The sequence below is a fragment of the Sciurus carolinensis genome, chromosome 1 (assembly GCF_902686445.1).
Source record: "Sciurus carolinensis chromosome 1, mSciCar1.2, whole genome shotgun sequence".
In the NCBI taxonomy this organism is placed as follows: domain Eukaryota; kingdom Metazoa; phylum Chordata; class Mammalia; order Rodentia; family Sciuridae; genus Sciurus; species Sciurus carolinensis.
The window spans coordinates 114613856-114758034 of record NC_062213.1 but is presented as its reverse complement, the minus strand read 5'-3'; positions in this window follow the sequence as shown (position 1 = coordinate 114758034).

Below are 144179 nucleotides of genomic sequence, written 5' to 3'. Positions count from 1 at the left end.
GGAATGGGATCCTAATTAGAATAAGTTATACCCCATGCATATACAATGTCAAAATATACTCTACTATCATGCTTACATAAAAAGAATAAATTAAAAAAAAAGAATGACAGATGAACAGAAAGTAATACAAAGTGGACTCTGCTTTGGGAAAAATACAATAGTCTGTGTACTGAAGTTTATGACACATTTAATTTTGTAAATTTATCATCAAATATAAAATCAAAAGATAAATAAGGTCAGAAAAAATTTGAAAATGTTAAAGTAGGTTAACTTATTTTTAAAATCTGTTAAGGAAGAATACATTCAAAAGTAATATTAAAAACACAATATAAATTATGTAGTTTTATGACAGTTTAAGTATAAAATAAATTGCATATATATGTATATATTGCACATGTGTGTGTATGTGTGTATACATGTTTTTGTTGTTGTTATTGTTTCAACACAGTGTCTTGCTATGTTGCCCATGCTGGTCTTGAACTCATGGGCTCAAGCAATCTTCCCAGATCAGCCTCCTGAGCAGGTGGGACTGCAGGGATGTGCCACCATGTTTCTCAACAATCCACTGAAAGTCACTTTGACTAAGACCTATATACAATAGATATTTTCCATTGTACATCCTCCACGGCATCTTATAAGTATTTGCTGCTCTGGATCTCCCCTTTTGATTATTATACTCTCATGTTCATTTCTATGTTTTCTCATTGTTCTGATTCTCTTACTACTTTCCTGATTGCTCCTTCTCATCCTAGTACCTAGAACACCCTTCTCTCCAAATCTCTATATAGAGTTTATCACATTCTCTTCTTATTCCAGTAGCATTTGTCTTTATGACCTGTACCCTAACCCCTCCATGCCAACAATGACCTGCCTCTTTATGTCCACTAAGATATTTCAACAGATCAATGGTTTCATCATTTCAAAATCTGCCCATGGGATCTGCACTCTGCAAAACTTAGTCCTGTAGAATTCCCTAGCTCATTGAGCAACTCTCCTATTTAAATGTTTTCTTATCCAACTCTCCCCATTCCTCTCCTTCTCCATCTCCAAAGATATTCACATCATATTTTCAATATACCTTTGAATGAATTTTCTACTTCTACTATTGATCATTCCAAAACTTTTGTCTACTGAGTGGCCATGCTAATATTGAAACTGTAACCATTACATTTTCCTGCTTAAAATTATTTATTAGATTCCTATTAGTAACAGCAATATCATAAAATAACAGGTTACAATAGGTCCTTTGAGCTCCTCCTTCATCTGTTTTTTCATTTTCCTCTTCTATTTCCTCTTGTGTCTTAAGCAAGCAAGGCAAAGACTCAGGGAAAATGTAGAATTTAAGTGCCAATGACAGTTAAACAGTCAGTCTTGCAGCTACATGGACCCATTGCTCCTAGAGCTTATAGTTTTGCAAGATAAGATAAATTTGATTTAAAATGTGCATAATCTTTGTAATTTAATATGCTTGTACCTAACTCAAATGCTTTAAAATAAACAAATAGTATCTGTATCAGAATTTGAAGTATGAGTAACTTCTGCCTTGAGGAAACTTATTCCATTAGGATAGATGTGTTTACATGTTAGTTAAAGACTTCTCAGGTTCCAGATTCCTTAGAATTTATTAAAATGTTAATATAATCTCATAAGAATTTTGAACTCAATGTAACAATTTTATTTTTCCATAATTTCATGATTAACAAGTAATCACAAATTATAAGTGAATACACAGATAAGAATACATACAGGATCATCTAGGTCGTTTTACTATCTTAATTATTGTGAGTAGTAAGCAAAATATCCTCTCTTTGATATGTTTATAACACTTCATAGAATAACTCTAGTTCATAATAACCTATTTTATATTTTATAAATCGCTGGAAGAGGTTGAAGAATCCAAACACAAAATAATGGTAAGGAGATGGAAATGTTAAATAGCCTGATTCAGTTAGGACATGTTGTACATGTGAATTGAAATATCACACTGTACCACATAAATAAATTATATCATTATGTATTCATAAAAATTAATAAAAATGTTTAAGAAGAGAGAGATGTTATCTATCCAGATATAATCATTATACCCTGTATACATGTATCAAATTATAACACTTTACCCTATAAATGTGTACAATTAAAAAAGAATACACAGATGGTTGATAAATAAAATAATTTGTATACATTTTAACTTTAACAGTTTAGAAACAGGTGTTTTCAAAGAGAATAAAACAACACAGGCCCCAGGTGGGAGGCAAAAAGCCTGAAATGCAATAATGATAAAATTAACTGTTGCCTAAACGCTTCTCCCTCAATTAGATGCAACTTATTAGTATGAGATAATAGCTCAGAGGTAATAGTGCAGAATAAAGCAGGGACAGACATTCTCACCTGTATAATTTTGATTATCTCACTTGCATTCTAGATAATGCTTCATATGAATTGGAAATATTTTGGAAAAAATTCAAAAAGCAATACTCAAAGGTACAACACCAAGAAGATCAGTAATTGTCAAAATGAGTGAATGATATCTCCATTCTTAATCTCAAAGGAAATATAATAAATACAGCTTCATGGAAAATAGAAATATCATCATCTAGAAATGTGATATAGATAAATAATCACTCATAGCTGATTGTGAAGCAGCTTAATGTTTTATTTGGGGACTTACATGTCTTCAGAATAATACTGTGTTAAATGAAACTTACAGCATAGAATCTAAGTCCCAGATGAACTAGGTGTCTTTCCCACAGTAGGAATGCAGTGAATCTTCCAGGATGAATTCCCTACACATGCAGTAACTAGATTTTCTTTCGTTTATGAAACAGTATAGAACTTTTTATAGTTTGTGTACTGAACCACATCACCTAATATCTCCTGGTTTCCTGAAAAATTTTCTTCTTGGTTTCTGTTTATTGAAAATCTTACAGACTTTATTTTTTCTTCCTTTGTTCCAGAAATATTATTTATTTAATGTGTTTTTTTTTTCCTTTTTAATCAGCCTTCTATCTTCTCCCAAATTTTCATCTTCACCTGACCAACACAGTTCTTAGGTATAAGTCTTTGAAATAAGACCTCAAGGACCAACATTTATCTTGTAACAAAATAGAAGTTCTTATTGGTATAAAACCAGTTAAATGGGGAAGTTTATATTCAAAAATAAAAGTTTTAAACCAACATTTACTTCATATTTCCTGCTTTAAATTTTCTGCACCTAAAATAGATTATTTTGTGAATTAAGAGCTAACATTTGTGAAGCACTATACTGAGTGTTTTACATTCTACATCTAATTTGAAGCTACCTTATTTATTTTGTAACAGTAAACTTCCTTAAGTTAGAGTCAAAATTTTAAGATCGAGACAATGCCATTTAACAACCATGAAGTCAGTATCCAGATTCCATGATCTATTGGAAGAAACAGATCAGAAAAACTGTAATTAAAAGAAAAGATTTTCAGAAATTTTCTTAAAGTCCTTTACTTACCCCATTACATTCTGAATGAATATCAAAGTCTTTATTTTTATAGTTATCTAGATCCAATTTTGTGTGTGCATGTGGTATGTTCTTCAGGAATCTGGGATAACAAAAAAAGGAAAACAACACAACAACAAACCAAACACCTCCCTCTCAAAGTAAAATGAAGAGGCAGAACCTTATTTCTCTTTCATAAACCTGGCAAAGTTTCTTGCTTACAAAAATCCAGTTCAAATATCTATTCTGGCAAACATCTCCTGATGCCCATGAGTACTCTGTCTCTTCTCTACGTTCCTGTACTATTTTCTCTTATGACACTTTGATCCTTCAGTATAGCTTTTGGTTTTCTTATCCTGTCTTATGTAGATGATGTTAGTTCACCAAGACTGTAAGCTATCGTGTACCCTGGAGATAGTCTCTAACACAAAGTAGATGCTCAAATACGGAAGAGGCAGTGAGTAGGAAGAGAGGAAGACGCAGAGGAGGGTGAAAAAAGATGAACGTCATCAATCAAGCTCTGAAGAAGAAGAATACAATCATAAGGGGGGTGTTTGAGATCGTGTGTACAAAACTAATAAGAAAGACTGAGGAAAGAATGGAGCATAAAAGAAAGCTACAAGTTACTATTCAGTTACCATTCAGTGCACTGAAGACAAGAGTATGACTTCAGGGTAATAAGTAATGGGACATATTTTTCTGAAGCTCTATGATACATAATGAAAATATAAAATAAATAATAATTACTTACTATTAACATACACAGAAGTCTACCTTGAAGTGGTAACTAATAACAGAGGTGAGGTATTTCATATATTTAAAGGATGTAAAACTAGTGTTTTTACCAAAATCAAAAAAAAAAACCACTTATATTATGCATATATTAAATATTTATTTTACCAATTAATTATGCTTCTTTTTTCAGTAACAAAGTATGTGATTTCTTAATTTTGTGGAAACTGATTATGATCTATGTAACAATGTAGACAGTGATTTTCACTATCATCATTATAATCACAACTAATATTCTATTACTTAAATAATTTCTCTATAAAAATAAAGCCTCATATTTCATACTTTGCTAATCTTATTCACTTACTTCATCTAATTAATATGTCTATACATGAGACTTTAACATATACAGCACTACATTGGTTTCCTTCAGTCTTATGATCTCTAATATTGTCAAGTTGTCTCCCATTCATTTGTTTTAGTTCTTTTCAGTATTATATTCATTGTAAGTGTAGCTGCACATTAATTTTTCTCTCCCTAAGCTCATATTACTTCAGTTACTTAAAGAACAATTTCCTGATCACAAGAGAATTGGGCTGAAACTGTTATTTTTTGCATTTTTGAGCTTCTATTGAATGACTCCCTTATATCCAGTTAGCAATCTGTGTCTGCACTTTTAGAGGAGAACTGCAACCTTTCAATGAATCCATCTGGGCCGTGTTCCATTTTTAAATCTAGGGCATTTTCCCATTTGACTCCCTCCTGATGAAATGTTCCCAAATTTGAAGTTTAAATATGTGAGTTAGTTAACTACTTTAAGATTCAAGTTAAAGAGCATATTTTCCACCAGATATTGTATTTGTATTCATCTGCAACCTTGCTCTTCCTGTAGACACTAGTTTTCTAAATAATGAAATATGGGAGGGTTGCATGAAAGATATATAAAATATACAATGAATGAAACTAGGCTGCTACCAAAATTGCTCCTACAGTTTTAATATAATGTATAGCAAATCCTGGGACCTTTTCATTTTCTTTTTATTGCTACTGTAACAGAATACCACAAACTTGGTGACTTAACCAATAGAATTGTATTATCTTATAGGTGTGTAGGTGAGATGACTGACACGTCTCATTTGGTATAAAATAAAGTGTTTCCAGGGTTGAAGTCCTTTCTGAAGGTTCTGAAGGAAAATCTCTTTGATTACCTTTTCTAGATGTTAGAGGCTGTACACTTTCCTTGGCTCATGGATCTTCTTCCTTCTTTAAATCCAGTAACAGTGAGTAGAATTCTAATACTGCTGTTATCTTTCTGATCTCTGCAACTGGTAAGTTTCTCTCTTTTTAAGAACCCAGGTGATATATTGGAACGACACATATAATCTAGAAATATTTTTCTTTGCCATGATTTTTACACTTAAATCTGCAAAATCTACAGTCTTTGACTATAATACAGTTCTAAGAAAGTTTTGTCAAAACCAATGAGAAATCTACATGCCAAAGCTGCCAATCCAAGGAGTTATTCCTCCCCCAGGAATGGACCTGCAATTCCATACATGTTGTGTGTGCTGTCATTTGTTGGGGAAAGTTCATTTGAAGTGTGGTTTCTATGTAAACATGGTGGTTTATTTGTGAGCACAGAAGCTAGAGTCTTCCATCAGTTGCTTTCCCTCTAGTCACAGACCTAAGGAATGTACTTTCCTGTTCTCTTTGTTCTGAGACACAAGCTTGTGCTTTGAGAACTTCATATTCCAGACATCTCGTCAAGTTCCTTCTGGTGGTTTCAGTCAAATATAGGTGCTCACAGAAGACTTGGAAGTAGGAAGAAGGAAGAGACTATAGCATCTCTCCTTCTCCATCTTTATCAGTGATTTAGAGGGAGTCTCCTGCACGGGCTGTACCTTCTCCAGGATCCCAGTTTTTCCAAAACTGCTGGTTTTCCTTTAAATTCAATTCTTGTCAGCCTTTGCTTTCACTGGGGATCCAGCAAACAGAGAAACTAGTTTCTTGAGTTTTATAACCTTTCCATGTTTTTTTTTCTTCTTTCATTTTTCTGTTTATGGTCCTGAGGATTGAACCCAGGTCCTTGTGCATACTTGGCAAATGCTTTACCACTTAACTATGATCCTAGTCCTAATCTTTCTTTTTATGAGCCTTGTGAGTTTCTGGTTGTTTCTAACTTTTAAGGTGCAATATCATCTTCTCTTCTAAATTCTTTTGTCACTTTTAAACTAATTTCTTGCATTGAAGTTCATTTGTTTGAAACATCTAGAATGATTTTTAATTTTTCTTACTGCAAAATAAGTGATACAGAAATGTCCCTATGTAGAAGATTTTTAAGGAAAATTATCCTGCGTGTAACTTATGTTTCAGATGTTTATTGAACATCCACTATAGGCAAGCATTATTATAGATATTGGCGATATAATAGTAAACAAAGTAGATGAATATCCCTGTTTGGAGGTTACAATCTAATGAATGAAAACAGATAAATAATATATGAAACAAATACATAAAATATATAGCAGTTTAGAACTTAATTAATAATGGAAAATAGAATAAGGCAATTGTAATTTTCAGAAACAGTGGTATTTGAATGTAGTGATGTATTGGGTGGTGAGGATAAGCTTCAATAAGAGGACAATGTTTAAGCATATCACTGAAGGAGGTGACAAAGTAGTTTGAGGTCATCTAGAAGGGAAACATTCCAGAGAAAGGAAATGACCCAGGCAAAGACTAGACAGGGAAAATGCTTAATATGTTCAGAAAACAGCCAAAACTCCAGTATAGTTGGACATGAATGATTTAAGAGAGAGGAATAGGAAATAAAGTGAGAGGTAATGGGAGGTGAGAATATGTTGGAATATATAGGCCACTTAATGGCTTCGACAGCTAAAGGGCATTTCACATTTTATTCTGGAAAAGGAAACTATAGGAAGATCTAAGCAGAGGTAGGACATATTCTGAATTAAGCTTTACAATGCTTACTCAGGTGGAGCGCCTGCCCTCCACACCATGCCAGATCTCCTTCACCCTGCCGGCCTCCCCATCTACCAACACGGGTCTCCCCCAGCCACCTCCATATTGGGACACTGCAGGTGCTACCATAAACCCCTCCATGTAGTACCCTCCACCATGGGATACCAAACAGAAGCTGAAGGCAGCTGCCCACCATGGCACTACCCACCACAACACTGCATCTCCAAATAGGCTGCTCCATGCCACTGCACACTCTGTCCTCACTGGCCCACCTCTGAAAGTGGTCAAATCCATCTTGGGATACCTCCACTGCCATCTTTGGTTGCTTCTGCTGCTGCTATGGCCATTTTAAGTTGGGGCAGCTTCCACCTTGGGACACAGACGAGGAACTAGAAGCTCAACATCAAGGTACCTACAGTCTCCCCAAACCCCCAGCCACCAACCAGGCATAGCACTTGCAGCTATGTGGTTGGCCAGCAGCTCTCAATGCCTGGTCCTGATCTGCTCCACTCTCCACAACAGATGCACAGATCCCTCTGTGGAGAAAGATTTCCGAATGGGAAATAGAAAGGGCGGGGGCAGGAGAGGTACAGTTTAGAGACTAAATTAGAGACCAGGATTGGTGGAGTCCACAGATGATGTAAAGGGCTAAGAACAGTCTCCAACATCAGACAAGTGGACCCCAAAAAAGATTCCTGGGGTGCAGTCTTCCAGGGGGGGCTGGCAACTGCAATATAACCTGCCTCCAGGAGTTCCACTTCCAAGACTAACCCTCCCACCCTCATAATCATCACCATCCTGAGGGTGGAGATACCAGCAAACTCCAGAAACCCACCTATCAGATAAGAAGGGAAATAGGAAAGATATTGAACTCCAACAGAAGCAATTGTTCAATTTTCCATAGAGATTTTTTTCTGTCTTTCTTTTCCCACCCTCACATCCCCAACATTTGTAAAACCAAGTACTTTTCATACATGAGGCTACTGAGGACTGTGTTGTCTGAATAGTATATTACAGTATTGTTGTATATTCTTTTATTTTTACACTATTTTATTTTTTCTTTTTAATTTTTTTCTCTACATATTTTCCTCCACCTTATCCATTTCACTGGAGTATCTTTTTCTCTTTTCTCCTGCTAACAGCCAACTTCTTGTGATTCCTATTTCCTATGATCTAATACCTCTGTATTCTCACTTCTTACCTCATAAACAACTCATCCTACATCCCCCCCACACACAGGTTTTCTCTTTGGCCATGAATAGAAGCTGTATACCCTTTTGCAAACCTACTGTTTATATTGTAGATAATAATCAAATACATCATCTCTGTTTATTTCAACAAAACTATAACTGTCTCAATAGGAACTATTTTGTTTAAGGCTGCATATTGTTTGCATTAGGTGCTGTTAATATTGATCTCCCCCTTAAAAGTGAGGTTTTGGAAACCTGTAGGAACACTATAAGTGTATAGGGTAGAAACTGTAATACCTTGGATATGCACTGCTAGAGAGGAAGACACATGAAAAACAATGGAAGAAGGCACCCCAAACAAACCAAGAAGCTACAATAATAGAATCCATTGGCAACACAGTAGAAGAAATGTCAGAGAAGGAGTTCAGAATATACATAATTAAAGTGATCTGCAAAGTACAGGATGATGTAAGAGAGCAAATGCAGGCAATAAAACATCACTTTAATAAAGAGATAGAGATTCTAAAAAATTTCAAACTGAAATTGTTGCAATGAAGGAAACAATAAACCAAATTAAAAACTTAATAGAAAGCATCACCAACAAACTAGATCACTTGGAAGACAGAACCTCAGAAAATGAAGACAAAATATGTAATCTTGAAAATCAAGTTGATCACACAGTGAAAATGAAAAGAAATCATGAACAGAACTTCCAAGAATTATAGGATAATATGAAGAGAACAAATTTAAGATTATTAGAATAGAGGAAGTCACAGAGATACAAAACAAAGGAATGCACAATCTTTTCAATGAAATAATATCAAAAATTTCCCGAACCTGAAGAATGGAATAGAAAATCAAATACAAGAGGCTTACAGGACACCAAATGTACAAAATTACAACAGATTCACACCAAGGCACATTATAATGAAAATGCCTAGCATAAAGAATAAAGGTATAATTTTAAATGTGGTAAGAGAAAAGTATCAAATTACATATAGGGGAAATCCAATTCAGGTCTCAGCAGATTTATCAACCCAGACCTCAAATCTAGGAGGTCCTGGAACAAAAGCTCTGAAAGAATATGGATACCAACCAAAAATCATATCCAGCAAAATTAGGCTTCAGATTTGATGATGAAATAAAAATTTTCCATGAAAAACCAAAGTTAAAAGAATTTACAACTAGAAAGTCTGCATACAGAACATCTCAGCAAAACATGACATAAGGAGGAAATAAAAATCAGCAAAGGGAGGAACTACACTAAAGGAAAAGTCAATTGAAGGAGAAACCAAGTCAAGTTAAAAACCAAAAATAAACCAAAATGACCAGGAATACAAGTCATATCTCAATAATAACACTGAGTGTTAATGGCCTAGCACATCAATCAAAAGACAGACTGGCAAATTGGATTAAAAAAAGAACCAACAATATGCTCCCTTAAAGAGACTTATCTCATAGGAAAAGACATCCACAGACTGAAAGTGAAAGGATGGGAAAAAAATATGTCACTTATATGTACTGCATAAATAAGCAGGGGTTTCCATTCTATCAGATAAAGTGGACTTCAAGTCACTTTAGTCAGAAGGGATAAAGAAGGATATTTAATACTGCTTAATGGAATCACAATCAACAATACATACAATCATAAATATTTATTCCCCAAACAATGGAGCATTTATGTATATCAAACAAACCCTTCTCAATTTTAAGAATCAAATGGACCACAACCCAATGAAACCAGTGATTTTAATACACCTCTCTCACTACTGGATAGATATTCCAAACAAAAAGTAAACAAAGAAAATATAGAATTAAATAATACAATCAATAATTCAGCAGCTTTCTTCTCAGCAGCATATGGATCCTCTCTAAAACAGACCAAATTTTAAACCACAAAGCAACTCTTAGCAAATACAAAAAAATAGAGATAACTGCCATGCATTCTATAAGATCATAATGGAATGAAATTGGAAATCAACAATAAAGTAAAATATAGAACATATTCCAACACCTAGAGATTAAGGAATATGTTGTTGAATGACAAATGAATAGCAAAAGAAATTAGGAAGGAAATTTAAAAATTATTAGAGGTAAATGAGAACACTGATAAATATATCAAAATCTCTGGGACACTGTAAAGGCAGTACTAAGAGAACAGTTCAAGGTATTGAGCTCACTCATTAAAAGAATAGAAAATCAATTAATAAATGGCCTAACATTATTTCAAAGCTCAAGAAAAGAGGAAAAAATCAATACCAGAAGTAGTAAAACACAGGAAATAATTTAAAATCAGAGTTGAAATCAATGAAATTGAAGCAAAAGAAATAATTTGAAAAGTTGACAAAATGTAAAGTTAGTTCTTTGAAAAAATAATAAAATTGATAAACCCTTAGCCATGCTAACAAAAAGAAGAGAGAAAACTCAAATTACTAAAATTCATGATGAAAAAGGAATATTACCACAGACACTATCGAAATACAGAAGAAATTAGGAACTATTTTGAAAATTTGTATTCTGATTAAAAATAGAAAAAAGATATCAACAAATTTCTAGAGACATATGATCCATCTAAACTGAATCAGGAGGACATACACAATTTAAACAGATCAATTTCAAGCAATAAAATAGAAGACACCATCAAAAACATATCAACAACAAAAGCCCAGGAACAGAAAGATTCTCAGCCAAGTTCTACAAGACCTTCAAAGAAGAATTAATACCAATACTCCTCAAATCATTCCATGAAATAGAAAAGGAGGGAACTCTTCCAAACTTATTATATAAGGCTAGTATCACCCTGATACCAAAACCAGACAAAGACAAATCAAGGAAAAAAAAATTTCAGATCAGTGTCCCTGATTTTTGCACAAATGCAAAAATTCTCAATAAAATTCTGTCAAATTGCAAAGAAAAACATACTAAAAAAATAGTGCACCATGATCAAGTGGGATTCACCCCAGGAATGCAAGGTTGGTTCAACATACAGAAATTAGTAAACATTATTCATCACATCAATAAGCTTAAAGGATCATATGATCATCTCAATAGATGCAGAAAATGCATTTGACAAAATATAGCACCCCTTCATGTTCAAAAAACTAGAAAATCTAGGGATAGTATGAATATACCTCAACATTATAAAAGTTATCTATGCTAATCCCAAGACCAAAATCATTCTAAATGAAGAAAAATTGAAAGCATTCCCTCTAAAAACTGGAATAAGACAGGGATGCACTGTTTCACCAATCTCTTCAACATATTCCTTGACTCTCTATCCAGAGCAATGAGACAGATGAAAAAAATCAAAGGGATGTGAATCGGAAAAGAACTCAAACTATCACTATCTGCCAATGACATTATTCTATATTTAGAGAATCCAAAAAATTCCACCAGAAAACTTCTAGAACTCATAAATGAATTTAGCAGAGTAACAGGATATATAATCAACACTCAAAACTCAAACACATTTCTATTTATCAGTAATGAATACCCTGAAGCAGAAATTAGTAAAACTACCACTTCACAATTGCCTCAAAAAATTAAAATACTTGTGAATCAATTTAACAAAAGAGGTGAAAGACCTCTACAATGAAAACTACAGAACACAAAAGAAAGAAATTAGAAAAGACCTTAGAAATGGAAAGGTCTCCCATGTTCTTGGATAAGCAGAATTAATATCGTCAAAATGGCCATACTACCAAAAGCATTATACAGATTAAATGTAATTCCAATTAAAATCCTAGCAACACTCCTCATAGAAATAGAAGAAGCAATCATGAAATTCATTTGGAAAAATAATAGACCCAGAATAGCCAAATCAATCCCTAGCAAGAAGAGTGAAGCAGGAAGCATCAAAATACCAGAACTTAAACTATCATACAGAGCTATAGTAACAAAAATAGCATGATACTGGAACAAAAATAGACATGAAGATGAATGAATGATACAGAAGACACAGAGACAAAAATACCCACATAAATACAGTTTTATCATACTAGACAAAGGAGTCAAAAACATACAATGGAGAAAAGATAGCCTCTTCAACAAATGGTGCTGGGAAAACTGGAAATCCATATGCAGCAAAATGAAATTAAATCCCTATCTCTCGCCCTGCACAAAACTACTTAAAGTGGATTAAGGATCTAAGAATTAGACCAGAGACCCTGAGCCTAATAGAAGAAAAAGTTGGCCAAATTTCCTCCATGTCAGCTTAGGTACTGTCTTCCTTTACAAGACTCCTAAAGCACAACAAATAAAATCAAGAATCAATAAATGGGATGGATTCAAGCTAAAAAGCTTCCTCACAGCAAACAAAAAAATCAAGGATGGGAGAAAATCTTTACCACATGTACATCAGATAGAGCACTAATCTCCAGGATATATATAGAGAGAGAGAACTCAAAAAACTTAACACAAAAAAAAAAAAAAATTCGATCAATAAATGGGCTAAGGAACTGAGCAAACACTACACAGAAGAAGATATACAATTGATCAATAAATCCATGAAAAAATGTTCAATATCTCTAGCAATTAGAGAAATGCAAATCAAAACCATTCTAAGATTTCATCTCACTCCAGAGTGGCAGTTATCAGGAATACAAGCAACAATAAATGTTGACAAGGATGTGGGGAAAACTGAACCCTCATACATTGCTGGTGGGACTGAAAATTTGTGTAACCACTCTGGAAAGCAGTATGGAGATTCCTTAGAAAACTTGGGCTAAAAACACCATTTGACCCAGCTATCCCACTCCTCAGTATATACCCAATGTACTTAAAATCAGCATACTACAGTGATGTAACCACTTCTATGTTTATAGCCACTCATTTCACAATAGCTAACCTGTGGAACCAATCTAGATGACCTTCAATTCAGCCTTAAAAAAGGATGAAATGATGGGTATTTGTAGGGAAATGGATGGAGTTGCAGAATATCATGCTAAGGGAAATAAATCAATCACAATAAACCGAAGGCCAAATATTTTCTCTGATAAATGCATGCTGATCTATAAAGGACAGGGGCAAGGGAAGAACGGAAGAACTTCAGACTGGTCATAGAGGAGTAAAGGGAAGGGAGGGCATATGGGGTTGGAAAAGATGATGGGATAGGATGAATATTACTACCCTATGTAAGTGTATGATTGCACAAATGGTATGAGTCTGTATTGTATGCAACCAGAGAAATGAAGAGTTGTGCTCCATTTGTGTAAAATGAGTCAAAGTACATTCTGCTGTTATGTATAACTAATTAGAATAAATAATAAAAAAAACAGTAACTAAAAAAACAAAAAAGCTTACTCAGATTTCTGTTGTAGAGACTTAATGTGGGAAAGATAAGGAAAGAAACAAGGATACTAGTCAAGAAACTATTGCAGATAACCAGTTGAGAGATGAAGGTGACTTAAATAAGATGGTAGCTCTAGAAGTAAAGAGAAGAGGCTGGGTTTAGGATATATTTTGAAGGTAAAGTCAGCTAAATTTCTGCAATTTTGGAGATCTTTAATATACAGAGTCAAGTTAAAAATGATACCCTGATTTGTAGTATAAACAGCTATAATAAGGTGGTGAGGACTGTGGAAACATCAGACATTTGACATTATAGGTTAAACGTGAGATTCCCATTAACCATCCAAGTGGAAATGTGAAGGAGTTGTATACAAGGTTGCAAGTCAGGAAGAGATTTGAAATTAAGATATGTATTTTGGAAAAATCATGTAGGTGATATTAAATGCCCTGAGACAGGAAGTGATCAACAATAAATATATAGAGAGAAGAATGAAGTCTAAGAACTGAGCTTTACATCATTCAAATTGGGATATTAAGAAGACAAGATGAGAATAGGAAACAAGATTGAGAAGGAGTAACTAGTGAAGGTGAAAGAAAACTGACAACTCTAGCAAAGTAAACTTCAAGTAAGGTACATGCCTGAAATTCATGGTCACCTGAGTAAAAGGCTGGCCAGAATTAACCATAAGTTCTAACAATACAGAAATAATTGCTGAACATAAAATAGTAATTTTGGTAGAATGGTAGTAATAAATGTCTGTCACAAATAGGTTTGGCAGAGAATAGAGGAAGAGATTGTAGAAGCAGAAGAGTAAAGAGAAGGAAGATAAAAAGTACATCATGGAGCAAATGACCACAGTAGGCAATAAAGGCTCAAATCCTCTGGGACATTTGGGAGACATTAGGAAGTATGGTTTAATATTTTACCAAAAAAGGTCAAATAATCTGCAATTTTTTTACCACTACCCATTTGTCACTGAGATGCCAGCCCCAGGTACTTTGAAAACATTTTTATTACTTGTGGCTTCTAAGTCTAACAATTGTTGCTTTGTGGGGGCATATCCTTGGGAGCCAGACTGGACCAAATCATTTAGTAAATGCATGTATGGAGTCTGTTCCACCAGCCTACATAGAGGCATTTGCACTCCCTCCTCTGCCCATCCAGGCATGATTCTGGAGCTTGTTACTTACAATATCAGGTTTTGGAAAAAAGCTCTTAGTTAAGATTTGTTTGGAAGGATAACTCAATGTAGCTTAAATGTGAAAGAAGAACTCATTACAAACTATGGAGATTGAGTAGGAAAGCTGTGTCACACCCAGAACTGGACACTCCCTTGCGATACAGATAATGTCTAGCTTCTGCATCTCCCTCAGTCTGCTCCATTTTTACTCTCTACCTAACAATCCTTACTTCTTCATATGCTTAGCCTACTTAGGATGAAGGTTTCTATTTTAAAAAAGAGACTCAAAGCAAAGTAGCTTAGAAAGAAAGCATTTATTTTCTGCTTAAATATAAAGTCCCAAAGTGACCTGAACAATTTGATAATCATTCAAAGTGTGAGATTCTTTCTGAATTCTGATTTGTACAAGCCCTCTGATACTGTCTTCTGCAACTTTGGTTAGATAACAGGTATGTTTATGTTCTAAATTCTTTAAACTTTTGAAGTAACCTCAATTCCTGAATTTATTTGGTATATCTCCAAGAAGCCATACAAACCAACTAATGTCCTTGAATGCCACTTTTATCAAAAAATCTTAACAGATTACGTTGGTCCACAGTGTAACAGCACTTGTCTCAGTCTGCCAGGATGTAAATGCCAGAGTCTCTAGTCTCCTGCTACACTGTGAGACAGAGAGAGAAAGGCAGTTTTTGTTGTTGTTGTTGTTGTTGTTGTTTTGTTTTTTGGTGTGTGTGTGTGTGTGTGTGTGTGTGTGTGTAAATAAAAACTTTCCTGGAATCTTCTTTAACAAGTAAAATGGAAATATTTGATGTTGATGGCACCAATAATATCTATTATAATTTCTTTGGTTATCTTTTTCTGCCATTTAAAATTCAAAAAGATATTTTGTGAGTTTTTACTACCTCAGATATTTCATTGTATAAAAATACAGAAGAAACTATTAGATTATTTTCAAGTGAGAATTCTCTTTCATCTTAGATCTTTCATAACATCAACTAATTCTATAACTGAATGGCAAATTCCAGCACTTAGCAGTACTGTCTGGATAGATGACTGTTTGCAGAGAGATAGACTGCCAAACATAAAGCATAGCAGTCAGCTATTCACATGTATTTATTTGTTCTTATGTAAAAAGGAGTTATTGATTCTTATGTCTATTCATAAATCAGTTTTATAGTCATGCAATCAAGGTTCAGTGAGAGTTTCTAATTCAGACTTGTAGATATGTAGGACATGAAATATGTTTAAATTTAAACAAACAGCTCTAGTCTCAAAACTTGTGTTGCTACTTCCTATTTTTAAGAGATAAAATTTGCCCTTTTACTGTAAAATACAACCTGTGTTTCTGAACACCATAATGTCACTTTAAGAGAATAAACATTATTTGAATATATCTACTTCCCTACAAACAAAAGTTTGTTTCCTATAGATGTTTTTCAGTCTTTACTGAGCATTAATTTTGTACCTGTATTCTAATTGCTTATCTGTGTATTTCTAAAAAGCTTAGCTATGGAAAACCCTGCCAAGACCTGCCATGATCAGTTGATTCTAGATATTGTAAATAACTGCTTATGCAAGTCTACAGACAGATCATCTTTACAGAGTCCTGATGCAACTGTGTATATGGGATACTTATTATTATGTAACCACGGAGCAATGTAACAAAATAATGCTGATAGCATAATAAACTATATTTAGGATCCAGAAATTAGACCTAGTAATCGACCTTAAAAAGGGCATATTTTTATAAAAAATAAACAAATTATAATGTAATTTGGCTAGAGTGTTAGTGTGATACAGCTGGGATAAAAGAAGCTTCTTGCTAAGCTCCCATTCTCTCCTTCCTACAGACTGGCAATATCTTACCCTGGAAGGAAGAATTTCATCATCACCAACCCCAGCACAACTCTATTTAGGAAACTGGGGAAAAATAAGACTTTTTGCACACTGAACACCATGCCTCCCCCAGTTAGTTGTCCTCTAGTAGCTTTAACTATAAAAAGATTCATTTAGCATATTTTAGTCAACTACTTTCTTTGAAATTTATTTGTGAATTTGCGAAACATCAATCTTGTTTTCCCTAGAACAACTTTAGTAGCATATTCTGATGCAAATTGAAGAAATTCAGTAAACATTTGTTAAGGAAATGAAGAGCTAAGTAATTACCATGCCCTTGGAAAGGATCTCACTGCTGAACTCAATAACTTCATAACTATATGTCTCTCTCCAGTATGTTCTATCTTAGTAAGTCATTCAGCACCCCATTTCCTATTTATTCTTCCTTAACTGGGGTATTTCTAATGCACCATCTTGAATACAGCCTTGGTGAATTTTGTGGTAGGAAAAATTCTATTAAATTTTATTCAATTTTATATTTGTTAATGTTTACAATGTTATCAGGTAGTAAATATAAAAATAGTTCAGCTAAAATTAAATTAAAATCCTCATTGATTATGTGACTATTAGGAGACCTAAATACTATTCAGTGATTGTGTCTAACAATATTAGAACGCAGTCTAAAGGAAGAATCATTCAGGACCCACCAATATTGTAAGTTTCTGGTATCTTTTACTGATTATGAATAAGTGAATTTAAGTGAACTCTAATGGAAACAAATGTTGAGTCTGAGGAAATTTTAAGAGGAGCAGGTTTCTGAACCGGAGAACAACTATTTTTTGTTGTTGTTGTTGAACTTGTTCATCTTAAACTAACAAACTGTAAGCTGAATAAATGAGTCTTAAACTCAGGTTCATCTGAGAATCTAAATGTTTGTATTTTGTTGTCATTCCCATGTGCCTAGTATTTAATACCAATAGAATAAAGTAGATTCCCTAGAGAGAATTGTGTACAAGGAGGAGAGAAAAGTAACTGAAAACAAGATCTGAGGAGCACTAATTTCAGAGATTAGGAAAAGGATCAATGGTTGATGAGAATGATAACAAAAGACAGAGAAGAAAAAAGAAATCAGGAAACACTCTTGTAAATTCAAATGAAGTCTATCAAAAAAAAAAAAAAAAAAAAAGGATTGATCTAAAGTGCCAAATGCTACACAGAGAGATGGAGTTACGTTTAGATGAATTGACTTGGGAAGAAGGAAAATATTGGTAAGATGGTAAGATTAACCTGATCAAAAAGTTGGTAAATAGGAAATGAGTCACAATGAAAAAAGAGTCTGAAGAATTAGACACAATCAGCTCAGACAAATCTTTTAAAAATTTTCTTACAATAATAAATGAATAAAAAAGGGAAGGTGAACTGAAGATTATTATAAGAGTAATAATGCCTATCTGAAATGTGGTCCTACACTTAAAGTGGAGTGAATCACTTTACTGTCCTCTAACATGTTCAACTGCATTTGAGAAGGCCTAATTGGCTACTTGGGTTTTTTGATTTTGGTGTTTGTTTGTTTTATAAGAACTGTTACTTTCCTCGGCAAAAAATATAGAAAGGTAAAGGGGTCAATGGCATTTCTAAAATGAGTCAGGGAAAGAAAAAGTCTGAGAACATCAGATGTTCAAGACTGGGCAAAGGATAAATTACTTAAGAATCCTGTTTTGGGTGATGATTAATTTGTAGGTCATGACTAAGAATTAATAGATGAAAATGTCATTGAAACTTAGGCCACAGAGGGATTAGGGACCACCACAGTTGTTTATGTATCCTCCTAGGATTTGACAGTAGGAATTATTCACAAGAGTTCAGGAATGGTGACTATGAGCTGAGAGTGACTTAGGTTATTGAATATATTAGTCACATAAGAAAGGACAAATAAGAACAAGGCAGACCTAGATACATAAAAACAATGCTAAATCAACTTTGTACAATTAATGTTTTGTTAACAGACCAAATGATTAAAATATCTCAATAGTTATTGTAATACTATTCAATAGAATGATTAATACATTTAAAAATGGATATGTAATATAGATGTGTATATATATATATATATTCATTTATAGAAACTATATTGATTTATTAACTACCATTATTATTTAACTTTGTTTTAGGTATCCTAGCTGAGGCAATTAGAAAAAAAGAATAGACTAGAAGTATTGGAGAGGAGAAAGTACAGTTATGTAAAGCATAATCAATGGAATTGATATGTTTGTGTTTATTTAATTTTATCATTTATTGGTAATTTTGGAGGATGCATGAAGTGATTTGCATGATCTCATTCAGTTAACTTTCTAATGCCTCAATATCCCTTCTGTATGATGTCCAAGAGGGCCACTCTAAATATTGGTGAAAAACAGATTGAGTTTTGCTTTCCACTTTTTGCATCACTAAGGGAATATCCATGGACTGAAAGAATCAAAAATATTTCTGATTATTTAGGATCTTTACACATATCTACATTAACCCACTTCACAAGTAATCTCCTTAACTATTTAACATTTGATACTATGTTCTATGAACATGCCAATATTGTTTTCTAACTGGTAGGAGGAAGTCACAAAATTATAATAAAATTTAAGCTTAGCTTTCATATTACCTCTATAATAATAAAATATACACTTATTTAGACACTCATACTGTGAAAAGTAAAGGGCAATGAATGAAGATAATTTCAAAATTAAATACAGAAGCAGGTTTGGATAATACTTAAATTTTGTTCTATATTTTCTTAATTTATTTATTGTATTTATTCTTCCCCTAGTTATTCACTCTCTCTTTTTCCATTATATAATTTTTATCTCACATTGCTTAAAAAAAAAGAAGTTAAAATAATAGATCATTAATATAACTGACAAAATTTTAACAAATATAATATCCTTATACTAAGAGATTCCCAAATATTCTAAATTCAGTGGAAAACCTGAAAGGATAAATGTAACCAAACCTAATTGCTTAATCTGTGCCTCAAGGATAGAATGGATGTTATTCAGCAAACCCAAGCAGACACAAAAGGACAACCTCATAAATACAATGCTGGGGGCTAGCTACATCACTTCTAGCTTTGTTTTGTAATTTTCCTTCTCTGTTCTAGATAGAGTAGTGATTTCTACTAACAAACATGTTAATCAATGGAACTGATATGTTTTTGTCCATATTCTCACTTGTTTTTTTTCTTGTCTTGTCCCTCCTGTTCTCTTGTATATTTCAGGTTTGCTCATCACTGAACATATTATAGTCTGATTTCTATTCTTTATTCCATTTAGAAGTAGAACTGTGTAGCTGGGCAATCAGAAAAGGCATGTGCACGTGCATTATAACATGTGATGGAGTCTTGTCTACCAAACTAGGATATTTTTTCTTTTTACCGTAAAACAACTTAAAAGACTTCATCAGTAGATTTTTGTATAATAAAGGTATGAAATATCATTTGTCACATATTTTATATGAATGTGACATATTAAACACTACATGATTCCAAATAAAAGATGTTACTATTACTTGTGTGGAATTTGCTAATAGGGACACCAAGATATTTACCCCAAAAACATAATTAAAGGAAAAGTGTTAAATAGTTAGTCCTAGAAGGAAAAAACACAACAGTATAGGTTTGCAGGGAGATACTCAACTGTGTGGTGATTCAGAGAATGAAAATAAGACATGGAGAAGAGAATTTGAGTAAAATTCGGATGAACTAAATGTAGTGTACATCAAGAGGTAATAGAAGAATAAAGGCAGGGAATAAGTGGATTTCTGGAGTGCAGCAAGTTGTAGAGTTTCACAGAACAGTAAGTGAGGAGCAGTGATTAGAGTAGGGTATATGTGGTAGGAGGGCTTTGAGTTTTTGTCAGGAAGTTAGTGCTAATTTATTCATTGCCATTGTAAGCAAGATGGGCTACATAATTCTCAGCATCCAATGCAAAACAAGAATGTAGAACTCCTTTTTCAAAAATTGAGAGAATTTCAAGATAACTACAGTAAGGTAGTAAACCAAATGTTTGTTCCTTCTAACAGGAGACCCTGTGGAAGGCACAGGTCACACACTCATGAGGCAACTCTGGTGATTATTGTTTTAGATTGTCAAAGTAAATGAAAGTTGTAGTTAAGGAAAATATATCCAGCAAGAATGTCCAAGATAAACTATAGGGAAGAGAATAATAAAGGGGAAACAATGAAAGGACACTGGTACAATAGAAAAGAATTATAGCCTAACTGTCAGGAATAAAATGGTTTTGATGTATGTTAATGAAAGAAAAAAATACCCATAAAATTTGGTACATGAAAATTAACTATAAAGATAAAAGAAGAGAACTGAATAAAAGCTGAGTCCATATTGTTACTTTGGATGACTTGAAGAGAAAGTCAACCCAACAAAATCAGTAAAATCATAAAGAGAAACGCGCCTTGAGGAACACTGGGATGAGGGGGACCTAATGGAGTGATGTAAAAGTACCATTACATAGGAAATATATAATGTAGCTGGGGTGGGGGATTGGATGTCAGGAAGAAAGTTATCAGAGGAAGAGCTATAGATATGAAAGTTATAGAAGCCAAAGGATAGGACAGTCTTACTCTTTTAGAATGAATTGTTTGAACATCAAGAAAGTAAAGTGGTCAGAAGATTTTGTATCCTGATTTTTTGTTTGAACATCAAGAGAGTAAAGTGGTCAGATGATTTTGTATCCTGATTTTGTTACCTAAGACTTACCTAAACTGCCTTCTATATGAGGGTCAGACTTGAATGTGTGAAGACAAATGGGATAACTAGTGAAGAGATACCTGAATATGAAAATAATTTGAACTTCCCCCTTAAGGGTATCAACACTTAATAGTTAAGGAGAGAAAAATGAAACCACAATGATTACATGGATGGTGTGAATCTACATTGTGCACAACCGTAGAAACGAAATGACGTACCCCATTCATGTATAATGAATCAAAATGCAGTCTGTAAAAAATAAAAAATAGTCTCCAGGAAGGCAGGCCCAGAGACCCAGGCCCAGACCAGCCCTGCCCCAGCCCATAGTCTAGCGCCTGTGCTGCGGTTGACCATCTGTCAACACATGGAGGCGCCTCTGCCAACTAGCAGAGATCATACCCCACCTGGAGGCCACCATCCCTAGAGGGGCAGCATCCTTTTTGGGTCACTGCATTATCAAGTTCCTCCAAGACATCAGGATACTGAAGACTAGGAGGTTTGAACAGTACCATATAGTTTTATTGTAGATTATTTTTTAGTAGTAGTAATATTATAATTATTCCTATTATACCTACTTTTATTACTACTTTTCTTTTCTTTTATTAATATTTTTCTCATCCTCTGTATTTTCCTCTTATCTCCTTGGAGACTCTCCTTTTTTACATGCTAACAACCAACTTTTTTAATTCCACTTTCACTACTTCTATGACATAGTACCTCTATAGACACAATTCTTATCTCATTAACATTGTATCTTACACCCTCCCCATCCTCTTTGTCCACCTTTAGAAATCATGGTCCTTATTCCAAACCTACTGGCTAACTTGTACAAGATAATCAAACTCATAATCCGTTTAGTAAGACAATATGGTTAATATCTTAAAAAGATATTTTAAAAAGTTAGGGATGCATATTGTTTGTATGGTGTGCTGCTAATATTGATCTCTCACTTCAAGGTGAGGTATTGGAAACCTGCAGGGACACTGTAAGTCTATGGGGAGAAACTGCAATACCTCAGATTTGCACTCCTAGAGGGGATGATACATGAGCAATAAGAGAAAAAAAGGGAAGAAAGTGTCTCAAACAAACCTATATGCTACACCAGTAAAATCCAATGACAGCATGGCAGAAGAAATGCCTGAAAGGGAGTTCAAAACATACATAATTAAAATGATCAGAAAAGCAAACGAAGAGATAAGAGAGCAAATGCAGGAATTGATTGATTGCACCAATCAAAAGTTAAAAGAACAAATGCAGGAAGCAAAGGATTATTTCAATAAAGAGATAGAGATTCTGAAACAAACAAACAAACAAACAAACAAATTCTTGAAGAAAACAATAAACCAAATTAAAAACTCCATAGAAAGCATAACCAATAGGATAGAACACCAGGAAGACAGAACCTCAGACATTGAAGACAAAATATTTAATCTTGAAAACAAACTTGACCAAACAGAGAAGATTGTAAGAAATCATGAACGGAACCCTCAAGACTTATGGAATATCATGAAAAGCCCAACATTAAGAATTACTGGGTTTGAGGAAGGCATAGAGAAGCAAACTAAAGGAATGAACAATCTATTCAATGAAATAATATCAGAAAATTTCCCAAAACTGAAGAATGAAATGGAAAACCAGATATAAGAGGTTTATAGGACTGTACATATACAAAATTACAACAGACCCACACCAAGGCACATTATTATGAAAATATCTAACATACAAAATAAAGACAGAATTCTAAAGGCCATGAGAGAAAAGAATCAAATTATATTCAGTGGGAAACCAGTAAGAATATCAGCAGATTTTTCAATCCAGACCCTAAGAGCTAGAAGGGCCTGAAACAACATTTACCAAGCCCTGAAAGAAAATGGATGCCAACCAAGAATCTTATATCCAGCAAAACTTACTTTCAGATTTGATGACGAAATAAAATCCTTCCATGATAAACAAAAGCTAAAAGAATTTATAAAAAGAAAGCCAGCATTATAGAACATTCTCAGCAAAATTTTCCATGAGGAAGAGATGAAAAACAACTATGCAAATCAGCACAGCAACGGGAGGAACTAGGCTAAAGGAATAGCCAAATAAAGGAGAAACCAAATCATGTCAAAAAGCAAAAATGAGTCAAATGACTGGGAATACAAATCATATCACAATAATAACCCTGAATGTTAATGGCCTGAATTCATCAATCAAAAGACTTACACTGGCAGATTGGATTAAAAAGAAAAATCCAACAATCTACTGCCTGCAAGAGACTCATCTCATAGAAAGAGATACCCATAGACTAAAGGTGAGAGGATGGGAAAAAACATACAATGCACATGGACACAGCAAAAAAGCTAGAGTATCCATCCTCATATCAGATAATGTGGACTTCAAGCCAAAACTAGTCAGAAGGGATAAAGAAGGACATTACATATGGCTTAGGGGAAGCATAAATTAGGAAGACATAACAATCATAAATATCTATGCCCCAAACAATGGCTCATCCATGTATGTCAAACAAATCCTTCTCAATTCAGATATCAAATAGACCACAACACAATAACACTAGGTGATTTTAACACACCTCTCTTACCACTGGATAGATCTTCCAATCAAAAATTGAATAAAGAAACCATAGATCTCAATAACACAATCAACAATTTGGACTTAACAGACATATATGGAATATACCATCCAACAAAGAACGAATACACTTTCTTCTCAGCAGCACATGGATCGTTCTCTAAAATAGACCATATTTTATGCCACAAAGCTACTGTTAGCAAATACAAGAAGATAGAGATACTACCTTGTATTCTATCAGATCATAATGGATTGAAAACAGAAATAAATGACAGAAAAAAAAGAGAAACTTCTCCAATACCTGGAGATTAAATAATACGCTATTATATGATGAAGGGATAACAGAAGACATCAGGAGGGAAATAAAAAAATTATTAGAAATAAACGAGAACAAAGACACATCATATCAAAATCTCTGGGACACCATGAAAGCAGTATTTAGAGGAAGATTTATTTCATAGGGCACATTCAAAAAAAGAAGTAAAAATCAACAAATAAACGACCTAACATTACAGATCAAAGCGCTAGGAAAAGAAGAGCGGACCAAAACCAAAAGAAGTAGAAGACAGGAAAGAGTTAAAATCAGAGCCAAAATCAAAGAAATTGAAACAAAAGAAACAATCGGAAAAATTAACAAAATAAATAGTTGGTTCCTTGAAAAAATAAACAAAATTGATAAACCCTTAGCCACACTAACAAAGAGAGAGAGAAAACTCAAATTACTAAAAATCGAAATGAAAAAGGAAATAAATATCACAACAGACACGAGTGAAATACAAAACATAATTAGAAGCTATTTTGAAAATCTATATTCCAACAAAACAGAAAATCTTGAAGACATCAACAAGTTTCTAGAGCCATATGAATTACCTAAACTGAATGAGGAGGACTTACACAACTTAAATAAATCAATTTCAAGCAATGAAATAGAAGAGGTCATCAAAAGCTTACCAACAAAGAAAAGTCCGGGACCAGATAGGTTCTCAGCAGAGTTCTACAAAACCTTTAAAGAAGAGCTCATTCCAATACTCCTCAAAGTATTCCATGAAATAGAAGAGGAGGGAACCCTTCCAAACTCATTCTATGAAGCCAATATCACCCTGATACCTAAACTAGACAGAGACACATCGAGGAAAGAAAATTTCAGACCAATATCCTTACTGAACATTGATGCAAAAATTCTCAACAAAATTTTAGCAAATCACATCCAAAAATACATTAAAAAGATAGTGCACCATGATCAAGTGGGTTTTATCCCAGGGATGCAAGGTTGGTTCAACATTCAGAAATCAATAAATGTAATTCACCATATCAACAGACTTAAAGTTAAGAATCACATGATTATTTCAATAGATGCAGAAAAAGCATTCGATAAAATACAGCATCCCTTCATGTCAAAACACTAGAAAAAACAGGGATAGTGGGAACATTCCTTAATATTGTAAAGGCCATCTACGCTAAGCCCATGGTCAATATCATTCTAAATGGTGAAAAACTGAGAGCATTACCCCTAAAAACTGGAACAAGGCAGGGATGCCCTCTTTCACCACTTCTATTTAACATCGTCCTTGAAACTCTAGCCAGACCAATTAGACAGAGCAAAGAAATTAAAGGGATATGAATAGGAAAAGAAGAACTCAAACTATCCCTGTTTGCTGATGACATGATTATATATTTAGAGGAACCTGGAAATTCCACCAGGAAACTTTTAGAACTCATAAGTGAATTCAGTAAAGTATCAGGTTACAAGATCAATGCTCATAAATCCAATGCATTTTTATACATATGTGATGAATCTTCAGAAAGAGAAATTAGGAAAACTACCCCATTCACAATAGCCTTGAAAAAAATAAAATACTTGGAAATCAATCTCACAAAAGAGGTGAAAGACCACTACAATGAGAACTACAGAACACTAAAGAAAGAAATTAAAGAAAACCTTAGAAGATGGAAAGATCTCCCATGTTCTTGGATAGGCAGAATTAATATTGTCAAATGGCCATACTACCAAAAGTGCTATACAGATTTAATGCAATTCCAATTAAAATCCCAATGACGTACCTTACAGAAATAGAGCAAGCAATTATGAAATTCATCTGGAAGAATAAGAAACCCAAAATAGCTAAAGCAATCTTCAGTAGAAAGAGCGAAGCAGGGGGTATCGCAATACCAGATCTTCAACTCTACTACAAAGTAATAGTAACAAAACTGCATGGTATTGGTACCAAAATAGACACGTAGATCAATGGTACAAAATAGAGGACATGGACATAAACCCAAATAAATACAATTTTCTCGTACTAGACAAAGGTGCCAAAAACATGCAATGGAGAAAAGATAGCCTCTTCAACAAATGGTGCTGGGAAAACTGGAAAACCATATGCAACACAATGAAATTAAACCCCTATCTCTCACCCTGCACAAAACTCAACTCAAAAAGGATCAGAGACCTTGGAATTAGACCAGAGACCCTGCATCTTATAGAAGAAACAGTAGGTCCAAATCTTCAAAATGTCATCTTAGGATCAGACTTTCTCAACAGGACTCCCATAGCACAAGAAATAAAAGCAAGAATCAACAACTGGGATAGATTCAAATTAAAAAGCTTTCTCTCAGCAAAGGAAACTCTCAGTAATGTGAAGAGAGAGCCTACAGAGTGGGAGAATATCTTTGTCACTCATACTTCAGATACAGCACTAATTTCCAGAATCTATAAAGAACTCAAAAAACTCTACGCCAAGAATACAAATAATCCAATCAACAAATGGGCTAAGGAAATGAACAGACACTTCACAGAAGAAGTTGTACAATCAACAGATACATGAAAAAAATGTCCAACATCTCTAGTAATAAGAGAAATGCAAATCAAAACTACCCTAAGATTCCATCACACCCCAATTAGAATGGCTATTATCAAGAACACAAGCATCAATAGGTATTGACGAGGATGTGGGGAAAAAGGTACACTCATACATTGCTGGTGGGGATGCAAATTAGTGCAGCCACTCTGGAAAGCAGTATGGAGATTCCTCAGAAAGCTTGGAATGGAACCACCATTTGACCCAGCTATCCCACTCCTTGGCCTATACCCAAAGGACTTAAAATCAGCATACTACAGTGACACAGCCACATCAATTGTTCATTGCTGCTCAATTCACCATAGCCAGATTGTGGAACCAACCTAGATGTCCTTCAATTGATGAATGGATAAAGAAACTGTGGTATATATATACAATGGAATATTACTCCACCAAAAGAATGATAAAATTATGGCATTTGCAGGCAAATGGATGAAATTGGAGAATATCATGCTAAGTGAGATAAGCCAATCTCAAAAAACCAAAAGACAAATGATCTCGCTGATAAGTGGATGATGACATATAATGGGGCGTGGGAGGGGTTAGTGTTAGGGTTAGGGTTAGGTTTAGGGTTAGGGTTAGGGAGGGGGGCAAGAATGGAGAAAGGAAGGACTGTATAGAGGGAAAAGAGGGGCGGGTGGGGTGGGGGGAGGGGGGAAAATGGCAGAATGAATCAAACAACATTACCCTATGTAAATTTATGTTTACAAGAATGGTATGCCTTTACTCCATGTAAAGAGAATCAAAATGTATCCCATTTGTTTACAATAAAAAAAAAAGAGGCTTACAGGACACCAAATGTACAAAATTAGAAAAGATCCACACTAAGGCACAATGAAAATACCTAACACACAAAATAAAGATAGAATTTTAAAGACTATGAGAAAAAAAAGTCAAATTACATTCGGCAGAAACCAATACAGATTTCAGCAGATTTCTCAACCCAGACCTTAAAAGCTAGAAGGATCTGGAACAGCATATTTCAAGCTCTGAAAGAAAATGGATGCCAACCAAGAATCATATACCCAGCAAAACTTACCTTCAGATTTGATGACAAAATAAAATCCTTCCATGATAAACCAAAGTGAAAGAATTTACAAATAGAAAGTCTGCACTATAGAACATTCTCAGCAAAATATTCCATGAGGAAGAAATGAAAAACAATGAAGTAAGTCAGCAAAGGGAGAAAATACCCTAGAGGAATAACCAAATAAAGGAGATACCAAGTCAAGTTAAAAACCAAAAATAAGCCAAAATGACTGGGAATACAAATCATATCCCAAAAATAACCCTGAATGTTAATGACCTGAACTCATCAATCCAAAGACATAGACTGGTGTATTGGATTAAAAAGAAAAACCCAACAATATGCTGCCTTCAAGAGAGTCATCTCATAGAAAGAGATACCCACAAAGTAAAGGTGAAATGATGGGAAGAAACATACCATGCACATCGGCTCAGTAAAAAAGCGGGGGTTTCCAGCCTCATATCAGATAAAGCAGACTCCAAGCCAAAATTAATTAAAAGGGATAAAAAAGGACATTTCATACTGCTTAAGGGAAGAATAAATCAGCAAGATGTAACAGTTATAAATATTTATGCCCCATAATATTTATGTTATGACATAACAGTCATAAATATTTATCGCTCTCCATGTATGTCAAAAAAATCCTTCTCAATTCTAGGAATCAAATAGACCATAACACAATAATACTAGGTGATTTTAACATACCTCTCTCACCACTGGAAAGATCTTCCAAACAAAAATTGAACAAAGAAACCATAGATCTCAATAACACATTCAATAATTTAGACTTAACAGACATATATAGAGTATTCCACTCATCAATGAGCAAATATACTTCCTTCTCAGCAGCAAATGGATCATTTTCTAAAATAGACCATATGTTATGCCACAAAGCTACTCTGAGCCAATACAAAAAGATATAATACCTTGTAATCTATAGATCATAATGGAATGATATTAGAAATAAAGGACAAAACAAAAAAGAGAACTACTCCAACACCTGGAGATTAAATGTTATTGAATGATGCACGGATAACAGAAGACATCAGGTGGGAAATTAAAAAATTCTTAGAGGAAAATGAGAACAAAGATACAACATTTCAAAATCATTGGGACATTATGAAAGTGGTACTAAGAGGAAAATTCATTCCATGGAGTGCATTCAATAAAAGAAGAAAAAGTCAACAAATAAATGTAAATAACATTACACCTCAAAGCCCTAGGAAAAGAAGAACAGAACAACGCCAAAAGTAGTAGAAGACAGGAAATAGTTAAAATCAGAGCTGAAACCAATGAAATTGAAACAGGAGAAAAAATCAAAAAAATAGACGAAATAAAAAGTTTGACCTTTGAAAAAATAAACAAAATTGATAAACCCTTAAACTCTTAGCCACACTAACAAAGAGAAGGAGAGAGAAAACTCAAATTACTAAAATTCAGGATGAAAAAGGAAATATCATGACAGATACTATTGCAATACAAAACATAATTAGATGCTATTTTGAAAATATATACTCCAACAAAATAGAAAATATTGAAGACATCAATAGGTTTCTAGAGACATATGAGTCAGACTGAATCAGGAGGACACACAATTTAAATAGATCAATTTCAAGCAATGAAATAGAAGAAGTCATCAAAAGCCTACCAATAAAGAAAAGTCTGGGACCAGATGGATTCTCAGCCAAGTTCTATATGACCTTCAAAGAAGAGCTCATTGTAATACTCCTCAAAGTATTCAATGAAATAGAAGAGGAGGGAATATTTCCAATCTCATTCTATGATGCCTAAACCAGACAGAGACAAATTGAGGAAAGAAAATTTCAGACCAATATCCTTAATTAACATTGATGCAAAAATTCTAACAAAATTTTAGCAAATCACATACAAAAACATATTTAAAAGATAGTGCACCATGATCAAGTGGGTTTTATCCCAGGGAAGCAAGGTTGGTTCAACATCTGGAAATCAATAAATGTAATTCACCATATCAACAGACTTAAAGTTAAGAATCACATGGTTATTTCAGTAGATGCAGAAAAAGGGATTGATTAAAAAGAACAGCACCCCTTAGTGCTCAAAACACCAGAAAAAATTGGGATGATAGGAACATTTCTTAACATTGTAAAAACTATCTATGCTAAGGCCATGCTTAATATCATTCTAAATGGAGAAAAACTGAGAGCATTCCCCCTAAAAACTGGAAAAAAGCAGGGATGTCCTCTTTCACCACTTCTATTCAACATTGTCCTTGAAACTCTAGCCAGAGCAATTAGACAGACCAAAGAAATTAAAGGGATACAGATAAGAAGAACTCAAACTATCCCTATTTACTGATGATATGATTCTATATTTAGAGGATCCAAAAAATTCCACCAGAAACCTTCGAGAAATCATAAATGAATTCAGTAAAGTAGCAGGATATAAAATCAATACTCATAAATCTAATGCATGTTTATTCATAAATGATGAATCCTCTGAAAGAGAATTTAGGAAAACTACCTCATTCGCAATAGTCGCAAAAAAATAAAATAAAATACTTGGGAATCAATCTAACAAAAGAGGTGAAAGACCTCTACAATGAGAACTACAGAACACTAAAGAAAGAAATTAAAGAAAACCTCCCACATTCTTGGATAGGCAGAATTAATATTGTCAAAATGGTCATACTACCAAAAGTGCTATACAAATTTGATGCAATTCCAAATAAAATCCCAATGACGTACCTTACAGATACAGAGTAAGCAATTATGAAATTCATTTGGAAGAATAAGAGACCTAGAGTATCCAAAGCAAACCTTAACAGGAAGAGTGAAGTAGGAGGCATCACCATACCAGACCTTAAACTATACTACAGATCTATAGTAACAAAAACCACATGGTGTTGGTACCAAAATAGACAGATAGACCAATGGTACAGAATAGAGGACACAGAGACAAACCCACATAAATACAGTTTTCTCTTATTAGACAAAGGTGCCAAAAACATACAATGGAGAAAAGATAGTCTCTTCAACAAATGGTGCTAGCAAAACTGGAAATCCATATACAGCAAAATGAAACTAAACCCCTATTTCTCACCCTGCACAAAACTCAACTCAAAATGGATCAAGGACCTTGGAATCAGACCAGAAACCCAGAAACTTATAGATGAAAAAGTAGGTCCAAATCTTCATCATGTCGGCTTAGGATCAGACTTCCTTAACATAACTCCCAAAGCACAAGAAATAAAAGCAGGAATCAATAACTGGGATAGATTCAAACTAAAAAGATTTTTCCCAGCAAAGGAAACTAGAGAGAGCCTACAGAGTAGGAGAAAATCTTTGCTACTCATAATTCAGATAGAGTACTAAAGAACTCAAAAAACTTTACCCAAGAATACAAATAACCCAGTCAATAAATGGGCTAAGGAAATAAGCAGACACTTCACAGAAAATCTGCAAGCAGTCATCAGATATATGAAAAAATGTTCAACATCTCTAGTAATAAGAGAAATGCAAATCAAAACTACCCTAAGATTCTATCTCTCCTCAATAAGAATGGCGATTATCAAGAATACAAGTAATAACAGGTGTCGGCAAGGATGTGGAGGAAAAGGTACACTCATACATTGCTGGTGGGGTTGCAAATGAGTGCAGTCACTCTGGAAAGCAGTGTGGAGATTCCTTAGAAAACTTGGAATGGAACCACCATTTGACCCAGCTATCCCACTCCTCAGTTTATACCCAAAGGACTTAAAATCAGCATACTACAGTGGTGCAACCACATCAATGTTCATAGCTGCTCAATTCACAGTAGCTAGATTGTGGAACCAACCTAGATGTCCTTCAATTGATGAATGGATAAAGAAACTGTGGTATATATACACAATGGAATATTACTCAGCCATGAAGAAGAATAAAATTATGGCATTTGCAGGTAAATGGATGCACTTGGAGAATATCATGCTAAGAGAGATAAGCCAATCCCAAAAAACCAAAGGACAAATGATCTCTCTGATAAGCAGATGATGATACATAATGGCGGGTGGAAGGGAGGCAAGAATGGAGAAAGGATGGAGTGTATAGAAGAAAAAGAGGGGTTGGAGGGGCAGGGGGGAAGGAAAAGTAACAGAATGAGACAAACATCATTACCCTATGTGCATGTATGATTACACAAATGGTGCGACTCTACTTCATGTACAACCAGATAAACAACAGTTGTACCCCATTTTTGTACAATGAATCAAAATAAATAAATTTAAAGAATAATTGGAAAAAAAAGAACAAACAGGAATGTAATGAATCATTAAAGTCACAGGTATAAAGACTTTCAAATTGGTTTTGGGCAATGGTATTTCAATGTGATGAAAGTCACATAAGGTTACTGAAAATAGAAGATGTACTTGCTGATAAGTTAAAGGCATTTACAGAATATTTCTTCTGTGTTGTAGGTAGTAAGGATAATGTATGCAAAAATTGTAAAAAAAATTTTTTTAAATAAAGAAAGGCAAACTTTTTACTTGGTTTTGTCAACTTTCCCCTATTCTGCCCATTACTCAAACAGTAGTTCTGAATATTGCTCATAATTATCAGAGTACAATAAATAGTAACTTACTTATTACTTACAAGTAATAATAACTTACTTCTCTGGATCTGTTTTTAGGCATCAAACACTCATGAAGGAAGCTTACTGCTATAATGATCTTGGTGTCACTAATTTATAGCCCGGTGCCTGAATTATAATGGACTCCACACATTAGAGTCAATGTTAAATGTATACACATGCCCCAAATTTTGTGAAATGTTAAAGTATATTTTTTTCTGATTTTTTTCCCAGGCTTAGAAACAAAACTGTTTGTCATGGAACTTCAAATAGTTTATAAGTCATTCAATTCACTGGCGTTGATTCTCTAAGCTCCACAAATGTGAGAACCTTCAGACAAAGGTCCATGACATCCTGAAGCTCTGGGAAATCAGGTAAATGTAGGAGAATGACAGTCCCTGAAGCAGAACTAGCATGATGGATCTCCTGTCCATCAAGTGCTTGTGTCAGTGATACCTTCTCATTAGATCTTCACTCAAGGATGTTCCAGTGCAACCGTTTGTGCACCTGGAAAAAAAATAAATAATAGTCAACCTGATGCCAATGCAACATTGCAAAGCTATTTAAATGAATCCATTCATGAATCACTCTATTTTAAATATACTATGTCAGAGTAATAAACTATCAAATGTAACACTTTAGTCAAATTGAAAGAAATTGTTGCTATTTTTAAAATGCACCGATTTATTTGTTTCAAATACTCGTGTAGCTTAATTGACCCTACATTGAAATAAAACCAAAATATGAAAAGTTTCCTTCAGAAGGAATTGAAAATTTTTCCAATTAAGCTCTCTGGGTTGTTCTTGTTAGATTATAAGACTTTGGACCTGATCAGTATATGTTAACAACTTCTGTTGTCAAAGGTGTTTTTACCAATGACTGATTTATATGGCTCAGATATTTTTTGCCTCCTAGTCCTACTAAAGTTTATGAGTAATTTATATTTGTATTGTCCATAAATGTTTGCACTACATTCTAGCAATAAAACACTTTTTTGAATATATATATTGAAAGTTTTCTATTTTATTCATAGATAGTCACTGTGTCCATTATATAGAATTTATTTAAAAAAAAGATTTCTCTACAAGAAAATAGCAACACTATTGTACTTAGAAAGTAAATGTTTTTTAATATATCTTAGACGCTTTTAAAAAATAAACTGAATTGCACATATAAAATCATTATTAAAACATGAAATTTCTAACTTTTCTGCCAAGAAAACAAATAGACTATTTTAAGAGACAGTAGGTGACAATTTATAAAAATGAACAATTTATATATGGGTAACTTAGCAAGTTAAATTTAAGAAACAAGTTTATACAAATTCAATAGTATCTGTGTTAGTCATCTATAGCTGTGACAAAATACTTGAGAAAATAAGCTTAAAAGGAAGAAAGATTTATTTTGACTCAGAGTTTAGAGATTACAGTCCATGGGCTGGCTGGCCCTGTCGCTCTGAGCCTGCAGGTCACTTTGGCAGATCAAAGCTGCTCACCTTATGGTGGCCAGGAACAAAGACACAGAGAGGGAGAGAACTTTTATCACAAAGCTCTCCTCCCAAATCCATTAAATTATGAATCCATATATGGATTAATGTATTCATGAAGTCAGAGCCTTCATGTTCCAGTCACTTCTCGAAGGTTCTACAACCGAACACTGCTGTTTCAGGGACTGAGACTTCAACATATGAGTTTTTATAAGACTTTGAAGATTCACACTGAAACTGTACCTAACAGAAGGATAGGATTGAAATAATTCTTTTGGGAACAGTATTGAAAGTGATCCATGTCTGCATGTGGAGATTAGGAAATAGATGATTTGGTTAATTTGTTCTCCTTTGTGGCAGAGAGAATTGGAATGTGGGCAATAGAAAATGGGCAGTAGTTAAGTCTTAAAAATATATTTAAACAGAGCCAAAAAAGAAAAAAATCCTCATCTATCCCCACACTGAATCATTATATTATCCATCTAAAGAAACTAAAACAAAAATGAAAATCTCCAAATGAATCAATTTTCACGTGATCCATTTTTCCAGTTATTTAACTTGATAGTTTTAATCAACATTCATAAAGCTTTATGAAAAGTTAGTGTCCTTTAGTCTTGTAAGTTTTTGGTATTATCAAAAGAAAATGTATCAGGGGTAGTAACATTTGTTGAAATGAACAACTTAAAAATATTGGTTTCTGTTGCATATGCCTTTGGGCAGTTTTAGAGAAACATTGCTGAAATCAATAATGACCAATTTTAATAGCTAGGTTTGAATCCTGTGGTTAGATGAGTGACTCAGTCATATAACTCAATAACTGTAAGCCTCAATTTTCTCATCTTAACATCAACATATTAATACTATCTTTATTACTACCTGGGAGGAAAAAATTAGATTATGAGATTAAAACATTTGAGAACTGGCAAATAATATACATGAATAAACGGTATACAGGCATCCAAAAATGTTTACTTTTATCACAAGTATCAAATAATCCCACATTCAAGATTTGCAAAGGTATTCTCTATCATGTCTTCTTAGTCCATTGAAGTATTCTGACATTCCCATATAATACTGCAAAATTCAAGTATAAGAATTGTAATGAGCCTAAAATAGTAGGAAAATCAGAAAAATCTTGAAAACTTTTGTCTTTTAACTTTTCATTTTGCAAAAAACTAGTATGTAGCCTGTGTATCATTCACCCAGTTTCCTCCAAAGGTTATATCTTTTATTACCATAGGAAAGTATCAAAACCAGAACAATGACATTGCTGCAACACTATTAAGTAGATTATAGCTCTTACTTAGTTTTCACCATTTTTACATCTTTCATATGTATGTGAAAGTATAAGTGCACATGTGTAGTTTTATGCAATTTTATATCATGTATAGTTCTACCACCTTATCAGTAAGGGTTCTCCAGAGGAGAGGAGAATATATATCTTCTTGAAAAAGTACTATTATAAGGAATTGCTCATATGATTATGGAAATGGAAAAATTATGATTACGGAAGTGGGAAAGTTTCAATATCTACAGTATGAGTTAACAAGATGCAGACTCAGTACAGCTGATGGTTTAGTTCCAGTCTGAAGCCTGAGAACCAAGAGAGCTGAGAGTGTTGCTCTCTATAAAGACTAGCATGCTCAAGACCTGGGGATTACAGATGTTCTAATCCAAATTGGGAAAATAAATGGATATTCCAGTGTAAAGTCAGCCAGGAAATGAAAAGTTCTCTCTCTCCCTTGGCCATGTCAGCAGTTTTTCTGTTCAGACCCTGAGCTAATTGTATGAAGTCCACCCACATAGGGAAGGAAATCTATTCTACTCATTCGACCAATGTAAATGTTAATCTCACCCAGGACACCCTCACAAAAATAATAAATTTTGACCAAATAATCATTTGATCATAATAATGTTTGACCAAATATCTGGGCAACCTGGGACACAGTCAAGTTGGCACATAAAATTGACCATCACAACCACAAAGATATAACCTTGTGTGATGCTGATATTCATACCCACTCACTTATCCAGCCCCCATTCTCGCCCCTTGCTAAGCATTAATCTCCTCATCATTTGTTCAGTTTTATAATTTGGAAAATTTAATTTTTATAAAGGAATAATTCTATTTATAACTTTCTGAGCAATGCTCTTGAGATCCACTCAGATTGATGGATGCATCAATAGTTCACTGCATTTTAATGCATAGAGTAGCATTCTACCCTATGGTGCTCCACCATACTAGACTGTTTAACAATTCACCTATTAAAGGATATTTGGGTTGTTTATAATCTAGATTATTATAAATAAATCCTATTAATATTTGTGTATGGGGTTTTGTGTGGACATAAGTTCATTTATCTGGGCTAAGTACAAAGCTGTGTGATTGTTGATATGGCAAATACATATTTATTTTTATAAAAAGTTGCTAAATGACTTTCCACAATGAGTATACCATTTTACATTTACACCAATAATATACACAAGATGCAGATTCTGTTCATCTTTGCCACAATTTGATATTATTGCTATTTCTTAATTTAAATTTCATTAAGTACATTTTCTTTTTATTGTTCTATGGGGTATTTAGTGACATAGTTGTGATTTTTAACTTACATTATTTAGTAGCTGATGGCACTGAACACATTTTCATAATTTACTTCCTTTTCAAATCTATTTTATGGTGAATTATCTGTCCATAATTTTTCTTATTGTATAATTAGATTTTTTCATTATTGAATTTTGAGAATTTTTTCTATGGTCTATATATGATACCTTTTTGGACATGTTTTGTAAATATTATATTTAAGTATATAGCTTGTCTTTTTATGCCTTTGGTAGTGTTTTTCATACCACAAAGGTTTTTAATTATGATCAAGTCCAATTTATCCTTTTTTAAGAGATGTATCACAATTTTGATGTCATATCTTAAACTCCTTATCTACCATCAGTCTGGAAGATTTTGTTTGATATGTTTTCTTCTAATCCCTAATATTTTAGCAAATACCTATCCCAATAAATATTTCCTGATGTGCTGTAAAGCCACTTGCAGCCCTTAACTATTTGATGTAGTCAGACTTAGTTATGAGATGTACAAAATATATCCTAAAAATGATATAATTTAACATTCTCATTAAATGTCATTCTGTTTCAGATCTAAGGAGTTTAGAGAAAGAATGCCAAGAAAAAAAATATGTGAACAGAAAACAAATTACCATGTAGAACATGTACAAAACTTACACAGATTTTTTTATATCTACTTCATATAAAATTTTAACAAAAAATTAGTTAATTGTTTCTAGTCACTTTTAAAACACACACTTATATTTATAATATTATGCTAATCCTATTAATTAAATCATACTATAATAAGTGTCACATTTTATAAAGTAAGTCCTTTTAAAAGGACAATAGTACTATAAGAAAATATAGGTTAAGCATAATCACCACAGTTAAGAACAAAAGTTAATTCTGCATTTCCTAGAGTTGCAAGCATAAATGAAAGCATAATGAGTTGCAAATGTTCATTATTTATTAGTTAGAAGTATACTAGCTGGTTAGGAGAAATTTTTCATTCCCTATAAAATCTCAAAGGCTTAATTAAATAGATTTTCTATCATTGCCTCAAATGAGAAAGGAATAATATTTCCAAATGTAATTTCACTGGTAAGTAGAAAAGATTTTCAATAGATATTTCAACCCTTTGTAAAATCAGTTCTCCAAAGAACTAAAGGAACACTTTTCAGTCATGTAAATTTCTGCTCTTGTACTTTCACATTCACTTAAAGAAAAGGAATCCAAAGGAATGATAAGGAATTTTGTCCCATTTTAAGTTCCTCTCGAATTTTCCAGTGAGCTGAGTACTATTTCTGAAAGAAACTGTAGGATTTATAATTAAAGGAAAAAGTCCTGGGAAAGAGGTGGAAGGAGCTAGAATACACTCAGTATTGTACACCATGGTATATTTTTCAGAAATGTGGGGAGAAAGAAGCTACAAGAAATTTTTTTCTTAATCTATTTAACATTCTTCAAGCAATGCAAGTAAGTGGGAAATTACTTTTAATATACTATTTTATTGTATTTCTTTGATCGTAACATCATGTCCAGATTAGGCTTATACTCTGATTATTAGAATTATTATTAGAATCATTTTGATAATTTTTACCCATGGGACCATACCTACTTAGACTTGCTATTAAATATATTGTTCTCCAAAAAAATTCATTTTCAAAACAACTACACAAACTTTATATTGATGATGTAATGTGGTTAGGGTTCTAAACATACTTGAGGGTGTCAAATGATAACTTGTGGGACTATCATCATAATAGGAACAATAATTTTAAAAGAGAATAATTTCTTCAAGACTCAATGACACAGATTTATATGGCATACTATAAATTCTTTAAATTGGGAAAATTTGAATATCTTTGTGTTAAATCTGGGAATTTATGAATTAAAAATTAGATTTTACCCCAACTTCTGAGCTCATTGGATTCATAAGCATTGTGTCACCCTTTTTTTGGGAGGGATGAGTAGATAAGGTAGAGGTGTGCCTAGATTAATCTATGAATTCTACCTATCTCTACTGAACACAGTTGGAAACTATAGAGAAATGGGATTTCAATCAATTATTCTTTTTATCATTATGCAAGATAATTCATTCCTACTCTAATAAAATTATACCAGGGATTGCAGGAAAAAGAATACCGAGTTTCAGTTGAGAAACATGCAATTAATAAGATATTGTGTTTAACATCTTTAGAGGTGCAAGTGCCCAGTAAGAGTCTCCAAGACCTAGAAATCAGAAGAGTTTTAGGGCTCAGGCCATAAATCTTTTCATTTATTTGAAAAACTCTCTTCCTTAGAACAATCATGCATGATAGGAAAGCAGTATAATAGGAACCCAGATTTTAAATATGTAAAATGTTCCTCAGAGGATGAAGTTCTGGATAGATAGATAGATAGGTAAATAGATGGATAGATAGAGATAGATTTTATATATATATATATATAAAATCGATTATGGATACTTTGGAATTTTCATCAAAGAGGATATTGAAATTAATTTCGTGTAGTTAGCTATAAGTTACAGAAGTATAACCAGCTTTTGCAAGTGAAGACCTTAGAAGTTTTCAGCATATAGACTTGACTATTGTCATCATTCTAATTTGAAATATTCACCAGAGGCACATATATTGAATCTTTAGTTCCTGCCATGAGGCAAGTAGACTCCTATATTATGTAATCCCATCATGATATTCTATGTTGCCACAGGTCCAAAAGTGGTATGGCCAAATGACCATAGTCTAAGGCCTCAGAAACTGTGTCAAAATAAACATTTTCTCCCTTAATTTTTTTATCTTGGGTATTTTGTCAAAACTGACCAACTCTGGCATTCATACAAAGAAATATCCTGATATAACCTAGAACTTGTTTTAAACACCATGTTCATTACCACAAGTTGTCACTATCACTTGTTGGAACTTTAATTAGCAGGCTTTTTCCTTCTCCAGCAAAAGCTAGAATATTCATAATTAATTTTATCAATTTTCTGAACTTTTGAATGCAGAGATAATTGTGGTAATGATATGTCTTAGAGAAAATGGTGAGAGCCACACACACAGATACATGGTGAATGAGTTCAAACCATCTTACTGAAGCATTAAATCAAGGTTTGTTTATAATTTTGAGGCGTGAGTAAGTAAGAGAAGCATGGTACCTATCACTATAATGGGAAAGTTTGGTAAAGCAGTTTCAGGATAAGGCAAATTGGGGAATTTAAGAGATGATCCTTTAAGTATGTTTAATTGATGACTATTAAATAGTCAAGTAGGGATTCCAAGTAGAAAGTTGTTAATATGGGTTTGGAGTACAGGAACAAGCTCTGTAATTGACACCTTAGGTTCAGAAAGTATGTAAAGTTGACAAAAGAAAACTAATAAAATCATCCAGTCTAATCACAGCAAAAAAGAAGAAAAATGCAAATGGAAAGCTCAGGATGATTTTGGTTGCTGTGTGCTCCCTTTCTCAAAGGTCAACAAATACCTGATAACATGCACACTTTCATCTTCAGAAGTTTTATCTAAAGCACAAATCTTGACAAAATCTGTCAGAATAAGAAAAGAGTAACTGTTAAGTGTGTTCCTTTTGTTTTCCCATGGGAAAGAAGGAAGCAAAAGAGGAGTGTACGACATGAATTTTTCAGGGAAAAGGGACAAGTTACTGAAGTCAGAAGCAGACTAAGAGGATCAAATTGCAACACAAGTATTCTTTCTTTCTGAATAAAGACATAAATCCTTGATAAAATGTAGAGAGTAGATATTTGATGATGTGCAAAGTAAATAATATAAATATACCAGAAAAAAGAAACCAGTGTTTTAAGTATCATCTTTTTTTTTCCTTCTGTATCCTGTTCCCTGGTTTCAGTACAGCGTGAAGAACAGTGGACACTCACACACACACAGACAAGAGTCCTCTAACTCTGGTTTGAGGAGCACAAGAAGAATACCTAGTATTAGAGAGAGCACAGGAATTCTTTATTTCATTGTCTTCCTCCACACTCACTCTCAGTGCCCAGGCAGTCTGCTGGTAGTCAGTGGCAGAGGCTGCAGTAGGCCACTGCAGGAGCCCAACACCAGGGAGTGCGCTCATTCCCTCTGGGGGAGCTATGGAACTAAGCAGACAGGTGCTTCCCTATTATTTTGTTTTGCTTTCTGACTTCTTGCTGCTTGCCTTTGTTTACAGAAAACTTGCAGAAATGTACAGTGGAATGGGTTATAAAAGCCCTAGATTTCTGAACAGAGGACTAAGTGGAGACTCCTGGAGACCATAAAGTTCTAAGGAGTCTATAGAAAGGAAAGAGCCCATAAAACTATTCTGTGAAGTTGTTTGTGAACTCCTGGGTCCATCCTGTGATTAGTGTGCCTAAGCCTAATAGTAATCAGAATAAGAAAGACTGAGAAGTGGTCAAATGTCTCCTAAAAGAGAACTGTCCCACTCTTTAGACTTTAATGATGACCCAGAATCTCATAATATTGAAAATATATGGACAACGCTGAAAGAATGAAAAAATTATCAGTTTACATGAGAAAGGATAATCAATAGATTTCAATGCTGAGATGGCATAGATATTGGAATTATTTGACAAAGACTTTAAAGCTGCTATTACAAAAATATCCCAGTAAGCAAGCACACTCTTAAACAAACAGAAATATGGAAAGTCTAAGCAAAGAACTAGTTGATACAAAAAATCATGTGAAAAATCAGAACTGAAAAATGCAAGTAAAATTTAGAAACTCACAAGATAGACCTAATAGCATAGTGGAGATGACAGAGAAGTAAATAAGGGAATTCAAAGATAAATCCAAAAAAGTTATCTAAACTGAACAAAAAGGATACAAAAATTATTTAAGAAATGATTAATAGAGAACCTCAGAGATTTGTGCAATAAATAACAAAGAACTACTGAAGTTCTAAGAGGGAAGAAGGAGTGTGAAGTAGAGAAAGTATTAGAGAAATAGTGACTGAAAACCTTTCAATTTTGGCAAAATAAAAAAAAACACATTAATTTAAGGAATTTGATGAGCCTTATAGATGAAATATCCAAAGAAATTCATTCAGAGTCACATCAATTAAACTACTAAAAACTATAGATACAGGGAAAAAAAATCTTCATATTGACTAAACAAGAAGTGCATTACCTTCAATAATTTAAGTCACCATGTATTTGACAAAAGAAATCATGGAAATGAAAAGAAAATTGTATAACATTTTCATAGTGTTCAAAGAAATGTAATGTCCAACTATTATTATAATAATTGAAGATAACTGTCTTTCCATTTAATACCTGCGATAATTACCTTATAAAGAGAAAAGACTTATTTTGGCTTATTGTTTGGAAGTTTCAGCCCACCATCACTTGATTTGGACTAATGTGGGACTAGGACTTCATGGCAAGAGTGCATGACAAAGAAAAAACACCCAGATTTTGAGCCAAAGAGCCAAGAGCAAGAGGAAGTGGCCAGAGTTCCTAGTCTCCTTCAGTGCACACCAGAACTTCCTGTTTCAGTTAGCTTTTCTGCTGCTGTGACTGAAAGACTTGACAAGAACAACTTTAAAAGAAGGAAACTTTATTCGAAGGCTCACAGTTTCAGAGATCTCAATCCATAGAGAGCTGGCTCCACTCCTCGGGACTTGAGGTGAGGGAGAACTTTATCATGGAAGAGTGTGGCAGAGTGAAGCAGCTCACATGATATTCAGGAAGCAGAAAGAGAGACTCCACTTGCCAGATACAAAATACATACCCCAAAGGCACACCCCCAATTCCACCCTACCTGCCTTCCATTAAAACTCAGGTAATTCCCACTAGGGGATTAATTCACTAATTGGGTTAAGACTGTCATAACCCAATTATTTTACCTCTGAATGTTCTTGCATTGTCTCACTCATGAGCTTTTAGGAACACCTCACATCCAAACCCTAACACTACCTAAGGGCATTCCACTAGAGTCCACTTCTCAAAGACCATACAACATCACATAGTGCCACTCCAGCAACCAAGTTTTTAAAACAAGATTGTTAGGGAACCATCAATATCCACAAAAGGAGCAAAATCCTTTTGGAATGAAGGTGAAATAATGGCATTTTCAAATAAGAGAAATTTAAGAGAATTTATAACCTGTAGATCTGCTCTAAGATATTTTCTGAAACAGAAGGAATATGAGAACAGAAGAGAACTTGGAAATTCAGAAAATAAGTAAGAACAATCACATGGTAAATTTCTGGTTAATTTAACAGTTTATTCTCTAATTCATTGAAATTTTTTTAATTAGTATTTTTAAAAAATATAATTTCAAATATGTATGTATTATATATATTTGTTTTATACTTTTCTTATTATATGGTGAGGTAATTTATAAGAAAACTATAGTATATAAGGGAAAAACAAAGCGTTCTAGTTCTAGGTAGTGATAAGTTTCCTACATCCTATTGACAAGCTATTGTTTTAGGTAGACAGTGGGAAGTTGATTACATATGGTGCAATTTCTAGAGCAATCAGAAGGAGAAATAATGTACAAACATAATTAAAAATACAATAAAAAATTCAACTGAATAATAGGCCAAAAGTAATTAGGAAAGAGGAAACAAAGGAATGAAAAGATAGAAATAATAAATCTCTACTAAGATTGACCAAACAAAAGTGAAGACACAAATTGCTAAGATCAGAAATGAAAGAGGTCTATTACTAAAGATAAAAGAGACATTAAAATTATAAAAGGGTTTTGGGTGTGGTGGTGCACACCTGTAATTCCAGTGACTGGGAGGCTGAGACAGGAAGAACAAAAAATCAAGGTCAGCCTCAGCAATTTAGTGTAAGCTTTAAGCAACTTAGTGAGACCCTTTCTCAAAATAAAAACTAGAATGGGCTGGGGAATGTGACTCAGTGATTAAGAAACACCCCTGAGTTCAATTCCTGGTACAAAAAAAATTATAAAAATAAATATCTCAAAAACTCTATGTATATAAGTTTGACAGATTATATGAAATGAACTAATTTATCAAAAACAGCAAACTTCTGAGGTAGAACACTTAAATTGAAGAATATTTATAACTACTAAAAGAATAAACTACTATTTTAATACTTCCTGGAAAAAAAACTCTTGGCCCAAGTTTCAATGGAAAGTTCCATTATCCATTTAAATAAGAAATAACATGAACTCTACCCCAAGTCTTCTTCAAAACAGAAAAAAAAGGAAATACGTTATAAGCCATTTTTAGGCCAATATTCACCAATACTAGACAGAGAGAGACAGAGAGAGAGAGAAAAAACAATAGACCATTATTCCTCATGAACATAGGCACAAAAATCTTCAGCAAAGTGCCAGTATGTGGAGTGGAGCAATGAGAATTCTTTCAGGAATTCAAGGTTAGTTCAATGTTTCAAAATCAGTCCGTGCAAATCAACATGTAGTAAAGAAGAAAACCTTTATGTTCTTGGGATAGGCAAATAATTTTTAAATATGATGCCAAAATCAACTATAAAAGAATTATATTAATAAATTTTCCTTTCCTGGGGGAAAAAATGAACCATATCAATTAACATGTCTCCCACTGTATTTGGGAAACTATATGTGGAATATATGAATAACATAAATCTAAAGATCTCATAAAATAAAATTCTAAATTATTTGGGCAATATTTTGCAATTAATTTTAAAATCCAAATTGAAACAATGATATTTGAGTAATGATATTAGTCCTTGAAGAATCTTTTTTCTTTTGAAACACATACACAAGCTTTTTTCCTAAACTAAATTTAAAATTATATAGTGATATGGAGATAAATAGTGAGATGCATATGATACAAGATTTATAGTTATAAGCATTATTCTGCATTATGTTTGAAGGAAAAATAACCTCATGAAAGAGTAAAACATTTTGTTTAGAAAATACATTCGTTGATCTAAGAAAATTTAATGGTTATGGTCAGTGATTTACCAATAAAGTGTAATATAGGATAGTTAGGAGATACTAAAATTTCACTCTATGTTTTGGAATCTTCTCAGGAATTTATACTTTCGTTATTTTGTCAGTTCTTCTAAAGTTCATGGGTTAACACCATGCTGGCATCAACCATGCTTTTAACTTAACAACATACTTTAATTAAAGGTGTAACTTATTCCTTGTAGTTTAATGTCTTTTTGTGGAGCAAAAATTTTAAATGAGAACTACAAGAGGTCAATATCTGAGATTTTTTTGGTTCACTACAAAAATAAAAATTAGTACATTTCAAAGGCTATAAAAATATCTAATGAAAGCTAATTTTACTTAATTTCTGGAATTAAGAAGACACAATTGTTACCTCTGTGGAAACCAAAACATTTGTAAACTATATTGTTGATTTGTGGTAAATATATAGTAAGAGAGATGATTCATTTTCTTATCCATATATAACGTTAGTGATCACATTATCTTCTGATGTCTGGTACATAAGAGTGTTCTATCATATAATCCAGAGGTTTCAAGCAGCTTTTAGGTGTAATAAGTAATTGACTGGAAAGTCACTTTAAATTTCTCCCAGTTTAGAATTCTGAAATTCTAGTTTGTTATGTCACATAAATTTTCTCAATAAAAAGGTCATAAATGTCACTGAAAAATTTAAATTTTTCTTGATGTTTTCTACAACTTTAGCCAAATAGTATAATGTGCTGTTCACAACTATTCTTCTTATATCAAAAAAGAATGATGTTATAGTTTTCAAATGAGCCAAGCTAATTTGAAAGCAAGCTAGAAATAAATAGAAGAAAGATCAGTAGAGGAAAGGGAACAGGGAAAGAGAAGAGGGCAGGTACGAGGGACTGAATTGAAACAAATTATATTCCAAGCTTCTATAATTATGTCAAAATGAACTCCAATATTTTATATATCTATGATGAAATAATGAAAAATCACTAAAAAATGAACCCAAGACAAAGATATTCATTTTCTTTGACTTCAATTTACTCCATCAATGATAAGAATATGCAAGTGCAAAAGTTAAAAAAAAAAATTTTAATGAAGAAATAAAAATGGATTTACATTTAAAATAATATCTTGGATTGGAAATCCCCAAACCTGCTGTATAGAAGACATAGGAGCAGAACAGGTGGTGGAGCAAGAACCCGACCAGTTGAGGAAGATCATTCAGTAACTGTTTCCCCACAGACACATCAGTTTAAACAGTTACCCACACATGAAACTATATTCACTGAGTTAAGAAAACCAGGTAAGATACCATCGTGCCTGGTTTTAGTAAAATAAAAAGAAAAGATTCATTGAAGAAGACAGGAAGGAGTTTTCAATATCAATCCTCCTACTCCAGGAGTAGTGGAGAATGATTTCCCCTCCTTGAAGGAGGGAGAAGGGAGCAAGTTCAGGCTTCAGAATTGAAATTCAGCACTAGGCCTGCAAGGTGAAAGCCAGAGCTGGACAGAGCCCACAACTCCTGTCCCAAGGCCACTACTCCCAGACAGAGCTGCTAGAACTACTTTAGCTTCCCATAGAAAGAGCTGCCTTTACCACTCCTCCTCCAATCGTGGGCAGCAGAGGAGGGAACAATGCTCCACCCACTGGAGACCAGGGCAGGATGCTAACACACTGCCACAGGGGAACTCAATGTCAGATTTACTGCAGTGAGACCCAGTATCTTTCAGAAACCAAAGGTTACTATACTCAGGACAGTGCATGAACATGGAACCTCTAGACTGGCTCTGGAATCAAGTAGAGATCTGCATGCTGGTGGTAGATTTGGATTTCAACCTGCAACACAGCCAGCTGCAAAGTTTTTCTGCTTGTACTTTGTAGGCTGTGTGGTCTTTGAGGCTATGAGACTTCAGAGTAAAACAACTTGATCATCAACCTTGGTGGCCAAAATGCTGTCTTCACCAATAGTTCCCCAAAGTTGACAGCACAGTGCAGCATTGTTTGCTGGGGATAAGACAAAGTAGTATGCACATAACTTTGCCTTGGCACTCACTGATATACTGAGGACACTAGTATTGGAAAGATCTAATAGCTTTCTATCCCCAGTCACTTCCCATGAGTGAAGCCTATGGAACAGTCACAGATTCAGACAGAGACAGTATCACCTGTGGCTGCTTATATCAATCTTGAGCAACAAGTTAAATTCAGTGGTAGATAGCTCAGAGTAGTGTGGGCCTTAGTGCAATGCCAGTGCTTCTTTGGAGAGTGGACTCAGGATTTGACCTGACATTATGGCAATCTGAGTCAAAGGGAGAGGCACAGGATCTTGGAATTGGTTACTCCCAATTGATTTTGTCCATGGTTGGACAGAATTCTTATCACAGCATAGGCTGGAGACTGGATGAGGCATACTCAGTTTCAGAGAGAGGTTTGTAAGGACAGACTACACTTTAAGGTATTTCCATAGTTCGTGCTCAACAAAATAGCAACTGCAGATTTGGGACAAACCTGGGCTTGGATTGCCATCTAGTGCTGAAACAGAAAAAATACAGTAACAGCAGACTCAGAAAACTCAGACTTAGGATACCATCTAGTGCTTAAATAGTGGAAGTAAAAATCAGCATCCTGCTTAGAATTTGTGAAAAGACAAGTACAAACAAACTGAGGTTACAAAGACTAAATACCTAATCCCTCAATGCTCAGATGAAATAAAACACTAATAAGTACCAAGAACTTTCAGGGAAACATCACCTCATCTAGCAGTCAAATAAGTCACCAAAACCAACCATATAATAGTAACCAGCATGGGTGAAAGGGGGTAGAGAATTTAAAACATTTTTTTTTACAAGAAACTCAATGAGCTTAAAGAAAACACAGAGAAATGGATCCACACTTTAACGTGGAAAAAACAAAAGGATTAAAGCAATCTTAAAATACAGGAATGCTGAAAGTGAAAAGTGTGCTCACCAAACCTAAAAACAATAACAGAATAGACAAAAGAGAATAACAGAATAGACCAAACAGAAGAGAGAATTAGTGAGCTTAAAGAAAGGTAATGAAAATATGCAAATAAAAAAATAGAGGAATGAAGAAGAATAAAGGAAGTTTATGGGACCTTCAGAGCAGCTTTTTAAAAGTAAATATTCAGATTATTGGGGTTCAAAAGAGACTGGAGCATGCATGCTCAAAGGACACACAGCTTCTGAAAAGTGATAACAGAAAACTCCCTAAACCTAGAGAACAATAGAAATATCCAGGTATATGAAGATAAAAAGTCACCAGTTGGATTTACCTCAACCATGTATACAACTAAGACATCTTATAATCAAGATCTTACATGTCAAAGAGAAGATTCTCAAGGTGTTATTATTTGAATCATAACAAGATGAAGAGCAAGATGAAGGTTAGGGAGGATTGGAGCCTGATTAACTGAAGAATTGAGCTGTCTTAATTTTGACATGGTAAACACCCTTTGGTGAGAGAGAATTCGGGAGAGAGCTCTGGGTTGAAGTTTTATATTTAGTTGTCATCAGAATAAAAACCTAAATGTTACTTAATCAAGAGGGGTCACACTGTTACCTAGGATGGGAACATGTGTAAAAGATGAGTTCAGAAGATTGGGACCATGGCCAACCAAAGCTGGGAAGTCAGTTAAGAAGGAAGCAAGAAGGAAGGGCAAGATAAAGCACCTGAACAGTGGGAAAGAGAACAAATAAAGATCAGTAACTGAAAAAATATTTCAAGAGGAAGATAAATCAACTGTGCCAATTGCTTTTGCTTACTTGAGTAAGATACTACTTGAGAAGTGAAAATTGCACTTACCACCTGAGAGTCATTTGTGACTTTCACAATGACTGGTTTTGGGGCTAAAATCTTTACTGGTGTGAGTTTAAGAGATAATGAGTAGAAATACATAAATTCATTGGGGATTTTTACAGTAAATGGGAACAGGGAAACAGCATGGCAGTTATAAGGAAATATGAGGTTCATTTTTATTTAAAGTGAGATATACTATGGTACGTTTGTATGATCTTGGGAAAGTACAGTAAAGATGGAATGACTGATGATGCAGTGGGACTACAGCTGCAGGAGTGCTGTCCTTGAACAGGTTGGGAGAGCAAAATGGTATGACAGCTTGAGCCAGGATCACGTGTAATCTTGCAAGGTGAATTATAGGAATATTGATGCAAATTTGAACTATATACCACATGTCCAGCAAGGTTGAGCTTATTCACACATTTATCCATTCTGTTTAGCAACTACATGCTGAGCATTTTAAAATTCGGCATTCTCATAAAAACCACTCAGAGAATACCACTATACAAAAATTATATTAAAAATTTAAATTTAAAAAATGCTGATTCTATATTTCCTGAAAGATAATTGAGATTTAAAAATCTGTGGTTAGTACAAATGCACTTAAAATTCATCTATGAATTTGAATCATTTAGTTTCTCACACTCTGAATTAATAAATATGTCTTGAGAAGCATTCTGGATTTTCTACTTACAGTTTTCCTTTTTATATTTAGAAGCAAATGTTCTAATATGTTATGAAATTCAGGTGTCCATTTTTGGATAGAAGATACATATTCCAATATTTGTATCACCATAGAGTTTTGGGAAATTTGTTCAATTGGTCATAGTGCAACTTACAAAAGAAAAGCCAAGAAGAGTTCATGGAGAGACAAACAGGGAAAATGCCAACCACACATTGAAGAAATTTTTCTCATTCCTACCGCCTCACCCACCCCAAACCCCTGTCTTTCAGTCCATGTGCTTATTTTTTGGTTCCTTCCTTTTCTGAATTTTATAGTATATGCCAGTAAGAGAGCCTCAGGGTCAGTGCCAGACTATCCTGCAATTTTAATGACTTGGGATCGAAACACCTGGCATTTATTTCTGGTTGTAATTGGCAGATTATATAACCTACTAACAATATAATTGGTAACACTACAACTCAGTATGTTCTGCAGCTAATGTTAAGATGTAATTGAAATGTAAATTCAGTATCAAATGTGGTAGGTAGCAATGAGCTCTGGCATTTTTTATCAAATAAAAAAGGAAATCAAAGTGAGAAAGCAAATTCAAAACAATTCAGTTAATAATATGGAGTAAATCCATCTACCTCATTGGAAATTGTTAATCCAATAATCATTTCTGTCATGTGTCTATGGTGTGTTTTAATTTTTACCCTTATTGCACAGTAATGCTTATTTGGAATTAATTGGTGACCATTTCTAGGCTAAAAGGCAATGTTCTTATATTTTTAGAAGTCTTATGCTCTTTGTTAAAGACCTTTTTATGTCTGACAATGTGATTTAACTGCTGCATTAAAGGCAGGAGATGACATGCATACTTTTTCTTGCACAGAAATACTTAAACAAAAAGGGTTGAGCTTTTTTCACTTATATATATGCACTAAGGTTTTTCTTTTGATAAAAGAAAGTTCAGTTTTCTTTCACAGAGAAATTTTTCCAACATTTTTGAGGCATGAATTCTATATATCATCTTATATTCTCTGCAAATATTCCTGTTAATACCAAAAAGAAAAAAATAAATGAAATCAGTAGCTGGAGGATTGTGCTTTATAGATTGAGTTCAGCATCAAGTTGGCACTATCACCTCTTCAGGTCATCACCTTTTTTATGGTGATTGGCATATCTGATCTGACATTTTTCAGCCTGCCACTCGATTGGCTGAATTACTCTGTTAGCCCTCCCAAAGGCACAGCCTTGGACCCTGTCCTTTGTTCAACAGCTGTGCTTCCCAAGAGTAGCTAAGCATTTTCATGAGGAAAGGACAGAGAGGTTAGGAAAAACGTCAATCATCTCTAGTTGTATTGCATTCCCTACTGCCCTGCAGATAAAGAGAATACCATTGAAGTGACTTCGGCATAAATGCTATTATGTTCATTTATGTCCAAATGGAAGTGTATTGTCTCACATAATTTAGTTAATATAAAATTTGTGAAGTCACAGATCTGTTCCAATAATTCCAAATATATATTAAATATGTAGATTAACAAAATAAATTTATGCATGAAAATGAAATAAATCTTTTAGAACTTACATCACAGAGTTCACTTATTTTTGATAAGTGTTTATGTATGCACATGAACACTTATTAAAATATTATAAAAGACAATAGTCTACATTCTGAATATGACTTTGTATTTCCACTAATGAAATGTTATTTATTCAAGTCCAGAAGCAAACCATCATTTTCCAACAACACAAGAGTATTTCTCAGATAACACCCTAAATTAGAAATTGGTACATAAAGTCTTGTCACTCAATACATAGATTCCTGGAGATTCATGCATAGAGGTTAGAAAATAAGGTCCACAAAACAGGAATGGTTACCATTTGAAGTGTTTATTGCATGAAAGATGAATGTTTGTATCTGATCATTTTTTGGTTGTTTCATATCATTTTTCTTGGTAATCTAAAGTAAGAATTGACCTGAAATCCAATTCTATTTCATAAATAGTATTTGTTTTCAAATTATTAAATATTCAAAGGAATATAAAATAAGTTTATTTAAATCACATCAAATTGTAAAATCCATTAATATGAATTATTTCATAGCCAAACACATGCACTCTTGCTAATATATGTATGGACTTATATTTTTTAACTAAAGCAATTGTGTCCACAGAAATGAATTACATTCACAAGCAGCATTAATGTAATGAAGATGCAAAGTAGTATTGCATTCCAACATTTATTGAATAAAATTTCTAAAAGATTCTTCAGTGATTATATTTTCTTTTTTCATAAAAATATTTTTAAAAATCTGGTGTGACAATGTTTACCATAAACAGTGACTTTGATAAAAATAAATTATTTCACTCTTAGGAAGAAGAGAGAAGGAAAAGTCTGCACACTTTGTTAGGGAGGTGATCTAAAATGCATCTGCTGTCACCTGTGCAGTCCCCGTTTGACAGTTCAATACCCTCATCTTCTGAGAATGGCATTCCTGAGCTCTGAGTAAACTGTGACTGTATGCACACTGTCAAAGAGAGCCTGACACATCATTAGCACTGACCTCCATGATGACAATCACAACATGAAACCAAACAGCACAGCTAATTTTCATTAGAGTTCAAATTAATCTTCACATCTTTCCATCCAGCACTGGGCAAAGCAAGTCCCAGAAAGGAAGGGTTTGATGAACTCTGGGATAGACTGACAAAATCCTAACACTTAGGAATCCACACAAAAACTGGCATTTGAAAAGGCTCAATACAATTCTTTTTATAACTCAGGCAAAGTGCGGCCTTTGTGACCAACAGTGGAGTTCAACCAGTTTGAGCTATCTCACAGCAAGTATTACAAGTTTCCCAGGCCCAGCAGTGCTGCTGCTTTAATTCCCTTCCAGCTCAGATGCTTCAGATGAACACCAACTGCCACCAGAGGCACACAGGTGTGGCATGGCTTGCCAAGCTCTCTGACGTCTCTTTGCCCTGCTGCTCCCTGTCCTCACTTGAGCATAGGATGCATAAGGAAAGGACAACATGTGACCTCCAGTTCGAAAGACTGCAAGTGAACAGGACAAGCTTGTGTCTTGTTGAAACACTGTGCAATGATGCAAATGAATCAATTTTCTGGAGTCTGCTCTTCAAATTTCAAGAAATCACAGAGCTGGATCATTTGGGAGAAACAATCCTCCTCCCACCTCCAGCACTGTCACAATGGCACATTACCTCTCCTCTCACCCTGTAAGAATCAAATGAATGAACTTTGGATGTGACCAAGTATAATCACTCAAGCCTTCAATGCAGCATTCAATTGACATGTTGTACATGCCGTATTTGTGATTCTCCCACCGTCTGTTGAACTCACTCTGGGGGAAAATATTTTTAAGGATTAAAGGATTGGATTTAAATATCTAAAGCATTTATTTCTATATCATACTACATGGACTGATTTCTTGCAGAACAAGCCAAATTTTTTCCTGTGAAAAATTTCAGGCAGCTTTGAAAGAACATTAAATCTTTGACGTAGCCTTGATTCCACTGCCCAAATTGCTGTTTAAATGCACCAAGCAGTGACCTCTGTGGTAGTGCTGGCTATGCAAAACATATCTACAGTACATGCAGTGGGCACCCTGAAGCACTGAGTGGAAACTGCAGGATCTTGAAGGGGAAGAGTAGCCAAGGAACTTGGAAATTTAGCAATCAGATATGGAATAGCTCATTTTGTGCAAAACTCTGGACAGCTGGTGAAGGAAAGTGGCAGAGCTACAAGCAGTGACAGGTTCTGGAGACAGTGACTACATTAGCAACATGAAGTATATACAGTGACTCATATTTTTCCCCCTTTCAGCCATCCTCACATAAATAGTAACAGCATCAACAATAATAACTATGTGGAAATATGAAACATCAATGATATATTTTTAATATTCTCAACACTGGGACATTTGTCATAATTTAGTGGAAGCCACATGACATAATAGAAAAGAGCATAGGGCTTTGAAATCAGACAAGCCACAGTTTAAATCCTGATTCTGATCCTTACTGTTTTTGTGACCTCCAAATGGTTGTTTAAAAACCTTTACACTTAGTTCCTCTAGTGTGAAAGATAATTCTCAAGTTACTTGATGAGGGCAGAAATCAGAAATAACATATATGATAATTGAAGACCGGATGACTTATATCAAGTGCTAATTATAGATTTGGGTTTATAAATTTGGAACTCCTGAGAGTATTACATTCTGCTAGATGCTTGAATTAAAAGTTATAAACTGTTCAAGGGTGATAACGATAGTTTGACTTTCATTTTACAGTCCAAATGCTTAGTTTCCTCAAGACACAATTGTCAAAGACAATTCGAACCCTTTATTTATGGGTTTCCTTCTAAACTTGAAGATGATTCCTTCGTGGCAGACATCCACCACAAGGAGGAGCTCCAGGTTCCTCCATCCTGTGTCTTCTCCTAGGATGGGTGACGTAGCAGAACAGGGCAGGCCCAGGGTCCAGGACCAAGTTTGTATTTCTTATGACTCTCTTCTTTTCTGTGGCAGACTCTCATGGGATTCATTACACTGGACACTTGGGCTCCCAAGGAATTAGTGCAAAATGAGGACTCTCAAATATGAAGGGGCACCTTTCTGAGAAGACCTAGAGGGGTAGATTCTCTACGTCTATTATTTTTCCAAAAAAAAGAAATAAACATTTTTTTCTTAATTATTCTTACATCTTTGTTCTTGTCTCACTGTAGTCATAATGTTTTGAGGGTTGTGATCTGAAAATAAGATTAGGGGAAAAGGGCCTAAGTGGCTATCTTGCCCCATTTAGTTGCTAGAGTTTGTCTGCCTAGTTTCAGTGAAAGGAGTATTTGCTGCCCTGCAGAGATCAGCCTGGTACACAAGGAAATTGCATTAAATTTTAAACACAGAACTGAGAAGACACCTATATTAGTATAAGCTGTCTTGTAACTTGTTACTATAGGAGGTCAATTATTGAGTTTTCAGGAATCTAGATCCCTGCCAAAAAATAATTCATGCATCAATTTATTTTTATAGGCAGTTGTAATATATGCTCATAACTAAAGTTTAAATCTCAGATCTTCCCTTTCTTTGCTAGTTGTTTTAGCTTGGCAGATTTTTTAATCTTTCTGTGCTTTTTCCTGACCTGTAAAATCTAGGTTATAAAATGCATCCCTCATAAACTCATATATTCATCAAATATTAAGTCTCTGCTACTAAACAGATACTGTTGTAGGCTCTAGAGTGTAATGCTGAACAACCTATACCCTGTCTTCATACACTGTATTCTAGCCCAGGACATTGAGAATGAACAGAAAGATACATATCAGTGAAGGTACTAATAACAAAAACAATAAAAGGAAAAGGATTTGTAAGGAAAGCCACCTCTGAAGTAGCAAGTCATGCAAGCCTTTGGGAAAAGTTCGATTCAGGCAGATAAAAAATAAGATATAAAGGCCTTGAAATGGATTATTAAAGGACTGGCAGAAATACCAACATTGCTGACATGAAATGAGCAAGGAGGAAGGTGAAAGAAGATACGATTAGAAAGGATCAGGAGACAGATTACATAATGCCCTGCTAGGCACTGAAAGAACTTCAGCCTTTACTGTCAGCATACTGAGAAGGTATGTCCCCTTGAGCAGGTCATATAATAAGACTTGTTTCTTGACCTGATATGAACAGTTGAACACAGGAAAGTCAAGGGTAGGCAGGGCAATATTCAAAAGTCTGAGTGGTACATCCAGTGACTGGGACACAATCTGGGGCAGAAATGCAGAAGTCATGAGGAAGAAGAAGACCAGAGTCTTGTGACTAGGCTACGCATGAAGTGTGATAGAAATGCAAATCTGAAGTTTCTGCTTAGAATGGATGGCAATGCTAGAATGAAGAAGAGAGTCACATTGCATCAAGAGTTCTACTCAAGATGATTGCTTAACATCAAAGGGGAGATTTAAAATATTCTAATAATTGTGAAGATCTTGAAACTATTTTGTGCACACAGTGACAACTAAAGGAAGTATAGTATTTCTATCATTACATGCCCTGTCATCTGATGGAATATTGACAGAGAAAGTAATACATGCACTGAAGATGAAGGATAACAATAGGGTGACAGTATAGAGAGCTGAAATTATTCTAGACAAAATTGCATGTAGAAGTGACAGCATGTGGCATTTGCAGGGATAGCATTTGTGAAGAAGGGCAGCATTTGGGTCTTCACAGGTTGCCTTCATCCATTCTTTGCCTGCCTCATTAGAAGCAAAATTAGAATTAAGTTTTTAGTTTAACTTCTCAAAGCAATGTATGTACTTTGATAGAATGTTCTACTTTAAAGACCACTACTCTCTTTTTTCCCTAGTTAATCAATACTATTCCTAGATTTAGACCTGATATAACATGGTTTTGTAACTCACCTGGAGTCTTTCTTATACCATCATAATGCTTATGTATGTGAATAACTTTGTGCCAAAAACCAATGCGGAGGGCTTCAACTAGCCTTTTAAATTACTGTGAGAGGATCAAATTTTTTTCACATAAGTGGACCCATAGGTCTTAATGTTTAAATTGATTTCAAGAGACATTTTTAGATATTTTAGTTTAGAAAACAAAATCATAGACATGTAGGCACCTATCCCCCATCTTTATCAAATATTAACATTTCTCCATGATTATTCAGAACTTTTTTAAAGAAAAAACATTAGAGATGAAGTTACAATCCTTTATATTCCCTTCTTGGATATCATTCTTCCGTCTCATTCCAAAATTAAGAGCTACCTGGATTTGGTGTTTAATTTTGCCATGCAATTTTTTCCAACTTCTATTATATAAGCAAGCACTCAGATATTTTGTATTGTTTGCAAGACTATGGCTTCTAGAGTAATAGTACAAAACCTAATAATTCTCACTTAACCTTATATTTATAAAAGCTATCTCAATACATGTTTCTTTTGACCATTTATTTTCATTGTTGGAAATGTGCCATAATGTATTAATGTAAAATACTAATTCACTCCTTAGGTTATATAGTTTTAAGAACTATGAGTTTTTAATATTAAAAATGAACTTGCAAAGAACTTTTCCTACATAGTCTCCTTGTGCTCAAATTCAATATTTTCTTTCAGGCAGAGAATATCCCAGTGTGACACAAATCGATTTTGCATGTGCCAATGTGATTCCACATTCAGACCTCTGAGTAGCTGGTGGAAAAGGAGAAGGGAGACTAGTCCTCCTGCCTCTGTGAACTACCCATTTCATTTATCCTAGTGAATCTTAAACTATTGTCCTTTTCTACATTTATTTTCCAAGATGAGGAGATACTTGGAAAGAATGCATTTATCTTATGTAGATAAAAATAGAATTTCTAGTGATGGGATATGCAGAAAAAGTTAGTATAGCAACCCAGATTATTATCTTTGAAATATTGCAGGAGGCCCTATGTGTAAGCTTCTGTTTACAAAGCTGATCCTTACCTGGCATCTGGGAAGCTGGATTTCAAGAGGTTTCTACAATTCCCAGGGTAATAGAGGTGGTCCACCATGCCTAAACTGTGTGAATAACATGTGTTATACTGAATAACTGCTTTCCTTCTGCCAGACTAAAATTGGGTATGTGATAAGCAGAGGTGCCTATGTGAATAGTCCATAATAAAGAGCATGGTTACCGAATTTCTAACAACCTTTCTTGCAAGAGAACACTTTATATGTGTTCTCACAGCATGTTGGGATTAAGCACATCATGTGTAAGACCACTGGGGACTGAGAACTTGTGCATGGTTTCTTCTAGACTTCGCTTTGTGAGCCTTTTGCCTTTCCTGACTTTGCTCTGCTTATCATGTTTGCTGTTGTCAACCATAGCCTGAGTCCTGAGAGTCTTCCTTCAAGTGAGAATCATCAAATCTGAAGTGGGTCTAGGGGACAGCCTGATGCATGGAGTACTGCCATATTTTTATTTTTTCACAAGCTTCAACAGAAACATTTCTGGACTGTGAAATTGTAAACCCCCATGCTGCTGTTGCATACTAGAAGACTCAGAACCTCTACCCTGGAACCCAGAGAGATTGGTTCAGGTTTCTGGAAAAGGGGAGACTCACCTCCTCCTTTTGCAGCATTGTGCATGAACAGCTGGCTATCCAGGAGAGCCTCTGCTCATGGTGGTCACTCCTCAACCTTTGGATTTCTGAGAATTTCCAGTGACTCACATGTTTGCTTATTTGTTTCTATCAGGTCATATTTTTCCACTGCAGAAATGTCTTTGTGACTGAATTCTGAGCCACGGTCCCCTTCTACAACACCCCACCTCTCCATCATATTATTATTTAGTAATTTGCTTATAATTACTTGCATACTTCTACTCTCAAACCCTTTTAAATTTGTCCTTAAAAATAAATTACTTTAAGAATATTGATGACTTTAAATATTTTTTTCTCTATTAACTATTTATAGCGCCTAGTGAACTAAAGAGACACAGAGGTAGATAGTGACTAAACATGTATTGCAGACTTCCTCAAGCTAATCCAGGAAGAATATATAAATAAATCATTTATTACAGTTAACTTTTCTCATCTCTTAATACTGAATATTTAATTAAGATGCTATATACTGAACAAAGAAATTAATAAATCAAATTGTTTGAATTTCATTACTGCTTTTCCCTCCAAGAAATCATGTTTTGCCAAATCTTTCATAATAAAAATATCTCTAATCAGTAATATTTCCCTTATCAAAAAAAAACCCTTCAGGAAAAAAAAATAAGAGAATACTTTAGAAATTATTATTTTTCTTGCTAAAAATTTAGTCAATCTTGGCAATTTACTCTCTTTGAAATATTCCAAGTCACAGTATTTGAGATAATGTATTGTTATTTCCAAAGGTAAAGTTGGCACCTTCAGGAGCTTCTTCAGTTGCTTTCTAGTATGTGAATGCACTCAGCAAACAACATTCCATGATAATTCTTATTTTCTCAGGTACATCATCAAGTTTTTTAGCAGTATAAGGATCTAATATAGTATCATATTGATGCCTGCTATAGCGATAGTGAAGTAGGGATGTAGGGGTAAGGCATCATGTTGATGCCTGAGACAGTGATGGGTGCATAGTAGCTACACACACACACACACACACACACACATACACAGAGTTGCTTAATAAGAGTATTACAATTGACTAGCATGTAGAAATTGTTTGTTTCAAAAGAACACAGACGGATGATTTAACAAACGTAAAACATTTTACAGTGACTTTTTTATCTCTAAATTTTTGAACAAAATTACTTCCAAACGCCTTACCTGGGATCACAAAGACTGAGGAAATCTGTAGACTTCTATGGCTTCCAGACTTTCAAAATGATGGTGCCCCACTCTTTAGAAGTATTTTTTTCAATGTTCTGATCCAATTTTATTTTCAAGGCCTTGCTAGCTGTGGTCCATCCTCTTCTATTTACTGCACAGCATCCACTTAAAAGCCCTGCAGTAATTGTTAATGTAAGGGCCATTGAAAGAATTGTGTTGTCCAGGGATAGAGCACATGTTGCTTGTATTAGAACTCACTTAAAAGTCAAGTATTTGGATGTCAAAAGCAGGACAAACTTCAGGGACCTAATTTTTAGATAATAATTCATTACCATTATGGCAAGTAAGAAATGCTTTAAGTACAATTGAATAGAATTCTGGATAGCCCCACTAAGCAAAACTTTATTCAGAAAATATAATAAATAAGCACCATTTTATTGTGATTATGGAATATTAATTAAAAGAAAATGAAAATGAAAATTCTGATGTATCGTTTGGAAACAATGAGATTTACAGTAAATACAAATCTGTTTTAGTGATTTCAAGGGTAAATTAAACTCACAAGTTTAACTTAAAATGTCAATTGACTGAATGTCAATGACTCAATTTTTGATAATTATTACAGAGATTAGCTCATTTGGAATTTTTAAAATTTATATAACCTCGTGAGGCTGAGGTAGGAGAATGGCAGGTTCAAAGGCAGCCTCAGCAATTTAGCAAGCAACTTAGTAAGACCCTGTCTCAAAATAAAAAATAAAAATGGTTGGGGATGTGGCTCAGTGGTTAAGTACCCCTGAGTTCAATCCCAGACAATGAATAAATAAAATTTATTAAACAATGAATTTTTTAACAAACAGAAAAGTTATATTTTCAATTTCTACAGATTTAGAAAACACTCAAGGATAAGAAAGGCAGAGTACATTTAATGATTCATTAAATCAATATATGAATTTTCAAGATATTTTCTTTATTGGTATTTACCTAACTCTTTGGGGATATATATGGATTTGCCAACCACTTTAAATTACACCATTGCATGCCTCTTACTCACCCTTGCAAAACTCCTGATCAATACATTGGAATCAATGAAGTAAAACATGGAAAATCTGAACTTCAGAAAATAAGTGAAAAAAGGAAATGAAACACAGGTCTCTTTGTTTTTAAGTTTTTAGTTGTAGAGAGATACAATACCTTTATTTTGTTTATTTATTTATACGTGGTGTTGAGAATCAAACCCAGTACCTCACATGCTAGGCAAGCCCCCAACCTCTAAGCCACAACCCAGGGCCCCAGAAATGCAGGTCTTTCTTATTGGCAAAACCATAACTCAACATCAGATTGAACTTGTAGAACTTTACTTCCTGAAGCCTGCTGAGGCTCATGACTGTGTGACCAGAAAGCATGTATAAACCTTAGCCTTGTTGGCATTTAAAATCAGGGACAAGGTTATTACCAAAGTCAAGATTAAGACTATTATTTAGGCTAAGTAAATAGATTATTAGACTATTATTAAGACTAAAATAAGACTAGTCTTATTTTCCAGTCTAGGCAATGAGATTCTTCCCAGAATGGTAAGAAATGGGTGCACAAAGAGCAGAAAAAACGCATAGGAAAATACCCCTGGTCCTCTCTTGTCTATGGTCTTTTATTTCTTCTACAATATTGATTCTGGGAACAGTAGCTTGGAAGGGAAGGTTTCTAAGGCTCTTACTGCAATGATATTACACCATCACTCCTTTACAGTCATGGTAAGTTTTTAAGTGAAGTCTGCTGTTTTGAACTGAGAGTAGCTGTTCCATTCTCAGTAAGAAAAAACATCAAACAGAGAGCAAGTGATACACTATTTTATTCAGTTTCCTGATTAAGGACAAATTAACTGATTTATGAACCAAGATTACAAAAAAGTATAAAAGGTATGACTTGGCTAAATGAGCTATGCATGACACGTTTTCCATCTACATAAAAATGAACATTCCAGGGTTAGAATGTCATTTTAGTCAGGTTGAAACAAGTACAAGGGAGAAAAGATTATACTAAAACATGCATTCCAATTAGAGAGAAAAGCAGGATTCTACCTCTAAATATTAGAGTAAATAAGCAAACAACATGGGGAGAAGGGAGGAGGTGAGATGAAGAAGGTGATATTAACCAATGTTATTTTGGGAGAACTAGTGCATCCAGAGAGTCTTTATGGGGAGAGGTTTGAGTACAGTACACAAGGTTTGTTAGTGTCAAAAACAGAACAGAGGAAGGTAACTGATAGCAGAGAATAGAACCAACCATCTTCCCACATCCCTTAAATACCAACTCAGGACTCTCTGCCTACTCGAAGAAAGTTTTATTCTAAATCCAACAACAAAGTTATTGTATTCCTGAAATATTATGTAAGTATTTTCTTGAGGGTATCGTCATTGAAAATACAGAAAATTTCTGATTGTGAAAGAAGAAATGCTACATGATGATTATTAGGAAAGTTTTGAATATACTAATTAATGTCTTCAGTTTCACAACAATAAAACAGAACACTTCATTTAAAGAGGTAAAATAAGCTATTCATTAGTGTTAGAATTCTTAATATGTGTATTATCAGTAATTATGACACTAAAACTTAACAGAAAATGAGGATAAAAAGAAGGAAAAAATTATGTAAATCCTTCTCTCATTAGCTCTGCACATCATTTTCCCAGCTAGTATAAAACCATGTTACAGTTGTTCACAACAATCCTTCCCTCTGACTCCCCTTGAACCACCAAGAACTGATTTGCTTATTAGGTCAGCAAACAATTTGTAGAAATGTCACTTACTAAGGGTATTTCTGTTAAACCACCATGTTCTTTGCAGCCAGTGGTAAGTTTTTGAAGGGAGGTCTACAATTTTGTACTGAGAGTTGCTATTCCAGTCTCTGTAAGAAAAACCATCAGAGTAGAAAGCTGGTGACACAGTACTTTATTCAGTTTTCGAAGGACAGAGGGATTGATTTATGGGCAATGATTGAAACAAGCCACAATAGGTGTGGCATAGCTAAGTGAGAACTCTAAATGATAGCTATACAATAATATCTAAAGGTTGAACAGCCCAGGGGCAGAATATAATTTTAACCAAGTTGAAATGAGTACAAGGATTAAAAACAAGCAGGATAATCTAAGAAAATAGAAATGCTGCTATAGATTAACTTTCAAGAAAGAAAGAGGAAGTGCCAAATGTATACTGTTCGAATGCATTTTAACTATTCTTACACTTAGAAATGGAATATCCATTTCAAATGATCCTACAGAGGATTATGCTGATGGACATTGGTCTGACCCAGTATGTAAATGACTTCTGGAATTAGGAGTTTGGGGCAGCTGGTTCTTAATGACTTGGGTTTATTAAACATTAATGAATAAAATTTTAATAAAATTGGTTTGGAAATGCAGGAGGTTTTCAAAGTTATATACAATGAGAAATGGTTATTGGAAATTAGCAAAATCAAGAATCAAAATAAGAAATTGTTTTAAATACTGGTGGTGAAAATAAATAGAGCAAATCCACTAATATATAAATGATTTTTATATTTATTGTCTGATCTCCCTCTGTTTACTTGTCTCTTAAAATGATTTTACACAGCTTTAGGTCTTGCCAATCCAATTTTTCTTTGAGTTTTAGAAATGGACAAAACATACCTGAAGTTTCTTGGAAACTTCTTTTAAATATCTTATTATTGTTGAAATCTAACTTCGGTATTAGTTTTGTTAAGGAAAAGTAATGGTAAATTCCTTTAGTCTTAGTGTAAATGCAAATATCTCTGTTTTGCCCATATATTGAAATTCCATTTTATTTTGTGTAATAATCAAAGTTGAGATTTCCCTTAAACCAATTAAGATTTTATTGTCTTCTATATTATATGTTTTACTGAAGGAATTTTTTTGGCTTAAGAATGATTTTTTTAATAGACTCTTTCTTTTTGAAGGATTTTTATATTTTTTCTATATTGCAGTTTTGCTGTTTCAGCATACCACCATCCTCTTTCTTATGGGAATGCAATTTTGATTTAAAGGTACTTAATTTCAAACTTCAGCAAGTCGACCTTCGATACTATTTCTCTCCCTTCTAACCATCTTCTTCTTTTGGGATTTCATACAATACATGTGACCAAACTTTAGACTGACCACCCCCCCCAGTCTCCTCTCTGCTATTTGCTTTGGTTCACTAAGATTGCTTGAATTCATATTATTTTCAAATTCACCATGTCTCTCTTCTAGTGAATTCTTAGAGTTTGTAACTTCTAGTAAGGGATTTTTTTCAATGAACAGAAGTCCATAGTTCACATTTAGGTTCACTCTTGATGTTGATCATGTTATGAATTTTGATAAATGTATTATGTCATATCTCCATCATTATAACATCACATAAATTATTAGGTTCAGTGCTCTAAAACTTTCAGTGCATCATTTATGATCATCAATCCCTTCCACATAATCTGACAATTACTGCTTTTCATTGTCTTTGTGGTTGAGCCTTTTCTAGAATGTCACATAGTTAAGATCAATATTGTGCTCACATTGGCTTCTTTAAAAAAAGAAATGTGTTTTTAAAGTCCTCTCTTATCTTTAACTATTCGTGGGACTTCTTATGGTTTGAATGTTAAGTGTCCCCCAAAAGCTCATGTGTGAGATAATGCAAGAAGGTTCAGAGGAGAAATGATTGAATTATAAGTCTTAACCAATCAGTGATTTAATCCCCTGATAAGGATTAACTGAGTGGTAATTGAAGTGGTAGGGTGTGACTGGAGGAGGTAGGAATTGGGGCCTGGCTTTGGGTATATATTTCTATCTGGTGAGTGGAGTCTCTCTCTCTGCTTCCTGAATATCTTGTGAGCTGGTTTCCTCTGCCACACTCTTCCGCCATGATGTTCTGCCTTACCTTGAGCTCTGAGAAATGGAACTGGCCTTCTGTGGACTAAGACCGCTGAAACTATGATCCCTCAAACAAACTTTTCTTCCCTAAAATTGTTCTGGTCAGATCTTTCATTTGCAGTGAAAAAAACTGACTAAAACAGGATGATAGTTTTTTAATCACTGAATTATATTCTGTAGTATTATATATATATATATATATATATATGGCATATATATATATATATATATATGGTATATATATATATACCATAGTTTGTTTACTCATTCAGTTATCTTTCAGATGATACTTTTGGCTGCTTCTAAATTTGGGCAATTAGTAATAAAGCTGCTATAATCATATGTGTTCAGGTTTTTGCATGAATTTAAGTTTTCATTTCATCTGCAAAAATATCAAAGAGCGTAATTGCTGGATTGCATAGCAGAAGTACGCCTAGTTACATAAAAAAAAAAAAAAAACCTGTCTTTCAAATGGTTGTACCATTTTTCATTACCACCACCAATAAATGTATGTTCCTGTTGTTATACCTCCTTTGCCAACATTTAGTATTGTCAGTGTTTTTGCATGTTAACCATCCTAATAGGTATACAGTAGTATCTCAGTATTATTTAATAACATGTGATGGCATGTGATGTTGAGTATTTTTTCACAGGTTTATTTATCATCTGAATATCTTCTTTGGCAATGTGTTCAGAAGTTTGACCTATGTTCCAACTATAACATTTGTTTCCTTATTGTTGAGTTTTAAGAGTTCTTTGTATATTTTGTATGGCTTTCCTTTATTAGGTAAGTATTTTGTGAAGATTTTCTCCCAATCTATGCCTTGATTTTTCATTCTCATAATAGTGTCTTTGTGAAATAGAAAGTTTAATTTTAATGGAGTGTATTCTATGGATACGTCTTTCTCAAGGATTGTGTTTTCAGTGTTGTATTTAATAAGCAGTTACCAAACCAAAATTCACCTAGATTTTATTTTATTTTCTAGGATTTCATAGTTTTGCTTTTCACATTTTGGTTTGTGATCCAATTTGAGTTAATCTTTCTAAAGATTGTCAGGTCTTTGTGTTTTTTTTTTTTTTTTTCTACTTTTTTAATTTATATATGTATATTCAGTTGTTCCAGCCCTGGTTACTGAACAATTTTTTCTTGAATTAATTTCCATTGCTCTTGTTAGAGATAAGTTAGTTTTATTTTATTACTTTAATTGTATTCTCTATTCTATTTCACTTTTTATAGTATCTTGCCAATAGCATAGTATTTTTGTTACTGTAGATTAATAGTAAGTCTTAGAGTTGAGTATGGTTAAGTCCTCTGACCAAGATCATCTTTATGCCAGGGAAGGAGCATGGTGGCACACACCTCTAATTCCAGTGATTTTGAAGGCTAAGGCAGAAGGATTGGAAGAACAATGTCAACCTCAATAAATTAGTGAGGCCCTGTCTCAAAATTTGTAAATAAAGAGGGCTGGAGATGTGGCTCAGTGGGTAAGCACCCTGTGTTCAATTCCTGTTACCCCCCCTTCTCCCAAAAAATCATCTTTAATATTCTGTACCTTTTTTCCCCCAATATTTTATAATTTTTTAAAAATTTTTTACCACACATTTTAATTATTACATTATTGGGTCTTTTTACATAATGAAATTTGTTTTTACATATTCATACATGCACATAGTACACAAATAACAATATAATTTAGCCAATATTATTCCCCAGCATTTCCCCCATCTCCCCACCTCTCATCCTTCTTTTCCTTTCCTCTACTGATCTTTCTCTGATTTTCATGGGACCTGGTCCACCTTTCTTTTTGTTTTTCCTCTCTAGCTTTCCTTGTGAGAGAAAACATCACTGTTAACTTTCCAAATTTGTCTTATTTCATTTAACATAATGATCACTAGTGTCATTCATTTTTCTGCAAACTGTTCTGGATCCTTTGCTTTGGTTTATAAACTTTAGGAATATTTTGTTGATAGTCGCAGAAAAATATACTGGAATTTTGCTTCAGATTGCTTTGAATCTAAAGATAAATTTGGAAACAACCAGTATCTTGAAAATATTGACTCTCCTTATCCACAAATATGAAACATCTTTCCATTTATTTTTCCTCTTATTTCTTTCATAGGAGTTTTATAATTTTTTATACAACTCTCACAGTTTGTTATATTTATGCCTATTTCCTTATTGCTTGGCATTAAAATTAACAGTATGTGTACTCAATTTTAAATTACAATTGCTCATTGCTGGTATGTAAGAAAACAATTAAAATTTTGTATTAACTTTATATTCTTCAACCCTGTTATAAACAAAGCGGGAGAAGAGTCAGGAGAGGTTCAAAGCATGAGAGGGTCTCAGTCCTCTATTGCTGCATCCTAATAAAGGAGGGGAGCTAAGAACTAAGAAATATGGGTGGCATTTAGGGACTGGGATTCCCTTCAGCTGACATCTAGCTAGGAGAAAAGTAGTTCAGTCTTATAAGCATAAGAAAATGAATCCTGTCAACAACCTAAATAATGAAGACAAAGGTTATTCTTTTGCTAAAACCTTCAGAAATGAATGCAGCCTTGCCAATCCCTTGGTTTTAGGTGATGAGACATTGTATCAGACTTCTATAGAACTGTAAAATAATAAATGTGTGTTGTAGTAAGCCATTAAGATTGTGAGGTTTTTCTCTCTTTATGGCAACAACAGAAAACCAATGTAGTCTTTGAGTCAAGACTCTCATAGTTGTAAGCAAGAGAAGATAATCTCAGTTGCTTTTACATGGATGAAATTTAAATAATGTATGCCAATTCACAGAATTCATAAGAGCACTCTCAAAGCGACTGTAAAGCAAGTTGTCTAAGATCAAAGCCCCAAAATAGCCAATAGATCTGGCACAATATTAAATCTGGTACTTGAATGGAACATAAATAAATCCCTGCAGTCTCTGTCTACTGATGCAACTTTTGTACCAGGAATTTTGTTTTGCAACCACTGCTAAAGTGCTGCCACTGACTCTATAATTCCAACCATCAGACATCCAACATTTTTACCATCCCACGTGGCAGTAAAAACAGAAGTTCCATAGAAAATGGTTTTTGAAACAGATAGTTTGTGAATTGAATTCTCGATGGTTTACGCCTATGAGCATGCCCAAGAACATACATTGGTATACTTTTTGTAGGATCTGCCTAGAATCTGGTTTGTGTTCTTATATAAGAGAAGTAGGAATAATTATGTTGACATATGATAAAATTTATGTACAGTTTCCAATACCCTATGTGTAATGTTGGTAAAAATAGAATGTACTAAACAAGTGGATATAGAATAATATGTCTAGAACAGAAAGGTGTATGAAAAATGGAGGTGTGATATGTGAATATTCAGATAAAAAGAAAACAGGATGAGTTCATATAACAGCGTACAGCAGGATGGGAGCCCAGATTAACTGAGGTAGACAATGATACTTGGTGCTGTGGTTATAGAACTCCACCCCTCTGGTAATGAAATTATAATTAAAAAAATGAATAATAGTCATCATGGGCCATTAAAGGCATTATCTTATAAATTCTGTTTTGAAGCAAATATTAAGAAGCATGTTGAAGGAATTTAAAATAGGCATTCATGCAGAGGAGAAACTGTAGAAAGAAACTGTAGATTCTTGTTGTGTACTGTAGTTTTTTAAAGTTGCACATGCATTGAATTAGGAGACATGGAACCATTCTTCAAAGGAGAAATATAAGGTTAGGTTCAAACCTGCAAGTCTCTAGTAACAATATTTTCATCAATTGATTAAAGCATCAACTTGTATGTGTATCTCTGTTTAGAAGCACTTTAGTATATATTGCTAGCTCAATATCATTGGATTCATAGTCAATGGTGCTGTAACTCATATCTGAAGAAAGCTATCTAACACAGGTACTTTCTTTGTAAGGCATCCTTCTCACTCTAGTGAGCACTAGAGTGGACTTCAACACTATGGGTGGTGGCCATTTTCAATAGCTAAGTTACCCACAAAAAGCACAAAATATGTGAAAAACATGGTACAAAAAAAAAAAAAACAGCAAAAAGGGTTCTGGTTTGCAGTAAGAGAATCAAAACAGAAAGCAAGAGCTATCTTGCTCAGCCTTAGGTGAGAAAATGAAATTCACATGATACAAAGTTTTTGACATTCTGTGCACGCCTGGAAATGATTGTGGAGGCACCATGAATATTGATTTAGGGATTAAAGACAAATTTTGGTGAGTCATTTGAATTTGTAAATAAGGAATCTGAGAATAAGCATCAGCTTCATATGGAACATAGGAAGGCAACCTGCTAGTATGTAGCACTTCTCATTTCTCCCACAGGCTTTGTCTGTTCTCTGCAAACCAACCAACTTTTCATAAATCTGTGTTGCTCTACCTCCCATTGTTAATATCATGCCCGATAAGAAACCCTTGGTATAGCCTGGCAGGAAGCTCAGTGTTAAATTTAACATAAAATTAGAAGTAACTTTAATATCCAATTATAAGGGATTAGGAAAATGATTTATGTAATCTAAAACACTGATACCCTCTGCAGTCATTGAACATGATGATATTAATATATTAAGTTTATGAACATGGAAATACTATCATAGATTTCAAATGAGCAATTCAATTCAGCATATAGTAGGAACTACTTTAAAAGTATGTTAATTTACATGAAACATATTTTTCTACCATTAGGGTCAGATTTTCTCTGCTGTTCCTGAGTAGTGAACTTTGAGGTGCTTTACTCCTAAATAGTTAATTAGTTGTCTATCTTAATTTTTAATTTCTCTATAATGATTATACTTTATACATTTAAAAATATATATGAAATAGAAAATGTTTAGGGCATTAAGATAAATCCAATAAGTCACTGATCACATTCTTTACTCAGTATTGTCCATATGCAAAGCTGTTTCTTTCCTTCCCTCCCCATTTCTATTTTCTTGACATTTTCAGTTCCCATACCTGGTTCTCCAATTACATCAAAGTACTGTCATCAAATCTTTGAAGCAGGTAAATTGAATTTACACTGAAGTATACAAAAATTTGCTCTTATACATAAAAAACTATAATTTGAAGGGTTTTATTACAATCCAGATATACAACCAAGAACATTATGTAAATGATCTTATTTGAGCTTTAACTAACCCTGTGAAACTGGTACATATTATACTCATCTTTAAAAACGTGAAACAATGAACAGAACAAGTTTACTTAATTTGTATAAATACACAGTCAGGGAGGGTTGGAAGTGGGATTTGCAGTCAGGCAGTTTGATTTCAAGCTCATGTACAAAACATGTGCTACTTTGCTTCCTCGCATAGAAGTTTATATCCTATACTTCATTGGCATAGTTGAAAACACCCCATAAACTTCAAGAACATATTTTTTAAATGGGTATCATTTTTTTCTATTCTGGGAAGAGGAGCCATTGGGGTAAGGAGATGAGAATTGGGGTAGGTAGATGAACTGGGCAGGAAAGAAAGGGAGTGAAATTCCCTTGGAAATCTCCAACTCATCTAGCAGATCTTGTTAAAGTCTGCTTTCCATTTATCAAGTTAGAGAAAGATATCAATGGACATTTTATGCTTTTTGCTCACAAATTCATTTGATTAATGATGTTAGCTGAGGAGCATCAATTACCAAAGGCTCACGTTGCACTAGGAAATCCCAAGATCCAGTCACAATGGGATATTTATGGGAGAGCACACGAAATTTATGCTGCTTATGTAAAGCACTATATGTCTCAGATGATAGTTTGTTTGTCTTTTACTTCAGAACAGGAACTCCAAAAATATACATGCTGTGAAGACATCATAACAGAAAGAGGCCTGCAATGTGATAAACGACAGCCTGCTTCAAGAACAAACTATCAAATAAAGTGATCTCTTTAAAAATTTATGAAAGTAGAATATCTAGTCACAGATACCTATAACTGGCTGAAGTGGGTGGGGAACGGAACATCTTACTAAAGTATGCCTCTGATAACTTTTTTTTTTTTCCCAAAGTTCATCTTGGAGACATTTGATTCACAAATAGAACATTTGATCTCCCAGTTAATTCTTGGAGAATTGAAAGAGAAATAATGCTGTGCACTAACCCCCTCAAGACTAATTTATTAGGTATCACTGAGAACACAAATTGTATGGAAAAGTCAGTAGCTAAGAAAAAATCCCTGCTATTATCACTGATATTACTAGCACACGTTATTGCTGCTGTCATTTACCTAGTATCTATCATGTATCCATATGTGTAATACTATTAATACCTAAAATCTGTGCCAGGTAGCTGGTTTTATTGCCTGCCTATAATTTGGAAAACAGACTAAATGAGTAACATGCTTATTTAAACACCATTGACTACATCTTAAAATATGAATATCTATTCTATATTTTATTTTTAGCTCTTAAACCTTTGTATTAGCCTTAGAGAATAGCATTGCTGAAATTTAGCCATATCAAAAAACTGACAAGTTTCTTTTGTCTGAACCTGGTTTTGGAAGTACAGTTTGTCTTATACTTAATCTGGTATAATGCTGATAATAAGAAGAAAAATTAATCACAAGGTAGAAGGGGAGGCAATAACAGAAATGAAACAATCTAGGCAAAGCTAAGAAGAAATTACAACTGGTAACTTTTAAATCAGCAAAAGTACATCAAACTTGTAGGGACCAGGAAAGAAAGAAGATATAAAGAAAAAAAAAATGAAATTCTTTAAAAGGAAGGTGTAAAGAAGGTGACATGAATTATTCCTACTGCATCAGGGGACTTAAATATATTTAAGTGGGATAAAGTTAAATACAGAAACTCTAAGGAATTAATAAAATAAAAGTTAGGCATTTGTGGTTCATAGTAGAGTTAGAGACATTGAATATAAAAATCTGGGTAAAAATATATCAGGTAACTATGAAAAGAACACTAGACTATGAATTTTAATATATATGATTAGGCTCACAGGAAAATAGAAACTTCTTAAGATTTGTCAAAGGAAGAAAACTCAACACTAAAAATTAGAAAACTGATGAAAGAGTTGGAGGAGAGAAAATGGTGAGGTGAGATTATTCCCAAATAATTTCAGGAAGGTATTGTTAGCCTTAAATGACAGGAACATAAAATGAAAATGGTGTTATCAGAGTATATGTTCACCCTGTGCTATTAATGTTGGCAATACAAACATCCCCAAACCAAGGCCCTCTGATGCAGAAATCCATGAGCTTGAATTTGTTTATAACTGCTATTGCTGAGGTGACAGCAGTACCTGCTGTTGCTGCTACCGGAGATGAAGCCCACAAATATACTCCAGCTGAAACCACTGAAGGAGTCTAGACATTACTAGACAATTGCTCCTTGAAGGGAAGCTCAGCATTTGCCTGTCATTGTTCATATTAACAAAAGCACTGTTAGAGAGTGTTTTCATTCTTCTATTTTCCTTGATCTTTATAGTGACTCCCATTGACAGAACTTGATGAAAATTCTGTTAGCAGGGGTTTGGTCACTATAGTTTGCATGTTTCCAGACCCACACTATGAAGAGAAGATCAGGGCTTTCTAGAAATAGAATTTCAAGCAAAGAAATAGCCACTATAGCCTACCTCTTTGATTAATCAACTATTTTCCATCAATAATGCAATCTACAATACATACAGTAATGACGACAAAATTCTGTATAATATGATGAGAATATACTTTAAACAAATTAACATATTCTTACCCTCCAAAGTCCCATTATTTACCAAATCTATCAGTAGATAAATTTAATACCTCTTCTATTTCAATGATAATTCAACCTAAATATCTCATAATCTAACAACTAAATTGTAAAATACTCATCATTAATACTGTACCTCATAGAAATATTATGGGAAATAAGATACAAAGTGAAAATTGTATATTTAGTTCAAAAGAGTAAACGTGCACAGTGTTTAAGTTTTCATTACCAAAAAAGGTCTTTATGGATATTTGCACAATGCTATGATATCATTTTAATAAAAAAGCAATGGAAATAATTCAAGTATCAAAACCCAAAGGATTGGTTGAATAATATGAATACACACAATCATGCACTGTATAGCCATAAAAAGAAATAAGAATAATCTCTATCAATTGATGTACTTGAGACACACGATTGGTTTTAAAAGGCAAAGTAAATAGTAATACAGCATGATTATTTTATGTAAGAAATGAAAGAAATTGAAGTGTGTGTTCTTTATGCAAACACACATAATCTTGCATTTTAAATATAGAATCTACATATGAAACAAACAATACTACTTATGAGAGCAGAGAAATTTTGAATAACAAAACCACTTAAAGTAAAAATAAATTTTACTTTCAATTTGTAAAAAAGGCATTCTTTTGGAAAAAATTCTTAAAAAATCATTTTATTATGCCTATACAAAATTGCCACAGTGAAGTTCACCTTTATGCATAAGTGGAAAGAACCAATCAAATATAAATAAGTAGACAAATGAAAGGAAGTCTAGTTGAGTAGAGGAAGAAGAGGGGGATCTAGGGAATCATGAGCTCAAATCAAATTTCATGCATGTATTAGTGTGTTGGGATGAACCCAACTACTATTTATAACTATAAAGCTCTAAGTTAAAAAAGGAAGAAGGCATCTTGATGTCACATGTATGTACAAATATACTACAGTGAAACCCATTATTTTGTATGATTAAAATGCACTCATAAAAAAGTATTTTGCAAACAAAAAATAATTTTAAAATTGGAGGTAGTGTCTTTAGGCACATGCCTTGCAAGGGTATGCCTTCCCCTACCCTCTGTCCTTCTCTTCTCTCTGCTTGGCAGCTTTTCTTTCCCAGCTGCTCTCCACCATGTTCCCCCTCACCACAGCCCATAGTGATGGGGAAGTGACTCTGGAGACCTCTGAAACATGAACCAAATTCAACCTTCCCTCCATTAAGTTGTTTTTCTCAGTTATTTTGTCAAAGAGACAAAAAGCTGACTAACATGGAAAGACACATGGTGAAACTAGGATATCTTTTTTTTTTTTAACCAAAGCAAATATAATTTCAAAATGTGTTGAGAATATATTGAAAAGATTAGCGGGTAGGGTCCCAAACTGGTAAAATTGAGACAATCTGAGCAACTAAAATAAAAATGGTGTGAGAGATTTTAAATACAGTGAGTCAGTGAAAATCCATGATCATAGAATGATACTTAAAAAAATCTAAAATAAAAAAAATCACTATTGCAAGTCATTGGTAAACCACCCTTTCCTTTGAAATATTATCTAAGAGAAAAGCATTATTTGTGTTTTTCCTCCTTCTGTTTAGATGCTTCACAGTAACTAAATAAAGATGTTTTATTGGGAAAAACTCTACCTTATATAAGACTTCAAGGGGGTATAACTGAATTATTGGTAGCATTAGAAACCCATTTATGCTTTATAACCCTTAATGAGATTGACTCATAGGAGGATTATCACTGAACTGCAAACAATTACAGGTACAGTGTCAAAATAATACCAGATTACATTCTAGTCTCATGAGAACAAACAAATCATAATGGATGGATCACTTTTCAGCACCCTAATCAATGGTCAAATTAGCATCATTAATGGCAAGTGAAACAGATTTTTATAAGTCCTCTGAAGTGATGTATAACCTTAATAATGTATTTTAGGCAAATATGTTTATGCTGAATAGAGTCTTTAAATATCAATTCAGGGGACAGAAAAACAACCTATATGATAGCACACACACACATACACACACACACACACACACACACACCAGTTAAGTCCAGAAGATAGGACAGTTTGAAGGACAATTGGCATAGTCTATTCAATAAGTCAGGGACATGAAAAAATAAAATAAATCCTTGTTAAGGAAAACATTTCTTTACAATTGCAACCACGACCACATTAAATGTGTTTTAAAGGCCAATTTTATAAGCCAATTAAAAATAAGTCAGGGAAAATATACCTAGGGTAGGTGAAGGTGAACTGGTAAGTCATTCTAACAAATTAACAAAGAAAAGTCAAAAGCACAGTGGAAGAATTGATATGAATGTCAGGAATATAGAAGAAAGTGGAAAGGCTAAGACACTTAAGTTGAATGCTCAGATTTAATGGTAAACAGAAATGGGAAGCAAGCAATAGGGAAAATTCACCTTATACCTATTCAAGCGGCACTACTTGGTTGATAGAACCACACATTGGCAGGGAAGTTAAATGTATGGCTTCTAATGGAAGAACTGCAATATGGCACATTTTTTCCTGAAATCCAGCTAATAGAACTGACTCTTCAGAGTCTTGCCTCTTCCTTTGTTTGCCTATATTTTGATTCTGACCTTAAGTTTCTTAAAACTTCCTGGTGAATATTCTTTAGTGTCAAAATTGATGGTGTCCTCCTAGAAAGAAGGTTTTTTGTTGTTGTTGTTACTATTTCTATTTATTTTAGTTTCCTTTATTTTTAGAGAGTGTGTATGTCAATGAACTCCCAATCCAGGACTCAATTAGTCAGTTAGTTAAATTATTTAGCTTGTGCTTTTCTGTAACAAATGTATAGTGTATGATTTATATTCCCAAACTACATGAGAGCATTACTGGATAAAAATATGTTCAAAGGCAATATTCTTTCCATAATCCTATACCAAAAACAAGAGACAACTTTTCTTACAAACATACTTTACTGTTGAAGCAATTTATCTTTAATTCACCCTTTCACTCACTTTATTATTTATATTTTATATTTATTATTTATATTTGTTATTTCACTCATTATATTTTTGTAAGAAGGAACTTGGCTGAAAAAGATAATCTGAAAGTGACAAATGAAAATTGCACATGAGCAATGTACTAAGGACCCAAAGGCCTTATAAATTCTAGGAACAAGAGCAAAGATGCAGACAGTTTGCTCTTCCAAGGGTAGACAAACTCACTCAATGAAGCAAAGGAAGACAATAATAATGAAGATGGAACAATTTTTCTGGCTTGAAAAAGGATTTGGAAAGTCTACTGCTTCTCATACTTGAAGAGGCAAAATCATCTTCAATCTCAGGGAAACACAACTCAGGCAGTAGTTCTCTATCTTGGTTGTACTTTGAAATAATCAGGAGAGTTTTAAAAATCAGGGATGACTGCTTTCTGCTCTGAGCTGCAGATTCGGTTGTTCTGCATTGTGTCTATAGCATGGGGATGCTTTACAGATATCAGGGTGATTTTAAGGTGGAGCCAAAGTGGAGAACCACTGGCATAGAAAACTAAAGAAAAGGATTGCAATGTTATTTAGATGAAAAGAGATAAGAGGCTACAAGTGGTAGATAAAAGAATTACTGGATATAATGAAGGTCTAGAGTTTGGATGTATGTAGAATTTATCATACGCCTAACCAGCATAATGGTACACCATTTAAAAAAATTTCAACACATTGCCACACAAATAAAATTATAAGGCTAATATGTGTCTGGAACCTGAAAATAAATTAGAATATACCACTCCATATATCACTATGTCCATCACAAAAGTGGGCACTTACATTGTGCAAAAATTTCTCTTTGTTAATATTGACTTAGGTATTTTACATAGTCATATCTAATCCACATTGAAGTCTTCATGTGAGCCAAAATCTTTACCCGTGCATGGGACACTTCGAATGAAGTGAGTGCTTATAACCAAATTGAACGTAACATAAACATTCTGGATCTGAAGAACAATTTATCTTTCAGTTGACAGTTTTGATTTCCTTCTCTTTCTAGTTTGAAGGCAAAAATAAAAATATGGTTTTAATTATGATGCTATTTACCTGATGACTTTGTAGCGTGTTTTTCAATAAACAACAAAAGGAAATTCTTTGATGCATCATGAAATGTATGTGCTAGACACTGCCAAGCTTTTAATCACTGCTCTTGCAAACCAGATCTGCATGACTATGGGTAAATCACAAAATTGAATCCCTTGTCTTTTCTGGATAGCAGTGTTTCTCTTAAATCTTCATCAAGTGAAAAAAAAATCATAAATTCTTATAGACTTAAATAATTTTTATTAGAAGATACTTAAAACTGAGACATAAAATTAGGTATGATTTCCTTATGAATGTGATCTCTTAGAATTTTAAAACCAAAACTATTTGTATAAAACATAATCAAGCCAAAAAATGCAATCTCAAATTATAATATTAAAAAATATCATAAATGATGCGTCACTGATAATAAATGCCATTTTCAACAAAAATATTATTGTCTTTAAGGGAAGAGAATTTTTTTCTTCCCTTTGGGTTTCTTTATTACCTTGTTAAGCTACATGTCTATTCCCAAATTTAACTGCTAGAATTACTAAAAAATCCTTTATTTATATAGTAATATATCATTAACCCATAAAATAGGAATCTGTTCTTATTTCCTTCACCTATAATAATCAAGAAATAGAACTCAGAACTCATACAAAATAAACACAAGAGGAGCCTTGAAAGCACTGGATAGTCTATAATAGTGAGATATGCAGCATATGAGAATATTAATTTTTGTTCTATTAAAATTGAAAAGAAAAATATTTTATAAAGAACTTAGAGAATTTTGAGTTATATCCCTTGACCCTGTTTTAGAACTAATTATAAAATTAGCCACTAATAAGAGGTGCTAAATTGAGTCATGTCTCGAAAAACCAAGATGCTCAAAGACAATGGTATTTTTATCTGCACAAGTTATAGACGTAAACCTCGAACAGTTGGCTATTTCGCACCTCAGTTTTTCCTAAAACAAACTAAAGATATTATCAATTCTGGCTTCTTGTTCATAAGGTCAACAGATGTGTCTTGAAAACATTGTTTTCTAACATACATTTCTATTACAAGAACAGATTTGAGTTGTGATTGCATTAAGAACTTCCCCATTGTTATCTTGAGAAAAGCTGAAAAATACATTTCTAAATGTAATAGTTGTCAGAAATTCAAACAATTTCTAGACAAAAGAACATGTAGAACATCCTAGAATGCAAAGATAATTACACAGTAGCTAAATAAAATGTTAAAGTAGTAACTAAAAAAGAGTTGCATAAAAAGCTATTATTATTGTTTTATTTTTAATTTGGCTACCTACTTAATCTTAAAAGAATTCACAGTAAAATATGGTTACGATAGCTAGCTATTTCTATATTATTTTCAAATTAAATATATATTGCAGATCATATCAGTTAATAAGATTGTCAACTGTTTCAATCAAAAATGCATGTGAATCTGAAATTATTCATTCAAAATGCATTTTAAAGATATATAATATTTAAAAACTGAAAAACAATCTACATTCCACTAGGCAAAGGTGGATTTTGACAATTACTTTACAATTATTCTTGCCCAGAACCTCAGCATAAGTATGTGTTTACATCAATAAGTAATATGTTATGAATAGTTTTATTAAGTGCTCTTTCCTATCCATGAATGTTACCATCTAATAAAATCTGTAGTCACCCTTGTAAAACTGAAGTTACAAATTGCTCATTGTATGCCAAATTATACAATAGGGAGAGAACAAACAACAAGCCAATCAATAAAATTAATCTGCTAAAAATTATCACAAGTTTTGTTGCCTCTCACTGCCTTTTGTCTTAAAATGAATTAAGCTAACTGGGCATGCTGGGGCCTGTCATTAATCCCAGCAACTCAGGAACCTGAGGCAAGAGTATTACTAAATTCCAAGTCACCCTCAGCAACTTAGTGAGGACTTGTCACAAAATAAAAAAATAAAAAGGACTGGGGATATTACTCATTGGTTAAGCGCCGCTGGCTTTAATCCTCAGTACAAAAAGAAAAAAGAAAAAAGAAAGCTAGTTAACAATTAATACCAGAGATAGGTATCATAATTTTCTTTGAAATTTCACCTGCCTTCATACTTCTTCATCTCTCTGACATGGAGTTTAACTTTGAATCATTGTAATGTTAACTGAAATACCAAGTATGACTAGTAGGATAGAACATTTTTCTAAAGTACACTTATCACTGTTATCTCTAAATGAACTTAATAATTTATGAAACAGCATATAATTACATCTTTTTAAAAAGCATGAATATTCACACTTCATCTCCATTTATTTCATATTACCTCTATTGCTTACTGTGCTATGCTTTATTTCAATTATCTTTACTTTTTAAGAATTCTTCCCTTCCATATTAATACCACATTACTTGATATATTTTCATTTACTTTAAAATCATCCACCTGGATTCTAACACCTTCTCATCTTTATCATTTGGCACATTTCAGAACATGACATTAAATTTTATTTTGCTCTTTCATTTTATGCACCATGATTATAGATAAGAGGAAACAAACTCCCCACCTTGATCAAATTCCTCCAAAATTTACTTCATGATTTGTTGCCTATTGCCCATTCTCAGTCACACAGGCAAGAAGGACCTAGTTAATATCTGTGTTAATAACTAAAAAGCCTAAATTAAAGATACATTTCTTATGCTAATAATCTAATGGAGGAATTCTCACAGATCTTGAATAGTGTTGCTATTGATGAAATACAGAAATTTGAGGTCACAACTGTGAAGTTAAGATCATTGTGGGTTTGAATTCCTTATACCATTTAATAATTGTATGCCATTTAGAAACACAGGGAACATCTCTGTGCCTCATCTCCTTATATGTAATATAGGATTAAAATTGTGTCAACTACTGAAGGTAATGAAAGTATTTAATTAAAGAAGATAACATATGCAAAGTACTGAGGAGAATGTCTAACACATATTAAGCGCTCAAAAATACTTAACCACTATTTTTGTGGTCTTCTATACCCAGATACCTAAAAACTTTGCTATAAAGATATATATGAAGATGCATGTATTCTACCTCTCTCTCCATCTCTCACATTCTTCCAACCAAATACTTGAAAACATGTATTTACATCCCCCCCAAAAAATCATTGGATTGAAAGGAAAATGCACATTATCAAAAAATTAAGGAAACTGGGAAGATAAAACACATAAAGCGTTTTCAATTCTAGTATATAGAAAGTGTGGAAGCTGTCCACCTGTCTTTAAGTAAAACCTGGACAAATTGAAAATCATCCACTTTTTTGAATCCATCAGAAAATTGAAGTTGTAGAACAGGCTGACACCTCAGAATTTGGTAGAGAGCTCTCCCCCACACCTGCCAGAATCTATTTACTCCAAGCAGAAGCCACAGGATACCATAAGGTCCACTAGGGATTTGTTCTCTTTCTGTGGATTAGACAGGGAGAAGCTTGAAACTACTAGGGCCACAGTCTAGGGTCAGTCCACTTTTTTTTTGTTCTTTTCCTTAATTAAATTGATCAGGTCCTAACAATAATAATCTGGTTTTAAAAAAACAAACAAAAAAATCCTCTTCGTTGCCCTTACAGTCACAGAGAAGGAGTAGTCATTGTGAAATTCTCCCAGACAGTTCTCTGTAACAAAGGTCCATTCTGCATGGGGAAAGAACTTATTTGTACAGCATAGTCTTTCCTTTTATATAAGGATTCAGATCTTCAGATTCAACCAAGGATTGAAAATATTCAAAAACATTGTACGCTGATCATGTACAGATTTTTTTTCCTTATCATTATTCCCTATACAATACAACATTACAACTATGTATACATTGCTACATTGTATTAAGTATTTTAAGTAATCTAGAGATGATTTAAAGTATCTGAGATGGGGGATGGTGGCATAGCTCAGTGTTAAGTGTTTACCTAGCATGTACAAGTCCCTGCTGGGTTTAATCCCCAGCAGTTCCACAAAATAATAGAAATAATAATAAATTAAAATATGGGAGAGGATATGCATAGGTTGCATGGAAGTACAGTGTCATTTTATATGCAACTGGAGCATCCACAGATTTCACAGTCCATAGAGAATCTTGAAATTCTCCCCCAATGGATAATGAGGGACAACTGTATACAATGGAAACTCCATCTGACATGGGACCCCTGGAGATGGATTTCCACTCAACTCTACTCCATCCCACGTTACTTATCTTACCTAAAGGAAAACAACAACAAAGCAAAAGAAAAAAAATACAGAGATAATAGGGAATAAAATGCTTAGAAAACATATTGGGACTTATGTAGCCCGAGAAAGCAGCAGAGGACAGTACAAACAAATACCACCCAAAAAAAGGAGTGATAAGAACAGGAAAATAAGAGGAATTTTAATCAGAACTCCTAACAAGATTAACAAATTCTTGACAAAAGCCTATTTTTACCTCAGTTCCCATTACTTACACATGTTAAGACTTTCAAAACAAAAATTACAAGGCTAGCAAAAATCTGGAAAAAGTGTTTGAAAACACAAAGCTATCATTGGAATGAGACTCAAATATTACACAAGATTATCAGACAATAAATTTTAAAAATCACGATTAAAAATTTGATGCTCTAATAGGAAATGCAGGTATCAAGGAAGACCAAATGGGTAATGTCCAAGAGTGAGGAAAAGTCTAAATACCACATTAAGTGCTACACTAGAAATGTAACAGGTTACAAAAGGAGCATCTCTGATGGATTCATCAGTTGAATCAACACAGCAAAGAAAAGAAACTGAAATTGAAAAAAGGCTTAAAGAAACTGCCAAACTAAAGTATCATGGAAAAAGAATGAAACAGAACATCTGAGAACTGAGGGTAAATATCAAAACATGTAAAAGAAACAAAATCAGAATCTAAAAAGGAGACTAAAGAGAGAATAGGGAAGAAATATTGGAATTAATAATGACTGAAAACTGAAAGTAATAAGAAACATCAGTCTACAGATTTAAGAAGTTTAGAAAAGACTGAGCAGGATAAATAACTAAAACTTCATACCTACATATATCGTCTTTAGATTTTAAGAAAACAGAAAAGAGAAAATCTTGAAGGAAACCAGAAGGTGGAAATATATCTATTATTATGGGAACAAAGATAAGCACTATAGTCTGAAAGCCTGAGGCCCTCTAAAACTCATATGCTGAAACCCTAATTTCCAAGGTTGTGGCCGTAGGAAGTGGGGCCTTTGAGAGGTGATCAGATCATGAGGGAAGAAGCATTTTAAATGGAATAATGTCTTTATACCAAGATGCCAGAGTGCTAGTATTTATTTACTTATTTATTTAGGTGATGAAAACACAGCAATAGCCATCTCGCAAGTGGGCCCTAACCAAACACACCAGATCTGTTGGCAGTGTCTTAAAACTATTGTATTAATTGTAGATGGACACAATACCTTTATTTTATCTGTTTATTTTTATGTGGTGCCTCACACATGCTAGGCAAGCACTCCACCACTGAGTCACAACCCCAGCCTTCTGATGTCATCTTGATCTTAAACTCCTGACCTTTGGACCTGTGAGAAATAATTTCTGTTACCTGACATTCTATGGTATTTTGTTCAAATTGAATAAACTAAGACAACTGGAAACCATATAAACATTAGGAGAATAGAATTACAAGTTTAGTGGTGGGGGAAAAAAAAAACACAAACATACTAAAAACCTAGAATTTTCCTCTGAAACTGAGGGACCAGTACACACTCTCTCAAAAACAGCAAAAATGACAAACTAAGGGTATCCATTGCTACTGACTCACACAGCAGTAAAGATTGCTCAAATAAGCTCTTCAGGCAGAAAAAGGCCAATATAGATCAGAAACTAGAATCAACCTTAACTTAGAAGGGTAACAAAAAAGAAATAAATGAAGGAAAAATAAAACATTCTCTTATTTTTAATTGTTCTAAAACATAGCTATATGAAATACTTGCACTAAAAATCAGTTGAGTGACAATAGTGATGGATATGTGATTTGAACAGCTGCAGTGTCACAAAGGATGAGGGAAGGCTCTTAGGAGCACTGCCACTAGGCACTTGTGCTACACATGAAGGGGAGTGGTGTTATTTGAAAATGCAACATTATCAAATCTAGGATAATCACTAAATTAAAAAATAAGAATAATTGGTAGCTAAGAGAGGAGACAAATGGAATTATAAGAAGTACCCAGTGTAAACCCTTAAAGCTGGAATAAGAAACAAGAAAGAAGAAAAGGGCAAATAGAAAACAATTACTAAAATGGAAGAGCTAATGGTACAGGAAAACCACTTGAAAGGTCTTTATAATTATCTTTAAGTATCAATTTAAATATAACCTATACATTAAAAGTACAGTTATAGAAAAAGACATAACATTACAACACCCATCAAAAGACCACTGTTGTAGTTATTTTAATTTAAAGGAATTTCAAACAAGAAAGATTATCAGAGACAGAGAGAGACATGTAAGGAAAAAAATGACCTTTTCTTCGGGAATATATAAAAATCCTGAGTGAGTATCTAACAACATAGCATCAAAACACATGAAGCAAAAACTAATAGAATTAAAATTAAAAAAAAAAAAACAGAAAAATTGACTATTATATTTGGAGACTTAAACACTTCTCTGTCAATGACTGATGGATCAAGTAAGCAGAAAATTAGTAGGAAATACATGACCTGAACAGCACTATCAATCAACTTGATCTAGTTGATAATTATGTAATACTTTATTCAACAACAGCAGAATTCACATTCTTCTCAAGCACACATAAAATATTCACCAGTAAATTACATCTGAGCAATTAAAATTACTTTGATGAATTTAAAGGAATGGAAATTTCACAAAATATGTTCTCAGACTACTGTAATCCATCATATTTGCAGACTGTAAAAGGAAAAGTTCATATTAAAAAATGAATAATTTTTATTCAATAAATATTCAATAAAGTTTATCTTGTATTCTTGATAAAAACTGACAAGAAAAAGAAGAGAATAGCTTTAATAAAGTACAAGTATAAACATATCTAACGTCATACTGAGTGGGGAAAAACTGAAAGCATTCCTCTTAAATTTATGTATTAAGTAAAGACTAAAGAGGGAGGATCACTTAAAACTAGTGCTTGGGCAGCATGAGACCATGAAAAAAACACTAAACAAAAAACAAACAAACAAACAAAAACCTTAGTAGAATGCCTCATTTTAACTCTTATTCAATATCAACTAGATTCATCTAGTACAAGAAAAAAGATATGCATATTCAAAGGCAAAAACAAACTTCTCATTTGCAGATGATATTATTGTCTATAAAGAAAATCTCAAAGAATAGAGGGAAATTAATTAAAAAGTAAAATAGGGTTACTGGATACAACATTAATAAATAAAAATCAACTTTTTTTATAACCCAGTGAATAAAAATTAAAATCTGAAATAAATATATTGCAAAAACTTCAAAAAAGTGCTTAACTGTAAATGATGTGATGAGATTTGTATTCAGAAAACTACAAACACTCGTGAAAGACATCAAAGATTTAAGTAAATGAAGAGATATTTCGTATCATAGATTGACTCAATAATTTTAGGATGTCATGTCCTCTTAACACAATTTTATATCTTCAATAAAATCCCAATCAAAATCCTGGGAAGTCTTTTTTACAACTAATTTGAAAGTTTATATAGAAAGGCTAAGGATGTAGAAAACTCAACACATTCTTTTTAAACAGAATAACAAAAACAATTTAAAGAAAAAAGTTGGAGAGTTCCCATTACCTAACTTTAAGACTTAGTATCAAGCTAGAATAATAAAGTGTTATTGATGAAATAATAGATATCTAGATTAATGGAATAGAATAAAGGGGCCAGAAATAGATACATTCACAGAAATATAATCAACCAATTTTTATAAAAACACAAAGTTCTAAGAGAGAAAGGTGCATCTTTTCAAAAAAAGGTGAAACTGGACTAGATATAGACTTCATAATTTATGCTAAAATTAACTCAAAACAGGCCATAGACATGAAAATATTTTAGAAGAAAAAATAAGAGAAAATTTATATGACTTTATTGGGATTAGTTTTTAAATACAGCATTAGAAGTGTAATCCTTGAAAGAAAATATTTGAGAAATCAGACTTCTCCATAAAATTTGTTCTGTGAAAGATACTTGGAGAAAATATTTGCAAATTGCAATCTGATGAAGGACTTCTCTACAGAATATTCAAATGTTTCTTACAATTTAATAAGAAAATAAAAAGTGGGCAAAATAAAAATTTTAAAAGTGGGCAAACCATCTCAAAAATATTTCACCAAAAATGAAAAACAAATGATAAAAGATATCCAACAATATGTGTCAGGAGATAAATGCAATTATTATATATCCATTTGAATGGTTAGGACTTAAAATTTGAAAATAACAACTGCTGAAGAGAACATAGAACAGGATTCCCAATTAGACAATTTGCAATTTTTTGTACAACTAAACATAGTCTTATAGTGAATTCACCAAGTACAGCACTAGATATTTACCCAACTGATTTAAAATATCACACACACACACACACACACACACACACACACAATCAGATAGTAGCAAAACATTTATAGCAGTTTACTCAATGGCCAAAAAAATGGAAGTAGACAAGATATTCTTCAATAGGTGAATGGGCAAACACTATGTAATTCATACATTAAACATATTCAATTGAATGCTAATTCAGTGATGAAAAAGAAATTATTAAGTTGAAGTTGATTAAGGCTAGGACACACTCAGATATACATGCCTTAAATAACAAAGTGCTTAAGTAGTTTTTCAGGAAAAGACTACAAAATTCACTCAGCTTTTCAAGAATGGACATTGCCAGAAGCAGCCAGCTCCTTCAGTCAATGAACTTTTGATGTCAAGAACTCAAATCCCTGACATAGAAAATGATAAATTCATATGCCAGAAAAGGAACATTTGACTGTGAATAGGATGATAACTGCCTATGCCTGTGGAGGTGGTGGAACATGGAAAACTGCTATGCAGTCAGCAAGCAGCTTCTCCTTCTCCTTCCTAAAAAATCCCTCTGCTGTCAACCCATTGGAAAGGCAGATTTGAGTTTTTTCTTTCAGCTTCCTTGTTGATTGTCCATGCAATAAAAGTTTTTTCTTTCTTTTTTGGAAAACCTAAGTGCCATTATATTGTCTTCTATGCCAAAGTTTGGTATCAAAGCCACACACAATGATACAATAAATCTTAGCATTTGCATGATTCCATTTAAATAACATTCTAGAGAAGGTAATAATATGAGGTATGGTAGTGGCTTATTGAGTTTGTAGAGGAGGTAGTTGTGTACAGTTGAGCACTGTGGGTGTTTTATGTTTTGCCATTTTCGTTTTTAGAGTTTTAAAACTCTTCCGCATGATAACAAAGGGGTAAACATGATAATATTCATTTCTTAAGAGCCATAAAACTTTACACACAAAGAGTGAGTCTTAATGTATGCAAATTCAAAGAAAATAAATTAGGTCACAGGGGAAGAGGTAATTTCCTGATGAAATACAGACTAACAAAATAACTGTATTACAAATACATGCCCTAGCCCCATTGAACAGTGGGGTGAGGGGAGGCGCTGACCCAAGTAATCCTGGAAAATCAGAGATTTTAAAATTAAAGACAACAGGAAGAGCATTGTACTCCAGTTGACATAGTTCTTTTTTTTATTACATCAATTAAAAATACTGAAACCTATATAGTTGTACTCTAGGATCAAATAAATCAGTAAATATGTTATGAAAGGAGTGAGCCAGATATTTTTCTGTTGGTGTTAAATGCAAGCAAAAGGTTAGAATAAGCCATACAACACTGGATTAGTTGGAGACATTACTGTGAACTTTGTATTTAAATTGTTATAGCGACAGATAGATATATACAGAACTAGTTATAGATATATGTACATACATAAATTAGTGAGCAGACACATAATTCCAAAATCTACAACTAAGAGATTCTAGAAGTAACAACACCCATGTAGTCAAATAGCAATAAGCATACCAAATGCCTGGATCTTGGTTTCCAATACCACTGTCTCATAAATGAAATTAGTGCTCCTAGGAGAAATGGCTGATTCCAGGACTGGACAGGAGATAAACAAAATGAACCTGAAAGTAGTGTAAAAATATAAGTGTTCAAATAAAGAAAGAGGGAAAAAAGTATGTTGAAGGGACACAGGAGCTAACTGAAAGAACTCTACTGGCCATAGCTGGAAATTTCAGCAGCAAAATAAATATAGTACTGGATTACAACTCAAAGAATAAAATAAATATCCTCAAGTTCATATTAATGACTGAATAAATAAATAACATTTATTTATTAATTCCAAATTTTGTGTTGATATTGCCCTCAAGGAGGTAAGATATAATGCTTAGCTCCTAAGTATGAGCTTTGCATAATGACCTCCTTCCAAAGAATATGCATGGAATATTGGGCAAGGGGAATCCACAGTGGGGGTGGTGACTGACCTCAATTGCAGTAACTCAGGTTAACAGCACACATCCATGATAAAATGTGGTGAGAACAGCACTGTACTCTCTGGTCTTCCTTCCACCAACCTCGAAACTCCTGTCTAATCGTGAGAAAATGTCAGACAGATCCCATTTAAGGGACATTCTACAAACACACAACCAGAACCCCTTCAAACTCTCAGGGTCATCAAAAATAAAGAGAAAGTGTCACAGTTGAGAGGAGCTGAAGATGGTAACTTGGAGAGAAGCCTGAAATAGAAAAACCAAGTTAGGTAAAACTGAGGAAATCTGAGTGTAATAGGTACTTTAGTTAATAACCAGGTATCATTATTAGTTCCTTAGTTTTTGGTGTACATATTATTCAATGTAAAGTCTTAAAAAGAATGCTATGTGTAAGGTATATATGAACTCTATGAACTACTTTTTAAACTTTTCTATAAATTTGAAACTAATCTAAAAAAAAACAATGTTAAATAAACAAACAAGCAACTGATGTCACTTCTGACAAAAAGCTGTTTTGTGGTTGTCCCAGAAGTACAGGACACAATGCACCCCTCCTGATCCCAAATTCTCTTTCTAAATTTAATTTATAATAATTAGTCATGACAATTAGAAAGGCATCATTTTATGATTTTTTCCATTGGGATCTTTGCTGGAATAAAGCCTAGGGAAGAAATAAGCACTCTTTTATTCAATAATAAATACTGAGAGTATCTGGGACTTTTCTCTTTTCAGAATGGAATTGTCATTACCTCCAAGTTGATAATAGTTTCTCCTTCTTTTCTTTTTTTCCCTAGGATTAATTTGCAGTGAGACTAGTGCTGCATTCTCTCCTTTAGACACACCACAGAGCCTTTCCTATTACAGTATATCAAGTATGTAGTTCAATGCTCAATAAATTTTTTCAAGTATAGCTTGTAATAAATGGAAAGTAGAAGGAATTTTATTAACCATCAGATATGTATTTTTTTCTAAGAATCTGGTTTAGGGAGGCAATTTGGAAGGCACACATAAATCTTCTAAATGTATTGGTAGAGAACCAGTGAGCAATGCTATCAAACACAGTATTTCTTGTAATTTGATGATCTTTAAGTAGATGGGTGTGCAGAGTGCCTGGAATGATATCCTGAATATTATTCTCACTGCTCTTATTATCCTTTCTAGGGCTATTCACACACAGTCATTTGGAAGCATTATTGAAGACTTACATTTTTAATGTGTCTTGGATTTAATGTTAGAAGTCACTTTATTTCACCATTATCTTTAAGGTTCTACCTTAGCTGAATTCTAGATATTTTAGTAAAATATGAAATCAATTCTAATGTAATCACAATGTCCTGATTAATTACTGAAGATTGATAAAAAGCCCTAGATCATCTTGATTGAGTATAACTATTAATAAAAAAGAGAACAATGAAACTCAGGACTGATGTGTCCTGGCACTGTAAGTGGGTGATACCAGGTAAGTGAGAAACAGCTCAGACACCTCATTTCCATGAATACTCACAAGGAGAAAAGATTAAAAAAATTACAGTTGAAGTACAGAAAATTGAATATGAATGATTATCAATGGTTCCTTTAACTAAAAGATAATGTTATGTTATTAAGATAAGATCTACCTGTTATTTTAGTAACTTAATTATTTTTTAACTAAAGTTTACATTACAACCATTTTAGAGCACGAGGATCATCTATTTTCCTACACTTGTTGCTGCACTGGGTGTGCGTGAGGCACTGTATTAGTATATATGTATTATAATCTAGAATGGAATTTATTTTAAATAGAGTATCAACTATGATATTGTCCTTTATGCAATCCACAAATGTTAATTGCCTACTATTTTAGGAATCACTCTAGGTGCTTAGAATTTATCAAGAAATAGAACAGACAAAAATCTCTGTCTTTCTTCCCTATGGTGCTTACCAGTATTATTATTAATATTCTAACATCATGTTGTACAAGCAAGGGGGCAGAGAAGAGACACTGAGAACCATCAATCTAATAAACAAGTACATTCTATTCTATGTTACAAGTGAGACAGCTGTTGAAATATTTTTTAAAGTGAGCAAGTAAGGGATATTTTGAATATTCAGGTGTGAGGCAAAGAGTTAACATTTTAAATTGGTTATTTATAGTAGAGTGGGTGTAATCAAGAAAATTGTTTAGATGAGGATTTGGAGGAAATCTAGGGGTTAACAATGTATTTATATGGGGTAAAAATTCCCAGACTCCAGGGAATAGCAATGACACAACACTAAGTCAGCATAGTGCTGTGGGTTCCAGGAGTCCTGGAGGTTGGTGGCTTTAGCAGAGTGAGCAAGGTTGAGTGCCGTAGAATGTCAGGGCGGGGCTGACAAATGTCATGCCTGGTTAAAAGAGAAAACAATGGAGTGTTCAGAGTAAAAGGATGGCATGATCTGACTCACAAATGGATGTCTTCAGATTTAGATACAGATGTGCAAAAGCAGAAACAGAGATGAGATGAGAGGTTAAATTCCTTAAACAAGGCAATGATGGCTCAGAAAAAAAGTCACAGTGGAAAAGGAAGAAGCAGACAAACTCAGGGTGCATCTATAAGGTACAACCAGCAGGATTTAATAACATCGTATGTATTAGGGTGTGAAAATTGAGAGAAAACAGATGAATGCAATATTTTTGACTTTTTTTCTCAGCAATAAAAAGGAGAAAGTTGCCATCATATCAAGTGGAAGATGGACTTCTGATTCCCTAGAAGCAATGGAACTTCTGAATTCTAGGCTGGCATCTAAGGAGCTTGGATGTCATCACTCCAAACTAATAAGCAAATGCTGAGCAAACTTAAAAATAGACTCTTCTTAAGTCTGTCAGTGGAGTGATATCAAAGGATGAATCTCTGTCCCCAAATGGAGAGAAGACAGATGAATACAGACAAAAACAAATTATTTAAGTAAAAATTCACAAGAAGAAAACTCCATAAGAACCAGGAGAGAGACAGGAAAACAAAATCTCCAGTTGAAAACTTCTGAAGGCGAAGACTCCGTGTGGACAAGTCTGAGAATTAAAAACGCCAGAATGCCCTAGTCCTTGGGAAGCTTCCACACTTTGGTGAGTTTTAAATACTGAGAAGTAAATAGCAGTGAAAAATCCACTCAGGCTTCTGGCAGAAGGAGGGGAAAAGTAAGCATTTTTAAACATATCAGAGACTTCTGCTCTTCTTAATAAGCTAGACCTCAAGATAATCTATTTTACAGTGCTTGATTTAATCAAATCCTAACCTACCTGTGGGGAAGGGAAGTGTCCAACTCTAGTCCCCTGTATTCATCCTCTTTCACATAAGGGCAGGATAGGGATTGGAGTGATAAGAATCTGTGAAATTCACAGCCTATTGGCACAGGAAAAGACTGAGTCTCAGGACTGTAGAACACTTGCCCTGCCCCACACCTTAACCAGTACATCACTGTTTTAGTCAGCTTTTTCACTGCTGTGACTAAATGATCTGACCAGCACAATTATAGAGGAGGAAAGCTTTACTTGAGGGCTCACGGTTTCAGAGGTCTTAGTCCATAGAAGGTCGGCTTCATTTTTCTGAGTGCAAGGTGAGGCAGAACATCATGGCAGAAGAGCGTGGCAGAGGGAAGCAGCTCACATCATCAGGAAGCAGAGAGAGAGAGAATCCCCACTCTCCAAATACAAAATATATACCCCAAGGCCACACCCCAATGCCAATCTCCTCCAGCCACACTTCAATTAAACCCACCTGGGATTAATTCACTGATTGGGTGAAGACTTTTACAACCAACCATTTCTCTTCTGACCCTTCCTGCATTATCTCACTTGTGAGTTTTTGGGGGGCACCTCACATCCAAACCATAACAATTACTAAAGCCGTTTACCTCCATTCCTTTTACCTAGCATAGCATGTCTGGCTTTCAATAAAAAATGTGCAAGCATACTTAAAGGCAAAAGAAGAAAAACAAAGGAAGGAAGGAAGGAAGGAAGGAAGGAAGGAAGGAAGGAAGGAAGGAAGGAAGGAAAGAAGGAAGGAAGGAAGGAAGGAAGGAAGAAGCAGAATAAATACTGAAAATAAACTACAGCTGGACATATCATACTGACTTGAGAAAATCAAAGATAAAGAAAAAAACTTCAGAAAAAGCTAGAGTAGAGGAGATGATTGCTTACCTATAAAGGAACAAAGAATTTCATCCATCTTCTCAAAAAAGCTATGGAAGGAGAGATTTTGTGAAATCAGGATTGTAACTTCACACATACAAAATTTAAAATGTCTATAATAAAGTTCAAATGAAACTATTGGATAGCCATATATCTTCAAAAATCTTTGGTTTAAGAGAGCAGTCTTGGCTTGAAATAAAAATCAATGTCATGTAGATAGCACTTAAAACTCTCATAGCAGACGAGAGCACCAAAAAGTTAGCATTGATAGAACACACAACAGAACCAAGACTGATTCATGGGACAATCTCCTATGAAGTTTTCTAAGGAAAAAATATGAGTAACTGAGGAACCTGAAGAGTGACCATGAAGCAGAAGGAAATCAAAAAAACCTGGTGTCCCAAAATCCAATTGAAAATCCTACAGCAAGAAAAGGGGAGCAGTTGTTACCATGGCTAATTAGTCAACCAAGACAGGATCTGAGAACTAACCACTGATTTAGTAAGCTAAAGGTCATTGCTGATCTCAGGGAGATAAATTTTGATGGAGTAGTGGATATGAGAACTCAACTGGAGTGAGATGAAAAGAGAATTGGGAAAAAATATAATAAGATTAAATAATTTGCTCAAGGAATTTTACTGCATAATAAAGTCATTTGGTGGTAACATGAGGAAAAAGGATGTTTTCTTTATATGTGAGAAATATCATTCCTGTGAAGAGTGAAAAACTGAAATTGTGATAGAGGAGAGAATTGATGGAATATACCTGAGGAATTATACACAAATTAATTAACACTAACTGCTCTAACATCTACCTTCCCAAACCTGTATAACTTCCATGATAGTTTACTAATGTTCACCTGTCTCATAAAGATATTCAGCAGAATAATTCACAAACAAAATTTTCAAGGATGTTTCAACACTGTGCTTCTGTCTAACACTGAAGTTTGAATTTTTTTTTTCTAACCAGTGATTGGCAAAAGACAGCATGGAGAAGGCATAATTGCTTCTGAACCACTGTCAAGGGTAACAGCTCTGTCTTCCCCTCCTATTGCATTGATGAGGATCAATAATATAGCTTGCCTTGCTGCTAGTGCAGCTAGGAAATACCACCTCAGACTGAGCAATTTCTTATTATTAAATTTCTTTACTAAGGATAGAAAATGTGTACCCTTAGTAAATGATCCACTCTATTGATCTGCTGGTCCTCTGTGCCACAGATAGAAGTAGAGTTGAAATGGAAGAATTGGTTTTAGGTAGAAGCGAATCATCATCTCAGAGTAAGGATGAAAATTTGGAATTTAAGAAATGGAAAGTAAACAGACCAGAGGAATATTGTATGATTTTCTTGTAGAATTAATGACCCATTTTAGTTCCGTGGATATGAATTTGTAGTGAAAATGATACACAAAGTTACATGCTTTCTCCTAGCCCAAAGGGTCTTCAAAGATGTAAGTCAGGGAATTGATGGTGAATTACAATTTAAGACAGATTTAAACAAATGTGATACAGTGTAAGAGTTACAAGAGAATAAATGGTATACGGAAAGCATAATTTTAATGATTGTCTCTAAAGTTTAAGCAGAATACAAAAGATATTCAGATGAGCGACAAGTAAAAATTCATAGGATCAAGGGATTATAAAGCGAAGAATTATCAAGTCAGTGTCCTAGAGAAGAAAACAAACACATGAACCTTCATACAAAGAAATAGGAAGCAGTGGTTAACAATGAGCTGCAATGGACTTACAGAGAGCACAGTTATGGGTGATGACAATACCTAGGAGTGAATGTCTGAGATTTGATGGAGAACAAGATGATTGGGAACAGCTTATCTTATGGAACTTGAGATCAGGTGGGTGGAGTGTTATCTATACCAAGAATTATCAAAGAATTAATTGGGTTATGGCAGTGAGCCACAATATGACTCACATAAAAAATGACCAGGAATGGCCAATCCAAAGTTTAGACTATAAAGCTACAATTGAAATACAAAAAGTCAGAAAACCAGATTGATATAATACAAAGACTGGGATTTTTAGAAAAGTTGAAAAGAAAAATGCTCTGAAACATGAAATGAGAATGCAAAGATATCTATCTCATTGCCATTCCCAGTGATATAGGTTTAAGAAGAAAAAATATTACGTAGGCTATTGTTATGGTTTGGAGGTGAGGTGTCCCCCAAAAGCTCACCTGTGAGATATTGCAAGAAGGTTAAGAGGAGAAATGATTGGGTAGTAAAAGTCTTAACCAAGTCAGTGAATTAATCTGATAGGGGTTAACTGAGTGGTAACTGAAGTGGTAGTGTGTAGCTGGAGGAGGTAAGTCCCTGGGGCCTGGTTTTGGGGTATATATTTGTATTTGATGAGTGGTGTCTCTCTCTGTTTCCTGATCACTGTGTGAGCTGCTTCCCTCTGCCACTCTTCCACCATGATGTTCTGCCTCATCTCAAACCCCAAGAAATGGAGCTGGCCTTCTATGAACTAAGTCCTCTAAAACGGTGAGACCTCAAATAAACTTTTCCTTCTCTACAGTTTCCTGGTTGGGTCCTTTTTAGTCACAGTGGTTGAAAAGCTAACTAAAACAGCTATGGAGGAAAGCATACACAGCAAAACACATCACTATTTGGATACTGCACTGAGAAATCAATGGTTTATTTGGGAGTCATATGTTTGCAAGGTTAATTTAAAACAAGAACTCCTAATTGAACAGTACTATTTCAAAAGCACAAAGGCAAAGACAATGGAATTTATACAGTACATAAAAATTTGTACCATATAATTTCCCAGTACAAATTTTAAAGTCCCAAGTGATCATGGGGCAGTGTCACTTACTAATTATTTCTCTCTGATCTTAACCAGTAAAATAGAACTTTAACCAAAAAGAACTCAGTCTTTCTAAGAGATAAAGAACTTGAATGCAGCTGAAAATTAATCACCAGTTGACTTGTCCAAATTGACATGTGGCACAATAGTTTTTAAGTGTTTGATGCATTTAATTCTGACCGTGAAAATCAAGGAGTCTTGAAAAAAAGACTTATGTTTTAAGTTTGAGAATGAAAAGTTTGTATAGTTTTTACCTTTTTGTTTTTTCCTTTGTGAACTCAAAAATATTTTGACTGACTTGTTCATATGTTACATTACAAATCAGAGCCACCAAAATCAAATGATTCCTAGCTTGGGAGTCATTTCTTCCCACTCATCTTCAACTGAAATACTATTATTATCTACATATGTCCACCTATGTATATTCTTGTAGCAGGACAAATTTATATTTTAGTTCTTTTTGCTAAATAAAGAAATTCAATTAGATTAATTCAATTATAACATAATTGATTGACTTATATATGCAAAAAAGATAGAAAAAATTATAATTAAACAGCTTGAAGAATGAACACGTCCTTGTAACCACCAGGTTAAAAAAATAAATAAAAAGCCACAACCCAGAAGACTATTAGCACTTGAGAAATTTCTTTATCTCCATACCAGCTGTTAAGTATTTCCCTTAAAGGGAACCATGATTTTGATTCCTTTCCCCAAAGTGTGGTTTTTGAACTTTATATAAGTAGAGTTATACAAGATGGATAAGCATATTTCTAGAAGGATTTTGGGATATAATAAGTTTGAGTTATTCAAACAGGATTATCTTTGGTGAGACTAATTTTGTCAGGTGTCTTTCATAAGAGGGACTAAGCCCTTTTAAGAGAACTTCAAAACCTTAGATGTTCTTCTATTGACCTTGAAGAAATAGACTGCCATGATACCAGAGGACTTTGTGGCTAGAACCTAAGGACGGTTTCCAGTGACTGAGAGCAGGCCAACAGTCTGCAAGAAACCATGGTCAACAATCATTAAAAAGCACAGACTTTGGTAATATAATTATAAGAAACTGAATTCTGCCAACACTTTGAATACATTTGGAAGAGGACCTCAAGACTCAGATGAGATGGCTGCTCCTGTCAACACCCAGATAATAGCCAGAGGACACCCTGAGAGTAAGACTCAACTACCTGTTTCTGAACATTAGAAAAAATGAAATAAAGGTATGTTGTTTTAACAAGTTAAATTTATGATAATTTGTTATACAGCAGTAGAAAACTAGTCATTGTAATATGTACCCCATTGCGTGTGACTTCTTTTACTTACTTGTAATACAAAGCTGCTCCCCCACCCTTTCCATTGCATCACAATCTAGCTTGTCAGTCTGAAAGCTGCTCTCCCCACCCTTTCCGGTGCAGCCATTTTCCCTGCCTCCCAACTACTGTCAGTCTGTGAACATCCTAGCTAGCTATTTGTTCATCGGTCAGTTTGCAAGTATCCTTCTCCATTATTGGTCTCCTGTTAGCCTGGCGGGATTCTTGAAGATAGCTTCACCGCCATCTTTTCTCTCTTGCTTTTCTCTCCCCCTGACTTGCTTTCGTTCTCCTCCTCGCTTTCCATTCTCTCTAGCGCACACCCTTTCTCTTTCCTTTCTCTTTTCCTCTCATTTTCTCTCTTACCCTGCAGGGAGACACTCTGTTTGCTTAATAAAATTTCTTATGTGATTTCCCGTGTCCAGCATGGTTTCTGTGGGCTCCCTTACATTACTATTATATTTGTAGGAATTACTCTCAATGTCGAGTGTAGCAATAGTTTATTGATTCTTATTGCTCTTTAAAACTCTTTGTTTGTGGGGGACAGGGGAAGGAACTGTTACTGAGAATTGAGACCAGGGAGACTTTACCACTGAGTTACATCCTCAAAACTTTATATTTTATTATTATGATTTTAAGACAGGGTTTCACCAATTCACTGAGGGCTTTGATAACTTGATGAGGCTGGTCTTGAACTTTCCATCCTTAGGATCCTGAGACTCCTGTCTCAACTCCTGAGTCACTGGGATTACAGGTGTGGATTACTGTTCCCAGCTGCTCTGTAGTATTCTACTGTGTGAATACACATATGCTTCAGAATATTTAGTCATTCTATTGATTGAAGTTTTGGGCCATTATGGATTAATTCCTGTAACTATTTTGATATACATGCTCTGCTGGGTCAAAGTAAAATTTCATCTGTTGAGTATGCATGTGTTCAGTGCTTACAGACCCAGATAAAAAGTTCCCAAGTCCATTGTAACAATGATAGACTCAATATCAGACTGAAAGTTGCAATTTCTCTATATCTTCACCAAAAATTGATACTAATCTTGTAATTTCTTTTGTTTGTTTTGGCATTTTAAAGGTTAGCTGTCCTGGTGGGTATGTGGAAAATTCTTATTATAATTGCTTTGGCTAACATTGTGAACCATCTTCTTCTTGATCATTTGTCTGGGTCCATGCACTGACATCCTAAATTAAATTGAAATTGTGCTGTTGCCCTTTCTTTAGGCCAGCTAGAAGAGGAACTATGAATTTGACTTATTTGGCAAAGTATAGAAAGATTATCCTTTATAAGATCAGCAATAGAGGTAATTATAATGAAAAAGACAAGGTTTGATTTAATCACTCAGACTCTTCTTCACCCCAACCTCTTCTTCAAATGTGTTCTGAGCTCTGTGGTTCACCCTTCGTTCCAACTCCTACACAGAGTATAAGCACACCTGTTATTCAGAGGCATTACCAGCAATTTTAGCTCATCTTAATAATGAACTTGTCAGAATTCCAATGGTAAACGAAATAAAATTTTTGTTACTACATTATTTGAACATTTTCTACTTTTGCAATAGTTGATTCCAAAAAGAAAAAAAAATCCTAAAAACAACAAACTCCAAAATAATATTTTAATTTTTATTTGACAATATGAATAAAACAATATATTCATAGAATCATGATTTTCATTATAAGATGGATATCTCCATTATAAAATTTATTCTGGATTTTTCATTTTTTTAAATTTATCTTTATTGTGAACAAATGGGATACATGTTGTTTCTGTTTCTACATGAAGTAAAGGCATACCATTTGTGTAATCATACATTTACATAGGGTAATGGTGTTCGATTCATTCTGTTATTTTCCTCCCCCCCACCCCTCCCACCCCTCTCTTCCCTCTATACAGTTCCTCCCTCCTCCATTCTTGCCCCCCACCCACCCGCCATTATGTGTCATCATCTGCTTATCAGCGAGATCATTCGTCCTTTGGTTTTTTGAGATTGGCTTATCTCTCTTAGCATGATATTCTCCAATTTCATCCATTTGCCTGCAAATGCCATAATTTTATTATTCTTTATGGCTGAGTAATATTCCATGGTATATATATACCACAGTTTCTTTATCCATTCATCAATTGAAGGGCTTCCAGGTTGGTTCCACAATCTGGCTATTGTGAACTGAACAGCTATGAACATTGATGTGGCTGTATCACTGTAGTATGCCGATTTTAAGTCCTTTGGGTATAGCCAAAGAGTGGGATAGCTGGGTCAAATGGTGGTTCCATTCCAAGCTTTCTGAGGAATCTCCACACTGCTTTCCAGAGTGGCTGCACTAATTTGCATCCCCACCAGGAATCCATGAGTGTACCTTTTTGCCCACATCCTCGCCAACATCTATTGTTGCTTATATTCTTGATAATCGTGATTCTAATTGGGGTGAGATGGAATCTGAGGGTAGTTTTGATTTGCATTTCTCTTATTATTAGAGATGTTGAACATTTTTTCATACGTTTGTTGATTGCTTGAAGGTCTTCTTCTGTGAAGTGTCTATTCATTTTCTTAGCCCATTTGTTGATTGGGTTATTTGTATTCTTGGTGTAGAGCTTTTTGAGTTCTTTATAGATTCTAGAAATTAGTGCTTTATCTGAAGTGTGAGTGGAAAAGATGTTCTCCCACTCTGTAGGTTCTCTCTCCACATTGCTGATAGTTTCCTTTGCTGAGAGAAAGCTTTTTAGTTTGAATCTATCCCAGTTATTGATTCTTGCTTTTATTTCTTGTGCTATGGGAGTCCTGTTAAGGAAGTCTGATCCTAAGCCAACAAGTTGAAGATTTGGACCTACTTTTTCTTCTACAAGATGCAGGGTCTCTGGTCTGATTTCGAGGTCCTTGATCCATTTTGAGTTGAGTTTTGTGTAGGGTGAGAGATAGAGGTTTAGTTTCATTCTGCTGCATCTGGATTTCTAGTTTTCCCAGCACCATTTGTTGAAGAGGCTATCTTTCCTCCATTGCATATTTTTGGAACCTTTGTCTAGTATGAGAAAATTGTATTTATTTGGGTTTGTGTCTGTGTCCTCTATTCTGTACCATTGATCTACCTGTCTATTTTGGTAGACATGCCGTTTTTGTTACTATTGATTTGTAGTATAGTTGAAGATCTGGTATTGCAATACCCCCTACTTCACTCTTCCTGCTAAGGATTGCTTTAGCTATTCTAGGTTTTTTATTCTTCCAGATAAATTTCATGATTGCTTGCTCTATTTCTGTAAGTTACATCATTGGAATTTTAATTGGAATTGCATTGAATCTGTATAGCACTTTTGGTAGTATGGCCATTTTGACAATATTAATTCTGTCTATCCAAGAACATGGGAGATGGTTCCATCTTCTAAGGTCTTCCTCAATTTCTTTCTTCAATGTTTTGTAGTTTTCATTGTGGAGATCTTTTACCTCTTTGGTTAGATTGATTCCCAAGTATTTTTTTTTTTGAAGCTATTGCAAATGGAGTTGTTTTCCTCATTCCCCTTTCAGATCTTTCATCACTTGTGTATAAAAATGCTTTAGATTTATGCGTGTTGATTTTTTAGCCTGCTATTTTGCTGAATTCATTGATGAGATCGAGAAGTTTTCTAGATGAGTTTTTTGTACCCTCTAAATATAGAATCATGTCATCAGCAAATAGTGGCAGCTTAAGTTCCTCTTTTCCTATTCGTATCCATCTAATTTCTTTAGTCTGTCTAATTGCTCTGGCTAGTATTTCAAGAACGATGTTGAATAGAAGTGGTGAAAGAGGACATGCCTGTCTTGTTCCCGTTTTTAAGGGAAATGCTTTCAAATTTTCTCCATTAAGAACGATGTTGGCTGTGGGCTTAGCATAAATAGCCTTTACAATGTTCAGGTATGTTCCTACTATCCCTATTTTTTCTAATGGTTTGAGCATGAAGGGTGTTCATTTTGTGGAACGCTTTTTCTGCGTCAGTTGAAATAACCATATGATTCTTATCCTTAGGTCTATTGACATGATGGATTACGTTTATTGATTTACGGATTTTAAACCATCCTTGCATTCCAGCGATGAACCACCCCACTTGATCATGGTGCACAATTTTCTTGATATGTTTTTGGATACAATTTGCCAGTATTTTGTTAAGGATTTTTGCATCTATATTCATCAAGGATATTGGTCTAAAATTTTCTTTCCTTGATGTATCTTTGCCTGGTTTGGGTTTGAGGGTGATTTTAACTTCATAGAATGAGTTTGCTAGGGTTCCTGCCTTTTCTATTTCGTGGAATACTTTGAGAAGTATTGGAATGAGTTCTTCTTTTTTTTTATTTTTATTTTTATTATTATTGTATACAAATGGGATACATGTTGTTTCTCTATTTGTACATGGAGACAAGGCATACCATTTGTGTAATCATACGTTTACATAGGGCTATGATGTTTGATTCATTATTTTTTTCCCTTCCCCCCACCCTTCCCACCCCTCTTTTCCCTCTATACAGTCCTTCTTTCCTTCATTCTTACCACACTCCTTATCCCTAACCCTAAACCTAACCCTAAACCTAATGCTAAACCCTCCCACCCCCCATTATATGTCCTCATCCGCTTATCAGCGAGATCATTCGTCCTTTAGTTTTTTGACATTGGCTTATCTCTCTTAGCATGATATTCTCCAATTTCATCCATTTGCCTACAAATGCCATAATTTTATCATTCTTCATTGCGGAGTAATATTCCATTGTATATATATGCCACAGTTTCTTTATCCATTCATCAACTGAAGGGCATCTAGGTTGGTTCCACAATCTGGCTATGGTGAATTGAGCAGCAATGAACATTGATGTGGCTGTATCTCTGTAGTATGCTGATTTTAAGTCCTTTGGGTATAGGCCAAGGAGTGGGATAGCTGGGTCACATGGTGTTTCCATTCCAAGCTTTCTGAGGAATCTCCACACTGCTTTCCAGAGTGGCTGCACTAATTTGCAACCCCACCAGCAATGTATGAGTGTTCCTTTTTCACCACATCCTCGCCAACACCTATTGTTGCTTGTGTTCTTGATAATCGCCATTCTAATTGGGGTGAGATGAAATCTTAGGGTAGTTTTGATTTGCATTTCCCTTATTACTAGGGATGTTGAACATTTTTTCATATATCTGTTGATTGCTTGTACATCTTCTTCTGTGAAGTGTCTGTTCATTTCCTTAGCCCATTTGTTGATTGGATTATTTGTATTCTTGGTGTAGAGTTTTTTGAGTTCTTTATAGATTCTGGAAATTAGCGCTCTATCTGAAGTATGGTTGGCAAAGATATTCTCCCACTCTGTAGGCTCTCTCTTCGCATTGCTGATAGTTTCCTTTGCTGAGAGAAAGCTTTTTAGTTTGAATCTATCCCAGTTGTTGATTCTTGCTTTTATTTCTTGTGCTATGGGAGTCCTGTTAAGGAAGTCTGATCCTAAGCCAACAAGGTGAAGATTTGGACCTCCTTTTTCTTCTACAAGATGCAGGGTCTCTGGTCTGATTCCATTTTGAGTTGAGTTTTGTGTAGGGTGAGAGATAGGGGTTTAATTTCATTCTGTTGCATATGGTTTTCCAGTTTTCCCAGCACCATTTGTTGAAGAGGCTATCTTTTCTCCATTGCATATTTTTGGAAACTTTGTCTAGTATGAGAAAATTGTATTTATTTGGGGTTGTGTCCATGTCCTCTATTCTGTACCATTGATCTACCTGTCTATTTTGGTACCAATACCATGCCGTTTTTGTTACTATTGCTTTGTAGTAGAGTTGAAGATCTGGTATTGCAATACCCCCTGCTTCATTCTTGCTACTTAGGATTGCTTTAGCTATTCTAGGTTTTTTATTCCTCCAGATGAATTTCATAATTGCTTGCTCTATTTCTGCAAGGTACATCATTGGGATTTTAATTGGAATTGCATTGAATCTGTATAGCACTTTAGGTAGTATGGCCGTTTTGACAATATTAATTCTGCCTATCCAGGAACATGGGAGATCTTTCCATCTTCTAAGGTTTTCTTTAATTTCTTTCTTTAGTGTTCTGTAGTTCTCATTGTAGAGGACTTTCACCTCTTTTGTGCGATTGATTCCCAAGTATTTTATTTTTTTCAAGGCTATTGTGAATGGGGTAGTTTTCCTAATTTCTCTTTCTGAAGATTCATCACTTATGTATAAAAATGCATTGGATTTATGAGCATTGATCTTGTAACCTGCTACTTTACTGAATTCACTTATGAGTTCTAAAAATTTTCTGGTGGATTTTCCAGGTTCCTCTAAATATATAATCATGTCGTAAGCAAACAGGGATAGTTTGAGTTCTTCTTTTCCAATTCGTATCCCTTTCATTTCTTTGGTTTGTCTAATTGCTCTGGCTAGAGTCTCAAGGACGATGTTGAATAGAAGTGGTGAAAGAGGGCATCCCTGCCTTGTTGGAATGAGTTCTTCTTTGAAGGTCTTGAAGAACTCGGCTGAGAATCCGTCTGGTCCTGGGCTTTTCTTGGATGGTAGGTTTTTAATGGCTTCTTCTGTTTCATTGCTTGATATTGATCTGTTTAAATTGTGTATGTCATCGTGGTTCAGTTTGGGAGGAGCATATGTCTCTAGAAATTTGTCAATGTCTTCGGTAGTTTCTATTTTGTTGGAATACAGATTTTCAAAGTAGCTTCTCATTATGTTCTGTATCTCAGTGGTGTCTGTCGTGATATTTCCTTTTTCATCAAGAATTTTAGTAATTTGAGTTTTCTCTCTTCTTCTCTTTGTTAGTGTGGCTAAGGGTTTGTCTATTTTGTTCACTTTTTCAAAGAACCAACTTTTTGTTTTGTCAATTTTTTGAATTGTTTCTTCTGTTTCAATTTCATTGATTTCAGCTCTGATTTTAATTATTTCCTGTCTTCTACTACTTTTGCTGTTATTCTGTTCTTCTTCTTCTAGGGCTTTGAGCTGTAATGTTAGGTCATTTATTTGTTGAGTTTTCATTCTTTTCTTAAATGTGCTCCCTGCAATGAATTTTGCTCTTAGTACTGCTTTCATAGTGTCCCAGAGATTTTGATAAGTTGTATCATCTTTCTTATTGACCTCTAAGAATTTTTTTATCTCCTCCCTGATGTTTTCTGTTACCCATGTTTCATTCAATAGCATATTATTTAGTCTCCAGGTATTGGAGTAATTTCTGTATTTTATTTTGTCATTGTTTCCTACTCTCAGTCCATTATGATCTGATAGAACGCAAGGCAGTATCTCTATTTTTTTGGGTTTCCTAAGGGCTGTTTTGTGGCATAACATATGGTCTGTTTTCAAGAAGGTTCCATGTGCTGCTGAGAAGAAAGTGAATTGGTTCATTGATGGATGGAATATTCTATATTTGTCTATTAAGTCTAGGTTATTGATTGTGTTATTGAGTTCTATGGTTTCTTTATTTGGTTTTTGTTTGGAAGATCTATCCAGTGGTGACAGCAGTGTGTTAAAGTCACCCAGAATTAATGTGTTGTGATCCATTTGTTTCCTGAAATTGAGAAGGATTTGTTTGATGTACAGGGATGCACCTTTGTTTGGGGCATAAATATTTATGATCATTATATCCTCCTGGTTTATGGTTCCCTTAAGCAGTATGAAATGTCCTTTATCCTTTCTGACTAACTTTGTCCACTTTATCTGAAATAAGGATGGAAACCCCCACTTTTTTACTGAATTCATGTGCATGGTAGGTTTTTTCCCATCCTTTCACCTTCAGTCTGTGGATGTTTTTTTCTAGGAGATGAGTTTCTTGCAGGCAGCATATTGTTAGGTCTTTCTTTTTAATCCATTCTGCCAGTCTATGTCTTTTGATTGATGAGTTTAGGCCATTAACATTCAGGGTTATTATTGAGATATGATTTGTATTCCCAGTCATTTGGGCTTATTTTTGGTTTTTAACTTGGCTTGGTTTCTCCTTTGAGTGGATTTCTCTAAGGTAGCTCCTCCCTTTGCTGACCTACATTGCTGTTTTTCATTTCCTCCTCATGGAATATTTTGTTGAGAATGTTCTGTAGTGCAGGGTTTCTATTTGTAAATTCTTTAACTTTTGTTTATCATGGAAGGATTTTATATCATCTTCAAATCTGAAGGTTAGCTTTGCTGGGTATAGGATTCTTGGTTGACAACCGTGTTCTTTCAGAGCTTGAAATATGTTCCAGGTCCTTCTAACTTTTAGGTCTGTGTTGAGAAGTCTGCTGCTATTCGTATTGGTCTCTCCCTATATGTAATCTGATGCTTTTCTCTCACGGCCTTCAAAATCCTATCTTTATTTTGATTGTCAGGCATTTTCATTATAATGTGACTTGGTGTGGATCTGTTGTGATTTTGTGCATTTGGTGTTCTGTAAGCCTCTTGTATTTTATTTTCCATTTCATTCTTTAGGTTTGAGAAATTTTCTGCTATTATTTCACTGAATAGGTTGTTCATTCCTTTGGTTTGTATCTCTGTGCCTTCCTCAATCCCAATAATTCTTAAATTTGGTCTTTTCATGATGTTCCATAGTTCTTGGAGGTCCTGATCATGATTTCTTACCATCTTCTCTGTTTGGGCAACTTTATTTTCAAGATTAAATATTTTTTCTTCATTGTTTGAGGTTCTGTCTTCCAAGAGCTCTAATCTTTGGTGATACATTCCATTGAGTTTTTTTTTATTTGTTTAATTGTTTCCTTCATTTCAAGGATTTCTGTTTGGGTTTTGTTTTTTTTTTTTTTTTTTTTTTTTTTGAGAATCTGTATCTCTTTGTTGAAATGATCTTTTGCTTTTTGCAGTTGCTCTTTCAACTGCTCATTGGTGTGATAATTCATTGCCTGCATTTGTTCTCTTATCTCATCCTTTGCTTTGCAAATCATCTTAATCATGCATAATCTGAAGTCCTTTTCTGACATTTCTTCTAAGATACTGTCATTGGATTCTAATAATATAGAATCTATACTTGTTTGGATCATTTTCTTCTCTTATTTTTTCATGTTGTTCATGTATCTTCCCCTCTAGCAGTGTAGATCTGGGGTTTTACAGATTCCCCCCATAGTGGCCCTATAGGTTTCCAAAACCTTTTCTTTAAGGGAAGATCAATATTAGCAGTGCCCAATTCAGACAGAATGCAATCCTAGACCAAATAGCCCCTATGATGACATTAACAATATTGTCATAATAAACAGAATGAGTTCAAATATTATCTTCAGTATAATAAACAGATTTGCAATAAGGTCTGCAGTTTCTAATGGAGGACAAAGAGGATGTAGAGGGATGTAGGATGTAGCTGTTAATGGGATAAGAAAAGAATATATAGAAGTTCTAGATAATAGAAAGAGTCAGAGTATAATCAAAAGAAATTGGATGTTAACATGCACAAAGGGAGAAAGCAACTTTGAGGGAACAGGTAAGCAAAAGGAAAAGAGAACAAGAAAAGTAAAGAAATAAAAGCTTAAAATTGTTCAATAAGGGGAAAAAATATACACTATAATAGTCATATAGTAATGAAACCTCCCAGTCTTCAGTAGCCTGATGCATGAGAGGTACTTGACAATGAGCTTCCAGTCTCCAGCAGGCATCTCAGGATGAGATTTGCCCCACCTAAAGATGGGAGATACAGTTTTCAGGATTATCCAAGATGGCCACTCTGGCTTCCAAATGTGTTGGCAAATGGGGAGCTGCAGCTCAGGGTGTGAGCATGGTTGACTGGAGGTCCTGGAAGCGGGGTGCGGTTGGTCAGGCAGGGGTCCTGGAGGTCAGGTGTGTTTGGTGTGGTTGTGGGATCCTGGAGGCAGGGTGCAATCAGTCATTCTGGGGTCCCGGTGATAGGGCACAGTCAGTCAGTCTGGGGGTCCTGGTGTCAGGGAGCAGTCAGTTGATGTGAGGGCCCTGGAGGCAGGGAGTGATCAGTCGGGCTGAGGGATCCTGGAGAGAGGGGGCTCAGTCGGTCCAGCCAGGGGTCCTATGGGGCCTGGCTGTTATCTCAAAATGGCAGCAGCCACGTGCAATCAAACCTGCAGGTACTGTAACAGTGAACTTCCAGGCAACAGTAGGCAGCAGACAGCTGGTGGTTGGCAATCAGTTTGCTGACTGTTGTAGGAGGATCGGGAGGTGAACCTTGGGTGGTGGGTGATGGATAGGTATAAGGCAGGTGATGGACAGGCAAGAGGCAGGCAAATGGTGGATGATAGGTGCCTGACAGTGAGCAATCAAGAAACAGATATCCTCTGCTTGAAACCGGAGTTACGGCGTGACAAGGAATGCAGCCTCCCTCTGGTCTGCCGTCTTGGATCCTCCCTGGATTTTTCTTTACTTCATAGTAAGGCGGGCATATCTAACACATCTCTTGAGGTAGAACTATAGAAATCACATAATTGTGCTGATACACCCACTCTAGATTTCATCGATCCAAATGTGTGCCTTATTTAGGCAAATTTCATTTATAATAAATTTTCTGATTAAAAACTTACTCTGGTATCTCTTATACAGAAAGTTGTGCAGGGGTTTAAAAATCATTCCATGCATATGTTTATACAATAGTACTTCATGCATTTTTTTCAGTTATGCTACTAGGGTTCAAAGAAGCATAGACTTCTTATGTACATTTAGAAACAAATCATAGAACCTTAGTTCCATGAAGCATTTCAAGCCTAAAAAATGAATATAGAGATAGCTTAATATATACTAGCAAGGTGTAATTTATCTTTTATAATTTTTAACTTTTGTTTATATTTGATTCAGAAGTATTCATTCAATAAAAAATGCATTACAGATGTTTACCTTCTCTTCTTCAGTTTAGGAATTCACAAATTTATCCTGAATTAATTATACCTTAATCCAATATATTTTTTAAAAATCTTGGATGCACTTCAAAATCATCCACTTTTTTTCCATTGTTGAGAAAATAGGAAACTTTAAGGTTAGTGGGGACAATAAAGATGGAAGGTGAAATCATCTAAAAACATTCCTGGGAGCTGGTAGGTCACCTGACTAGAAGTATATAATAAAAGAACCTAGAGGTAGAAGACCAGAGTCTTGACCCAGCTGGACCATAATCCAGTAGTAGCATAACAGGATAGAACACACCCAGCAGACCAGCTCATTGGGTAGCTTTCTAGAAGCATTTGCTTTAGCTAGAGTATTTCAGAGTTACTCTATACATACTTCAACTTTCCCTTTCTGTTTACCACAAGCCCTAAGACTCCCTTTATCTTACGCCAAAGCACTTTGACTGAATCTTCTTATAGTTAAGTTCTTTTGTTAGGTAACCCCTGAACAAATTATTTAAATGTTTTAGCCATTAATTTTAGCAACTATTGATTGCTTTCAGACTATCATTTGAACCTGTTGATTTCTTTAATCACAGTTTCTTGAAAAACATATTCAGAAGGTCCAACTTCCTTATCATTGTATCTCGAGGGCTCAGGACAATATGTGACACAGGGTAGCTATTCAATAAACATTTGTTAAATATGGAATTTGTTTATTTTTCCAAAAAAAATACACTTTAAGAAAATAAAATGTCATTGTTTCAGATACTAAGCTACTTGTATTACTTGTATTACTGATGTATAATTGCTTTGAAAGCCATAGATCTATGGGTTGAAATGGTCTTTGGGATATTCTTAGGTAAAGTGTAGAAATTATGACTAAATCTTTATATATATATACCTCTTCAAAATCTCAGTTACATGTAAAAAGTCAAGTAAATTAGAAATTGTATATTATATCCAAAAGTTATATGAAAAATGCATTCTCAGTGATAAGCTTTCCATAAGCTATATAATTAAATATATTTTTGGTGATAATTGCAGTATAAAGTATATGATCTTTATACATTCAAGGAAAATTTAGATTTTATGATATAAAAATGTTTTTCAATGAAGATTTACTATTTTATTTCTCAAATTAACTATTTTATGAGCTATAATGATTCTATAATAATTGCTATATTAAACATGTTTTTACTTCTTTCCAAATCTAGTATTAGAGCTTTAACATTACCTTTCCATTCGTTCAATCTTCAGGTAACAAAGTTCTTCCTTCATTTTCTCCTTCCGAAACTCCACAATGCCCTCCCACTCTGTGGCTGCTACATGTTCTCATTACCAGCATATCCTTTAACCAGGGCAGAAATTCTCAAATGTTAGAGTAGATCATAATTAACTGATAGGCTTGTTAACACACAGAGTGCTTGGCCATTCTTCAGGCTCAAAGACTTTCCGATTCAGCAGGTCTGGTGTGTGGTTCAATGTTCTGAAGAGTCTGCCTGCACTGTTGCTGTTTCCATCAGGAGAGCTTTCAAGCTTCACCTCCCTTTAACAGTAATCTATCCCACATCTGGGAAAGCTCATTAGAAAGCCTAAGTGCTCCCTCCTTGGCCACAGCTGGGAACTTTAATTCAAGCAATTCTGATTGCAGGCCTAACCCTTACCCACCCTAAAACTTGAAGCCAGTCTTCTCAATGTTGAACTAGACTGAGGGCCTGCTTTGAACTAAAAAATTACTGTCGTGTGAGTCACAAAGCTTTTCAAATGTATGGCATCATTCATACTGATGCTTAAAAACAATTTTAAATGGAGATTCTACCTTGTATTGGTCAGGTTTCCATTACTGTGATTAAAAAAAAAACACACACACAATGAAACAAACTTGAGAAAATCAGATTAAAAGGAGTAAAACTTCATTTAATTTCACAGTTTCAAAGGTTTCAGTCCAAAGTCATGTGGCATCACTTTACTCCTGTAAGGAGGCAGTACATCATGGCAAAGGGTGTGTGATGGAGTGGAGTTGCTCAACTCATGGAGGCCAGGAAGCAAAAAGAGAAGAGTGAAGGGACCAGGTCCCATCATCCCCTTCCAGGGCACATGCCCAGCAACTTAACTGCCTCCCCTGAGGCCCCACTCCTAAAGGTTCCATCTCCTGCTAGTAATGCCATAGGCTGGTGACCACACATTTGCCTATGAGCTTTGGGGGACATTTATGATCCCCACCATAACACATTCTTTATCATGAAACCCGGTAATTTAATTTCTGGAGAGTTTTCAACTCACAGCACTAATATTGGTCAAAGCACTACATTTTTAAATCACTTTTCTAAGGGCTCACAACACCCCATTCACAGTTGACCCATTCTCTCATGCTGTCTTTCACACTCACACTGCATCTAAATATCTTTAAGAATTCTGTTTCTCTGGAATTATTTTTAGTAGTATCCTCTGTCCCTAAGTAAAGTTCAGTCACTTTATGAGTAGATAGCATGTGTCAACTTAAAAATTTGCCTTAGTTCCTGGTATACTACTAGGTTCATGAGATTGTTCCCTTCCTCGTTGTACTAAGGTTAGTTTGGAATACAGAAATGTTAAAAATCAGATTCCCTAACCACAATGCACTTATGTGTATATATCTATGCATGTATGTGTGTTCATGCATTCACACACAAAGAAAATATGGAAAGAATTATAATGGAAAATAGGAGAACTAGATTTATATAAGCATTATAATCTATCTATTATCCAATATATATTATATCAACTCATTTAATTTTTACTGAATCTCTGAAAGGTAACCATATAATTTTCAAATCACTTGAAAATCCAGAGTTCAAGGGGAAACCCAATAATTACACTCAGATTTGTGTGACCTCAATGCTCTTCTTTATTATTAGTGATATTCCATATTTCAGTACATTTCAGACTACAATCAAAATACTCTGTGACAGATAATAGAGTGTTCCTGAAGGGGTAAATCATCCTTATAAAATGGGGGATTTTTACTAGAGCATAGTGTGAAATAAGTTTCTCAAAGTTTTCTTTGTGAATTATTACAGTTTCATAGAATTTGACAAACACAATACATAGCAGATCATGTACCTTTAACTCTTTTTCCCTTCATAGCAACATTTCACATAACACTAGTACAATAACCTATCCAAGAAATTGATATTGATTCAGTACATGATCCTTTTTCTAGATCAATTTTACATATACTTGCTTGAGAGTGCTTGTATGTGTGCATGTGTGCATATGGGCATGGGCATGTAGTTCAATGCAATTTTATCACATGTAGACTTATGTTACCACCACCACAGTAATACTGTTCCCTTACCATAGAGTTCATTGCAATTCCTCTTATAGTTATAACGCCTCCATGAGTGGCTGTACCATGATACATGGTCACCAACAAATATGAGATTTTCAAATTCTCTGTATTCTCCCCAGAATTTGTTACTGTCACTGTCATATCTTAATAGTTTTTTGTAATGTATGTGTAATGATACTTCTCTCTGATTTTAATTTCATTTGTCTATCACTAATAATATTGCTTATATGTCATCCATTTATGTTTTTGGTATAACATTTATTCATTTATTTTGTTCATTTCCTACTTGAATAGTGTGTTTTCTCAGTCTCAAATATTGACAACTCTTTATATATTCAAGATATGAAACATTTGTCATACATAGTGTTTGCAAATATTTTCTCTCACCCTGAAGTTATCTTCTTAGTTCTTAATAAGGTCTTTGACAAAAGGAAGGTTTTTAATTTTTATAAATTCAATTTATTTTTTCTCTTCAAATCATGATTTCTGTTTCACATGCAAGAGAATTCCACCAAGTTCCAGGTCCAAAATATATTCCACGTTTTTTTCTCAGTTTCATAGCTTTATATTTTTTATTTAAACTCGTGATCCAGTTAAAATTATTTTCTCCATGATGTCTGATTTCTTTTCCTATGTATGTCATATGAACCCATCAGTTTTTATTGGAAAAAGCAAATTGATTTTGTGATTGTCAAAAATTAGTTGCCTATACTTGTGAGGATTTATTTTAGCATCCTCAATTCCATTTCATTCATTTATTTGCCTATCCTTCTACTAATATTACCAAGTCTTCATTGTTGTAGCTGTGTATCAAGTCTTGAAGTTTAATAGAATGGTTTCTCAAACATTGTTTTTTCAAAACTTCTTTAACTATTTATTTAAAAATTAAATTGTCTGTATACACAAGAAATCTTGCTGGGATTTTGATATACCTTGTCTTAAAATTGAGTATTCAACTAAGTGGTCATAGATGAACTAATCATAGATCATTTTAAAGAGATTTTACACCTTTATTATGTTGAGCCTTTCAAATCTATGAACATAGTATGTATGTATATTTATCTATATCTTCTTGTATGTCTTTCATCACAGTTTTATAGTCACTAGCATGCAGATTCTGTACATGTAATAAAACTTATTACCTACATATTCCACTTGGTGAAGACAAGAGATAAGGGATAGGAGTAAAATACATCAATCTTCTATAAGGTAACCTTCCTAAATTTATTAACATAGTATTTTATTCATAGATGCCTTGGAATTTTACACAGCAATCATTCTATATGTAAATAGGAAATGTGTTATGAATTCTTTTTTAAATCTACATACCATTTATTTCTTTTTCTTGCCTTATTGCACTAGCTGGAACTTCCAATACTATGTTAAGTAGAAATGGTACGAGCAAATATTTTTGACTTTTTCCTAATCTTTAGGAAAGGCACAGTTTTTACCATTAAGCATGGTATAGTTGTGGGTGTTTTGCATATGTAATTTATTAAGTTGAAGAAGTCACCTTTACTACTAGTTGGATAAAGGAAAAAATGTTTTGACACAAAATTTTGACCAGACAGTAGAGGGCATTAACTGCTCACTTATTGAATTTGAATGCAAATAAAGCAGAAAATTACAGATTTTTAAGTGCTCTTGAGCAAGTAACTAATGGCTTTAAACACTGAAGTGTGAAAGCACTGAATACATGAAGGTTGATCCAAACAAATGTTCCAATAATCCAGGCAGATGACTGAAAGGATCTGAACTAGATTGATGAATATGGAAGCAAAACATGAGATATGAGTAAGATTTATAGAATAATCATTCTATGAGTACCAAGCAAGAGATTGATGTTAAATCTGACCAATATTTCACATCTGGATGTCAGGATACCATTCAAAAGTGCAATGAAGTTACAAAGACTACAGGAAATAATGAACTCATCATATATTGCATAGAAGTATAAGAGGGCATTAAGATTTAAAATTTTGAGTTACAAATGAAAATACAAACTTACACTTAGTTCTGAAAATGGTTGTATTTTTTTAGTGGGTAGTGTTAACAAAAGTTTTACTAATAGAAATTAATTTTATGCTGTGTATCAATATATATATATTGAAATAATTTGTTTATAATTATTTTAAATAATCCATGAACACATTAGGTTGAATTACATGATTGAACAATGTTAAATTACCAATATCTACTTTTGACTTTCAAAAAAATGACATTATTCACATATATAATGCAAACATATACACACATACATCATATGTAACATATTATATAAATGTATGCATATACATATATAATATGCTATTACAAATTATACATATATATGAATTATAAAGCACATTTTACATCAAAGGTTTTATGTAAGGGTTTGTGAATTTGTAACATTAAATTGATTCAAAAATATCATTTGGCTGGTAAATATATATTTATGAATATATATACACATATACATCACACATGCACATACAAATACATTTGTACACACATATATATCATAGATTATAAATAGGGATTTCTAAGATCTATGTAAATATATATGTATGCATGTGCACATATACATATATACATATGTAATTAGAGAGACTCTTGGTAAAGAAATACATGTATGTTGAATGTCAATTACTATACATAGCAGATTTGGGGGGTAGCCCACATAAGCAAGAATACTTAAAATTATTTATAAAAAAATTAGATGCACACAGAGTAGTATAAGTATAGTCAATGAATTGCCTCATCAATTCAGAACAGATTTTGCTATCAAAAGGGTGATTTAAAAATTTTTGTTTACATAGTTTTTTAGATTCATAATGACAGAAAAGGGTTTGTAAACCTGTATATACTAAGGTGTCATAAGTATCTTATTTTAAATACACATATTTTGTCATGCATTTAAGTGATTAAATAGCTTACTTATTCTTGATTTTTATAATGAACTAATATTTTAATTGAGATCATAAAACCATATTTGTTTCTTTTTCTTTGTAATAGGATTATCAAATGCTATTACTCGGCTAAACAATTCAAAAACAAATCATGACCGACCATGTCCTTAGGGAGAGCCCTATTGTAGCAGTGATCTATGCATGTACACACTTGTCATTCAAAGACACTGAGGCAAAAACTGTCAAAACATTACTAAAATTGACAAGGATATATGGTTCATTAGTCTAGGAACTGATGCGTTATACACCAGTTGGTGATCAGCTTCATAATTTGAATAAAGTTGCACATTAGGAAAAAAAAATCTGTGCTAGCTGTTATAATTAAATTTCAAATCATTTCTGAAATAAAGGTAAATGCAATTGTGGGCATTTATCAAATGGCCAAACCCATGCCTGGCAAAGCAAAATAATCAATAATAAAATTTACAATATCATTATTTTAATTGAAAATTTCTATGTTCTCAGTATTGGTTTTTCATGCTTATATCAATAAACCAATTATTAATTAGCATATAATTAATATATAAATGATTCAACATTCAGAATGGTTAAATAACACAGAAAAAATAATTTTACCTATAGTTAGAAATACATTGCTTCTCATGGAGTTATTTTTCCTTATTTCTGAAATGAATTCATGCATAAAAAATACTTTTTTTAATGTATACTTGACATTGGTGTCACAACAAGAGCATCTTTCTTATGATCTTTACCTAGTAAAGTTCTGAAGAAATTCTTTATTTCATTTTTAACATTAAAAATGTATAATTGTGTGGAAACGGATATATATGTGTAAATAATATAATTGAAAATAGAAAAAAATTACCTGGAAGTAGAGCGCTAGAGTAACATAAATGTAAAATGTGTGGAATTGTCTCAGAGGGTGGGCAGTGGATAGTGAAGAAATAGATATCATAGCAGGAAAACTCTCAAGTCTCTTGGCAAAAACTATTGCCTTTATTATCACAGAAGGTAGACCATGTGCTATGAAGCCTATTATTTATTCTAGTCGAATTAATTAGCAAAAGTTTCAAAGATGGTATGTGTTCTTTGATTTGAGTAAAATTGTACGGGGAGGGTGAAGATGAGAATTACAAAGATGGAAGGAAAAATAGTCCAACAGAAGTTTTGGCAGTCTTTTTTTTTTTTTTTTTTTGCCACAAATTGGTCACCATTAAGTTGAGGATGAGAGTTATATGGCATAGAACCCAATAAGTACAGTATTTTCCAAGCTCAAAAACTAAGACAAAAGGAGAAGTTTGCCTAGGGTTATTTGCAGAAGACATTTGAAAAGAAAAATTTAAAAAGAGATTCCAATAAGTTTCTAGTAGATTTTCTTGCCAAAGGAAGCCTTTCTGCAAAAACACTTCTGATTCTTTGATCCCTAAAGCAATCCCAGCTTCCAAAACTGCACCATCAGCATGAAGACTTTGAAAACTATGGTTCTGGTGAGGCACTTTTGATCATGAAAACCAGAACAATATTCTAGCAGAAGAAGGAACAACAAGGTAGAGGGAAACAGTATATTGATATATCTATAAAGCAGGACACAGTCACTTTAAAGCAAGGCCCTACATACAGATTGTACCCATGCATGAAGGATGTAGGCTCTCATCTGAGCCAATACTTTTCAGGGAGTGATCTCTATTTTTTTTTTAATAATTGCACAGCATACATCCTAAGAGTGCAAAGCAAAACTGCCAGATTATATTAAATAATATGTTTACATTGATATGTGTGTCACAATGTGGATAGATAATGAAGAAAAACAAGAATAGTAACAAAGGATTTCTGCCCCTAACTAAAATGGAACAGAATGTGGCAGAACCATGCCTCTATAGATAAACTGAAAATTAAAGATAAACAAGTAAAAAATTTTAGAATTGCATATTTGAAGGAACACGATTACAAAATTGGCAGAACTTTTCTATCTAGGATATTATGCTGCTTCTGGCTGTCAGGCAAGAAGCTAAGAATCAAGTCATAGATGAAGGGGATCGAATTCTGATTTTAAAAGCCTGCAGAGGTGTTGGCAATTTTGTTAGGATAGCACCTCAAAAATGAGAGGCCTGAGATGCTGGGAACACAGTGAAAATTAAGGGTCACAAAACTGACTCTTGGCCAGTTTTCTCATTAAGACATTTATAAAATTCAAATGCTATTCAGAGAAACAGTCTAACCATGTGAGAAAAAGCTTTTGGAAAGCAGAGAGTTCCCTCTTCATAGGATGTAGAAAGAATGTCACTAGATAAAAACACTAGATAATTTACAAAATCATGGCTTTTCTTTAACCTGTCACAAAACTGAGGTCACAGAGTAGCTAAATGACCCATAATCTACAGAGAGGGAGGCCGCCAAGGTGACAGGGGACTTGAACACGGATCCCTTACAAAGACCTGGGAGGAAGATGGGGGAAGTCCTAAAACTGAGTAAGAAGATTTCAGGTTTTTTTTTTTGTTGTTTTGTTTTTTGTTTTTTGTTTTTTTTTTTAACTAATTCTACAAATGGAGGGTCAGCTAGCATGAGAATGTGAAACCCAATGAGTCACAGACACAAAAGGCGATGGGGACATTTATAGGTCCATCTCCCCTGACCCTTACCAAGTACTTAGATGAAAGGGGTGAGGCAGGACAGAGACCTATGTGAGACTCTTCAGTGGCGCAGATCTGGAGAGAAGGAGGCTGCACTGCCAGAAAAGTACAAAGTTCTTTCCAGTAGAGGAAAGAAAGCAGAAACTGTGGCCCCCCCATCCCACCTGGGAACAGGTGAATACCATTGTGGGTGGGGAGTGGAAAAAGGAATCAAGCCTTCCACCCACAGAAGAGGGGCAGAAAGAGCCCTGAGCCCAGAACATTAGAGGTCTCTTAAATCACTGGACAAACATAGATTACTGAGAAAGACTCAGAATGAGACCCTGGTACACAGGCCTAGCCTACGCGAGGCTCTTTTAAAACAGAAAGCACCCCAATGCCAGCAGCACACTGTGAAGCACTGGATTAAAAAAAGTAGCAGTTTTCTTCTATGATAGGGCAAGCAAGGGAGAGTCCCTTGCTGAACATAGGTGCAGAGAGATGATCTAAGCACAAAAGCAGAAATAATATAAAAATCTCTCCGTGAGCACATGGTAACCATGGAAAAATTCCACCTGTATAGGAACTGACAATAACACAGCAGCATCAAAACCCCAAACCTGCTCAACTCCTGACTACATGGACTCATCCTGCCTCATTGCCAGCCTAGCTCTCAAGAATTCTGAAAATTTTAAGATATAGATACAACATACTTGAGTTTAGTTTTTAGCTCTTAGTCAAAAATTAAAATAGACAAACACACACACACACACACACACACACACACACACACGCCAGAAAAAAATAACCCACTATTGAGAGAGAGAACAATCCACAGACCAAACTCAAATATGACACAGATGTTGGATCAGCTGGTATATTCAAAATCACTGTAAGTAATGTGTAGAGGATTCTAGAACAAGAGATGGCCAATATAAATGAACAGATGGGGGAATTTCAGTAGATAAATTTTTAGCAAGATATAGTTATAAACAAAACAACAAGAAAATAGGCATATGCACTAGACAAGTCATTTTAAAATTGTTGAAAAGCAATACTAAAGAAAAATCTCATCACTTACCCAGAACAATGATAAGAGCTACACCAAATTTCTTGCCTTCTGCAGCCTAGAAGACAATGAAGAGACATTTTAAAGAGTTGAGAGTTAAGGCTTGAAATCCCAGAATTCTATACCTGCTGAAAAAAAATAGATTCCCAAAGGAAGAATAAATAAGGCCCATTAATCAGATCTGAGAGAATTTATTACTTGCAGAGCTAACTAAAAGACATGTTAAAAGAAATATTAATATTATATTAATATTATATTAGAAATGTGTATCTACACAAACTTGAATATCTCTGAATAAATTTTGAATGACTACAAATATTAAAACTTTTTTCCTCCATTTAATAATTCCAAAATCTTTCTGAAGCTAAGAGAGAAACAATGTATTATGGATTTATGGCATAGGTAAAAGTAAAATGAATGACAAAAGCAAAATAATTCTCTTCTGATAAATACTCTGAAGGAACTGAAAATAAAAAGGGCATCTAAAAATAACTCACAGGTAACCTTATATCTCATGTGAAAGTCTGAATACCTTTCTCCAAAGATCAGACACAAAGAAAGATATCTATTCTTAATACTTCTATCCAACAGCCAACTGAATGCCTTTTTCAGCATAATAAAATAACTAAAATAAATAAAAGCCATACATATCTGCAAGGAAGCAACAGAACTGTTTCTATGCATATATGATATGATCCTCTTTGTAGAAGAGCCTCAATAAACAAAATGCACCCAGAACTAATCAGTTAATTTAAATAAGATTGCAGCATATAATGCCAATATGTTAGCAGTAAATTATTGGAAACACATAAAAATCAATATTACTTATAATAATACCAAAATATGAGATGCATGGGTTTGCATGTTACAAAATATGTTTAAGTTTAGTATGGGAAAATACAAAACATTTTTGAAACAAGCGATAGAAAATCTAAATCAATAAAGAGAAATAGTATGTTTACAAATTCCAAAATTCAATATTAAGACATAAATAAATATCAACTTAATTCATAGGTTGGTCACAATTTTAGTACAAATATCAGCTTTATTTTTGCAGAATTCAAACATCTGAACTAAAATGCATATGGAAAGATAAAGGAACTGCAATTGCCAAAATAATATTTTTCAAAGTTGGAAGATTCACACTACCTAATTTCAAAATTTGCTATAAAACTGTAGTAATCAAGAGTGCCTGGTATTGGCTTAAGGATCAACAAATAAATGAATAGAAATTAATAGAAAACCCAGAAATATAAGAAATAATATTTGGTCATGATTCTTTTTAAAGGTGTCAGAACAATGCAATGATGAACAGGTACTATAAATGATGTTAAAATAAATATATATCCATACTGGAGAGAGGTGAAGTGGGTAGACTTAGATTTCTATCCCACACCATTACACAAAAAATAATTACAGATAATTCATAACCCAAATAGAATCAGCAATTGTAATGCTTCTAGAAGAAAACCATGGGAATAATTTCATGTCTCCGGGTGGGCAAAATGTTCTTTAGACCTGGAACACAGTACATAGAAAACAAGTTTAATAAATTAGACATCATCACCTAAAACCTCTAGTCATCAAAAAACAAATATCTATTAGATTCCTAAAAATATTATTATACAACTATAAAATATACCTTTCAAGTAAAAAATAAGAAGAGATTATTGGTTTAATTTTTAATGACTTAACTGAGGTAAATTTAACTCAATGTTTTTCAATGTGCTCCTTAAACCAAGTATATAAACTGCATGACCCAATTTCTTAGCTCAAAACAGTAGTTGAGATGGTTCAACCTGGAAATCTTCACTTTAGTTAGTATCCAAGTTAATTTTTTCTTACTATAATGAAACACTTGAGGCAAGTTAACTTTATAAATAAAGGAGGTTGATTTTAACATGTAGTTCTAGGCTTTCAAGATCCAAGAACCTCATCTGGTGATGGCCTTCTTGCTGGCTGAGTCCAGGAAATTGTGAAGCAAGACACTGGGAGTGCTCTTCTATATGTGTTTCTCTCCCCCTACTTATAAAGCAATCAGGATTCAATCATGGGGGCTCCATCCTAATGATTCCATCTAATCCTAATCAATTCCAAAAGGCCCCACCTCTAAATACCATAGTTGGATTAAGTTTTCACCCTTTTAATATTAATATAAGACTTTGGAGATTAAACTCCAGTAAGAGAGTTCAGGGAACAAACTATATTAGTTGGAAACTCTTTAGGTAGTATTCGTATTCTGTAGGCTACTTGACTTTCTTTATCTCAGTATTTCTGCCAAATCGTGAGATTTATTCTTTAGTGCAATGACTGTTTCCATCTTCCAAGTTTCCTACCACCTTACTCTTTCCTTGCTTCTATGGCATGTGGTTCCCTGCTTCCATAACTATATAGCAATATAACCTTATCTTTGCAAGCAATTGCATTTCTTCATTCCATTTTTTTTGTACATGTTCAATGGGTTTTATCCAAAATAAAATAATAAATATCAGCACTATTATTGACAATTTCAAATGTGTTTATTATCATACATTCTGCAAGAGTTAAAAAAAAATTCATTGCTTTCCCTGGCTAACTATTCAGAATGCCCCAAATAGAGCCCTCTACAACAATTCCTTCTCACCTTCTACTTACATGCCTACCTGGATCATAGAAAACACTAATTAAGATGGCCTAATGAATGAAATATTGAATATGGGATTATAACAAACTCAACTCTATAAGTAATTTCATATATCTTTCTCATTGTTCTTTCCTAAGAAGCATGGAGTTGAGCAAAATAATAAGAAACTCAGTCACAGAGAAATTAGGAATTGAAAAGGATTTCTACTTGTTTATGTCACTTGCTATTTGAATGACGTCACTAACATAGTCGGTTGAGTTGTAGCAGATAATTGGGGTTTCGTCTCTTCCAATAAACTATACTGCCTACTGGGATTCTGTGACAGATTCAATCCTTCAGAATTGTTTTTGGTGATTAATTTACCTGAGCTCATTAATAGAAGAGTATTAGAAACAACAGAACAAAGGAAACTTTTTTTTTTCCTATGAGGAATTTCATGAAATTGAGACATCATTACTTTAATCACTCTGGGAAGGAAAATGGGTTTTGTAACATTGTTCTTGCACTTTACTAAGTATTAAATTTCAACATTAGAAAGGTTCACTTGGTCTCCAATTGATCCACTTACAATCTTAATGACTCCTGAATATGCCAAGTATCTTTGTTCACAACAAAAGCAGAAACCCTTACAGTGAAACAATAATGTCAGAGTTTTAACTGTGGTAGTAACAAAGGAAACCCACTGCAAGAAAACAGTTCCATCCTGGAACTAAACTGTACAAAGGGAACATATGTGTGTACTACTGTATGCATGCAATTATCACTCAAGCATATATATAGATAAAACCAGACTTACTTATCTCTTTCAGTACAGATTATGAAGCATTTGATAACCTTCATTTTATGACTATGGAACTTGATTTTTGTAATCACCAACCTTTGTGGTATAGAATCACTTTTGAGATCATTTCAACCCTGGAATCTTTGTTTCTCCTGTTCAAGGGACAGCATCTTCATGTCTTAGATAAAGTGAACTAAGTGCCTTACATAAAAGGACAGGTGTTTCCACTTTCCTGCTAATGACTCTCTAAGTGTGGATGATGATGATCCTTATCAGTCATTACTAAATTTACTTCACAGAAATTAAGAATTAAATTACAGTTTCAAGGCTCATTAGGTCTTGTTAAATTTGTGGAATTGCCCACATGTGTGTGTCTCTCCTCCGTGGGGTATCTGTAAAGCAGGTGTTTCAATTCATTGGAAGTTTGTTGCATTCTATTCTGTGCAAGATTATTATACAATTGTGTTTGAAATTCCAGGTTGGGTTCTTATATTTGAAGATCAGGCTTCCAATAGTCATATTTGACTATTCAAGTTTAGCATAAGAGGAATAATATGGAAATAGTCTCTTATGGGAGCTTTTGAAAAAGAGTACTGAATGTGAAATTCAAGGGCAGAGTAGGGACCACATTCCAAACTTAATGCCTTTCTCACTGTCTCAATATTCACATGCCAAACAATTCCAAATACAAGTGCGAATGGAAAAATCTTTTACATTTTTATCCATGCCTAGTGGGATGTATCTCTTAATATACTCAAAGTACAACTTAGTTTTCTTTGAATGCAGGTGATATTAAACCAGATAAAAACCCTGTCTGTTGTATAGGTCTTCCTTACTCTCTCTGTCCATATAGTCTCTACTCAGCAAGAGGAAAAATGTTCCAGACAATGTCACCTTCAATTTAATGCTCTCCTTTGAAAACTAACACCAAATCGAACTATTTTTTGGGGGGGATACCAAAAAAATAGAACAAGATTCAGAATCAGATCAAGTAACAGTCTAGGCTTTTAAACAAATGTTGATATTTATAAATCAGCCATTTTAAATGTAATTAGAGAGTCATATAGCATCTGGAAGATCGATAAATACATCTGATACATCATTTCATAATGAGATACTATAGTTTGTGCAGAATTTATACTGGAATTTTAGAAAGAGGATAAATTTTCACATTCAATGTTGTTTTCAAGGCACCCTGAGGCAAAGCAATGTCACCAAAAAGGAGAGGAGATTGAGAATGGATTTCAGTCCTTTAATCTCAGTCTAGTTTTCTCTCCACCTGGAAATGGTGCCTTCTATGAAGAATGAGAGAAAAACCTTACCTGATATCATTGATAATAATATCTGAAGCCAGTAACAACTGTAATATGACTCAAGAATTCTTATTATTTCTGTGGACACTGTCAGCAACTTTCCTTAGATCCATGAAGTCATAAATATTAAAATGTGTTAAATAAATAAGGGATTTCATGGTCAAAAGCTGGGCCACTAGCAAATTTGTTCATGAAGGTAGCATTTCTTATCTTACCTTAGTAGCTGGAGAATTAGTATATCTATGCATTGCACTTTCCAGACCAATCAATCCTTGAAGAAATTCCAACAAAAACTATTTACAGTTGTATTACTGAAACAAAAACAGACAGATTTCCTAAATTATGTATACCTCTCCACCTAGAAAGTGATGAAATATGTTTAAGAAGGTAAATTCTTGATATCTTCTCTGTATAACCCTGAAGACCAACTGGACAATCTTAGTCTGATGATTTATGAGACAATTAAACTTATTAATTCAGCATATAAAGTTTTAAGTCAAACAGACAGACACTGCAGATGTATGACTTTTCTTGATATTTTGAGTATGGAACACTTCAGTAATGGGTACCAATGAAAAGCTATTTTAATTTTTTATGATCTTGGACAAACTATTAAATAAGACTAACATATTAAATAAGAAATATATAGTAGCAAATAGCTCAGGGATTTATTATGAAGGAAGAATGTAATTGAGCTAATTACCCCCTGGTAAGCACAGATTAAGCATTCAATAAATATAAACCACTACTAGCATTATGATTATTGATCATGCAATGAATGAAGATGTTCAAACCACCACTTTTTTTAGAATTTGGTCTATGAACCATTTCCTTTGTTAACTTTCTATCATAACAATAACCATTTTATAAATGGGATCCCAAATGATTAGAACCTCAAATACAATTAAAACATAGGCAGATGACATTACCTGAGAGACTTTTTTATTCTTTTAATAGACACATTCACTTTGAAAATTAACATTTAAGCATTTTAAATGGCTCTCTGGAATGCTGCCAAGTTTCAAGATACTAAATAGAACATTCAACAATTCTCTACTACTTGTTTGTCTCATATCAGAAGTCAACTTATTTGTTGTTATTGTTTTTGTTTTGTCATCAACAAACTTTATTTCTCAGAATAATTTTAGATTCATAGCTAAGTTTGGACAGTTATGAATGAATGTGAACAGAAGTGAACAGAAGATACAGAGAGTTTCCATGTGTTTTCTGCCCCTAAACATACTCAAACTTCCACACCACCTGCACCTTGTATCACAGCAGTACATTTGTTATAATAGATGAAACTACATTGACATATCAACATTACCCAAGTGCAGAGTTTACATTAAGGTTCATTCTTGAAGTACATCATGTGTGTTGTGACAAACACAAAATGGTGCATTCTTCACCATTTCAGCAACACACAAAATAGTTTTACTTTCACAAAATACATCAGGGCTCTACATGTTCACTCTTCTCTCATACTTAAACCCTATAAACCACTGATGTTTGTATTCTCTATTTTCCCTTTTTTCAAAATGTTATTTGGTTGGAGTTATATACTATGTAGCTTTCTCAGATTAGTTTCTTTTACTTAGTAATATGCAGTTAAGTTTTCAGTATGCCTTTTCATGACTTTAAAGCTCATTTCTTCTTAGTGCTGAACAATAATCTATTATTTGAATGTATCACAGTTTATTTTCCCATTAACCTACCAAATGACATATTTATTGCTTTCAAGTTTGGACAGTTATGAATGAATGTGCTAGAAACATCCACATGCAGTTTTTGGTGTGGACATTTTTCAATTCAATTGAGTAAATACCAAGAATGATGGTTGGTTGCTGAATTATATGCTAAGAACATGTTAGTTTTGAAAGAACTGTCAAACTGTCTTTCAAAGTGGTTATACCTTTTTGCATTCCCACCAGCAAATGATGGGATTTCCTGTTGCTCCATGTCCTCATCAGTATCTGGTGTAGTCTGCAGTTTGCATTTTAGCATTCAAAAAGCTGTAAAGTAGTATCTTAGTGTTGTTTTAATTTGCAATACTCTAATGACATGTCATGTTGAGCACCTTTTTCATATGCTTATTTTCCATCTGTATATTTTCCCTGGTGATAAATATGTTCAGATTAGTTCATGACTACAATTGAGTTTTAGGAGTTTTTCAGACATTTTACATAATAGTCCTATGCCAAAGGTGGCTTTTGCAAATTTTCCCCCTGGTCTACAGTTGCTTTCTCATTCTCTTAGCATTGTCTTTGTAAGAGCAGGAAATTTTAATTTTAAGGAAGTTTAGTTTTTCAAAGGATCATATTTTTTGTGTTGAATCTTCAGCCATTGAAATCCTGGAATTGTTGTTTTCCCCTAATCTTTTAGAGAATTTTACAATTTTGAGTTGATGTTTTTAAAAGGTATAAGATCTGTGTCTAGATTATGGGTTTTTTTGCATGCAAATGTCTAATTTTTCCAGCACCATTTATCTATGCTCCATTCTATTCCTTTTGCTCCTTTGTCAAAGAGAAGTTGCCTCTTATTCATGTGAGTCTATTTCTAGGCTCTCTGTCCTTTTCCATTGATCCGTTTCTCTATCCTTTTGTCTACAGCACACTCTTCTGATTACTATAGTTTTATGGTAAGTTTTGAAATTTTTTGGTCAATCCTCTGACCTTGTTGTTCTCTTTCAATAATAAATTGACTTTTCTGGGTATTTATCCTCACCATATAAATTTTAGAAACTGTTGATATTTTGATAGGGACTGTGTTGAAACTATAGATCAAATGGGTGAGTACTGACATCTTGATAATGTTGAGTCTGGTAAAAAACATGGGATCTCTTTCATTTATTTAGTTCTTTGATTTTTTTCTCATAAAAATTTGGTATATAGAGAAGAAATTTATATCTGAAAAACTTGCTATAATTATGTGCTAGTTCCAAGAGAATTTTTGTCAGTTCTTTCAGAATTTCTGTCCAATCACGTCATATATGAAAAAGATAGTTTAATTTATTCTTTCCCAATCTGCATACTTTTTTATTTCCTTTTCTTCTCCCATTGCATTTTTGGGGATTGCCAGCTCAATGTTGAAAAGAAAGGGTGAAAGGAGACATTCTTGTCTTGCTCTTGATCTTAGCAAAAAACCTTAATCTCATCAGTTAGATGTTAAAGATTTCTTGTAGATTTTTAAATTAAGGTTGAGGAAGTTCCTGACCCTCTACTCATAATTTTCTGAGAGCATTTTCTGTATCTATTGATCATGTGAATTTTCTTTTTCAACCTGTTGATGAAATGAATTACATTCATTGCTTTTTAGATGTAGATACTTGCACACTAATTAGGGTAAATCCTAGTTGGTCATGGTGTATAATTTCTTTTATACATTTTTGGGTTAAATTTGCAAATATTTTGTTGAAGTTTTTTTTTTTTTTTTAAATTCATGTTTATGGGTGATTATGAGCCAGCAGTTTTCTTCTCTTCTAATGCTTTATCTGATTTTATTGTTAGGGTGATGGTAACCTTTTTGAAAGTGTAAGGAGTGTTCTTTATGCTTCTATCCTCTGAGATCAGAGAAAATTAGTATAATATCCTCCTTAAATATTTTGTAGTAGTCAGTGATGAGCCATTGGGGCCTGGGACTCTTTATTTTGAAAGGTTATTAGTTATGACATAAATTATTGAATATATATATATATATATATATTTAGATAATCTATTTCTACATGTTAGTTTTGGTCAGTGTTAAAATTGTGGTTTGAGTTGCTCATAATATTTCTTTATCTTTTAAATACCCATAGAATCTGTAGTTATGACTGCCTTTTAATATTTTGACATTATTATCTTGTATCATCTCTCTTCTTTTTTCTTTGTTGCCTTGGTTAGAGGTTATCTAGTTTACTGAACTTTCCAAAGAACACATTTTTTGTTTATTTTATCTATTAATTTCTGCTCTAATTTTTATTATTTATCTACTGCTACTTACTTTGGATTTAATTTGCTCTTCTTTTTTTAGGATCTGAAAGTAGAAGCTTAGATTATCGACTTCATATTTTTCTCCTTTTCTAATATTTTCACTTAGTGCTATAAGTTCACCTTTAAGAAATACTTTCAGTGCATCCTACACATTTTGTTAAGTTGTATATTCATTTTCATTTAGCACAAAACATATTTTAATTTCTCTTGAAATTTCTTCTTTAACATAAGTGTCATTTGGAAACATTTGACTTAATCTCAAAATATTTTGGGATGTTCCAGCTATCTCTGCTATTGATTTCTAATTTAATTCTCGTGTGAACTGAAAGCAAACATTATGTAGTTCAGTTATTTTAAACATGCAACTATTTGTTTGTGGTCCAAAATGTGATTTATCTTTATGAGTGTTCTACAAAGAATTAATTATATGCTGTTGTTGTATAAAGTAGCCTGTGGATGCCAATTAATTATACCCAGTTGATCGCCAGCACTGTTGAGTTCAACTATGTCCTTACTGACATGCTGCCTGCAAGACTTGTCCATTTATGATACACTTTGAAGATGATAACAGTGAATTTATATTTCCTTTCAATTCAATCAGTTTTTGCATCATGTATTTTGATACTGTTGTTAGTCACATAAATGTTAAGAATTGATATGTCTTCCTGGAGTATTTATCATATAATACCCATTTTTATCTTTTGTAAATTTCCTTATTTCAAAGTCGTAAAGTTTCTATAATTAATGTAGTTACTCCTATTTTCTTTTTATTTGATAATTTTAATCTACATTCATTTTTATATTTAAAATGACTTTCTTATAGATAACATAGGTTTAGGTCTTATATTTTGATCCACCTTTACTATCTCTGCCTTTTAGATATTTTTATTTAAAACATCAATGTCTAAACAATTATTAATATTATTGGATTACCATCCAACATATTTACTATTGCTTCCTGTTTGTTGCCCTTGTTCTTTGTTCCCACTTTTGTCTACAGTTTTTCTGCCTTTCATGGCATTCGTGCAACTTTTAACATGGTTCAATTTTCTTTCCTTTCTTAGCATATGAATTATACTTCTCATTTCTCTATTATTAGTTACCATAGAATTTGCAATAAATATTTATATCTAATCCAAATCTATATTTAAATGGAATTACATCACTACATATGTATGAAAAGTACCTCATGAGTAACAATATTTCTAATATCTCCTATCTGTTCTTTGTATAATTGACATCATTTGTCTCATTTATACAGAAACATGCAGTTATGTATATATAAATAATATGCAGATATGATAATTATTGATATTATTTTGAAAAAACATTTCTTGAAACATCAATAATATAAATTAATTTTTATTTTGCCTTTTATTACATATTCTGATGTTCTTTTATGTAGTTCTGAGTTTCTGACCTATATTATTTTCCTTCGCTGTAAAGAATTACTTTTAACATTTTTAGCAAGAAAGTCTATTGGTTTGTTTGAGAAAGTAATTTTTAAAAAACATTTTTTAGTTGTAGATGGAGGAATACTCTTATTTATTTATTTATTTATTATTCTATACAAACGGGATACATGTTGTTTCTCTATTTGTACATGGAGTCAAGGCATATCATTTGTGTAATCATACGTTTACATAGGGCAATGATGTTTGATTCATTACTTTTTTCCCTTCCCCCCCACCCCTCCCACCCCTCTCACCCCTCTTTTCCCTCTATACAGTCCTTCTTTCCTTCATTCTTACCACACTCCTTATCCCTAACCCTAAACCTAACCCTAAACCTAATGCTAAACCCTCCCACCCCCCATTATATGTCCTCATCTGCTTATCAGCAAGATCATTCGTCCTTTAGTTTTTTGAGATTGGCTTATCTCACTTAGCATAATATTCTCCAATTTCATCCATTTGCCTGTAAATGCCATAATTTTATCATTCTTCATTGCGGAGTAATATTCCATTGTATATATATGCCACAGTTTCTTTATCCACTCATCAACTGAAGGGCATCTAGGTTGGTTCCACAATCTGGCTATGGTGAATTGAGCAGCAATGAACATTGATGTGGCTGTATCTCTGTAGTATGTTGATTTTAAGTCCTTTGGGTATAGGCCAAGGAGTGGGATAGCTGGGTCAAATGGTGTTTCCATTCCAAGCTTTCTGAGGAATCTCCACACTGCTTTCCAGAGTGGCTGCACTAATTTGCAACCCCACCAGCAATGTATGAGTGTTCCTTTTTCACCACATTCTCGCCAACACCTATTGTTGCTTGTGTTCTTGATAATCGCCATTCTAACTGGGGTGAGATGAAATCTTAGGGTAGTTTTGATTTGCATTTCTCTTATTACTAGGGATGTTGAACATTTTTTCTTATATCTGTTGATTGCTTGTACATCTTCTTCTGTGAAGTGTCTGTTCATTTCCTTAGCCCATTTGTCGATTGGGTTACTTGTAGTCTTGGTGTAGAGTTTTTTGAGTTCTTTATAGATTCTGGAAATTAGCGCTCTATCTGAAGGATGGTTGGCAAAGATATTCTCCCACTCTGTAGGCTCTCTCTTCACATTGCTGATAGTTTCCTTTGCTGAGAGAAAGCTTTTTAGTTTGAATCTATCCCAGTTGTTGATTCTTGCTTTTATTTCTTGTGCTATGGGAGTCCTGTTAAGGAAGTCTGATCCTAAGCCAACAAGGTGAAGATTTGGACCTACTTTTTCTTCTATAAGATGCAGGGTCTCTGGTCTGATTCCGAGGTCCTTGATCCATTTTGAGTTGAGTTTTGTGTAGGGTGAGAGATAGGGGTTTAATTTCATTCTGTTGCATATGATTTTCCAGTTTTCCCAGCACCATTTGTTGAAGAGGCTATCTTTTCTCCATTGCATATTTTTGGCCCCTTTGTCTAGTATGAGAAAATTGTATTTATTTGGGTTTGTGCCCATGTCCTCTATTCTGTACCATTGATCTACTTGTCTATTTTGGTGCCAATACCATGCCGTTTTTGTTACTATTGCTTTGTAGTAGAGTTGAAGATCTGGTATTGCAATACCCCCTGGTTCGTTTTATTTATTTATTTTTATGTGGTGCTGAGGATCAAACCCAGTGCCTTACAGGTGTCAGGCAAGCACTTAACCACTGGGCTACAACCCCAACCAGAAAAAAGTCTTCTTTTTTTTTTTTTTTTTTTTATACAGTGCTGGGGATTGAACCCAGGGCCTTGTACTTGTAAGGTAAGCACTCTACCAACTTAGCTATATCCCCAGCCCCAAAAAAGTCATTTTTAAAAGAAATTTTTGAAGCATAATCATGGAAGGTAAAATGCTCTAGGTTGATGGGTATTTCCTTTCCTTTCAACACTTTATTTCATTCAACTCTCTTCTTGCTTGCATGGTTTCTGAGAAGACAGTTGTGAAACTCACCTTTGTTCCTCTCTACATGTATTTTTGCATTCCCCTCTCTGCTATCTTCCAGGTATTGGTTTTTTTTTTTTTTTTTCTTATCTTTGATTTTCCTTCCTCACCTTGGTGTTCTCTGATAAAACAAGAAGGTCAGGATTTAGAGAAATAGTTTCTTCTGAGAGAAATCTTTATTAAGAAGAACAAAACACTTCAGAGAGTTTAAAATAATCCCCTTTCTCCTCTTTCTGCCAGACTATAAGGAGATTTTTCTCACATATTTATTGTAAATATCAGGTTGGGCTTGTACACATAAAACTAACAACAGACCCTCAATGAATGACTCTTCATGAATTTTTTAATTTTCAGACTTCTCTACACTGAGCCTCCAGCATTTCCTTAACTATAGTTCAGGATTTTTTACTACAGTACTGGACAGTAGTTACTTGTGCAGGTTTCTGTCTATGAAACAGACAGAAAGTTTGATAAGTTGCTCTGATAAGTTGTAATTCTCTGTATCCCACAGCTGTGTCTCCAGTTACTAGAGCAGTATTTTAACCTTTGTCCTAAGTTCTGTGACTAAGAGGAATTGTTGTTTTTTTAATGCATTCACCTTTTTATTTGTTTGGACAAAGTAGTAATCTCTAAGATCCTTATGTGTTTAAACGTATGCTTATGACTATATTTAATGACAATAATTCACAGCATAATTTTGGAAATAACAAGAATGTCTCACTTCACAATTTGGCTAAATCTGAATGTGAGCCTGGCTTGTTCCTTCTGTAATCCAGTGGATCCATTTTTCTCTGCATTATTGTTGTACATTCCATTATTTTCTTTACTAAGATAGCAAAATAAACAAAATGAAAACTTTGTAGATTAATAATGAAATAGTCTGTTAAGATTTAATAACTTTTTTGCTGATGAAAGGGTTTTATTTTTTTGCTTGAGGTGTGTCAAAATTCAAAAACCCATAATCAATCTGAATTAAAGTACCTAATACCCAAGTTTTAATATGCATTCATCTCATAATTCTTTTCAAATAAAATCCAAAGATGTATCACTTATAAAATATCATTATATGATATTCCATGCATGCAAATTAATTTTTAATTCTAAATTATTTTAGGTTTCCTTTTGCTTAGTGTTATTTAAATTTATATAAAAATACACAAAATGATAATACAAAGGAATTAAGTAAGATTATTACAAAATAAATCATATTAGTAAGTCACTCAATAGTTTAGTATGATCTCATACTGTATAGCAATGGATTTTTCTTCATAATTTAAATACAAGTAATTCAAATAGAAATATAAATTAATAAGTAAAAGTTAATAAAAAACAAAAACATATGTAAAATATTTTCATGTCTTTCCTTTGTTCTTGACATGTTACATTATATATTTCTTCATTAGTTTTACAACATTAATGTTTATACTCAAGTTAACACAGGTTAAATTTTATGCTATATATACAAAAAAATTTTTAAAGACTATACTATGGTTTGGAAGTGAAGTATCCTCCAAAAGTTCACTTGGGAGACAATTTAAGAAGGTTCAGAGGAGAAATGATTGAATTGTAAGAGTCTTAACCCAACCAGTGACTTAATCCCCTGATAGGGATTAACTGAGTAACTAAGTGGAAGGTTGTGACTGAAGGAGGTGGGAATTGGGGCCTGGCTATGGGATATATATTCTGTATCTCGAATATACCACACTCTCCCACCATGATATTCAGCCTCACCTGGAGCCCTGAGAAAAGGTGCTTGACTTCTGTGGACTGAGACCACTGAAACCGAGAGCACTTAAATAAACCTTTCTTCCTCTAAAATTGTTCTGGCCAGGTCCTGTAGTCACAGCAGCAAAAAAGCTGACTAAAACAATATTGTTTCTACAAATTAATCAATAAAATAATTAATTAAATCATATTTAAATGTTTTTTCTGATAATTCAATTATTTTTAAATACAAAGATCCCATGAATTTCTGTGTTTGAGTAAATACACCAGTTTAAATCATCTGTCTAATACGTGTCTTTAAAGAATACAATTACACTACCCCAATTATTATTCTTTACAAGCAATAGAAACCCATAATTCAAATAAGTAATATACTGATATGACCACAAAAACAAACATCTTGTCTAAATCTTCCAATTCATAAAAGCCTTATTTTTTACATATCAGTGGGGTACTAGGTAATGTTATACATGTGTGCACATTGTGCAATGTTTAAATCAAAGTAAACATATTTGTCCCCTCAAACATTTATCATTTCTTTAGACCAATTAATTTTTAAAACTCTGAATACATAAATATTTTCACCATCACCATCATCATTAGGGTTTTTATCAGGTAAACGTTCCAAAACATACTAATATCTAGTTGATTATACTATTATAGGTTTGATATTTCTTGATCATATAAAATTTTCCTGATAACTTTAAAAACAACTTTCAAATCATTTCGACTGTTTTGTGATATTATTGGTAAGAATTTGAGAAAATGTCACAATTTTTCTTCATTTTTTCCAAATTAATCATACTGCAACTTTTAGCCCTGAAAGTGCCCTTTGAAGACCATTCCAAAGTGAATGTCAGTCCTGTGGCAGCTCTCCTGTCACTTGGTTTAGTGATGGCACCTGACAGAGTAAATAAGATAAAGTTGCCTGTAGATGGTTCCAAGGTATTGATTTGACATATAAATTCCATTTTAGTTGAGATTCTAACCTTCTTAGAGAATAATCATTCTAAAATTCTAGTACCGAGGAAATTATAATTTCTTTATCATTTTAGTCCGGGATTCTGAGATTTAACATGGAGAGCTCCAAAGTAAAATATTCACTCTAATAAAAACAAATTTCTTGATGATTAAGGAAGGGTCCAGTTAACTTTCATAGGCTTTTACATTTTGAAACTGGTTTGTGGAAATGTGATTGAGCTACCACTTTATATTTCACTATCAAAACCACAAACACTACAAGAACTACTAAACCAAAATCAAATCACAGTATAATCTTTTTCATTAATTTGGTTTCTGTTCTTGCAGAATACATGACAATGAAAATGGTTGGAATTATTGTGAATGTATAATTTTGAAATAATGTTAAATGTTAGTATCAGGAAAAGTTTCCATGCTTAATAGAAAATTTAGGAGATTTCTTCAGTCTCTCTTAACATTCTCTATTCAACTAGACTTTTAAAGTTTTAGTTTTCAGTAACCCTTGACTATTGTTTCCTATTCTATTCAACTGATGTGTTTAGCTCACCAGTACAACCAGTCAGCTGTCGGCATGAAAACACCTAACTGCTACAGATGGCTTCCTATTGATTGATTTAAAAAAGCACAAAAATAACATGTGAACTTCAAAAATCTATTTACAGCCACAGATGTAATGCTTAGGTATAGTTTACTAATGCATAGGGGTATTTGCATGAACAGTTCATTTCTTTCAAGGGTATCCATTAGAGCAACATTTACAATAGAGCCCACCATTAGAAGGTATTTGGAAACATCAGTCCTCTAATTTTAAAGAAAAATCAAGTTATTTCAATAAAGTGACTACTTTCTTAACTGTAAACAAAATGAACCCATTTTCAAAGTCTTCAATTTAACCCATCTTATATGCTATCCTAAAGACAGTGTTTGGAATGCAAACCAAAAATATACACTATTTTGGTAGCATAGCTGCAAATTGAAAAACCCACTGAATTTACAGAATTTAACTTGAATTCCTCTTCTGTCACTTAATCATGTGCTTCCATCCAGCTAAACTTTTTTGAGTTTTAATTTTGCTTGCCTGTAAAATGGAATTAATATTTCTTGCTATTTCTAGAACTATAAACTTGAAGAATTCTGGAATTCTATGATAACTTAAAGATCATAGATATCTTCATTTTAAAAATTTGGAAACCAAACTCAACTGTATTCTTGTACCTTGCATAAATATTGATTGTAAGTGATAAGTAATGATGGTGGTATTCACAAATTTATTAAAATAGGGGTAATATTCAAAATTAATGACAGGAAATTAGAACTGTCACTTGCTTTTCTTATATTTTTTATTATTATTTATTTTTTCATATTATTTGTGCATTATAATTATACAAAACAGTGGCATTCACTGTTCATATTCATAGATGTGTACCATACAACAGTCTAATTAATGTGATATCATTCCCTAGTACATCTCCTTTCCCTTTTCTACTCCACAACTGTCACTTGCTTCTACCCCTGATTACACATCTACCAGCATGTACTTATTTGATAATATCTTAATTTTCTAGGGATGTTTTATAAAATTTTGTACCACAAACTAAGTACCTTAAACAACAGAAATTTATTGCTTCAAAATTCTGGAGGCTAGAAATCCAAGATCAAGGTGTCAACAGGATAAATGTGTTTTGAGAGATGTGAGGAAGAATCTGAACCATACCTCTCCTGTATTTTCTGTTGATTTACTGGCAATCATCAACATTTCTTGACTTCTAAAAGTTTCACCCTATCCCTTCCCCCACCTGTACAGGGCTTTCTCCTTGTGTGAGACTGTCCAAATGCCCCCTTATGAGGATACCACTCAGACTTAATAGGTGCACACCCTAATGACCCTTGCATAACCTTATTGATCATGCCTTCAAAGACCCTATTTCCAAATGGGGTTATATTCTGAAGTACTGGGAATTAGAACTTCAACATACACATTCAAGGGAAATATAATTCAATCTATAACAGGCACAAAACAAATTTAGTATACAAGGATGGAACAACATGAATCACCAATATTCTATTTGGTATAGTTTAAATGCTCCTGAAATATTCAGTAATTTCTCTTTTACGGTGTCATTGATTTTGCAATAATTCTTTTTCTCTAGAATAATGTAATATAGAAAAATGTCACCTAGAAATAAATTGATATGTATTTTCCAAACTATTTATAAAAATAATAAAACTGATATCTTTATAACCAAAACTTAGAAAAATCTATCAGACACTAAGAAAAATATATGGTTTTAGCAGCATCTAATATGTCATATACTGGCATGATTGTCCTTATTCTTTAATGTCAGCAGCCAAGAAAATGAAAGCATTTAACCAGATAACATTCAGCATGTGCATTTGGCAGGGTTTTACAACAGCTAAATATTTCTCAAGATTTAACAATGACAATGACAATTCAGAAAGAAACAAAAAATAGAGCAATAAAATCTCAGTCTGATGTATAAAAACACATACACATGTACATGAGCACCATATTTTCATGGAGATTTGCATTCTTCCCTGTGTTCACACCAAAAAGGGCAATACCAGCTAAATTTCATTTTAAAAAAATCCACGCCCAGCCAAATTCAGACATGAGAGGAGGTATCAAATGCAAACTCACAGTTCTTCACGGCAGAGCTAAGGATTACACAGTAGAAACCTGAGATGTATTTTATTTCCTTGAGCTTTATGAGGGTAATATGTTATAAATGTGTAGTCAAGTAAGAGATAAGCTGGATACTTTAAGGCTGTAGCTGTAGACATTTGGTTGAGAGCAAAAGTGCTTGGGGCATAGTTTTATTGAGGGCTGTATTTCATCACAATATCTGTCCACTCCAGCTTATAAGTGTAAATACAGTGGAGCTCATTTTTAAAATCTCAGAGACTGTGGAATAAAGAGAATTCTGGTTGGCCTATACTATCACAGTTTTTTTCTTGTTTAGCACACTCTTCATTGAATAAAATGATGACAAGCAGGACATATTAGCACTTGGAAAGTATCATTAATTCCTTCAAGTCATCAGGGTATCCAAATGTGTCACTTTAAAGTCACTGTAGAATTATTCTTATTCTTATCTCTACGGTATGTCAGGTTGTATAAAACTGTGGTCATTTTCCACATCTATATTGACAAAATATCATTTTGTTTAAACTTCTTTTCTTTTTTACATCTTTCATTGGTAATGTAATTTAAAAATAATTCCAGCATGTCTGCTCTGACTTTATGAAACAAAATCCCCACTGTGGCATCATTGATATTTGCAAAACAGAAATTAGAAACATAAAAGTACTGAAGAAATAATCTGAGCATCTTCTCAATCCCTTCTTCCATAAATCCAGTTCATATTAAAAATCAACATGTGGAATTTGAAAGTCATTTTTATGGAAATGTTTGATTGTAATATTAGACTAAAAACACTGAAATGTAGTGGAAATAAAATTGGAGAGTAATAAATACATTTTCTTTGCATTTGGGCTAACACTAATTATTGCAATAGGGTAAGTAGAAAATTCATGACAATGTAAGTTCCCTTAAAAGAAAAGTCTTCTAAAGAAAAAAGTCACCAATGACTTTTTGTCAAATACAATGAAAGACAACATAACATTTTCTAAGGGAAATTTGTTAAAAGTCAATGAAGAAAGATTCTTTTTAAGATCCTAATGTAATTTGAGAAAAGAAAAACCTTAAACATAAAATTAATTATTAATGTTTTGTTCATAATAAGGCAAATTATTATGCCTTTAAAAATTTTCATATGACTTTTAACAATTGATCCTTAAGAGCGATCACCAAACCTGTAATTGAATGAAAAAGCTGCCACAATCTGTTTTAAAGAACTGCACTTGAGCCAGGTGTAGTTGCACATGCCTGTAACCCTAGCAACTTCAAAGGCTAAGGGAGGAGGATCACAAGTCAGAGGACAGCTTTAGCAAGTTTGCCCTGAGCAATTTGGTGAAATCCTGTCTCAAAATAAAAAACAAAAAGGGTTGGGGATGTGGCTTAGTAGCTAAGCATCCCTAAGTTCATTCCCTAGAACCAAAAATATGGTGGCACATGCCTGTAATCCAGGGTCTCAGGAGGCTGAGGCAGGAGAATCAAGTTCAAAGTCAGTCTCAGTAACTTAGCGAGACCCTAAGTAATTTATCCAGACCCCTTCTCTAAATAAAATGTAAAAATAAAAAAATAAAAAAAAGGCTGGGGATGTGGCTCAGTGCTTAAGTGCCTCTGAGTCCCAATCCCTGGTACCAAAGTATTTTTAAAAAGAAATTACCGTGGACCTTAATGCACATACTTATAATATTTTTCACTTTAATTAACAACAAATACACAAAATATAAAATTACCAGTCTGTGATCCTGGCCAGCATCACACAGGACTTCTTAATACTTTTGTCATTCCAGATCACCTTTTTTTTTAACTTATTTTTTTGTATTTTTTACAGACTGCATTTTGATTCATTGTACACAAATGGGGTACATCATTTCGTTTCTGTAGTTGTACATGATGTAGATTCATACCATTCATGTAATCATATAGGTACATAGGGTAATGATGTCTGCTGTCACCTTGTACGGCAGCTCTCAGGTACATCAATCAATGTGTTCCATATTCCTATCAGATTTAAAGCTAAAACTGTTGAAAACATGCCAGTATCCTAAGCTTAATGTGGTTTCCTCCATTCTATGTCTGCAACTCCCTCCATCAACAGACACCCTAGAATCCCATGAAATTAAGTATTCTTTTTTTCTTTCCCTATCATGATATCTCCACAACTGCAATGAATAGCTAAAGTTGATTTTTTTTTCCCATAGTTTACTAATTCAAACTTATGTGGACTATTTTCTTTGTTACATTTTTGTATCATTAAGTGATGTTGATTGCTGATTCTTTACACTATTTAATTGTGTACATAATCCATAGTTTTATTTATTGATGTGTCTAAAAAAAACCTTCTTCCTTCATTCCTTCCTTCTTTAGTTTCCTGCCAAAATATGGCAACATATTTTTATGAATAACTGCTCATTTGTCTTTCCTCTTTTCTTTTAAGATTTTTTTGTAATCAAAATATGTAATAAGAAACATTAAAATGAAAAAATTTAGAAGTTTTTATATATATTTTGTACTAGAGTTTGAACCCAGGATCATTTAACCACTGAGCCAAATCCCCAGCCCTTTTTAATTTTTTTTATTTTGAAACAGACAGAGTTTCCTGAAGTTACTTAGGGCCTCACTGAATTGCCAAGGCTGGTTTTGAACTTGTATTCCTCTTGTCTCAGCCCCCGAAGGCACTCTGATTACAGGTGTATGCCATCACACCGGACATGAAGTTATAATTTTAAAAGATGAGAATATACTACAAATCTTACTGTATGGATAACACATGCCCTAAGAAAATAGATAATTTTACCCAATGCTAGCGTACTTAAATTAATCAATAAATCTTAAAGAATTTTTAATGACATAAAACCTTCAATAAAAATGGGGAGTGGCCAGGTATAGTGGTGCATGCCTATAATCCCAGCAACTTGGGAGGCTGAGGCAGGAAGATAGTGAGTTCAAAGCTAGCCCCAGCGATTTAGTAAGAACTTAAGCAAATTAGCAATACCCTGTCTCAAAAAATAAAAATGAAAAGGGCTGGAGATGTGGCTCACTATTAAAAGGTCTCTGGGTTCAATCTCTGGTACTATTAAAAAAGGTGGGGAGGGAAGAAAGCACTTTTTTATATCAAAATGATGGACATTTCATCCAGGAACAGTATAGAATAGTGGTTTAAGAGCAAGTCTTGGGGGTTACAGAAATAAAGATTTTATGTCTAGTTCCTACTTATATTGTCTCTATGACTGTGGTTAATACTTTGTAAGTCTCAATTTCCTTTATCTATATAATGAACATAATAAAGGTGTTTTATTGGGTTGTTGGGATGATAACATGTTTTTAAAAAAATTGGCACAGAGATGTATATAGAGAAAAATATTCTTTAAATGCTAATAGTTATAATTACTAGTCAAATTATTCATTAAGAAACCATGGTAAATGGACATTCTACCAAAGGCACTATACAGATTCAATGCAATTCCAATTAAAATCCCAATGACATTCCTCATAGAAATAGAGAAAGCAATCATGAACTTCATCTAGAAGAACAAGAGATCTCGAAGAGCCAAAACAATCCTGAATAGAAAAAGTGAAACAGGAGGTATCACAATACCAGACATTAAACTGTACTACAGAGCAATCGTAACAAAAACAGCATGGTATTGGCACCAAAATAGACAGGCAGACCAATGATACAGAACAGAAGACACAAAGACAAAACCACATAAATACAATCACCTCATACTAGACAAAGGAGCCAAAAACATACAATGGAGAAAAGATAGTCTGTTCAACAGATGGTGCTGGCAAAACTGGAAATCCATATGCAGTAAAATGAAATTAAACCTCTACCTCTCACCCTGCACAAAACTCAATTCAAAATGGATCAAAGACATAGGCATTAGACCAGAGACACTGCACCTAATAGAAGACAAAGTAGGCCTGAATCTTCATCATGTTGGTTTAGGATCAGACTTCCTCAATAAGACTCCCAAAGCACAAGAAATCAAAGCAAGAATCAATAAATGGGATGGACTCAAACTAAAAAGCTTTTTCTCAGCAAAGGATACAATCAAGAATGTGAAAAGAGAGTCTACAGAGTGGGAGAAAATCTTTTCCACATGCACTTCAGATAGAGCACTTATCTCCAAAATTTATAAAGAACTTACAAAACTTTACACCAAAAATACAAAGAACCCAATCAATAAATGGTCCAAGGACCTGGACAGACACTTTACAGAAGAAGACACACAGGCAATGAATAAATATATGAAAAAGTGTTCAACATCTGTAGTAATTAGAGAAATGCAAATTGAAACAACTCTGAGATTTCATTTTACTCCAATTAGAATGGCTTTTATCAAGAACACAAGCAATAATAGATATTGGCGTGGATGTGGGGAAAAAGGCACACTTTTACATTGCTGGAGGAGTTGCAAATTGGTGCAGCCACTCGGGAAAGCAGTGTGGAGAATCCTAAGAAAACTTGGAATGGACCCACCTTTTGACCCAGTTATCCCACTCCTCGGTTTATACCCAAAGGACCGAAAATCAGCAAATTACAGTAACACAGTCACATCAATGTTTATAGCAGCTCAGTTCACAATAGCTAGATTATGCAACGAACCTAGATGCCCTTCAACAGATGAATGAATAAAGAAACTGGTATATATACACAATGGAATACTATTCAGTCTTAAAGAAGAATAATATTATGGCATTTGCAAATAAATGGATGGAATTGGAGAATATCATACTAAGTGAAATAAGCCAAGCCCAAAAAACCAAAGGTCGAATGTTTTCCCTGATAAGTGGAGGATGATATATAATGGGGGTGGGATTAGGCAATGAGAGAATACTTGGGGAACTTTAGAATATGTAAAAGAAAATGAGAGGAAGGGGGTATGAAAAATGGTGGAATGAGACAGACATCATTGCCCTATGTATATGTATGATTACACGAATGGTATGAATTTGCATTGTGTACAACCATAGAAACGAAATCATATACCCCATTTATGTACAATAAATCAAAATGCAGTCTGTAAAAAATTAAAAGCCAAATAAAAATAATTTAAAAAAAAGAAACCATGGAATATTTATTTATTTTGCAGTACTAGGAATTGAACCCAGGGCTTCATGCATGCTAGGCAAGCACTCTACCGGTAAGCTACATCCCCAGCCCTGGGACTTTTAAATTAAGATCCTAAATGCATAGTGTTGGTAACCCTCTACCATAACAAAATAAGAAGGAAAAAAGAAGAAAGAAATGGAGAAGAACAGCTCCTTCTCACATGCATTCTGTGCTTTGTCAAATAGGCTCTGCTTATGAAGATGCTGGCACCCAGGCTATCAGGACAAACTCTCGGGGGAATGTTGTTTGCTCTTGCGGCAGAAAAAAGGAAAAATACAACACAAAAGACTGCTGGCTCTTAAAGGTTTGACCAAGTAGGGAGTATATCACATCTAGCTACTTTAACCAAATCTAGTCATATGTGTGAGTTTAACAACATTCAGACACAATTCCCTCTAACAGATGGTACCCCAGAGAAGAAAGGCAGCATGCTTTTAGACAGGGATATAATCTACCATAGTCCATAAAAGATCATTATGGATATTAAATCCTGTCTTCATTTAGAAATGGGTTAAAAAGGGCCAAGAGTCTTCAGAAACTTTGTATCAAGAGAGAGCCTAAGCTGAAGAGTTATGGACTTAGTGATATAATCATCAACCTAGACCAGTACCCTAAATTACCCCAGAATTTTACTAACTTACTTTTTGAAGCTGCACAATAAAGAGTCATAAAATGTGAGCCTATATTCTGACTTAGGTCACTCACCCTTTATTCATATTAAAGACAGGCAGATAATTTTATTGAAATTAAGGTTTCTGAAAATATTTATTTTGATGAGGAATTTGTTAGTGCACCCAGACAATTTTCCTAAAGCAAGAGTCAACCTTATAAAATGATAAATTTGCTTGGCATTTATACTATGAGGCCAGATATGTTTTTAATATTGAGGTAGGAGTCCTGCACAGTTTCCAATAAATATATTGCCTCTGTACCAATACATACATTTCCTGAAAAATAAAGAATATACTGTTAATGAAATGTCTATTGACAACATGTGAACCCAGGAAGACCCGTGCAGTCTTGAAGCTTGAATTTTACTTGCCATTTCAGATAGCTACTTCCACTCCTAAAAATGTCAACTAAAATTCATTAAGAAGTTCTTGTTTCAGAATCCACGTGCTTAATTAAAAATTGAGAGCAAAACAAAAGCAAGCATGTTCTCTACCTCCTTAATTATATAGTAATCTACCTAAATTTTCTGCCAAGTGTCCTCCTATCTCCCTCTACTGCAAATCCTCCTGTGATTCATTCCTTACCTCTCAGCATTCTGCATTACCACACTTACATGTTACCAAGGCATTGAGATATATGCAAAGATTATGGAACGGATCATCTGGGTTTGCTCAAAACCTTTCACTATTTTAAAAAATTCCAGTGACAATGCAATATGAACTGAATTATCAGTGTAGACATGTGGCTATTGGATTGAATACAGGAAAACGTCTTGGAGACTTGAGTGTGAGTAGTTTAGCAGTTAGCCCACTTTTGACAACTGAGGACACTTAATATGTCTTGAAACCCTCTTTTCCTATGGTTTTAAAGACATCTTTCTGCCTCTGTTTCATTGGACTTTCAATTCTCATCTCAACATTCTCCAAATATTTTTCTTTCTTTTCTTTTTTTCTTTCGGAGAGGGCAGTGGCTATTCTTATTCTAGACATTCTTTAGCTGCTGGTGTGAACTGAGGCCTTATTTTTGTTCCTTTCCTTCCACAGATTCCTGAGTGACCCTATTTCTCCCACTCTGAATTCCCCTGCCTCTTGTTCCCTCCTCTGAGCTGTGCACCTAAACGGGCAGTCAGTTTCTCTCTGGGTCCCTCCCACCCCACCACACTCCACCTCCCTTTCTCCTACCTCTGAACGCACCTTAAACAGACCTTTTCCCTTGCCTTCCTCCTTGCTGCTGTTCTTCCGACTTGCAGTTTTCTTACCCAGGTCTACATAATATCTTTTTTTATAGATTTTTTTTTTTTTTTTTTTTTTTTTTGTCACAGATGGACACAATAACTGCATTTTATTTATTTATTTTTATGTGGTGCTGAGGATTAAACCCAGTGCCTCACTTGCACTAGATGAGAGATCCACCACTGAGCTACAACCCCAACCCCCTACATAATATATTTTATCAAGAAATTTCTAAGAGAAAAAAATCAAAATCAAATGGCCTCAGGAGCATGATCACATCAGTGAAAGCCGGGCTAGCATTCTCGCTGCTGCCAGATTCAATAAAACCCGTCACATTTCTTTTGAGCCGTGTGATAGACAAGCATGTATCACATAGCATATTGCTTGTGCTACACCAAATACCAAATTTACCTGAGTCCAAACAAATACATTACTGCCATCAACCCATTTGTTAATTATGTTTTTATTTCCTGCCCATACAATGAAGGTCAACAGAGTCACATTAGAAGGGTGGGGGTGGCGAACTTGGGTATAGACACCTACTAAATATGTGAATATTCCTGCTACATTAAACATAGTATTTCATTACCCTGTACAGTTTCGGAGGGCAAGGATTGTATCTTATTTAGTTCTAAGGTCCCAGAACTGTTTTTATGATATAGTAGATATTTAATAAAGTTTTCTTATTAATTAATGAAGTTTTATTAACTTTTCAGGATAGCTCTACTTCTATGACAACTTAACAGATGAGTAAAAAAATCAATGTTTGCAGAATTAATCTGGACTGTTTCATTGATTTATACAATTTTTTAAAGTTCCTCTGTCCTCTGAGGAAATATAATTTGTCTGAATAAGACAGGTCAAAGATATTATTCTCAAAAATTTAAAATCCAGTGAAGGAAATGAATGAAATAAGATAGAAGTGGGTAGATGGATAAATGTAGTATTCTTCTTTAGTCACTGTTCTTACTTATAAGGTGACCCCTAAACCCACAGGTTAGTAAGTCATCATCCATTCCTCAAGGTGGTTGGCATCTGTGGAGATAACCATGCTTTTTTTTTTTTTTTTTTTTAAATAATGGCAATTTCTATGAATAAAATAAAACAGGATCATGTGGCATATTTTTGAGAGGAAGTACAACAACCTCAGGTGTTACTGCCAGGACAGACCAGTAAGAGGAGGTAGAAACCCTGGTAGGAATAGGGAGGAGTAAAATCATGTGAGTCTGGAGGAAAGGGGTCACCAGGGAAAGAAAGAAAGAAATGCAAATGCCTGAGAAACAAGGAAAGAATCCCAGGCCCTAGCAGGCACAAAGGGTGTAGAATTTGTTGCCAAAGGCCTGTTGTTTCAGGCCAATTCAATAATCACACAAAAATGTAGCCTGAATTATTCCAACTTCTGAGGAAAAAAAAAAAAAACCTTTTATATTTATGGCTACTTTGCATATTGGAGTATAAATATCAAAATGATATCCTATTAAAGTCAAGCCACATTGTAGACAAAGGAGAATTTACATATAATTTTAAACTTCTACAAAATTTGGAAATCGATATAATACATATGTGTGATGTACATGTATATTGTTTCAGTTTTTTCACTGCTGTGACCAAAAAAAAAAAAAAAAAAAAAAAAAAAAAAACCTACCAGAACAATTAGAGGAGGAAAGTTTATTTTGATGCATTTGATGCATTATTAACGATTTGAGAGGTCTCAGTCTGTAGAAGGTCGCTCTGTTCTTCAGGGCCCCAGGGGAGGCAGAATATCAAGGTGATGTGAGAGATACAGAAGGGGTTGGCAGCAAAGGCAGGATGGTGAGTGAGGAAGTCCGGGCAGGGCCAGAACAAAGCAGCACGGAGGGTCTTCTAAGGAGGTCAACTTCCTGGTTGACTAAAGTGCTCGAGGACAGGAAAGGGAGATCCGATCGGACCCTTCAGAACTCATGCTCCTAAAGGGGGATCCAATAGGAAATCTAAAACAAACACATGGACAAGGGGGCACCAATCAATAATAGTGAGGACAGCATGGACAGAGAAGGAGATAAGGAAAGGAGGAAATTCCAGAGACCATAAAAAGCAAAAGCCAAACCTACCCCACTGGGCTCTGTGCTCCGTTCTCTTCGGAAACATCAGTTGCTGTCACTTTTGCAATAAAAATGCTTCTTGCTTGCGATCTCTATGCACTGTTTTTCAATTCTTTGCTGAGCAAAGACAAGGAACCCAGCACCCCTAGGTGGTAACAGCAGAAGAGTGTGGCAGAGGAAAGCAGTTGAAGACGCGGTACCAGGAAGCAGAAAGTTCTACTCAACACAGACAAAATATAAACCCGAAAGGCACACCCCAAGGGACCCACCTCCACCAACCACACCCTACCTGCTTACAGTTACCATCCAATTAATCTCTATTAGTGGACTAATGCATTAATTAGGTTAAAGTATCATAACTCAATCATTTCGCTTCTAAACCCTTCTGCATTGACTCACACTTGAGTTTTTGGGGAACAACTCATATCTCAGCCATGAAGTATATCTTTATCATAGAAATGGATAAAAGATAACCTGATCTGATCCTTACATATATACATGTATTGAGATGTCACAATATACCCCACAAATTCATGAAATTATTATGGCAATTAAAAATAAAAGTGTGTTAAGAATATAATAATATTTGTATTTATAGACAAATCTTAAAAAATAATTTTCTTGGGAGAGTCATCTGATTTTAGAAATATATTATTTAAACATTTAGTGATTCCTTGTTAAAATTTTGGAATTGCTTAACAAATTAAAAGACTAATGGAAAATTTTTTTTCTTAGAATCAATAGTATAGTTCACTGACTTCAAGCAGAAAGGCGGGAAAAAAGTAACAATAAAATGGGGTTAAAAAGTAACTTTTTTCCACATTTTTATTGGTGCATTATAGTTGTACATATTGATGGGATTTGTTGTTACATATTCATACATGCACACAGTATAACAATGTAATTTGGCCAAAATTACTCCCCAGGATTTGCCCCCTTTCTCTTCACTTCCCACTCCTTGGTCCCTTTCCTCTACTGATATACCTTTTTTTATTTAGGAGATCCACCCTCAACTTTGCTTTCCTTTTTCCTCACTGTCTTCCTCATATGAGAAAAAACATAGGACCCTTAATTTTCTAAAATTATCTTGTTTTACTTAACATGATGGTTTTCTAGTTCCATCCATTTTCCTGCAAATGCCATAATTTGATTTTTCTTTATGGTTGAATAAAACTTCATTTTATATGTATGCCACATTTTCTTTCATTGATGGACACATAAGCTGGTTCCGTAGTTTGACTGTTGTGAATTGTGCTGCTGTGAACATGGGTGTGCATGTATCACTGTACATAATGACTTTTATTCCTCAGGATAAATACCAAGGAGTGGTATAGCTGGGTCTATGGTAATTCCATGCCTAGTCTTTTGAGGGACCTCCATACTGATTTGTATAGTAGTTATACTAGTTTATAGTCCCAGCAACAGCGTGCAGGCGTTCCTTTTCTCCACAACCTCTTCAGCATTTATTATCATGTGTATTCTTAATGACTGCCATTCTGACTAGTATGAAAAGAAATCTCAGGGTATTTTGATTTCAATTTCCCTAATTGCTCATGATGTTGAACATTTTTTTTCATATATTTGTTAGCCATTTGTATTTCTTCTTTTGAGAAGTGTCTGTTTAATTCATTTTCCCATTTAATAATTGGGTTATTTGATTTTTGGTATAAAGTTTTTTGAGTGCTTTATATGTATTATATATTAGTTCTCTGTCAGAAGAGTAGCTTGCAAAGATTTTCCCCCATTCTGTAGATTCTTTCTTCATATTCCTAATTGTTTCCTTTGCTGTCCAGAAACTTTTTAATTTGATGCTGTTTATTTATTAACTCTTGGCATTATTTCCTGAGTTTTAGGGGTCCTATTGAGAAAATCATTGCCTGCACCTAAATGCTGGGGTGTTGACCCTACATTTTCTTCTAAGAGTTGCATAATTTCTGGTCTAATTCTGAGGACTTTGATCAGTTTCGAGTTGATTTTTGTGCAGGGTGAGAGATAAGGGTCCAATTTCATTCTTCTACATATGGATAACCAGTTAAAAATTTCACTTCTATCCTACTTTCTTTTTGATCAAACCCAGAGCTTCACGTTTGCTATGCATGTACTCTACCACTGAGCCACATCCCCAGCCCAGATACTCACTTTATAAAAGACATAACATAAAGTAACTTTCTTTCAAATTACTAATATCTGAGATTCACTTCAAAGCTAAAAAAAGTCAAAGTTACTCTCTAAACATCATCACCTCCATGTTTCCTTCCCATACTAAGAAGATATATATTTATATCTTCTTTTCCAAATTGCTTCTGGAGAACCCCTGTGAATCATCAGGTCACAGAACAGATCTGGGGACTGTTCCAAGATTCCCATGCTTCCTACTTATCAAATTCTGCTAGTTCTTCCACTGAGCCATAGTCCTCCTAATGTTATGGTTTGGTCTGTTTTTCCATCAGAGCAGTTATCATGTGTCTTTAAGAAATCATCAATTAATTTACCTCATATCTGCAAACAGTTGTCATAAGTTCCTTCCTGCACTGTGGTTCTATAAGATGCAGGGCTTATAAGACTATCTTGTCCACCGTAAATGGTAATGAAAGGGAGTGCTGTAATCTCCAGGCTTGCCATAAAAGATAACTAAGAAAATGTCTTGAATTATCCAACATACATACAGTGTGTATATTTAATTCCAAGCATTTTTATTCTCTCTGCACATTCGTGGGATCTGTGGCCACTTGCTAACCTTGTCAACTATCAATTCACAGCCCATTTTCATTAACGTACACATAGATGCTATTTTAAAAGGTTAAAGACTTTGAAGGAAACTCAAACAACCAATTATATAATCTGTCTACCCAATTTCAAATGCTAAATTATAAATTATGGTAAAACTGTTGGTGACATAATTTACAATATATCTTCTGCCCTGTTAAGGAGATTGAGATAAAAATTGATATATGTTCAGAGCTTCAGTAAGATAGATAAGTATTTAGCTGGGGGGAAATAAAAGCTAATTTCTTTCACCCTTAGTGGTAGAAAGGGTGGGCATTTTGTTCAGCTGGTTTGGTTTTATGTACTCATGCTCAGGGTGAGAAGAATAAATGTACAATAATAAAATAATGATAACAGCCATGTTCCATTTTCCTTTTCTATCTTAATAGCTCCGGGTAGGTAATTTCACTGTGTATATAAATCATTAGTCTTCAGCAGCCACCTTGTTCTCCAGTTATTCTTAAGCACTAAAGCAGTTTTATTTTGCTAAAAGCCATTCCTGATTGTCTCTGGAACCATGACAGGGGTGAGGGAGGATTCAAATT